Genomic DNA, 112,633 nt, shown 5'->3' on the forward strand with positions numbered 1-112,633 from the left:
TAGTCATTGAAACAAATTACAGTTCTCTAAAATCGGGTTGGAAACGAGAAATTAAATTACCAGGATCACAAAGGGGCTAAACACAAAGATGGCAGTGGTTGGTTTGATATATGCATTTGAGAGGATGTTCATCAGCGCAGTGAAGAATGACACAGCGCCAACCAGATATGTAATCATGGATGACGAGGTAACAATATCCAGATGCAATGTCTGATGGAAGTATGCCACTAAACTGAAGTTTGCGCTGTTAGGGCAGCTGCGCAGAGCCACCAAAACTGCAATAAATAAATAAAGAGTAAATTTCACAAAAACTACATATACTTTAGTCAAATTATCGTAAAACTACAAATTTAATGTCATATATCACATAACTATAGACTTAGCAACAAATTTATCCCAAAATTACAGGTTTAAAACTAAGTATCATAAAACTACATATTTAATAATCAAATTATCACAAAACATCATATTTTGGGGTTTAATTTTTTTAAACTAATGTTATGTTTGAGTTGTAAATGTCCAAGTTTTATGATTAAATTGATATTAAACATGTAGTTTTACGATAATTTTTTTACTAAAACTATAGTTTTGTGTTATTTTACCTTAAATCTATAGTTCTATGATAAAAAAAAATAGTGTTAAATATGTAGTATTGTGTTAAATTTATAGTTTTTGATAATTTGACCAAAGTACTTTTAATTTTGTGAAATTTACTCATAAATAAATAATTAAATAACAGACTTAGGAATTGTCCAGAAAATTCATGCAAGTCCATCAAAAAATAGGATTCCAATCAGAAATTCATGCAAATATATCATTAGGCCTAGCTATCTAATTTCTGAAGACTGTGTGTGCGGGGCCTATCAGGCTTTGCTCAAATTTACTTTTGTCTCTTCTTCAGAATTAATTTGAGGAGTTTAAGGTCTGATTCTGAATCCTGATGGAAATATTCTGTACAGGAGGTGATTTCTAGTTTTCTACTGTACTAGTTTTTTTTACAGCTTAAATTACCACGTATTCATGTGGCATGGGGTCAAAATAATTTAGAGTAGCATCCTACCATGTACATCTGCGGGAAAGAAATAAGTAGAAATGGTTCTCATTGCAGGACGGGATGAGGCTCGAACCCGGACCGGCTAGCTCGCAGCTTGTGTTGCTAGCCAGAAGACCCCGGGTCTTTTCTCTACCTCGAATGTTATCTAACGCTTTGTCAGTTGTGATGTCGTTTTGGTTTATTTCATATATTTTTTGTTGCCTTTATTAGTAGTTGCGTTGCAAGCACCAAATAAGTGAAAGATATCCTTTAATTGCTCTGCTAGCCCTGATGGAGACAAAATGAATATTGGTTCTTGGACATGAGATTTTCGTCAGACTTTTCAGACCAAATCATAGAAAAATAATGCTTAGATGTGTGGATGGAGATAAGTAGATGGTACATAGTGTGGGAAGAGATTTTGCACTGCGTCCTTTATCCTTTGGCCTATTTTCTTTTCTTTATTGCGAGTGAAACACAACACATAGGTGTCCTTATACATCCCTATAAATAGACACACGTACACTTTATTCCTTGTGAGTAGATTGGACCGATATATCTTAAGATAAACGAAAGTCACTACGTGTATTATCAACATATACTTAAAAAATAATTATCTATAAATACGAGCACCCATATCAAATATAAAACTTTAACCTAGATAATAGGTTTCACCATAAGATATCTAACAAGTTAAATTACGTTTCACTTCATCTTCGACCTATCGTCTGTTGGAGTTGGATGACTATATATATAATAGTATCAATTTGCCCCACGTGTATTAGTACTTTATAACTTTATTTCATTTAAACAATCTTGGAAGATCGGAATGTAATCCTACTGCAAGACTCACTCGATGTTGATATGTTGGATGTGTCCTGCATGCCCGTTAAATTATTCGAGTGTTATACAATTAGCATCTCCCCACTGCACGTTCTATATGATTTTCCACTTATTCTTTTTTTTTTTACGCGTGGAGCTGTTCCATATTCGGCTAGCGAGCGTGCCAATCATGACAATATTTTACGTTACACTATTTTTTTGACAAACTGATTTCTGATAATGGGATATAATATCTATGATCTAGAACGTTCCTTCTTATGACTTACTAGAGAACAGCTTTATATTAGGTGGTAGCAAACGTACAAATCATGATAATATTTTCTGATGTTACATTTTTTTTTGACAAACTGATATCTGATAATCAGATATGATATATTGATATCCATGATCTAGATCGATCTTTCTTATGACTTGGCTGTGTTCTTGGCCGGGTGCATCTTCCCAAGTGTACTATATCGTTTTACACACGCATGCTTGATCCTAAACTGTTAAATACGCGTGTTTTTTTAAAAAATACATGAAAGTTGTTTTTAAAAATAATATTAATTTATTTTAAAAAACTAATACTTTATTAATTATGTGCTAATGAGTTGTTCCGTTTTGTGTGTGTGAGGGATTAGTTCCCATCCCTTTGAGCCAAACACAAGCTTATATCCGTAATCTCGTATTTCAGGATAACCTTTTGCTGAACGATACGGTTACATAGAAATTATATGACCTTTAATAGCTCTAAAATTAACTCTTTTGTACAGTAGTCGTTTAAGAAGATGGTAACTGGACGTGCCAATGATCTTTGTTGCTTAAAAAATGGTGGCCACAGGCTTAAGGAATGGTGCAAAAGCTACAAATTTTCACCAAATTCAGCATTAGTTTGAAAAAAAAAAGACGTTATCGCTTATTAATTTGAACGTTCTCAAATGGTGCAAATATTGTGATCGCTTGTTAATTAATTTGTTGAGATCAAGGACCATGTAATTGTTTCGAATGTTGATTAAAACTTTCGAAGGAGATTGGAAGCGGAACCTTCTCTCTCACTTTTGTTGGACAAGGTGCGGTTATTTGTTTAAACCTTAATTCTTGTAAGAAGCACTTCCACCTTTCAAGTCCTCCTCAATGGCTCACCAGGGCGGCGGATCAAACATGGAAGAGGACTTTGGCAAGGGGACCCCCTCTCGCCGCTCCTCTTCATCTTGGCAATCGACCCTCTACAGCGTATCCTCTCCAAGGCAACAGAGCTGGGCGCAATTTCAAAGTTGCGAGGAAGAACAACTCGGTTGCGGACCTCGATGTATGCGGACGATGTTGTCATCTTCATTGATCCCACCCGAGACGATGTCACGGCCTTTGCGGACATCTTACACCGTTTCGGTACAGCTACTGGGCTCGTTACCAACCTCCAGAAATCCCAAGTTGCGGCAATCAGATGTGATAACATAGATCTGACAGACGTGCTACAGGGTGTCCCAGCAATGATGGCAAGTTTCCCCTTAAAATACTTGGGCCTCCCACTAGTTCTTGGAGGATTGCGGAAGATGGACTTGCAACTTGTTTTTGACAAAATCTCAGGAAAGGTCGCAAGTTGGAGGGGGAAAAGCATGGGAGCAGCTGGAAGAACTACGCTAGTCAAGTCTGTGCTCTCAGCGCAGCCAATCTACCTCCTGACTGCCTAGGTGACGAAAGAATCCCTGGAGCAACTTGATAAGCAGAGACGTCATTTTCTCTGGGCTGGCACAGGCGATATCACTGGGGGAAAATGCAAGGTCAATTGGACAAAGACGTGCTTGCCGACTAGCCAGGGAGGCTTGGGGAGTCCTGAACCTAAAAAAATTCACAAGGGCCTTCAGACTGCGATGGCTTTGGCACGAATGGAAAGATCCGAACAAGCCGTGGGTGGGTTTGGACACGCCTTGTGATGAAATCGACAAAGACCTCTTCGCTGCCTCAACAAAGATAACCGTCGGTGATGGGAATATGACATGCTTCTGGGATTCCGCTTGGATTGATGGGCGCAGGCCAAAAGATCTTATGCCATTGGTCTACGCAATCTCCAAAAATAGGAAAAAGTCCCTACGCCAAGGGAAAGAGGACGACGCATGGGTGCATGACCTAATCTTTGACGCAAGCTCAACCATCACAGTCAACCTAGTGGAACAGCTGGTCCGCTTGTGGGAAGCGGTCCGAAATGTGCAGTTAGTCAGTGAAGAGCCGGATCAGATTGTTTGGAAATTCACAGGCAATGGCCATTATACAGCCTCTTCGGCCTATCATGCACAATGCTTGGGGGCGCCAAGTACAAACCTCAACTCTTTGATTTGGAAAGCATGGGCCCTGGGGAAATGCAAATTTCATGCCTGGCTCATCATCCAGAATAGAGTCTGGACGTCCGACCGACTTGCAATAAGAGGTTGGCAGAACAACGGCCATTGCCCCCTCTGTCGTTGCGAAGCTAAGACGGGATTGCATCCTGTCGCCACATGCAGATACACAAAGAGAATATGGCACCACGTTGCCGGATGGGTGGGATATCATCAATTGGAGCCGTCCCAGTGGGAGGAAGCCCGGTCAGTCCGCCAATGGTGGGAAAGCCTAGCAAATACTCCCAACATCCCAAAAAAGGGCCTTCGGTCCCTCATCCTACTAGTAGTCTGAGAAATCTGGAAGGAGAGAAATCGTAGGATTTTCGATCACAAAGAGATGGCGGTAGGCCTTCTCCTAGCAAAAATAAAAGAGGAGGCTAGCCTGTGGGCCTTAGCAGGGGCAAAAAGATTGCGCGAATTCGTCCCACACATTGTATAGTTTATAGCTTAAAGTCTTTTTTGCTTTACCCTTAGGGGTTGTATTTTCTCCTTCTATATTCAATGAAAAGGCGCACTCTTGTGCCGTTTTCCGTTCGAAAAAAATTCTTGTAAGAAGTATGGGATGAACATACGCTTTTCATTTTGCGCAAAATTTTTAGATTTTAGCACAGCCCTCTTTTAACTGATTTTTGTGTCAAAGTCATCGAGAGCGGTAGATTTTGGATGTTCTGTAGTTCTTTATGCTGGAGTTAAATATTCTAACTGTTGTCATTTAGGCTCTCTTAAAAATTGTTAGAATGTTTGATCGATCATGGGCCTGCAGATTTCAGTGGGCATACATATCGTCCCCCCAGCTCAAAACAGTATACAGATGGTCATAATCTTGTTTACTTGCGTGTAACAAATTTGCACCATTTGAATGATCAAATTAATAAGCGACGATGATTCTACTATGGTTCAAACTAATGCTGAATTTGCTGAAAATTTTTAGCTTTTGGGACTGAATATGGTGACTCCACATCCAACATTACGTACGGATCCTACAAAGTTATAACTAAAAAGAAGATCTACTTACGCTCTAAACTTGAAGATTTCTCCTCTTTCATATCCTTAATTCTTAGTTCTTACCCCCTACAGAGAAACGCCTAGGGTCTTTCGGCTAACTCCACAAGGTGATGGGCTAGACGATCTGAGTTCGAAGCATCACCTCTTCTAATTATTTGATATTAGATCCTTCCCTAATATTCGTGTTTTTTTAACATAAAAAAGAAGCACAGAAAAGGTTGCAAGAACACAATATCCAACAAATATGAAAACAAGAGACAGACTAAATGAAAACAACTAATTCATTTTCCATGCATTTACCCAACAAGACACAATATACCTCTAGTTACATTCTCAAGGACGATAAAATTACCTATACAACAAATTTATTTTCCATGCACTACACTATATGAAAACAAGAGTCAGACTAAATGCATCTCCCTAAACAAGAAACAAGAAACACAAATTAATGTGTAGCTATATATTATTACAAGAAACGATTAGAAACAATAGACAAGACTAAATCTACTTAAAGTTAAAACACAAATGTGTAGTGCATGCATGCAGTGGCTTACCATAGAGAAAGACTGTTGCCTTGGTGCCTCCATGCTTCCTTGCATCCACTGCGTTCCCTCTCCAATCTACATACCCTTCATCAAGTGCCATCTATATATGCTTCTCCAAATCAGCCTTAATGCACATATATATACACCGTTGTACCACAAATTAACGAACAAAACAGACTGCTGCTGCTCCTATCTCTCTATATGTTTGGAGAGTGTTTTCGAATCTCAGAAGAGACAAGTAATTAATATCCTGGACATCTCATGATCAGGAGACGATGGCTAATATATATAAGTAGCTAGCTAGCTCTTGGTGTATATACTCACGTGGTCTCCTGTGCATTTCCCACATTTTTCTTCAGGTGACGCGGCGTATGGACTGCGCGCGGGGCTCCGGGACGTGGCCAAAGATCTCGTCACGTTTAGGCTGCGTTGGGGTGAGGGTTTTGGGTAAGCTAATACTATATCAATATACGCGCGAGTATATTTTTCAAACTATTAAACTGGGTGTTTTTATAAAAATATATATATATAAATATCGTAAAAAATTATACAAATCTATCTTTTAAATTTATAATAGTTAGTATTTAATTAATTATACGCTAATAAAACATAATAATCAGCTAACTCTCGATCAAACTCAGCCTAATGATGCATGTGTTTACTACTACGTGGCTTGTCCCGTCGCTAGCTGGTCAGATCTCCGCTCTCCGGTTAGCCTGGAGCTTGCCTGTCGCTACCGCTGCAGATCTCCCCCGAATAATTTGGATTTTCTGAGTGGTCGCCACATCTTCCCCGCGCGTGTCCTGCGAGTTGAAATTACGAGTGTCAGTAAACTGAAACGGCTTGTAAAGCTGTGATGCACATGCCGCTTTGACAAATTTCAATATCTTATGTCCACGTGATCCTCTATTCAATGAAGTTTTCATGTGCTGTAAATTAGTAGACATGAAATATGTTTTTCAAGGATGTTCTGTGTGTAAAGATGATTAAAATAACAGTGCATCACTGATTTTGTTGTGTGCCAGAAGATTCAGAAGATCCTCTGAATGCTGCTCTTGATACTAGTAGTCTCTTGCACTGGGGGCAGCTATATCACGACTAATTCCATGAGGTACCAGGAAAGTAGGAAGAGATATAATTGGGCATTAGTAAAATTTTGTACGGTCATAGACATACAGTTGTATTGGAGTTGTCTCTGAATGATATATTTTGCCACAGAAAACGACCACTTTTACACACATTTGGGTCGGAATGGTACAAAATGTACATTTGAGTCGAAATGATCAACGACCAAGTCCAGCCAATCAACTGAACACAAACAGCATGATACAACTTACATCAGTACATGGTTACCTTTTGCTTTGCATCTGTGAAGTAAATGGTGCTTCAAGAGCAATCAAATCTATCACGGTGAGTCCTGATCAGCTGATGGGGTGACCATGCGTGGATTGTGCCGGTAGGCATACTTCTTCGCCCAGTACAGGTAATTCAAGAAGCCAAGCAGCCCGATAACAGCAACCACCCAGTAAAACAAGTCAAGGTGGCTGTTGTTCAAGCTTGTACCCTCGAGCCACCCTCTATGGTGTCCATGCCTCGTAGCCTTGTTCACCAGCTCCACCAGGAACGTGCCCATCCATGAAGCGAGACCCAGCTCGCACCAGAACAGCGCCGTGCCAATGGACTTCATATCCTTTGGTGCTTCGCTGTTGAAGAACTCAAGCAGCCCGACGAACGATGTAACGTCTGACACGCCAAGCAAGAAGAACTGAGGTGCAAGCCAGAAGAGGGACATCTGCACAGCTGCCTCCTTCCTCTTTCTCTCGACGACTGCTGCAACGGCCGATGCAACTATCATGGAGGCAAAGCCTAAGCCAACACGTTGCAGGTGAGTGATACCGCAGGCATATCCTGTGCGCTTGCGCATGAACGGAACAAGGAAGCGATCATAGACGGCGAGCATTAGCATCTGGAATGTGATGGGGATCACAAAGAGCGTCGCGGGGGAGATATGTATCTTGCCCAGCCTTGTGTTTGTCATGCTACCTTGTTGCACAGTGAAAGTGAGGAGCAGAGGGTTTGAGATATAACCGATCATGGAGCTGATGAAGAGGGGAAGCATTCGAAGAACAATCTTTGTCTCCTCCACTTTCATTGTGCTGCAAACTGACCAGGCTCCATCTTCACCATGGTTGATGGAGGCTTTGTCAAGAAATCTGGCAAAAAAAAAAGTGTGCAGAAGAGTTTATAACATTTACTAAAGAATCATATTCTCTTAAAATCCATGCATGATGTGTGATACCCTTAACTGAAAAAATGTGTGTATCTTGCTGAAGCTTACTTCAGAAAATTTGTAGGACGTGGTACTTCAATAGAATCCAGTCCATTACGGTTTTCTTGTGCTTCCTCAAGTTTCTCGGGAAGTTCATATTTCCTGTTCTTGAATGCAACCACAAGAACCTGGAAAAGGCAATTTTTCAGATAGGCGGCAGATATGGAATGGTGATTTTCTCCTGAGAGATGGAAATCTATTATATCTATAAAGCAATAGAAAAAAGAGCCACCACGTTCGCTCTCGCGGCCTAAAAATTACCACGTTAATCAAAGAAAAAAAGAAAAAAAAACAAACGGACATTATTCTTTTGGAAACATGACATACTAGGAACATACTCACGCACGCATTGTATAGGTTTAGGAAACTGATCACAACTCTTAATCGGATGAAAATTAGAAGCAAAAAAACAAACGGGCAGGATTCTTTTTGGAACTGTGATATAACAATAAATATTCATGTATGGTTATAGTGTAGGAAACGGACAACAGTTAACAAACCAATCATAATTAGATTCTTTCATGGAATTAGCATCCATGGCGGTATTAGTTTATACGGTTCTGAATTGTACACGATTCATCCCGTAGTAATAAATAGATCGATACTCCTAGCAATGAAAACAAAACGCAAAACACAAATATTCAGCCATAAATCTTCCAGCCGCAATCAGCTTTACCAATAAATTAGCAAGACGGAAGTTTTGCCGCCGGAATCCACTTCAATAATAAATTGGCACCCAAGAATGCCATAATCTTATAGCAAAGGATCGTCTAACAAATAAATTTGTGTGCTACAAATTAACATATTAGATTGGTAATAAAAGGAACCTCTATATAAGAGTACAATTTAGAGATAACTAAAATTTGGAATTTAAAAATAAGGAATACTAGAAGATGGGTTTAGAGTCCATAAAAATACAATTAGAAATAACAGAAATTCGAAATAAAAAAATAAGGAATAGTGACAGAAGAGTCTAGAGCCTATATATGAATTTAGAACTAATTGAAAGTCGAAAATAAAAAATAAGAAAAATTAAAAGTAAAGTTTAGAGTCCATATAAAAATATATTTAGAAATAACTGAAATTCATAATTTTTTTAAAAAAAAAAGAAGATTGGAAAAAGAGTCTAGAGTCCATATAGGAATATAATTTAGAGATAATTGAAATTTGAAATTAAAAAAAATATTGGAAGAAGAATCTAGACTCCAAATAGGAATACAATTTATAAATAACATAAAGTCATAATTAAAAATAAGAAATATTGGAAGAACAGTCTATTGTTCATATAGGAGTACAATTTAAAAATAACAGAAATATGAAATTAATAGATAAGAAATATTGAAAGAGAAGTATAAATTATATATATAAATAAAATTTAGAAATAACTAAAGTAAAAAACAATAAATAACTTTCACGCATATACATTACAGTATGAATATTGCGCATTGGTTAGTTTTATCAAGTTAGTACATAAATAATTTAAAATTATGTTGTCATTTCAATCTATTTTAATAATAAAATGTGAATATATATATATGGTATTTTATGGGAAAAATATAACGATGATGATTGCGCGGGCCACCATGCTAGTTTAAGTTTATAACCTGCAGTATCCGAGTTAGAGGGCTTCCTTCTGGTACTTGATTACGGTAGAAAGGGAGGCCAGTGGCAACTATGAGCAACCCAAGAAGAATTAGCAGTGCACACACGCCAAATCCAATGTCCCACCCCTTGTAGTTCTCGAGCCACACTATTAGAATCAATCCTATAAATCCTCCTAAGGAGATTCCAAAGGTGAACCAGTTGAAGAAACTGGATTGTTGGCGGGATTCAGAGGGATCTTCATGGTCAAACTGATCTGCTCCAAGTGATGGCGTGCAAGCACGGATACAGCCTTCACTGAATGCCCAGGTGTACAAGCCTATGTGCAATATGACGGTGTTGAAGCCATGAACCTCTTCGCAGTTGCTTAGCTCTGCTTCAATATTGCAAGGTGGTGGATGGAGTGAGGGGAGGTAGGCTTGCAGAGCGAGCAATCCAAGAGCCTGCACAAGTAGATTGTTACCTTGGAACTTAAACCAGTATGAAGCAGAAACTACTTGTTCGGTGGCTGTGAGCAAAGATAGAAACTTATATCCAGATATTAAGTTTTAAACTAGTGAAAGTATCTATAAGTTAATTGTCTGAAGAAAATCAATGCTAATTTAACCACAAGCAAACAAGAAGATGCCGATGTACTTTTTTACATAGAGGTCCTTTAATATCTTTATCAAGTAGGCTTCGGATCAAGGTTATGCCACAGACCCACAGTAGGTGATGACCAAACCATAGTTAAAAATTCAACAGAATATATTCCTTTCAAAAAAAAAAAAAAGTTCAACAGAATATGATCTGGTGTTTTGGCTTAATTCACACCTAACTAATTCTGAAGGAGATATAAAATTGTTTTCCTTAGCAACTTGTAAGAATCTTGTTTTGTATGTATCCCAAGTTCCCAGCTACTTTGAGCTTGGGAAAACGATTTAGCAACCTAAGCTTTTGAAGTTTCAGGCAACCTGCAGCTTTTTCGATATCGGTGTGATTACAGCTGAGAATAATGTTAGAAGAAAAAACAGAGGCAACATGTGAAATAATTTTCATGGGTTTCTTTCAACATCTGATGTAACTATATGATGCTATTAGTTTACATTCATTAGCTGTGATTAAAATAACTGCGACGAGTACTGTGTTTTTTTTCCCCTTCTCTTGGCAGGCTGTCACTAGTAAAGATAAAAAGAAAGTGAAATCAAGAAATTTCAATGGATGATACCCAGAATATATAGACCGTTGAATAGACCATGAGGCAAATTACCAGAAACTCCAACGGACCAAAGAGTAGTATGGTTCTAGAGCGAGTGATGTACGAGTCTGAGAGGAAAGCTCCTAATAAAGCAAATCCAGATGTGGCACCAATGAAGTTAGTAACTGTGGTTGCAGAGCTTGAAACTCCCATATGCATGGTTCCATGGAGATATGTAACCAAATTCAGCATGTTTGGAATATTTTCCATGTTTGTTACCACTGACAGAACTACAAGAGAGAACAAGCATAAAAAAACACTTCGATTTCAATAGGAAAACCTACTGTTAGTGAGTAATTACACAAATAACGCAAGAAGCCAGGAACAATATATTAATCAATGGACTCAGTAGAGCAACTTACAGAACATAAACCATGCAGCTCTGACTCCTCCATGTACCTTTCTGTCTATCGGGTTTCCCCTCCAGTCCACAAAGCCTCCAACCACCATCAGCTACAGATGAATTAGCGTCTTCTTGCACTTGATTACTACTTCTTCATTGCATACTTCCATTCCATCATAGGAGGTATATATAGACATATGGTATACTTTTTTTTTCCTCGCAAAGTGGCCCCAGCTAAATAAAGAAAGATGACAAGTGAAAGATCATTGGCTATTCTATGCAATAGATTATAGATGTTGCCCCCAACAGAACCAACCACAGACGATTGTTGACTTATAGAGTCACCACTGTGCAGCCCAACTGCCAAGAATGCAGTAAGCAAGATACGATAATTATCCGGCGCACTGTATTTTTCCTTCTCTCAGGACATCGCGCCTGAAAAAGTGCCAGGCAGGAGGCTACAGGTGAAGCATTTCATCGAACATCTGAAGTGCCTTCCTTCGAGGCCGCAGGGCTGCAATGCAACCCAACCCAGCAAACCACTTAACCACCCCCAATGTAACAGATGACTCGCTCAATCACTTCATCGGTGCATGGGAGGACTACGAGGGAATAAGCAGGAGGCCATGCTCTCCTATCGAAGAGGAAGACTGAGCAAAATTTCAATGGACATGCTGCAAGAATGGTAGGCAAAAAAAGGTGAAAATTAGACTGCTACTTCAGTATGAAACAGCAATGGTAAAATAGCTGCTCTTTACGCCTTTACGGTCTTACCCATGGACATGCACAACCGCCGTGGCAGGCAGCCCAGCGCATTGGCTCGCCGCGGGGGGCTTCCCATGGAGGCTGGTTGTTGATCACTATTCACTACTCTTCCCCCCAACCCCTCCTACCCCTGAACGCGAGCGGGCGGCGGATGGTTCGGGCCGTTCGGCTCGTCCTCCTCGTCGGCGTCGGCCTCGGCCTCGGCCTCAGAGCATCACGGTCGTGGCTCGTGAGGAGAGGCGGCGTCGCCCTCGAGGCTCGCCGCACGCCGGCGCTCCGGGACGGTGGGGGGCGGTGATCTCGCCCGATGGGCCTCGGTTGCGCAAGCTGGGCCGGAAAAGGACAGACACGAACGCGTCTCCGCACGGTTGGGCCGGGCCGAAAAACACCGGACTTGCCGGCCCGGAACGGGAGGGCGGAGGCTGGGGAGGCGGTGGCGGACATCTCCGAGGGAGACGGGGATCCGATCCGACCCTTGCTGAGCTGCGCCTGAGATGCCGGCCAACACATCCACTGGATGATCCTCCTCGGCTCCTCGCCGCCGCCGGCGACGACGACGACGAAAAGGTAGCAACAGAGGTGTGGGGGAAGCAGACAAATGTACAACACCTTCGTCCGCATTCAGAGGAAAGATCGGACAGTATCACAGTACTGCTGGTTTGTACGTGTTTCCTGGTAGGTACTCCTATATCGTATCTGAAGTTCTGAATATATGCCTCCAAGCTAGTCGTGTGCTTCGTCTGAATCAGTAGTGGTGATTACTAAAAGTGGAATATCCTAATGCATATGGTAACATAAAAAAAAATATAGCTCTTCGCCAGAATAATTTATGGTGATCATCTTCTATGTAATGTCAGCTCAAGAAGCCTCCTCTGATGATCTATGTTCTGCTTAACAAACCATTTCCTGGCAACAAATCTTGCGCCATACTAGATCCTGTCAGACAGGTAAAAATGGAGAAAAGAAAAGAAAATTCCATTGTACAGACACATTAGTTACAAAATACATCATCTGCATATAACTCTCAAGGTTTGCCAAGTCAGATACACCTGGTGGAGGAATAACGAGCAAGAATATTAAAGCGATAATTTTCATTCCTGTTTCTGTCCATAACAGGTTTTTAACCGTCTCCCCGGCACATCTAGCACCGGAACTATACACTTGTGACGGCAATGCACAACCAGTATAGCTCGTACAGTCCTTCCCATGTATACAAGATTCGACACCAACACAACCTGATTCTTCACCCACCCAATGCTGAAATTATCCCAGTTTCCACCATGAGAAATTGACAATACATGCCAGGTGACAGAACAATGATCTAGTCGCTACCACGTAATAAAATTTGGTCTGCATCCAGATCTTCCTAAAACTTCCCAGCTAGAGAGAGCCGATAGAAACTGAGGGTGGCACGGCCATCTTAAAAAGGGAGCCAGCCACCGACCCTTGCCAGCAAGGGCAAGCAGGATGAGAGCTGGCTCACTACGGTGCAGCGCCCAAAAGGCTCTGGCGATTGCCCTGGTTTCCCCATGCTCTCTCCTTCCACAGGAGCTCAACCTGCTCAAAGCTGAGGCCTTTAGTCTCCGGCACGTAGAGAGCCACGAAGATGAAGGCCAGCACCGCTATTCCGGCGATGATCAGGAAGGTCAGGCCGGTCCCAACCAACCCGACGATCGAGAGGAATGTTTGTGCCACAATCAGGTTAGATACCCAGTTGACAGTGGCTGACATGCCACCACACATTCCACGGTATGCCTCGGGGTAGATCTCGGAGTTCACTGCCCATGGAACTGGCCCCATGCCTGGGGAGAAGAAGGCGATGTATAGAGCGAGTCCCGCCACCGCGAACCATCCCAGTGCACCTTGGCAGGCACCATTGAGTGCATTCGAACAGATATCTGATGATGACTGCAGTATGAAGGCCATTGCTAGGATGGCGAGGGAGACCACCACACCAGCCAAGCTTGTAAGGGCCAGGCGACGCCGGCCACAGCGGTCAATCAGGTAGATTCCAACAATGGTCCCAGCGGCATTCATACCAGCGACTATGAGGGAAAGGAGCAATGCCAACTTGTTGGAGGTAAACCCAGCCATCTGGACAATTGTTGGGCTGTAGTACATGACAGTGTTGATGCCAGTAAATTGCTGGAACGCCTGCACAGATTAACATGTCTTAGGGGAGAAAACTCCATGTAGTTACCAACAGGATGCATAAATCAAATGCTCCTTGAGGAATGCACTTAGCACAGTGAACCGTTTATCTCCCTGGTGACTAAGAGTCTAAGGGACTAAGACATACCTAAAATGAGTGGGCTAGAATGCTAGATGATGAACATACCTGAAGACCAGCTCCAGCAAAAAATGCTAGCCTTAGTTCCTTTGACTTGAAAATGTCCAAATAGCTCCCAGTACCATCAGACTGAAATTCATGCATTGAAGAAGAAGCAAGAAGCTCTACCTCTTCCTCTAGACGGTCAGAGTCATAAATCTTCTCTAGGACAGAAATAGCTTTTGCTTTCTCATCCTGTAAAGAAAAGTTAATGTAACAACAAAATGCAGATAAAAGGAGATAATACATGACTGAATAAAAGCTTAAAATATAACCTTCCAGAAAAGCCAACGGGGAGATTCTGGCAAAAAAAGCATCAGAACAAACTGTAGAATTGCAGGCACAGCAGCAACTCCGAGCATCCAGCGCCATGTTCCAGGAACCTATGACATGTAGCATGCATATCATTGCAAGTTTGCAACTACTCGTACTAATGTATTACCAGCTTACGAATATCTCCACTATAACTCTCAAGAAAGATGGTTGTATATCTTCTTTTATAGGACATCTTATATTGTTTTCTAATAATGCAGGATTTGTTATGCATCAAGATTATGAAACCCCAAGTCAAATTATAAGGAGACGCACAATGATAATTTAATATTGTTGGTCATTGCTTTATAAGGTTCTACTTGACTGAATTATTTGATTCAAATGACACATAATTTTTCATCCTCAGGTAAGTAAAGTGGTACTTCAAGAACAAACAGTGAATAGGCTACTGAAATCACAAAATCATATGATGTGCCAAGGGATAAAATGTGCATTTCAGATAAATACAGGAAGTTCATTTAAGAAAAAAGAAAACAGAATGATGTATATACTGCAGTGAATTTCAGAAACAGAAAGATGGAGCATTAACACTAGAGTGGCTACGCACCAAACAACACCTTGTTGGTGATTCATCCATTGCTGCTGGCAAGGAAGCTGACTCTTGTTCATTGCTAATTAAGTGTTACACAGTTAACTAGCACCAACAGGAATGTTAATACCATAAAAGGTAAATATATGAAAAGGAGAAAAAGGTAGTATAAACATGGCATTGATGCTGAAATCCTTTCTCAAGGGAGTTCATCTTGAATAACATAACATGTGCAGCTTTTCCATGGTTCTTGTGCAAGAGTACCGACCCCAAGCTTGTTATTTTTTCATTAAAGATATGATGCGAGCTCATATATATACTTAGTTGCAGTTAACAGTTAAGTTCCCCATGGCAGTGCAAGACCTGGTTTGTGGAAGCTCAATAAAAAAATTTCAACTGCAATGTTTTCAGCTTGAACTTGTTCCGTTTATAGTTGAATGTTAAAAGAACTTAAACTGAAAACTGCTAATGTGTAGGAATAATGGAATAAAATATGCTAATTAAATGGAGGTTGAATGTCTACCTCAGTAAAGCCAAGATTGATGAGGTAGGAGAAGAATTGACCACCAGTAATCATGAGTACATTAGTTGACACCAAACCTCCCCTAATTTCCGAAGGAGCAGCTTCAGCAATGTAAACTGGCGCTGTGACTGATGCTATACCCACACCCAAGCCAACAAGAAGCCTTCCAAGAATCAGAATGTAAGGACCACCAGCAGCACACATAACAAGTGAGCCAAGTGCAAACAGCATGTCAGCCACAAGAGTAGACTTCCTACGGCCGTATGTATCATTGATCCAGCCGCCGCCAGCTGCTCCAATGATGGCTCCTACCAATGCCATGCTAACGATTGTCTCCTACGGAAGAACCAAAATCAGTTGGTGCAGGCGTGCCATATGGTTAATGACCAGTAATTTGTACTAGATTAGATTGAACCTGTAAGAAATAATTGTCTCTGACTGCTGGAAAGTCATCCCGAATATACAAAAGGGCTCCAGATATGACACCTGATAGAATAAATTTCTTAGCTAAGAGCACAAATTTATCATACTGTCTTCTCTTCTTTTCTTTTTTTTTTTTGGCAAAAGTATACAGTACAGTAATTCTGTGAAGTTACACACACTCGAAGATTTTGCTAGAAATTAATAAGAATGATGCAAGCATTGATTTCATCCCGCTGCTAAAATTAATATCTATCTTTATGCAGTACTGTAGAGATCATAGCACGAACTCAACAAAATAAGTCCACTATTCATAAATCTCATTTCAGACTTCCACTTCAAACTTTGTTTGTTTGTATCAATGATATCTAACCATAGGCTTCCTGAACATACTGTCAAATATCAAATTGGACCAAACACCATCTGAATGTTTCATCATATGAAAATGAAGTAACCCAACAAGTCCAAAGCAACCAAAAACATGTCGCTTATTACTGCGAGGGGAAATTCATCGAGAACAGCTACACTTGATGAAACGTTCAGGCAAAAGTTGGAAGGTAAATGGCACACATGCAACCATATACCTGTGTCGTAGCCAAAGAGGAACCCGCCGATTCCTGCGGCGCCCGTGAGCGCGAGCACGTAGCGGTTGCTGAAGAAATTCATGTGCTTCTTCCCCCCTACGTCGTCCAGGAGCCCGGAGCTCCCGGGCATGGACAAATCGATCGTCATGCCCTCCGCTCCCACCACATCTGACCGAACCCCCCCCCCCCCCCCCCAAACTCCTCCCAAAATCCAAACTTCAGCAAACAAGCACCAAAAAACAACGACCCCAAAATCGCTCCACAAAAAAAATCCAATCTTTGCCCAGATGCAAGTAAAGCCTGCTCTACAAAATCCAACCTTTCGGCCGCCCCCGAGGTCACAGGCTCGGGAACCAACCAAACCGGGGAGAAGAACGGAAGACGCGCGCAGAAATTTCTAGGGACAGAGAGAGATTTCAGGAGCCGCGGTCCCGGACCAAGGTAGAAAGGGAGAGATTCCAGGGGACGGGGCGACGAGAGACCAGCATTCGGGGAAGAGGCAGGGGCAGCGGCAGCGAGCCAGCGAGGCGCGGCTTAAATAGGAAAGCTGCGCTCGCACGGCTGGCGGGCTGGGTGGTGGTTGGGCAAATGATCGGAGGAGAGAGCTGGGGGAGAAGAAGGTGAGCTTGCAGGTTTTGAAGGAGAAATTTTGTTGGGTTCAGATGATCAGATCAGCATCGTCGCATCATCGATTGGCGATGAAGCCGATACGCTTCGAGTTTCCTTTTGATTGGTTGACGAAAGATATAGGGAGACGCCACCGTGGGGATCGGAAATTCGGAATTCGGAGGGGGAAACCGAGCGAGACCGCGAGACGGCGAGAGACGGACCACGGACCTGAACTCAGGTCGTGTTTGGTTGAAATTAGGAATGAAATCGGATCGAAAACGGATGGAATTATCATATTTGTTTTTATTTTTTTTGAATTGAAATCGGAATCGAAAACTCGGATACGGAAATGAAATCGAATATTATCGAATACAGATACGGAGCGAATACGAGACGGAACGAATACGATAGCGAATATTTACCAGTATATAAAAAACCCCTCAAATTGAGTTTCTTGATTAAGGAAAAGATATCGCTTATTATTTTAGTTCAACATCTCCAACATTTATATCGTCAATTTTATAGACGATCCCACAACCCTATGTGAAAATCGATTTTCATGGCTATTGCTCTTAGAGATCCATATGCAAATATGATTATCATTTTCTATTCTCAAGACCTTTTACTAGATGTATAACTTACTTACCATTGTATAAATTGGAGATGTTATTTATTTTACTTCACATCTTCGAAACTTGTAATGTTTGTTTTATACTTTAAATGCTTTCAAATACAACTGTTATAAACTACAAAGTGGTAGATCCCGTTGAGTTCTACAACTTTGATATGGAACACATCTCCATCAGATGTTGTTGTTTGAATTGCAGTTCTGAGATCTTGTAAAAATTAATATGGTATATTATAATGAATATTTAGACTCCTTAAATGACCTCAAATAATAAAATAATCAATAAGAAAGTTGTAGATCTCATCGAGCTCTACAATGTTGATATAAAGTTTGTCTCCATCTGATTCCGTATGAAAAAGTTATGTATATATACGTTTTTTTTTTAAATTTGCTCAATGTCTGCGGATATAAAAAAAATCCGGATAGTTCCGACCGTATTCCGATTCCAACAGATAAAAATCCGGATAGTTCCGACCGTTTTTCGATTCCGACAGATAGTACCCTTACTGTATTCGTTTTCGTTCCGAGAAAAAAATCCGAATTCGTTTCCGAATCCGGGAATTTCCGGATAGTTCCGACCGAAACTATCCGAATCCGAAAAATGGTCCAGACGGACGGAAACTATCCGAACCACTTTCACCTCTAGTTGAAATTAAAAGTTTATGTGTGTAGAAAAGTTTTGATGTGATAAAAAAGTTAGAAGTTTAAAGAATTATTTTGGAACTAAACACGGACTCAAAGCTGATGGTAATCCATACAGCAACACTTCACAGATGACATCGATGAAATTCCTCCACAAAAGAAAGTAGATCTTGTGCTCTCGATTCAAAAGGCAAAAGAAGTTTAATGGAAATAAATTACTGAAAGTTGTAATGTATTTCCGTAATCTTACGAAGTCGCTGATAACGAGAGAAAAAAAGAAAAGGCTATAATTGCAAATGGAGAAATCATTAATCGACGAACAAAGATAGGCTGCAAAATGAGTTGTAGCCGTATCATTTTATCCGGTATTAGTTCATTTTTCGTCACATGAAAAAAAAAAGCGTCTAGACGCAACGGGAGAGATGTGCGTGGGCCAGTGGTGGGCCCACCGCCCGCGCTTCGAAACCGACGAGAGGAAGGCCGTTTCTGCTGAACCGCATCGCCGAAAGCCCCTTGGTCCTTGGAGAGCCAGGAAACGTGGCTCGGGCTCGGACGGTCAGATGCTCGGATGAACACATCTCCGCCATTATCCGATCTGTTTATTCCGTCCGGCCGCGCGCGTTGGCGTCAGAGAGCATCCGCGTCCGTTGGGTGTGGATCAGCGCGGTGAGGTGTCGCCGCCGCCTGGGACCGGGTGGCCCGGGGGGCCATCCAGCCCAACTGCCGCCTCTCACGAGTCACGTCACCGCGGCTGTGATTGCCCTGTGGGAGGTTGACGGAGATGCGCTCGTGGCGGATGGGTGAGCGGCTCGTGGCTGCGGAAACCGGCCGCGTCGTTGTCGTCGCAGGGCCCCCGCGCCACGGCTGCGAAGGAAGGCCTCTCGCTTGTTGCGCTTGTTGCGCCTTTTGCACGTGCCACCGGCGCTGGTGAAGTCGTACGTCATTCTCCTGGGCGGTCAGTTCCACTGCTTTGCCCTAGCTGGGCACGCTGCACGGGTGAACACTGAGGTGGTGTTTGAGTCATGAAGATGAAATAAAATTAAATGTTTTATGTAAAATGAGATGGTAATGACGTGTGATTAATTGAGTTTTAATTATTATAAACTTGAAAAATGAATTGAGATGGTAATAACATATGATTAATTGAGTTTTAATTATTACAAACTTAAAAAATAAATTAATATGATATTTTAGAACAACTTACATATAGAAAGTTTTCGCACAAAACGCACCGTTTAATAGTTTGAAAAACGTGCCACGTTTATCTAAAAGTTTATCCAACTTTTGTTGGAGATTCGAACGGGGCCTGATTAGTGATTTGTTGGGTATGCAGCATCGAGCATCCGGCCAAGCCAAAACACCACGTTCCAGTACACCTCGTCAATTGGCCACCATGCTCGTCAGGCTTAAGCCCGCGTCTTCGGCGCTTTTCATACTGCGGTGGCCGTGCTCGTGACTCCGCGAGCGAGCAGGGTTGGCAGCATCCAGCGCCCTAGCAGCCTTAGCGCACACGTCAAGCTCGAGCACAGCTTGTATCTTCATCACCGTCGTTTCCCACTCCTTGTTCCGGTCACCAACTCACCATTTGCATTCATTTGTGGAGTTAGGATGTGTCCTAACGTGCTCGATATTAGACCCTCGAGATCTATGCACCACGGAACATTCTTTGAGTAAGTATTATTTAGTTAATAGAAGCTCAACAGGTGTTGACATGTTCTGATAATGAAGTGCTGATAGATCATAGAATGATAGTGCAGCATGTTTATTGATTCTTTGAGTTGCAGACATTCATAGAGAGCCATTGAATTTGATCTTAGACCCCCTGTGAATTATAGATTACCTTGGGCACAACCCTGCCATATTCTCTTTTGTTCCAAGGGATAGGAGATTAGGGGTGCAACGATGCACAATAATCAATGGATGCGCGACACGCCGACACCCGCGGCTTCTCTCTAAGCAGACATTGTTGGAGTACCCCAATTTGTTGGTGGTCTCGGTAAATATCGACCTGAAATCGAATGCCACCAACGAACTAAGTCGGAAGTCCAATTCGAATGAATAGTGTTCATTTACATCTGCTTATCGGATAGTTTTCCTTGGGAAAAACATTGGCTCCATGTGGCAAATTCATTCGGAAAAGCAAAAATCCCACGTAGATGCAAAGTTCTTCGTGTTCTTAGCAACAAGGGGCAGTCACCTAACATCGGACAAACACAACCTTGTGTCTAGCCAAGTTGTCCATACCATCCCTTATGTGTCGACTGTCGCATTGCCAGATTTGTGCACACTTGTTCACCCAATATCCATACACCCAACGGGTTCAGGAGAATATTAAACAACTGAATTTCTCAATTGGGCCATAGGTATAGCATATCATCAATAATTGGTGGTCCCAAGCATGGCAAGCCATGGCAAAACAAAGTAGAGCAGTGCTCGACACGACCATCAGCCTAGTCACTTCGATAATTTGCAGATAGCGAAACACCTTCGATGGTGTTAGCAGATCGCTAAGTGGGTTAGCCATCACAAAAAAACTGGTGGACATGGCGTGCTACGGGACTGACGGGGGCAACCCTTAGGTAAAATTGTAGCTTTCCCCTAATAAAGTCACAACAAATTTTGCAGGTGTGTCTTGCTCGGCTCCCATCAGGCTGCATGCTTGCAACTTGTTGGCTTTGTAAGGTTATGTAAAATTCCTCCACGATCTTAATATAATTGGCTTATGTTCTCCTAGATGGTAAATTTTTTGAAAAAAAATATATAAAAATTGCTTAGAATATTTTTTTCCTAAAACAACCTTTTAACTTTAGAGTAGTTAATTTATCCATTTGTAAATTTAAATATTATCACAAAATCATATAATACATTATTCATCCATCCAACAAGGCCCAATTTTGAAGGGATGAATTCAACAAGAACGATTCAATAGGCCAAGGCATAAAGTAACAAATTCAATGTTGGTTTGGTTTGAAGCCCTACCAAAACGTTGATAGTGTCAAAACCTAGGCACTACCAAATTTGACAGAGTAGATTTGCTACCACCTAGGAAAAAATCGGTCTTAATCCAAATTCCACCAAAGTATTGTCGAAGTTATCAAAATATTAATAGAATCCAAATTAGCACCAATCCAAATATTGCCCTCATAGCCATTTTTTTGGGGTTCTGCTTTTTATGAGCCTAATAACTTGCAGCTTATCTGAACATGTCTACATAACCTGCTTACCTGGATTTTCCACCTAGTGTGTTTTCAAGGTTGCTATAAGTTGTCGAAGCCCACGACACAAAGCCTATTAGATTCGAGGCATGCAAAGATATGGAGCTCACAGTGGTGACCATGCCCAAATTTATGCCCCTCTGACATTGCACTCTCCCTAGAGCACTATCCATTGGTCGTGGAGTACTAGCGCATTGCCGTCTACCGGTACCACTGGAGGACAACTAAGGGAGAGAGAGAGAGAGAGAGAGAGACTAGAGGTACCATTAACAAAGATATGCAAAATCATCTTTAAGCTCATGTTTTTCATCACTGGTGAGCTTCAGTGGCTATGGGCTTCACTGCAAAGCATGCCTCCTCACCGAGTCGCAAGCTCGTGACCATCGCTCATCGGGTCGCACCGATAGGAGGACCCACTAGGCAGCAAAAAAAAACATCCTTTTGAAATATTTTAAAATACCCTTGGATCATCTCTTATTGTTGATGACCAGGTATGGCTAGAGAACCAATCATTTCAGAGAGCCATTGAATAACCCATTTTTGCAATTTGCGTTTGTCCTTGGAAGTTGGAAGTAAACGCATGTCTTCACATTTGTTCAATACTCCCTCCGTCCCAAAATGTAAGCATTTTTAGCTATGAATCTGGACAACAGTGTGTCCAGATTCATAGCTAAAAGTTGCTATATTTTAGGACGGAGGTAGTTTCTCTTTTTCACCACTCATTACGATTCTTTTTGTTGTGATCATATAAGATATGTGTTGTTAGCTATTTACCAGTCTTGAAAATTTGCCCATGCTATTTGTGTGGTGAGTTACAAAGTTATTGTGGATACATAAGTACATACTAGTAATTTGTTAAATCTAGTTAAATCACTTGCCAATACTCTGGAACAATCAAGTAGTCTTCGTGCTCGAAACGCTTGGAAAACATAGCCCGAGCACCTGTATCATATCAGTCTCCAAACATATGTTACCTATAAAAAAAACCAATGCAACTAGTCTATTTTAACTCATGTTGTTATTCTCTAGTTCTTCCTTCAAGCAGTCTCCACGTCGAAAGTCTCTGTCACACTATTTGCCCACAACTGTTTTATAAGTCTGACAATTAGTTGAGGCCATCCATGCAGACAAGGCGTCTAACAAGTTTGGTGTGTAGCAAAGAATGAATCTTCGACCTCGTCGGCTATGAGCCTATGGTGTTCTCGATGTATTGAAAGTGTTTAATGCTTACATAAGGATAACTCATTTGCCACAATGCCATTGTAGGTATGACATATAATGGCCAAGGTAAGTAAGTCGACAATAAAAACAATTGCATAAGTGATGTACTAACACATGAAGAAAAATTGACCAGCCGCATGAGAGAAGCCTAATGGCAAAGTAGGATAAACTTGAGGGTTCTTCGATGAGTAATATATAATTTCTTTCCATAAAAGCACATACAACATAAGATATTTTATAGAAGGAATCTTATAACATACCAGTGCATACCTTTGTGAGTTGTTGCGGTAACGTAGAAATCATCCTAAGAACACTTGAAGAGCTAGGTTAAGTTGAGACAATGAAATGGTCGATGTAGATTATTTGTTCTATCAATTAATAATGAATGGATGGTCAACATATGTATGGTTGTGAACTTATGATATTGGAGCCACATGATGCTCCCTAAAAATTAAGGTGGAATGGGTTTTCATGATATGAAACTATTCAACCAAGCGTTATTAGAACAGCAGTCCTGGCGCCTATTAGTTTTTCCTAAGAGTCTTTGCACTCAAATTTTTATATCCTTCTGGTGACATCATTGATACAGTTTTTAATTCAACATCTCCAGTTACTTGGAAGAGCATTAAATATGGCTTTGAGTTATTGAAAAAAATGACTAATATGGAGGATAAGTGATGGTGCCAAGGTGTGGATTTGGTGAGATCAGTGAATCCCAAGGGTGTTGGATTGAGGTGACAGGCAAGAAAGAAGATATCAAGATTAAAGTGGGTATATCAACTCATGGCTGCAGATAAAAGGAATGGGATGAAGCTTTGATTCGGCACATAATTTTCACTCTCGATGCTGATGAAATCCAAAAAATCAAGCTTACCCTAAATGTCTGAAGATTTTGTTGCCTGACACTATGAGAAAAATGGTATCTTTCGGTGCGCAATGCCTACAAAGATTTTTTTGCCTGGCGCTATGAGAAAAATGATATCTAGCTGAAAGAGATCTAAAAGAGATAAGTCCTTCTAACAACGCAAGTGATAGGAGTAGACATTGTTAGTCCATGATATGGACAACAAATGTGCCCCAGTGTTCACTTGGCACTTAATACGAGACAATCTTCCTACTCAAGCTAATAAATTTCAAATACAATGTTGGCGGCTATTAAATGTCGATTCTATACCGCCAACACCTACATAAAGTTCAGATAATAGAACATCCAACATAGTGAAAGGGGCTTAATCTCACATATTCCACAAGTGTTGGTGTGTATTTGTATGCGGGTGATGAAACCTAAAGTTGGAAGGAAAATCATACTAAAGTGAGAAGGGATATGTATTCATACAAGGATGGGTTGTGAACTTCATAGAAATACCAGAGAATCAGCCCAAAACACCGAAGAATAGATAGAGGAGGTCCAGGGGGAAGATGGGCCAAGAGCCTGGCCAGGAGGACCCAGCCCAGGTTCGGGCGAACCCCCTGGTTCGGCCGAACCACCACCTCCACCGTTGGATGTGGGGTTTGGCGTGGACGTCCCAGATGCATCCCTGATGACGGTTGGAGGGCACTTCGGACATTTCCCCTTTGCCAACCGTTATACCTACCTCTATATAAAGACATCACTCCCTCACTTCACTCACACACCTCCAAGCTTGAGCTGAATTATGAGAAGCTCTATTTTACTATATTATATACTAGAATAGGAAGAGAGTAGAGTAGAAGAAGTCGAAAGAATTCCAGAGTTGTCGGTAATCTTCTCCTATTTCTTTTATTCTGTTTATTACTCTGAATTCAATATAATATTCTGCTTGAGTAATTTAGATTTATCTTGTGAGAATTATCTCTTGGTTAGTTCCTAAATAGCATATGGGATTATTGTTAAAATATAGTGATTGCTTTGGTGAGTTATAAACACTAAAGTAGATATTAATTGCTTAGACGTGGTGTTTAGGTAATTGTTATCCAGTAATTGCTGCGTATCCCACAGTATGTTTGAGGTAGGTGTAGAGGTGGTGACAGCCCTCGAAATCATTAAGTCCCTCCTGTTCGGGTATGTAGTAGAGCGACATCTGGGAACCGCGGGTTGCCAGTGCATGAAGTATTGCATTATGATTAAAGTTAAGCTTTCCCTAGACACTATTTCTCACTAGTAAATCCTCTCTATCCTGGCCTATCATCTGCTTGGTGTCCTTGGATGAACCGGAGGAAGATATGACCATACATGTTCCCTTGGATTCGATACCCTTGGAATACTCCGTAGGGGAAGTGCTACAGCGGTATATCCGTGCGCTTACAGATTTTATCTGTGATCGTAAGAAATACCAACAGACAACTAGTGGCATCTAGTAAGTGTACAATATGTGATCTAAATCTAAGAATAGTTTTCATGCAGTGGTTAGATGCACAAAGGCGAAAGCTTTGTGACATGCAATGCGCAGGAAATAATATATCCCATGAGAAAGTTCTTTTAATTTTTCCAGGACAAATTGGCTGCTTATGCTTCTAAGTTATGTTCCAACTAACTCAAGAACTCATATCCTTTTATTGTTTTGTAGAGCTTGGTATTTATGTAATGATGTTGTCCATGGCAAAGGTGAAGAGGTGATGGCTAGGTCTACAACGTTTTTACAAGGTACAAGTCTACCATGACTCCCTTTCGTGCAAACCGTGGGACAAGAACCTGACCAATAAAGCAAAGGAGTTTTGGGTGCAATACAAATCACTACCTCTAACCCAAAGATAAGTAGGACATCGGGCAATGGTTGCAACTCCTGGGAATTACCATAACATGGTTCGGCTAAGATTAATGTTGATGGTGTTTTTTTGTGTAAGTTTAGGCAATGCAGGTATTGGCGTAATTATCTGTGATAGCTCCGATTCATTCTTGTTATATATCATCTTGGAAGTACATGCAACATGGAGTGTGGCGGAAGAATTGGAACTATTGGCATGTCGTGAAGGTTAAGCTCTAGCCACCAAATGGGTTCATAGGTCAATAGTGCTAGAAACAAATTGCTTATTTATAGTTAATGAACCAAAGTCTCATCAAGAGAACCGATCCAGATGGTGCCATATTATCGTTGATGTGCAATGTACAAAGGAGTTGCTATCAAAGGTGAAGATTCCTCGTACCGAAAGAGGATGCAACAAGGTAGCATATGAGTTAGCACAATTGGCTAGCAGAACGAAGCATTGTGCGTTATGGCGGGAGCATGTTCCTACCTACTACAAGGTTTTGTTAACTATCAATGAAGTACTCTCTTTCTCACAAAAAAAGGTATGTGCATGATCCAACAACTCTTGTTTATGGATGATATGGCTCAATGCATGTTAAATTTATAGTAATAACTATATTAAGTATGCTCCAACTATATAGTAATATACATAGGATAGGATAGCATCACCATATCAATAATGTAAGAGTTATTTTCTTTAATACAAGATATGTATTTACTCAAATAATTAATAGTATTTCATTAATTGGAAACACATTTGTGCGTAATTATTGATGTCTACGTGTACATTGGTGCAACTTTACAAGCAACATGGAACATTTTGTTTCATTCCGCACATGCATGATCATTGATGGCCCAAAGGATTGGTGCCCTTAGACAGGTGGTCGTGCTTGCGCACAAGGTGCAAGGTGCCTAGTGTTACTAAAACATTCAATAACATCTTCGATCACCCATATACATTTTGTTTGGTTTATTGGAAAAATTTCCAGCCCCGTAACTACATATGATATTATATTAAGGACTCTTTAAATGTCTCGTATTACAAGTGTATATGATAATAGTCATATCCATCCTATGCATAGTGTACTTAAGATAAATTTATTAGGTTTGTCACTACGAGTATACATTTTGTGATTTCTATCATATTCATTAAACTCAACTCATACCAGATTTTTAATGATCAAGACTCCACTGACATACTGTCTTCTGGTGTGAATGGCTGATACGTGGCCCCCCTAGTCATGTGACCCATATGTCAGCCAAGTTAGCACGCATCGAGTTAGCTGGTTTCGTCGTTGATACTGTGTGCACGATGCTTTTGAATCTGAAGCCTAGGCTAACCAGCTAGCTTACACTCAAAGCTGGTAGGAAACCATCGGTTGTAGGAAAGCAAAAGCAGCTAGTACTAAACAAAACAAGCCAGAAAAGCTTTTTTAACAAAAACACACGAAAACACTATTACAAGGGGACGAAAAAAAAGGTGCAAAGAGACGAGAGGGAAAAAGGAGAGGGAAATAGCTTGCATTCGTGTCTAGCTTCCTTCCTGTGCAGCCCCGAGCAAGCGAATCCGACCTACTAATCCATCGATCCTCTCCCCATTTCCACCCTATTCCTTCCTCTCCCTTTTCTCGCCTCGCCTCGCCTCGCATCCCACCCCCTCCTCTCGCCTCGCCCCCCCGCCCCGAATCCGCTCGGGCGCCTCACCACCCGGGCCCGATTGCTTCCTCCTCGTGGTGGGCGCCGCTCCGATCCGCCCGATCCGCGCTGCTCCTGGGGCTCCGGCGCGCGGCGAGCGGGGGCGGCGTCGGCGGCGGCGGCGGGGGAGGGGCGGCGATGGACTCCGAGGACGACATGCTCGACGCGAACGACTCCGCCGACGACGACTTCTACAGCGGCGGGGAGGCCGGGCTCGGCGGGAGCGACGACGGGGACGCCGACTACGACTTCGCCGACCACGACTCCGACGATTCCGCGGAGCTCCTCTCGCACCGGCAGCAGGTGATCCCGGGTTCGCGCGCGCCCTGTGGGCGATGAGTGCTTTGGAATGGCGTGGGGGTGGTGGGGGCGTAGCTCGTGGTTCGATCTGTCACGGGGTGGGAATGCCCGGAAATTGCAGGATCGTGAATCTAGGCGATCGATGGGAAGGTTTGCTGCCATGCTGCACGTATATGCTTCGTTGGTTGGTGGATTTTGATGTAGTCCGGGAGAATGATATTGCATTGGCTGCCATCCATAATCAATGCGTCGATGCTAGCTAGGACCTCTCTGAAACATTTATACATTTTTGCATTTATTTTTCTTACAGGAAGTGTGGGGATCCGAGATTTTTGGTGGTGTGGGCAATAGTGTTGACGAATAAAATACATGTGGGGCAGTAGGCGTCTTATACTCTGTCATCAACAACTACATCATGTTCCATAGGACAAATGTAAACTAATCACAAGATTAGTGGATTTTGCAATTCACAATGGGAGTTTTATGTTTTTTTTTTCAGAAAAACAATGGGAATTCTATGGGTGTATTGTTTGGGAGGGTGGGGAGCGGGGATATGTAATGTGTAGATTTTCGATTATCCACTGGCAGATGCGCTAAATGAAGGGAGAACAACCAAAGGAAGAAACTTACAATAGCTCATGCTAGGCCTATTCAAGTACGTAGCCATTAATAATGTGGCAGCAAAAAAAATGTTCTGTATGTACCAAAAAACCATAGTTGACTGGAGCTCCTTGTAGTTCTGAAGAATTTGTGATGTCCTAACAAATGAGATGATGAACTGCATGTTCAAACCTTCCTTCATCTGTTTCTCTGAATGTTTTCCTTTCTTTTTCATGTATTGGCACATGGTCATTTGGTGTGGAGGTAGTAAGCTCATGATAGGTAGTAGTTAGTAGTTCAGTCTGTAGTTCTTTGTACCTTTGGATTGACGATATTTGGTCTGGTCATGGTAATTTAATACAAGCATGCCATGACAAATCGAGAAATTCATGGGATAAAGATAGTCTACAGGAAATAGGCTATGGCATAACTGTAAATGAATTGTGGATATATCCATATCCTTACCATACTGAAACAACCGCCATTATTCGCAAAGGGTCGCGATCTCATGAGGATGAGGTAACTCCAAAATCTGATCCTCAATTGGAAATGCAGGTTATAAATTGTCTTCATGAAGTAGGACTCACTAGTAAAATAGCCAATCAGTCATACGGTGTTGGTACTTGGTTTCTATTATGTTTATATAGGAACTGAGCACAATGTTTTCTGTGGCGTACCCTTCAACTAATTAGGTACAAAATGCTATAACTTGCATATTTTTACCCAGATTTAGTTCTAACTGGTTGTAGATGATTGAATTTATTTCTAGATAAGATATTGATTATTGTATGGGTGCTTGATTCCATTTTGAAAGCACTGCGGTTATTAGTTATTACTTGTGGATAATAGGTTTTTTGTTGGTACGCTGTCTAGAAGCCTCCTTAATTAATATCCTTCCTAACTTAGCTTTTGTGGTTCCCGCTTGTTTCTATTCCTTGTTCCATCTGCACAAGTACACCTCTTATTTCTTGCTTTCTTGTCACCTAAGCTAGCCAAATAAACTGATGCCGACTTGCCGAGGTCTCCATCCAACAATGAGTTAGACATACTATCCATTGAGTTATGTCTTAATGTCTTATGTGGACTATCCCACTATATCCTGCTCACTGCCGACCAGTTTATTTGTCAAAGAATTTTTTATGGCCTTCTCTAGTTGATCTTTCTGTTCAGTTATAAGGAATGTTTTGTGTGAAAGTTGCTATTGGTTCCTGAAGTATGTTGTTTTTATGAAAATATACCAAAATGATTATTTGTCCCTAAAGACAGACGACTTTCCAACAGTTTTTAGGTCATCTCATGGAAATCTCTTATTTCCAAAAGCTGGAGGAGGCCTTTGCATCATATAAGCTAACAGAAAAATCGTACTCCCGTTTCGGCATAATGTTGGAGAAGGCCATGTTGTAGAAAATTAGCAATGACCTATTTCCAATCAATGTGCTAGATTTTAATGGGAGTAGTATCCTTTTGCCTTGTTACAAATCAAAATTTGCTGCGGAAGAAATGCTGTTTGATTATTTTTTCTTTCAATATTTGACATTTAATTGTTGACATTATATGAACTGATTGTCCAGCGCTATTCTGTTATGTGTGATTTTAACATTATATGAACTGATTGTCCAGCGCTATTCTGTTATGTGTGATTTTAACATTATATGAACTTTTTATGCCCCAGCAAAATTACAGTATATTAAGTGAAGCCGATATACAACAGCGCCAAGAGGATGATATAAATAGGGTTTCAACTGTTCTTTCAATTTCAAAGTCAGAAGCATGTGTTCTTCTTCGTAATTATAACTGGTAATGGCCATTACCTGCCTTCACATTGCTGCCTCATACTCCTTTTTTTTTTGTCTTTTTTGGTGCTCTATCTGTATCAAGTTTGTTATGTCTTTGATTCTCATACCTGATAATTCATCCATGTCCATGTCATATTTGTTTACTCGTGGACATGCTATTAATAAACAAACTGATTTAAACTTACATGGTTGTGAATTATCAAAATTTATTGTATTGAGGGCTTAATCGTGGTCGTGGGATATTATTTCATGCTGCATTGGCTCATTAATGCAGTACACCATGTAATCTAGCCCAAATGTGCTATTCCCTCCGTCCACAAACATAAGGGATTTTGGAGTACTACTTTCCTAATCTATCCAACTACTGCATTTTTTGCTTTTGGTAGTTGCATTGCTAGGCGTGATCTTTCCCAATCAAATAAACTTCCCTGCATCAAAGTAATTTCACCTCAACCTTGAACTCTGCGAAACAACCTAGAATCCCTTAGATTTGTGGACGAAGGAAGTACTTCATCTGTTATTGCCATATGGAAGCAGAGCACAAGGAATGATGCATCTATTATTTGGTTTTGCCCCCCTGCAGGAGTGTCAGTAAGGTGCATGATGAATGGTTTGCTGATGAAGAACATGTTCGTAAGGTTGTTGGTTTTCCGGAAAAGCTCATCGAAATGCCAAATGACAGAGAAGTATGCCTTTGCCTTACTAGTTAAACAATTAAAAACTTTGGGGGATGTACAAACAATTTGAAGTTCTAGCAGTTGTATGCCTGCGAGCCAGGATTTTTTGAGAAAAAAATGGATAGTATGCTTGTGTCATGCAGTACACATGTATTGGCACTCAGTTTTGCCTGTACTATAGTGCTATACATTGTGACTTGTGAGTTGTGGGAAGAATGTGCATCAAACATTTCATATCTCATTTTTTCTCTTGCCTGTTTGTGATGGTTTTTACCTGTCATTACTTAGAACACATGAATATCATCAGCTGTTCAATACTAATACATTTTGTTCACTTGACAGTTGACATGTGGAATTTGTTTCGAAAATTGTCCTCGTACGTCAATGAGTGCTGCTGCATGTGGCCATCCGTTCTGTAGTGCATGTTGGAGAGGTTTGACAATCTAACCTTGAGATATTTCTCTTTATCAACCCCGGATTCTGTTTTGTGTGGGATCACCACTTACATAGTGCACATTGACAGGTTATATTAGCACTTCTATAAATGATGGTCCAGGATGCTTGATGTTAAGATGTCCTGATCCGTCCTGCACAGCTGCTGTTGGTCAAGATATGATCAATTCACTGGCTGATGACGAGGATAGGGAAAAGTATGGGCGATATCTTCGCAGATCTTACATTGAAGATAATAGGAAGGTAGGTTGATCATAATACAAATGAATAAATGAAAATCTGTATGGCTGCTACTGTGAATTATTATATGTTTTATGTAAACCAGCCATTCTCCTGCCTTTGCATCTTGTTTTTCCTAAAAATGGAGTGAACTCTCTGTATTTTGAATAAACCTTGATGTTCTTACAGTTAATGTGGCAATCATAATATATTTTTGAAATGGTGCTGACAGTTTGTAATTAGTGTGAATGCCTTCATAGGAAATGATCAAGTGCTATATTTGGCCAATTCTCAAGTTTTGGTATTTATGTATCTATTTTTTTAAGCATATGTTCATTAAGTTCATTCCTATTTGGAACAGACAAAATGGTGTCCTGCTCCTGGATGTGAATATGCTGTAGAATTTGTCATGGGCAGTGGTAGCTATGATGTGAACTGCAACTGTTCATACGGCTTTTGTTGGAACGTGAGTACTGGACCTGCCATTTCATTTCATTGTGATCAGCAGGGCATAAACCATTTGAAATAAAATTTGCAGTGCACTGAGGAAGCTCATCGTCCGGTAGACTGTGCCACTGTTTCAAAGTGGATCCTCAAGAACAGTGCGGAGTCTGAAAATATGAACTGGTATTGTCAGAATAACACAGCTTTCTTTTTCATTACTACTGACATTTTTCTTATTGTAAGTTTTGTTCCTTTAATTGCATTTGATCTTTCTTCTGAAAACTTTGTCCTAATCTCATTCCTCCTTTTGGTTCTGAAAACTTTTGCTATTTTATTGTTTGGTGATTTTCTGAAACACCAATATTTTGACTTTATTTTTTTGTCATATTAGTAGTAGTTCTTATGTTTTTACTGCAAGTTATTTCTTGTGTCAACTATGTTGAACTTTCTGTTGGTTATGGTTTCAGGATTCTAGCTAATTCAAAGCCTTGTCCTAAGTGCAAGCGGCCCATTGAAAAAAACCAGGGATGCATGCACATTACATGCACACCTCCATGCAAATTTGAGTTTTGCTGGTATGTAATCATAATCTCTCTGTTTATGCTCTTCATAGCACTTGCAGTCTCATATGGCTTGTATGTACTTGTTCTATATAACGCAGGCTGTGTCTTGGTCCATGGTCGGAGCATGGAGAACGGACTGGTGGATTTTATGCCTGTAACCGTTATGAGGCAGCAAGGCAGGAAGGAGCGGTACAGTTCTAATCTGAGATATTTTCTTAATACTTTATTATTTTTATTTAATATTGTGGTTAATTTGTGCTGCTTCGCACTGGTTACAGTATGATGAATCTGAAAGGAGAAGAGAAATGGCAAAGAACTCGCTTGAGAGATATACACACTATTATGAACGGTGGGCAGCCAATCAGTCGGTAAGTTATTGGGTACAAGAAAAGTTACCTGAACAAAGCATTGTGTTTTACATAAGTAGTAAAAAAGATTTCCAATCAATACTCAAGAAGAACTTTTCTGGTTTCTTAATATCTTCTCGTTATGCAGTCGAGGCAAAAGGCATTAGGAGATCTGCTGAGTTTGCAAAACGACAAGGTATATAAATATGATACTTTATATTTATCTCTCCTTTATCCTCTTTATATCCAATTTCACCCAAAAGTACTGAAGCCATGTTAGGTTCATGTATTAATCATTTATAATACAGCTACTCCAGCCTGTCCAGAACATATGCTAACAGCGACATTCACAAATCATTTTTCAGCTTGAAAAGTTAAGTGATATACAAAGCCAACCAGAGTCACAGCTCAAGTTCATCATAGAGGCTTGGTTACAGGTTAGTTTTCATTGCCAAGTTTAGTTCTCTCATAAGCCTCCTAGATCTCTCATGGGCGAGTTTAATAATTTCAATACGCAGATTGTCGAATGTAGGAGGGTATTGAAGTGGACTTATGCTTATGGTTTTTACCTCCCAGAGCATGAACATGCCAAAAGACAGTTCTTTGAATATCTGCAAGGTTCGTAGTTTTGCTGTAATACTAAATAGCATACGCAAGTATCAGTTACTTATCTGGTTTATTCTTGTTGCTTATTTATCTAGGTGAGGCGGAATCAGGTTTGGAGCGGCTGCATCAATGTGCAGAGAAAGAACTTCAAGTATACCTTGAAGCAGAATCTCCCTCAAAAGATTTCAATGACTTCCGTACAAAGTTGGCTGGATTAACTAGGTACTACAGATCATTCTGTTTTTCATGTTTCCTATCCTTATTACTCGGATGCTTGTGTCCTTTGGAAGGTTTTCTTTGATTGTTTTGACGACATGATCACTCCTAATTGTAAAAAGATGATCATTTAAATTTCGTTTGTTTGTACTATATCTTCATCTGAAGTTCTCTCTTTATTTGACAGTGTGACTCGCAATTATTTCGAGAACCTTGTCCGGGCTTTGGAGACTGGATTAAATGATGTAGGTCCTTCCACTAGCCATGGTACATGCAGCAAGAGCGCAACTTCGAAGAGTCTTGGCAGTAAAAGTAAGAGTAGCAAGAGCAGAGCATCCAGTACCAGCTCCAAAACAGGTGGCTCGAGCCGTGGTGTCGATGAAAGCAACATTTGGACGTGTGACCAGTGCACATATGCTAACCCCAGATCTGCCAGAAACTGCCAGGCTTGTAACAACCAGCATCGATAGCATTACATAGCTATGGTTTTAGATCTCGACTCCATTGGTTGAGAAACCTCTGGTTCAAACCTGGTGGTAAAGAACATATGCAAAGTTGAAGTTTTCAATGAACAGTGGAGCTGGCGTGAGGAGGTATTAGCAGAGAACTGTTGCCTATGCAAATTAGATTTTCTCAACTCATCATGTGCTATGGCTAAAAAACCTCAGGTCATTCCCAATTTTTTTAATCAACTGACGGTATCCTTGAAGCCTCGCTCATCATCATCTAGTTCATCCTGTATATAACTCTATATCGATATCTGTAACTCTTGTGTTGTTCTATGGAAGTAGCGCGTACTAGCAGATGTGCGCCACCAATGAACTGAGTTGTTGTAATGATGTTGTAACCTTGTAATAATGAATTGGCCAATTCTCAAGGAAATTTATTCATCCTGTTCCAGAATGCAAAGAAACTTTTGAATTGGGGGAATGTCGTAAGTTATGCCAATATTAAGATAATCAATAAGATCGGTTTCTGTGGGGGGGGGGGGGGGGGTGCACAATTCTCTGAAGTATGATTTGCTTTGAAAGAAGATGTTCTGCAATTGTTTACTTGAGATACAGAGGCCGGCAAATTTCCTTCTACCTGTGAACTATGATTTTTTTTTTAAAAAAAAAAGATAACGGAAGCTTTATTACCCGTCATGCTGGAATTACGGCATTCTAATTGCCAATACTTCCCCGAATTTATTCGCTCCTGCTTCGAAAGGAAATCAATTATCTGCAATGTTTCTTCTGATCGAGAGAGGAATATCACTGATTTGTTTCCAGTATTTGAGCAAACGATTCCCATCATATTTACATCCTAACATACGAGCATGAAAATGAAAGTCTTGCCATGATTGAGGTTTCCCTCCTTGCCAAGTATACCCGACAAATAATCAGCAACGTTTCCAAGTTTTAATCTTTGGAAACAAATCTTTGAATTGTGACTATATATATGCGCGCTCGCCTTCGACGGCAACACGAGGTAGCTCGCATTCTCTGAACCTCACAGCTTCTCTCCATGGCCACCTCCATCTCGCCAATGGCCTTGGTGATGTCAATGCTGCTGGCCTCCTCGCTCCTGGCTGCGGCGTCGGCCGCGCGCGCCGACCACCACTCGCCGGCCTACGCGCCTTACCCTCACCACCACGCCCCGTGGCCGGCGCGGGCTCAGTCGCCGAGCGCTCCCGACCACGGCGCTCACGGCCACCACGCACCAGCGCCGGCGCCAGTCCACGCGGACCAGCCAGCGCAAGCCCCAGAGTGGCATCACCACGCTCCAGCCCCGGCTCCGGTCCGTGACGACAAGCCAAGCCCCTCGCATCATCATCATCACCATGGCCATCATCACCACCGTCATGCTACTGCTACTGCCCCGGCGCACGCCCCGAGTTCGCATCATGATCGCCATGCTCCGGCGCCGGTGCACTCCAGCTGGCCGTGGCCGGCCCACGCGCCGGCGCCAGCGCCAGCGGTGATCCACGGGACGAACAGCCACCTGGCGCCGGCGCCGGCGCCGTCGTCGCATGTTCAGTATTCCCCTGCTCCTACTCCCGGTGACGGCCGCCATCAGTCGCCGCCGCCGCCGCCGTCCCCGCCTAGCGCTGACGAAGGCGCTCAAGCACCTAGCTACTACGGGCACTACCCTTCGCCTGCGCCGGCTCCGGCGCAGGAGAGTTCGTCCGCCGCCGTTGCCTTCGCCGGTGGAGCCGGTGTCCTCGCCGTGACGGCTGTCGCGCTGCTTCTTTAGAAGCCTAAAGTTAATTAGATGGTTTGCCAGCTTTGTAATAAATTCTCACGCATGGTTGCAAGTTTTTATTGAGATGATTATGTCGAATGCGTTTCATGTTATCATCAAATAGTATTCAGAAGCCATTAGTGTGGATTTTGCGGTAATTATCTTGAATCTTTTTTTTGTTTTCATCAAATAGTAATCAGTAGCCACTAGTGATTATCTTGAATCCATTAACAACGTATAAACACGTAATGGAAATGCTAATATTTTGTCATGTTTTAGGTCGATATAAAATTTAATAATATATTATTATACTGGCGATTATAGGTCTGCGAGAATGACGAGAGGTGAGAACCGACGGTCTGCGGCGTCCGGCTGCCGGCGGCGACGCCGTGGAGGGAAATGGAGATGCCTTCTCTTCCTCGTTGAATGTTGGGCCCACCTTCGAGCCGGACCCGCATGTCAGGCAGGCAGTTTTCACGAAAGGGCCCTCACCTTCCTTGGAATTCTGGATTTACTCGGCAATCCCGTTCCAGGATGTACTCTGTGAGACGTTCGATCCAAGATGTGTGGTACACATTGCATTCGAATATAGGCCTTTTTGGGCCTGAATCTAACATAGGACGTATTGACCTGTGGGCTTTTGTTTGGAAATTGGAACAGTCCACCCGGCGTCAGGCGATACAAAGGGGAAAAAAAACAAGCGCATGTACAAGACCTACAAATAGCACGTTCATAGCCTTGCCAACAAATGCAAATTTAGATTAAGAAAGGATTTTAAAAAAGCTAAACCAGATTTGCTGATATGAAAAATAGAAAAGAGGAGATTTTTGTTGAACGAGAGTAACGAAAATGAAACGAAAGTAGTAAAAAGTTAGTCTAAAATTTGTCATGAGGGGATAGATTTTAAATGAAATGAACTAGAAGCTCATATCGAGCTTTTACCTTTAAACATATTTAAAAACCATCAATTCGGGATTTATCATATGACTGATTCAAACCTCATTCTTATATTTATCATGTGAAATTAGTTTTTCACGTTATGTATTCTCTAGAATTATATTATACACTATCTGTTATGTAAAATAAGAATCAATACTTGGATAGACAACAACAACGAACACGTGCAACAAAAAAGCTACCAGAGGAAATTGTTAGACGTTGAATCGCGCTACCACACTTTGAGCATATTACGTGCAATTCGCAACAACAACCAAAGACGCGCGTCACATGGAGAGGTATATGCCGCTGAATGAACACCTGGGAGGGACCCCCTCAAGATGAACACGCGTCAGTTTGTCCTAGCCTTGATAGGCTAGCCAGGACGTCCTATAACAATGTAAAGACAAAAAAAATGATGCACAATTGTGGGATTTGAGGAGAATAGACGTTGGGATAAATAGCAAACAGGAGGAAGATGTAGAATAAAGGTTTTAGGTGATAAATTGATTTTGACAATTGATTTGTTGTTTTTCTAATCAACCTTCGTCCTCATATTTATAGAAAGGTGGATTTGCTTTCCAGGATCCAATTAGGCTAAAGAAATCAAACTCAAGAAATCTCGGTATAAAATAAGGAAACGCAAGAAATTCCTTACTTGGACTCGGACTCTATGCTGAAGGCCTGACCACATCATATTTGTTTGGTCTGACTGATTACACAGTGACGGTTAAAACTGGCCTTCATGGGAAAGTCTTAGTGTTTTTCAAATTTGGCCGTTCTTGCTGCCCTGTTACAGAAAACAGAGCAATAGCCATATCTCCGGAACAAGCATTAGTATTTTTCAAGGCTTAGTATAATTTGAAAAATACTAAGGCTTGTTCTTGTCAAATTTGTCTGTTCCAAATTTGGTTATCAACATAAATAACAAAAAAGAGTGATACAAACCCTTAATCTTATAAGGCTTGTTCAGGAGATATTCTTGTAACAGGATTGCGACTGCGCTATAGCAACCGAAGGCACAAAAAACTGTTTTGTGCTGGTTTGTAACTGCAAGAGAGCCAAACAAGGCCATAAACGAAATACCAGTACAATGGTCATCAATAAGGAGCTTTTAGCCTTACTAATTGGAACTATTCGTTCATATAGAAGACAAAGATTATAGGAGAGAAACATTGTTGGCCGGTTAACAATGCCTCAAAACGACTCTTGGCACCAGTAAAATAAAAAGCACTTTGCCATATATGATGATAAAGAGAATACTTGTTGATACTAAGGGTGTGTTCGGAACCCAGAGTTCCCAATTCACCCCTCTCTTTTTCCGCGTGCACGTTTTTCAAACTACTAAACGATGTGTTTTTTTGCAAAAAAGTTTTTATACAAAAGTTGCTTAAAAAAACCATATTGATCTATTTTTGAAAAAAAATAATAAATACTTAATTAATCACGCGCTAATGGACTGGTCTGTTTTCTGTGCGGGGAGTTTAGTTCCCAACTCCCCATATCCGAACAGGGCTGTGTTTGAGGAGAAGGAGATAGAGAAGATTGGGAAGATACGCAAAATGAGGTGAGCCATTATCGCATGATTAATTGATTATTAACTATTTTAAACTTGAAAAATGGATTAATATGATTTTTTAAGCAGCTTTCTATAATTTTTTTTTTGCAAAACACACACCGTTTAGTAGTTTGGGAAGCGTGCGCGCGGAAAACGAAACAAACTCACACACAATCACCCAGGAAAGAACACAGATAAATATATTTTTTAAAGATATATACAAGATATGAGAAAATAAATTGTTGCTACGGTTAAATGGTTCAACAACGATCTTTAGCATATATAAAATAAACACTTTTGTTGTATAAGGGTGTAAACGAAAGAAAAATACCAATTTTTTTAATGGTTAGAGTCATGATTGGCTTAGGTACTGTGAGAGTCTCTTGTATAACTCTGTGTGGGGGCTGTATATTTAAACATGCCTTTAACTGTTGAAGATTTTTTTTAGGGAAAAAAGGGAAAAAAATTTTTAGGGGATTTTTTTAGGGAAAAAGGAAAAAAAATATTTTTTAGGGGAAAAAAAAGGTGATGATATGAAGAAGAATCGAACCCGCGACTCCTCTGTTACATAAAACGGAACAAGCCAACCCGTCGATCCCCAACATACGGCTAAGATACGGGAATAAAATTAATTAAACAATGTAGATACTCGCCCTACCTATTTATTTCCTCCAAGCCGAAAAAAGCGAAGTCATCTAGGGTCCCGCGCCGCCGCCAACTCTCCCCCGTTCCTCCCCTTTCCGCGCGAGCGGCGAGCCGGCGGGCGGCGGCTGTCGGAGGTTCGCCTCGCCTCGCCTCCTCTCCCGCGCCGCCGGCGAGAAGGCCCGTAGGTGCGTTGTGTACGGTTTCCTCTCCTTCTCCACCTCGCCCTAGCCTCCTCTCTCTCTCCCTCTCCCTCGCCCTAAGCCCCTACAAAACCCCAGCTCCATTCCCCATTGCTACCGTCACCTCTCCCTCTCCCCTTCCTACTCTGCCTCCTCCGCCAGGTTTTCACGATCCGAAGCGGCTCCGGCTCGCGAACGGCGGCGTCGAGCGGAGCCCAGTCGGGAGGGGAGATGGCGCGGCCGGAGGAGAAGCTGCGGTGCACGAAGGAGCCCTTCATCGAGGATGTCGGCACGCGGAGGATGTAAGGCCCCGTCGGTCCGGCGTGTTTTCATCGTCGTCGTCGTCGTCGCGCTGCGGTTGTGTTTACTGACTTTTGGTTTTGTTTTCTGATTCGATTTGAACCAATCCGGTTCAGAAAGAGCATCCGGTTCAGCATGTTCTCGGGGAACGAGGTGCGCCAATCCGCGGAGGTGCAGGTTTGGAACAGCCGGATCTACAACCATGAGATGAAGCCGGTGCCCAATGGATTGCTCGACACGCGGATGGTAAATGCGTGTTGCCCTTCGAGTTTCTCATTGATTGCAGATGTTTGAGCAAATGTGGTTTCATTTGCTTCATCATAGGAAGGCAGCTGGGCTATGCTTTCCGGATCCTGTTTCATGGTTCATTGTTGTTCTTTTTTATACAACATTTCATATAATTTCAGGGTGCGGCAAACAAGCTTGGGGAGTGCAGTACTTGCCATGGTTCATTTGCTGAATGCCCGGGTCATTTTGGTTACTTGAAGCTCGCCCTTCCAGTTTTTAATGTTGGATTCTTTAACTGTATTTTGGATGTATTGAAGTGCATCTGCAAGGTATCACTGCACGAATAAGATTAGATGTTTTGTCTAAATCCACCAAATGTGATTATTCTTATACTTGTTCCATAATTTATTTAAAGAGCTGCAGCAGGGTTCTTCTTATGGAGAAAGATCGGCTAGAGTTTTTGAAGAAAATGAGAAATCCCAAAGCAGATCCGCTACAGAAAAGTGCTATCATGAAAAAAGTGAGGGACAAATGCAAACTATCCCGTTGCCCCTGGTGTGGATTCATAAATGGCAAGCTACTTTCTGATACTCCTTTTTATCCTCGGCTCCTCGCCACTTAAATTTTCCTTAGGATGGCTTACTAATGGTCACCTGACTGCTGTCAACATTTTACAGAACATTTCTCACTTTTGCGTTTCTTTGGTTGGTAGTACAGGTGTTGCTAAAAAGGGCAGAGCAGGGTTGATTATTCTTCATGATTGTAGCAAAACATTGGATGGAAGCACAGAAGAGCTTCGGGACGCACTATCACATAAGAAAGAGAAACTATCTATTAGTGCTGTTCGCATGCTAGACCCTGCAATTGTTCTATCTCTTTTCAAAAGAATGACCGATGAGGTAGATCCTATTTTTTTGTCTTTCAAGATTACTATTTTATGAGAGTACCACAATTTGTATTGTACAGACTACAGATTTGTTCGATTAGTTTTATGTATGTTTTCTCTCACTTTGATATTATGCACTCTACAGGATTGTGAGTTGCTAAACCTCGGTGATAGGCCTGAGAAACTTATTGTGACAGAGATTGCAGTGCCACCTGTACCTATACGTCCTTCTGTTTTCGTGGCTGGTGGAAGAATGAGGTTTGCTCTTCAGTTTTTTAGTACCTATATGTCAAATGGTGATTCAGCATAACCACATTTTCCTTTTAATGCATTGAATTGTCTTGCTTCCCACAGCAATGAAGATAGCATTACCGTCATATTGAAGAGTATTGCTAATACTAATTCCATCCTTAAGGAGAACCTTCAAACTGGTGGTCAGTTCATGAAGTGCTTTGTAAGACACTCACAGCTCTTCGTTTGTTTATTTTCTCCCATTTTTTTCTCTTAGTGCAGTGCAACTTCTGTATGTTTAGAATTCCTTTCGGATAGTTTGCTAGAAACTCAGAAATCACCTTGTCTCTGTATCTTCATGAAACACACAGCTTGATAGACCCATAATCTAGTTTAGGGTTAATCTCAATTTGTCTGTATGGAACCTACAAGGCAAAATATTTAGGAAACTTGATGATTTACACAAGTAGAAAATATGAAAGCCAGAAATCATATTCTAACAGGATTGATTATTCTGTAGTAAGTCAGATTGTGACTTTCCTTTGATATGCAGAATTCATGTGGGGGCTGGTGTCTTATCAGCATGACAGGTTCAAAGTATTACAGTTTTGAAAATCCGACTTAAGTGTGACAAAATGCTTATTCCTATTTAGCTAACTAAATTACTAAGTCAGTAACTACTGTTTCAAGAGAAAAATGCACTCGTCTCTATGAAGGAAAACAACCATTTAGATCATTCAAAATTGTGTTTTTTATGACTCTTTCACAAGAGTTCCTCTGGTGCTATGCTATCAAAATATTCTGACTGTACGATATGCATTCTAACAATTTGATATTACTTTAAATGATTACATCTACTTCTTTTCAATCTTTGAAGGATTGCTGGCAACACCTTCAACTTCAAGTTGTTGAATATATCAACAGTGACGCACCCTCTCTTCCCGAGTCACAACATCGAGGCCTTGTTCAGCGACTCAAAGGGAAGACAGGCCGATTTCGTGGTAACTTGTCTGGAAAACGTACCGAGTACACTGGAAGGACTGTCATTTCTCCTGATCCAAACTTGAGAATAACAGAGGTACATGGCAATATAGAAGTTTTTTATGTTCACTTCCTTGTTGATGTTTAACGTCATCATTAATTAACACTTCAGGTGGCTATTCCCATCCTGATGGCTCGAGTTTTGACTTATCCTGAAAGAGTTTCATACTATAACATAGAGAAGCTGCGTCAGTGTATACGGAATGGTCCACACAAACATCCAGGGGCAAATTTCATCATACAACCTGATGGAACAAAGCTGTAAGTCATATCAGTAAATGCACTGAAATTAGTTATAAGTTCAGCGTATATACTCAATTATCCTACATTTTTAGGCACTTAAAGTATTGCGATAGAAGAATTGCTGCTCGAGATTTGAAGTATGGCTGTGTAGTCGAAAGGCATTTAGAAGATGGAGACATTGTCCTCTTCAATAGACAACCGAGCTTGCATAGAATGTCAATTATGTCTCACAGGGTATAAATTGCTCTTCATTACACTGCACCCGCTACATGAAAATGTTACCTCATATTGGTCCCTTGCTCTTTGTATTTAATCACAGGCTAGGATTATGCCCTGGAGAACACTAAGGTTTAACGAGTCTGTCTGTAACCCATATAATGCTGATTTTGATGGCGATGAGATGAATTTGCATGTTCCTCAGACTGAGGAAGCCCGCACTGAAGCGCTTATGCTCATGGGGGTAGCATTTGCTAACTCTTTCTTTTTACAGTTGACCATCTTTTTTTTTTTTTGATGTTCTACCACTATTCTGTAGCTAATATTCAAAATCATTAATACTTTTGCAGGTTCAGAACAATTTATGTACCCCAAAGAATGGGGAAATACTGGTTGCATCCACGCAAGACTTTTTGACTTCCTCTTTTCTGGTTACAAGAAAAGATAACTTTTATGACAGGTCGTCATTTTCTCTCTTATGTTCATATCTTGGTGATGCAATGGAAAACATTGATTTGCCAACACCTGCTCTGATTAAGGTAAGGCTTTTTCATAGGAACGCACTTTGCAAGTATCAGATTGAAGACATGCTATTTCTTAATGCTTCAACCAATGTTTGTCATTAATAGGAGATATTATTTGGGCATGGGGGACAGCATGCCATCACTTTTATTTGACTTCGACAGTATTATCAAACTGGATTACTTTGTCATATAAGTTTTAGTAATTTTTGTAGTGAATTTCAGCATTATTATGCATAACAAGAGGCAGTACCTTGTCTCTTTTCCAGCTGCGCCTTTGTGCATCTTAGCTTTCTCATCAAATTCCTGATTTCTCTGTATACTGATTCAGTGATTATGTTCTCCTTGTACAGCCTATTGAGCTTTGGACTGGTAAACAACTCTTCAGTGTGTTAGTACGTCCTAACGCATGTACAAAGGTGTTTCTGAATCTTACTGTTAAAGAGAAAATTTATAAGACTCCTAAGGGTTCAACTCTGGAACCTGAAGCAATGTGTCCCAATGATGGTTTTGTCTACTTCCGAAACAGTGAACTTCTATCTGGGCAAGTTGGGAAGGCCACTTTAGGTGAGAATCCCACCCAGTACTGATTCATAGCTAAAACGACTGCCAACCTGATAATCCTAAGTACTCACTCTGTCCCAAAAATATAGGTACCTCTCTAATCTGAGCTAGAAAGGCAGCTATATTTTGGGATGGAGGAGTATGCTATATTCTCTTTAGGAGAACATTAGTTTATAGGCATGGACTATAAACAATAGTCCTGGCATGGTTTACCCTCTTATGAATCACCACATACAATAAATGTTCCTTTAATCAGGTTTGGAAAATGTATTGTTCACTTGTGCTAGTTAGTTGTCCTTGTTATTTTCATCCTGCTTGTTAAATTTGGAAGCAAACCAAAACAATCTTTAATCTTTTGTTTCCAGGTAATGGGAATAAGGATGGCATGTTCTCCACTCTTGTAAGAGATTATAATTCTCATGCTGCGGCAAGCTGTATGAACCGCTTGGCAAAATTTAGGTGAGCTACAAAATTGCGTAATGGACCCATTCTTTCCTAAATATTAACTAACAAATGCTATGCAATTATTTTTTTGTTCTGTCTTTGTTCCATTAAAGAATGCGAGAGGGTTAATAGAAATCACTAATAAGTCAAACACTCTGCCTTCTTTTTATTTTATTTTACGTGAATCTGCCATCTTTTTTATTTGTACGCAAACCACTTTGCCATTTGACACTAATTAAGTCAGGGAGCTTAGTTGGTGTACACTCGTTCAATTTTATCTCTCTATTATTACCATTTTGCTGAGTTTCTCATTTGTATTGTTGGTGTTAGATTGTTACATAATTTAGTGCACATTTTTTTTTCTGATTTGAATTGCATTCATCTTTTCCTGCAGTGCAAGATTTATAGGGAACCATGGTTTCTCAATTGGTGTGGACGATGTCCAACCGGGAGAACATTTAAACCAAGAGAAGAAAATGAAAATAGATGGAGGGTACAAAGATTGCCATGATCTTATTGCTTCCTATTCCAAAGGTGCACTCCGTTTGCAGCCCGGTTGCAACGCAGCCCAAACATTGGAGCAAAGTATAACTCGTGTACTGAATGAAATCAGAGAAGAAGCTGGAAAAGTATGTTTCATCCAATTTTATTGTCTTTCTGAATTTCCTTAGCCAGTAAGCCTGTCAATATTTTGTTAATTTAATCCATTGTTGTACTTTTGCATATTCTTTACAGATAGAAAAATATTTTTAGCCTTGCATTTCATATTATTTTCCAGTGAGCAAATCTTTGAATTTTCCTGAACCAAATTTTGTTGCATGGATATTCTCATCATGAGTCTGATTTTTAGCGTGATTTTGACTTCTACTGGAGACCCGATGCAATTATTTTGTTGACTCAAAACAAAATTATTCAAATTTGATTTTGCACTTTTTTTATTGAATGCACTTAAACTTATTTATCAGGTCTGTATGAATACACTTCACTGGAGGAACAGCCCATTGATCATGTCTCAGTGTGGATCTAAAGGTTCTCCAATCAACATTAGTCAGATGGTTGCATGTGTTGGCCAACAATCAGTTGGAGGGCGTCGTGCCCCGAATGGCTTCATAGATCGAACTCTTCCCCACTTTCCTATAAATTCAAAGACTCCTGCAGTAAGAACATCAGTACTAGAAATATGACTTGCTTATTTGTGTATCCATTTCTGGTGCTGGATATTTCTAGTTCTGTTCAAATAAGTACTCTTCAAATTTTATGGGGCACTATACATAGAGATAGAGGCTGGAAATTGAAAATATATGTAATGTTTTATTTTAAACACAATATCTCTTATGTTATAGAAAGTTCTGAATTGACATTACTTCCCTTTGATGTATATATATGTGGTATCCTAAATGGCTAATTAATTATTTATTTTTCATTAAAGGATCGTGGGATTCTATTGGAAGTTATCATGTAGAAAAATTGGTCCTTTTCAGAGTGGGGATTTCGTTGACTCGTAGTCCTCCACCTAGCTTTGTTAGAGAAAACATTTTTTTATTCAACTTGTTCTGACTGCAATTTTGTTTGAATTAAAGGTCACGAAATCAGCACATTTTGGTATATTCACATACAAATATGTTTTGTATTCCATTTCCAGGCCAAAGGCTTTGTCGCTAATTCTTTCTATACTGGCTTGACTGCCACCGAATTCTTCTTCCATACGATGGGTGGGCGAGAAGGTCTTGTTGATACAGCGGTATGTCTATGTATAAAACCATCTATTGTTTGCATAAGTTGATATTTGCACTCTATCTGTATTTCAGCACAAAAATTTCTTAAATTTGCTCACATAGACTTACACCGCAGTACATACTACTCAATTGAATTAATAGTAGTACAATGATGATATTATGTGAGAGGAATAGTCTGAATTAGCTCCTTGTGCCTGGCAGGGATAGGATTAGGAAACTTAGCAGCTATTATAGAAGAGCACATCATCAACTAGAAACAAATGATAAGTTCATTCATCACATTCTTATAGAATTAAGCCCACTTCTCCTTTATATTTTGAGCACAGCAATGATTGGGGAAGATGTTTCCTTGTTCGTTGTTTGGGCACTAAATCAACTTGCTTGCATACCAGAGTTGAATCTGGCGTTTCCGTTTGACTCTGCCTTTTAGGCTTTGGTCCTTGCAGTTGAGTGTTTTATCTCAGGCACTGTAGTTCGCTGCATGAAAACCTTCACAGCACTATGCCAGTTCTATGTAGAGGTCTGTTAGGTGAACTATACTGGTATCTTGTGCATTCAGCTGGACCAAGGTGCAACCCATTGGGCATTTCCAGCATACTCATTGTGCCTTCTGGCTTCTCAAAAACATTTGGGAATTGTTGGAAATTTGGAATATAATTTCTGCTTGTTTCCTTGGTTGTGAACTTGTGATCGTAGGTTAAAACAGCTGAAACAGGATATATGTCCCGCAGATTAATGAAGGGATTGGAAGATCTCTCAGTTTTCTATGATCAGACGGTCCGCAATGCTAGTGGTGGTATTGTACAGTTCCTCTATGGAGATGATGGCATGGATCCTGCAAAGATGGAAGGGAAAGATGGAAAGCCCTTAAATTTGGATCAATTGTTTATGAAAGTCATGGTCAGTTTTAACATGTAAAAACAGTTTGTTTACTTGATCAAGTGAGATGCGCCTCGTGTGCTAACCATTTTACTGTTGTAGGCCACTTGTCCTCAAAGGGGACAGAATACATTATCTCCAGGTGAAATCTTACAAATTTTAAATGACAAGCTCTCTGAACATGATGCCTCCTCTGATGATGGTTGTAGCGAAAAGTTCAAGCAACTGTTAACGTATTTTCTTGAGGATCGTATAAAATTGCTGAAGAGCACAAGGAGAGCGCTTCTCCTAGATGAAGATCATGTTGGAGAGAGGCACTCCAGCTTTGAAGAATCCATTGCTGCTAATATTTCTGGTATATCTGTGAAGCAACTACAGGTGTGTCTATTCATATTTTTCACATACCAATTCATCTCTGTTTTGCGAAAAACCTGAAATATCAAGCACAGTCTATTTCTGATCAATTTTTTGGTCTCTTACTAATTGCGTGGTCATGCTAATTTTCTGCAGTAAATGTTAAACTGATTTCAAGTATTATTTTTATTGGTTTGCTTATGCATTTTATCCTTGTGTCGTCATTCTGTAATGGTTTTCCTTTTCTCCATATGGCTCAGGTTTTCTTGGACACATGTTTATCTCGTTACCACTTGAAGAAAATTGAAGCCGGAGCATCAATTGGGGCAATTGGGGCTCAAAGTATTGGAGAGCCTGGAACTCAGATGACATTGAAAACTTTCCATTTTGCAGGAGTAGCTAGCATGAGTATCCTATATACTATATGGTTCGTGAAAGTCTGCTTTTAATTTTAAGAATTACTAGCAGGTCGTTTTGGCCTATTTCCTATAATTTATTTACTTTAGAGGGGCATTGGAATGTAGTATCTAAGATAAAGCGGATGAAATTGTCAATAATATGCGCTAAAAGATATAAGCTTTCATCAATCTGAATTGATTTGCACAATACTACAGCATTTGATATCTTGATGTAGAGTAATGCATACATGCTATTCTTGGACACTGCTGTTCAAATCATCTTTCCTTAACAAGTAAAAAGATGTTACTCTTGGTGTTCCTCGCATCAAGGAAATTATCAATGCTGCTAAAAAGATAAGCACACCTATTATCACTGCTGAGTTACTTTCTGAGAAGGATGTGTTGTCTGCACGCATTGTGAAAGGCTCTATGGAAAAGGCAGTGCTGGGTGAGGTATGTTGCCCCCAAACTTGCTTTCGATGTTGATAATTGTATCCTCTTGTATTTTACATCATTACACGCACTTAAAACTTACAAGAAGTCAGTCTGCTTTACATCTTCATCTATGTTTCTTAAATACATTAAAATCATGACATGCATTTAATACACTTCAAAGATATTAGCCATTTGATATTTGTCTACGCATCAAGCTAGTGGCATCATATTTACCAGGTTATTCAATTTACAGAAATGAAAAGCTCTGCCCACAATTTATAAATTTTATGAAGGAGAGAACTCAAATTTAGGAATTTCACGGTGTTACTTTGCCCTTAACTTTTGGATGTATGGATGGTCTTTGTGTTGAGCAGGTGGCTGAAGCCATAAAGATTGTGTTGAAATCAAGTCAACCAAACTTGGTTGTTAAACTCGATATGCAACGTATAGAAGCCCTGCACATGGGCATCTCTGCTGACTCTGTGCAGCTGTCAATATTGAATCATCCAAAAATAAAGCTAAAATCTGAGGTATCAACAAAGCTCTTTGATACGCCTGACCATCAGTTTTTTCTGTTAATATTATTTATTGTACGTCATCTTTGCAGCATGTTCGTGTTATTGATAAATCCAAGTTGAGAATTTATCCAGCTGGAATAGATAAGTCCAAACTTCTATATGAGTTACATCATCTCAAATCCATGCTTCCAAAAGTGATCGTGAAGGTTAGCATTTATCAAGATGTGCAGTGTTAGATGTGCCATTTTGGCTGTCTCTGACCTTCCTACTAATCAATTCAGGGTATTCCAACTGTTGAAAGAGCTGTGATCAGCGAAACTGGTGAAGAAAATGACAAAAGATACAAGTTGTTGGTTGAGGGGTATGAGTTCATATAATCATATCATTCACAGTTTTAGCAGCATGAACTAAAGTTCCGTTTGTAGATTTGCTGACCCTTGTTAGAATTTTATTGACCTATTTTTGTAGATCACTAGAGTTCCAGGGTCTTGTCTCTTGGAATGGCTTAGTTTCTGACTTACTCCAACTTCTGCATTATTTTTCTAGAATATTAATCAAATAGTTCTGTAATTGCAGAACAAATCTCTTGGCAGTAATGGGTACTCCAGGAGTTGATGCTATGAAAACAAAAAGTAACCACATCATGGAAGTGAACCGAACACTCGGAATTGAAGCTGCGAGGAGATCTATTATTGATGAAATTCAGTATACAATGAAAAGTCATGGGATGAACATTGATTCGAGACATATGATGCTTCTGGCAGATTTGATGACATACAAGGTACAATAATTAACACCTACCTTCATTTTATTATGCTATATTTTTAATCTATGTTGTGTACCCTTCAACAGTAACTTACATACTGCTGGTTCTTATTCTCCGAGCAGGGTGAAATTCTTGGCATTACTAGATATGGTATTGCAAAAATGAAAAGTAGTGTGCTGATGCTGGCTTCGTTTGAGAAAACAGCGGAGCATCTCTTTAATGCATCATACAGTGGTCGTGAGGATCAGATAGAGGGAGTTAGTGAATGCATTATCATGGGTATACCCATGCAACTTGGCACTGGTATTCTCAAAGTCAGACAAAGGTACGAATGATTAGCTTGCACCCTTTGATTGTGCTATAGCATACTATGATGGCAAACTTGTCTTTCCTGAGCCACTGTACTACTTACATCAGACATGGCGAAATTACAGCTTCACCGGCAGTAACATTGTTAGAACTTCTGGATCAACCAGACAAACCTCACGTTTTACTGATAATACCCTTTTTTCCTTGCAGGCTTGACCATTTGCCTGAATTTAAATATCAGCCTGATCCAATATTGGCGTGATACAAGCTAGAAGCCTAGAACCAGCTTAATTTGTCTGAAGCTGGAATTCTGTACAGATATATAGAGGGGTTGGATGTATAAGCATGTATAAGCATCATATAGCAGGGCAGCTACGGCAACTGTAATTTGAGGCAAGTATGCACTGCTGAGGTAGCATTGGGGCAAAACTCCCTTTTTTCTGATAGTCCACCGTATGTTTCAGCTTATTTTGGTTTCAATCCCCCAGGTTTATTCTGTTTCCAGAGCAGGATTAGTTTAAAGTTCAAACATATACTAGCTAGGTGCAGTGTGCCACAGTTTGATTAGAATTGGGCCCGCTCATTGAACTTTTCTAAAGAAGGAAAAAATGGTCCCTGGTCTAATGTCAAAAGCTTGAGCAGAACAAAGTAAATATCACGTCTCTCTTTTGGTTCTTCCGTTTCTCCTGTGTCTTCAGAGCGAGCGTAGCTGTCACTCCATAGACAACCGCTTATTTTTATTTTTTTTTCTGATTTCCTCCTAGCTCTCACCTGTCAACAACACATTTGATCTGCTAATGCTGCTGCTGCCGTCATGCACCAACAAGAGAAGATCGCCTGGAAAGTAAGGAAAGAGATCAAGGAGCTCATCTAGAAGGTATGTTGATCGCTTTTGTTAACTTGTTACTCTCACTCCACGGGTCGGTCGGCGTGTCGTGTGAGATCGGTGCTGCATCCTCACCTACTCTCCCCTCCATTCCTCCCCGATCTGTCAAGATCTCGCACGACTTCGTCGTCGTTTCTTCCTTTGTCTGACCGACGGAATAGCATATGCAGAATGCAACTGCATATGCTCTGCAAATTGCTGCGAATGTACTACGCTCCTGACCGATTCACATCAGGGAGGAGGAAACGAGGGTTGGTACGATGGATGAGAGTCCGGAATATACATTTTCTGATTCTTCTTTCGTCAGACGCCGACATACATGACCCGTCAGTAAAGGACCCTGGTTCCTTTTGTTTGACGTAATGACATGTCGCCGAAATTAAGAGGAGAGGATGAGGAAGAAGCCATCTTGAAAAGTGAGAACCGATACGAAATGTGCGTTTTCCGGAGGGTAATTTGGAACCATACCATTATAATTTTGTAAAGTTTAAGATATGCCATCGGTATCTTAATGACATGTAGAACCCACATAAGTCAGTTGGATGCGTCTTTTTCCGACGTTTTTTCTCTGTCAGTTGTGAAGTTTGGAGCTTTCTAAACGACAATCAGTACAGTACATAGGAGGGTAACTCTAGCGATGAAAAGAGCGAAGATTTTTTTCCCCTCGCCTCTGTCACACACAGTAGCTCACTCGTCCTGCTAGGTGATCCATGTTTTCTGGTTCGATATACTGCAGTATCATTTTGATCAGAGAAATATCTGGACACTCCCCCAAAAAATCTAGCATAGACTCAGAAAAATAAAATATCTGGACACCCAAAAAATCTAAATAGGGATGACCAGATTTGAGTACGGGAAGTCGGGAACTACATGACAGGTTCTTTTTCATATCCATGTTAATGTAACACGTACTCCTATATAGCTGGATTGAATAACTTCAAACAAATGAGCACCCAACCCTCCCATGCAATGTAAGCATCCGTTCTAAAATAAACGAACATAATACTTTATATGATATATTCTAGTGCTATGTCTAGAATAGTAGTATTAGAATATATCATATTTCGCATTATGTTTGCTTATTTTTAGAACGGAGGTTGTAGTTGGTAAAATTGTCACAAACTCCATGCGCCAATGCAATGAAGACAAATATAGTCACTGCTGCTTAACATTTGCTCTTACCTATTGCATGGCAATTGCACAACAATAAGAGCTTGTTCACTTTAGTACCATTTTTAATCTTATCAAGTTTTGTTACTATCAAATTTTAATAACATATTAGTCTAAACATATCTCAAATACCATACCATGTCAAAATTTGGTAATTTTCTAGATTCTTCTTCACATAGCTCCACACAAAAAGAATTAGTAACGCATCAAACCAAACAACACCCATTTACCTCTACCTTACATTGTTTGGTATTGGCCAAATTTTGATTTTGATGGTGTCAAAATTTGGTAGGGATTATTTTTTGCATCAAACTAAACATATCACCAACAGTCTACCTATTTGATTCCCAAAATTGATTTTGAGGAATTTTAGTAAAAAAAAAAACAGCTCCAACAGTTCCCCTACTCTCCTACCCGAGCCGAGTTTTGGAGTTCCTTTCTCCCGATTCCTTGCTCTGTTTATATGCGGACGCGTGTTCTCGCAAAAGTCGCTCCCAATCTCGTACTCCTGCCTCTCTCCTCCCATTCCCACGTGTAGGAGGTAGTGATCTTTTTGCGCGTGGAAGAAAAAAAACGGAATTTCTGTTGGTATTTTAACAAAAGGATCTACTTTTAAGTTTTGGGATTGAATGCAGGATATTTGTTAGAGGGAGAAGTTTTTTGACTTACTATTTTTAGTTTAGAAAACCCAAAAATATTTTTTTGGGGGAGATTAGGTAATCTGTTGATATTACCAATAGATTATCTATAATTTTTTCCTAACAATTTGTTTTTGGGTTTCCTAAACTGAAAATAGGAAGTGAAAAAACTCCTCCCTCCAACAGATAGACTAAATTCAATCCCCAAAACTTAAAAGTGGGCCCTTCGGTTAAACTACCAAGAGAAAATTATGTTTTTTTTCTTTCACGCGCAGAAAGATCGCTATCTCCCACGCACGGGAACGAAGGAGAGAGGCGGGATTGCGTGATTGGGAGCGACTTTCGCGCCCGCATATAAACGGAGCGAGGAACCGGGGGGAGGGAACTCCAAAACTCGGGTAGGAGAGTAGGGATCTGCTGGAGCTGATTTTTGGACTAAAATCCCTCAAAATTAGTCTTGGAAATCATATAGGTAGATTGTTGGTGATGCTTAGTACCCGGTTGGAAGTTGGAATTCCGAAAACTGCCGATGTTTCCGCTAAAAATTGAACCGTTTCCACGAAATTTGTACATCTCGAACAGATCCTATGGCACTACCCATGTCATAAGTCAGAACATATCCAAGATGGACTAAATAAAAAGGCCATAGTCCAACATATTTGATCTCGTATATTTTTTAATAGTAACTGACACGCTTGAACCCGTGGGCACCTAACCTGATAAGCTAGCTAGCCACTCGAAACAGCCAGTGCACAGTAACGCACCATTTTGACTCTAGTGCTCGTGCGTGCGTAAACAAACAATAGTGGCGACTCGTACGTACGGTGCATATCATCCAAAACTTTGATTATTCGATCGTCTAGGTTCATTGATCGATCGTGTGGATAAATAAACTAGTACTTAATTTGACAATATGCATGAATGCGTGCAGACGACAAGATCCGGATACAAAGGCGAGTTCGAGCTATATAGCTCATGGCACAACCTGTCTTTATTCCCTTGGCTCGAGTAAATAAATTACTATTGGTAGTGTAGTCGTGTGCTTTTGATTAATCTCTTTTTTTCTGCAGGAATTCATAAATTTTTATTTTTAGGTTATAGTTGTTGGACTATCAGTGAAGGATTATCCTGGCGAGCTAGTTACTCCTAATCAAATCACCCAACAACTCTAGTGCAGTGCCTTCTCTCTCCATAATCCTTACCTACACCTTTGACATTCTCTCTTGATGATCTTTTCTTCTTAATTACGCAATCAATGGCGTAAGTTCTCACGCAATTTAACTGATTGCGCGCGTGTAGTAGTAGTAGATGCCATCTGGAACAGTACATGCACAAGGTCAACAAAGAAGGAGAAAATAAAGAAAAAGAACTTTGCAAATTAAGTTCATCATCACACGCTTGGCATGGCACCACCAGACGGCTCGCACCGTGTAGCCGGTAACGTACTCGTTGCGTGGACCAAAACATCACACGAACTCGTTGTTTGCCAGCATGTTTCAACGCATTTTTTAGTCACCCACATGAGCTTTTCTATTTCCATCATTCTTTTTTTACATGATTTCCATCATCATCTTGAGACAACGAGACTGTCTTTAATTAATTTAATCATCGGGATCACCCTGTCAATCGTACGTGTCCAGATGGGTGCAGTGAGTCATTAATGCGTTGTTTCATTTCAATCTAAACTGGTTCTTAATCCAGCTACTACTACTAATTGCAAGTGAAATAGGAGTATAAAGGAGTTCATTACATGCATATGAGTAAAGTTAAAGACATGTCACCTGGAGTATTATTTTTACTATGCATGTAACTGTAATACTGTACCGTTCATGAATGTTTCGTGAGGCTCGAGAGGGCGATGCTGACACGAGGGTGACTGCATAATGTTACTTTGCCAGTTGCTCCCGTCCACACATATACGGAGTATATAGCTGTGTCACGTGTGATTATAGATTTATAGCTGCATCTGCAACAGGTATATACCTGCAAATTAAATCAGCCACAGCCCACAAGATTCACGAGCAATGAAAGCTGCTTATCTGTTTCAACAGTATGAAAACCTTGCAATCGTACTCCATATGGATTTGCCACGCGTAACATGTGGACTTTCAGAGCTTCAGGTATCCTAGCAAGCTGACGTAATAGTTCGTGTGTAGCGTTACACTTTTGCAGAGTAGAAAAATTCACTGTGTGAATTGGTGAGCGAGGAGAATTTCATGAAAAATCTCACAATTCGTTATATCTCAAATATATATACCAAATATATATACAGTCGGCGTTCCAAAAAATATATATATATACAGTGAATACTAGGCTGTGTTATTTCTATCTAGTACTCCGTCTTGTACAAAATATTCTGATATTTTATTTTGCAGGAAACAAAATATTTGATATGAGGATAATTAGGTCCTCTTTGTTTAGGCTTATAAGCCAACTTATAAACCAAAAAATCTATGACTAAACAAACAAGCAGCTTTTTTCGTTTGGTTTTTGAAGTCATAAGCCACTCTAACACTATTAAGCCAAAAGCTAGATTGGAGGAGCTTTTTTGGCTTATATGAGGTAGATGTATGACTCCATCACTAAACTTAGGACATTAAATCCATCGACTTATAAATCCTATAAGCCAATAAGCTGACTTAAAAATCTAAGCCAATAAGTCTAAGCCTAAACAAAGAGGGCCTTAATATTCTATCGAACTTTGAAAATTCCCACTGTCCCTATTTTTCTCAAACGACCAGTTTAAAAGCAAAGGGATTGATATACATAGATTTGCCTAAAAGAACTATACTACCATTTTATAAATTTATTCTAATACAGAATCGATCGTCAGCAATTTAGGACTACTTTTTCTGCGAGATTTGAATAATTTCTTTGGCGTGTCAGGTTGTCGTTGGCCTGGCTACAAATTAAGGTCCTCGGATGTGCCGCTGCCCGGCAAAACCAAGCAGTTGACCGTACCGCGAGCCAACGGCGGCCGCCCGGCCGGTTTGCCGGGTTGCCGGACGCAACAGCGGAGACGACTAAAAAAAGAGAAAAGATAAAGATAAACACCAGCGATGTGGTGTCACTATGGTTCAAACGACCACGAATATATAAGTAGATCTTTAACATGATTATAGTAAGGCTCTAATCCCTCCGTCCCATTTTAATTACAACTATAGTTTTTTACGTTTAACTTTAACTGTCTGTCTTATTTATTTTTTTTAAAAAAAATAAAAACATAAGTCACGAGTAAAGTACTATTCATATTTTATTATCTCATAACAATAAAAATACTAATTATAATTTTTTTCAAATAAGATAGACGATCAGTTGGGCACGAAAACTTATGGTTGCACTTAAAATGGGTTGGAGGGAGTGTGCAATTAAGGGGTGAAAAGTTTTAGCGTGTCACATCAGATATACGGACAAACATTTGAAGTATTAAACATAGACTAATAACAAAACAAATTACATATTTCGCCTGTAAACCGCGAGACGAATTTATTAAGCCTAATTAATCCGTTATTAGCAAATGTTTTAGTGCCACATTGTCAAACCATGGAGCAATTAGGCTTAAAAGATTCGTCTCGCAATTTACGCGCAATATGTGTAATTAGTTTTTTTTCATATTTAATACTCTATGCATGTATCCAAACATTCGATGTGACAGGGTAAAAAGTTTTTATGTGGGAACTAAACATGGCCTAAGATGAAAGATTTGCTATGGTTTCCGTCTCTTTAGGCTGTGTTTGGGTCCCGCACGGAAAACATGATGATTTATTAATGTATAATTAATTAAGTACTAGAAAAAATAACTTGAAAATAGATTAATATGATTTCTTAAAACAACTTTCGTAGAGAAAACTTTTTAAAAAATAGACACTGTTTATTAGTTTGTAAAACATGTACACGGAAAACCAGAAAGGTGACTTGTGAAGTGAAAAAAACTTAGCCTTAAAGCACGTGTTAGAGGACACATTCCGAGAAATGTGAGTGTGGTTTGACATGTGTAGTTATGTATATGTGCTTATGCATCTGCCGTGTAACGAAACAAAAACAAAGGGACTACTTCGTTCGTTCCAAAATGTTTTAACTTATATATGACATGCTTCCTCAGTTCCAAAAAAAACGAATCTAGGATATAATGTGGCGTATTCTAGTATTTTAAATTTAGACATGTGTCATATCCGGCACAATGTTAGTTTTTTATGGGACAGAAGAAATATATTAGGGGGCCTGTTTAGAACCCACCCTAAAACTTTACACCATATCACATGGAATGTTTGGACACATACATGGTGTATTAAATATAGGTTAAAAAATAACTAATTGCACAGATTACAACTACTTTTGTGAGACGAATCTTTTAAGCCTAATTGCTCCATGATTTGACAATGTGGTGCTACAGTAAACATTTGCTAATGACGGATTAATTAGGCTTAATAAATTCGTCTCGCGGTTTACTGATGGATATTGTAATTAGTTCTTTTATTAGTGCCCGAACACCCCATGCGGCACCTTATATAGGATTTGTTTGGTTGGGGAAAAATTTTGGGTTTGGTTATCACATCGGATATACAGACACATTTAAAATATTAAACGTAATCTAATAATAAAATAAATTACAGATTTCGCCAAGAAATTACGAGACGAATTTATTAAGCCTAATTAATCCATCATTATCAAATGTTTACTGTAGTACCACAACGTCAAATCATGTCACCATTAGGCTTAAAAGCTTCGTATCACAATTTACACACAATATGTGTATTTTTTTATACATTTAATACTCCATGCATGTGTCCAAACATTCGATATGACAACATGAATTTTTTTTGTTTTGAAACTAAACAAGACCATAATATCCAATGTGACACGCTAAAACTTTACCCCAGATTAAACACATGCTAGGTTAAAATATTTCGTGATGAAGTTTGTGAAAGTGTTTAGTTCACGCTAAAATTGAAAGTTTGGTTGAAATTGGAACGATGTGACGGAGTTGGAAATTTGTGTGTGTAGAAAAGTTTTGATGTGATGGAAAAGTTGGAAGTTTTTTTTAAAAAAGTTTGGAACTAAAATTGGCCAAAGAAAGGAAAAAAAAAAAGGTTCCTGCCTATCCTCGGAAAAGGCGGCCTCGGGATTCACATTTCACACCCCTCTCACAGTCCACATCTCCCGCACGGCGCGGCGCCGCACGGGGTATATTCCACGCTCACCCACGCCCACGGGGGCAATCCGGTAATTACGCCATCCCGCGGGAGACCGATTCTTTACTCGCACTCCCACCGCTGCTGCTGCTGCACACGGACGGGGGGACTCTCTCTGGCTGCCATGGCAGAAGCGGCGAAGCTTCCACGGGTCTCCGCCTATATATCCCCACCCCCAAGCCCGCGCCTTGCCGACCTCTACTCCTCCTAGGCGTGTGGCGGGTTTGACTTTCTGACTTTGGGAGGGAGATTTGTCCAAGAAGAATTCCGTTGGAGGAGGATTCGGAGAGCTCCATTGGTCTGTGGGTCGGTCGGTCCAGCTTGCTGGAGAATAAGAAGGGGGTGTTGTTGCGTTGCGGGCGAGGGAAGGAGGGGAGGAGAGGAGGCGTCTTGCCGTTGGGGTTCTGATCCCTCTTGGGGCTCCCGTCGAGGAGGTAATCTCGGCTTTCTCTGCTTCGGTTCGTGGTAGATTCGGTTTCACGGGGGGAGATTTTTTGCAGAGGGACAGGGTGGGGGAAAATAAAAGGAGGAAGTTTTTCTTGAGATTTTCGTCGGGTGCTTTGGTTTGATTAGCTGTCGTCAGTCGTCGCCTTGTTTAGTTTTACGGGTTGATCTGAAGGAAATCGTCTGGATAGGTTGTGGATTCAGGCGGCTACTGCCTCATGAGTAAGTTCTCATGGCATGTGATGTGTCATGTGTGTCTTCTAGCCGGAAAAGAAATTGTAGAACAGCTTTTTGGCTTTCTTCATGTTGCATCCACTGCTTCATGTGGCATGGGGAGAGGCAGCGTGGAGAATCCAGCTCTTTCATGGGGGTTTAGGGATCAAAGTTGTGATTTAGCTGTGTCGGTAGCCTGAATTTCTGGTGGATTTAGTTCAGATGTTGTATAACTGCAGCGTGTGGATGGGGGCTGGTGAAAAGGAGGTAGCTTTGCTCCGTGCGTTCTTGATTTCACACCTGCAAATCCATGTGTTTAGGCAATCTTTTTCATCTTATTTCTGCCATATTTCCTACTGGGAGGTGATAGAAGGCGACAGATTTGCACAGGCTAGGAGTATTTTTCGGGTGTTCTATGGATGTGTGGGGTTTAGATTCTACTAAGTTCGAAAAACAATAGGAGTGGCTTTCTTAATTGTGTACTTTTTAAAGGCACCTTTATGGATTTGGAAGTAGCAGAGTCTCCATATCCTGTCCACATTCAGGCATATAGTTAACATTATTGATTTTACAATAGCGAATTGTGCTTAGCAATCTTCTGGTTCTTAGTCACAGCTTGTGATGTTGGGTTTTTTACTCATCAGTATGTATGTAGGTTATTAGACTTATGTTCAAATGATATAAGTTTTCTTCAGAAATCAGCCATGTACACAAGGGTTAGGGAATGCCAGTTCCCACCCAGAACCTTGTACTTTATTTTAAAATACAAAATATGAAAATTACAAAAGAGGAAAATTGAGTCTGTTGTAGTGACTCCATTTTTCTCTTTTGTATATTAGTTTAAGATGGTGTTCATATTGAAAATTTGTGATTCTCATGTTTGGTACAGTCCAATCATCTAATTTTTTCTTCCTTCAATACAAAATTAATTTCAACTGTTGTTAATAACTGAAGTTAACAGGTGGCACGATGAAGACGCCATCACTGCTTGTTCAGTGTTTCCCTGGCTTGCTTCCCAGCAAGGCTACGAGTTGTGTGCCAATTGTATCAGAAAGGGATCTACAGCTACCATCACCAGCTGTCGAGATAATCCCATCAAAGGTACATTTATTTTTTCTGATTTGGCTGTCATTTGTATATAAAACTCCAAAAGAAATACTTCAAATGTTTTGCAGCTGTCTGTTGTACTGTCGATTGGTGTTCTTTTTGGGATTGTTTTCGTGGGTAAACAATTTAATAAGTATGTCTTGATCCTTTTTATCTCAGAGTGCTCATCCTTACAAATATGCTGGCGAGAAGGTTGATGTTCAAGGTCTTGACATTTTCAAGGTAAGCAGCACATGCATATTCCTTATTTTGTTAATTTTCAAGTTGGCTAGTTTCTTTCCCTTGCTACCATCAAGTTATCAAATATAAACATCAAACACTAATGTTTTAATGTGTTCTCCTTATGCTTCAGGGGAAGGTCAGTGTAGCGGATATGATAGCCTTCTCCCCTTCTGAAGTAGTCGCATCCAAATATGATGGTAAGGGCATAACGAATAAGCACATCTTATATTTTCTTTCCTCCATACCATGGAGTCTTATTCATCACTTCTTCTCAGGATCTCTGAAATATTGGGAGAGTTCCATTACTCTCGTCAACATTATTAAAAATGAGATCCGTGATGGGCAGTTGAGCTTCAGGGGCAAGCGGGTTCTAGAGGTAACTTCCCATGAGAAAACTGGCATCGTTGGCTAGCTGTTACAGATTCTTCATTTAGTTATTTAGTAGATGCTTTGTGCTTGCATTTGCTTTCATCGAATCAGAATCAACTTGATAATTTGGACTCATGCATAACTCACTTCCTTTTGAAAATTGATGCAGCTTGGTTGTGGATCTGGTCTGGCTGGGATTTTTGCCTGTTTGAAGGTATTTTCATCTTTCCATTGCTTCTGATGATTATCAATTTACTATATCTTTGCTTTCAGTTATCTTTACCCAGAATACTGATTGACTGAATGCTTCGATGCTTCCTCAGGGTGCATCCACAGTTCATTTTCAGGACACAAATGCAGAAACAATAAGATGCAGAGCAATACCCAATGTGCTTGCAAACCTTGAGCAGGCTCGGGACAGGCAGAACAGACCATCAGAGAGCCCTGTTACACCATCACGACAACTGTTAGCCCCGAATGTACATTTCTATGCTGGGGACTGGGAGGAGCTCCCTACTATTCTCTCAGTTGTACACCCACCTGCAGCACCAACAAACCTTAGCTTCTCAGAGGACGACTTTATGGATGGCTGCAGTAGCCATGATGGGAGCAGCATAGTTGGTGTCGACAATTGCCCCAGGCGATCAAGGAAACTTTCTGGTAGCCGTGCATGGGAGAGGGCCAGTGAGACAGACCAAGCTGATGGAGGCTATGATGTAATTTTGATTTCTGAGGTCCCCTATGCGGTGAACTCTTTGAAGAAGCTCTATGCCCTTATCACAAAGGTCAGTTCCTCACTTGTTATCGCTGTTTTGGCTTTTCATGTATCATGCATCTAGATCAAGCTGTGATTTGTGATGGAATAAATGAGTTGAAGCTTCTAAACCTCTTTCTTTGAGTAGGACAATATTGCTAGAGTAATTTTTAATTGATGCACTCAACTATAAAGATCCACAAGTGCTAATACGGCGTCGTTTCTGCTATTCTTGCAGTGCCTGCGACCCCCATACGGAGTACTGTATGTGGTTTCAAAGAAGAACTTGGTTGGTTCCAATGGCGGCGCAAGGCAACTCAGAGCTTTGATGGAGGAGGAGGGTGTCCTTGGTGGCCACTTTTTAACCGAGTTAGCTGACCGGGAAATTTGGAAGTTCTTCTTCAAGTAAACTAGCAAACCAAGGAGCTGGGAAGATGAAATGGGGCCCTGGCCTTGTGACACAATTTTTTGATGTCTACTCTGCAGCGCTGTACATACCGCAAAGCGTAGTTCCATTAATTCTTTGGTAATATAGGATTATGATATGTGTGCCTCAGTTGTTGTGCTTGCTGATGTGTTGGAAATTCCACCCTTTTGTAGATCTCCTATGTGGTGTTGCTAAGTAAAGAAATCAAATTGTAATGAACCTTCTGCATACCGAAATTATACGGTGATGGCATTAGTCAGAGCACGATACCAGAAATATTTACGAACTGTTACTACTTGCTTGGACATATTCCATGAATCATTCGTTAGTTATCTACACTGCAGACTCAATGGCGAATCTTGCAGTCTCATTTTCTACCAGTCCTGGTTTGAGCAGAGCTATCTTTAAAGCGTGACACATAAATTTGAGCTATCTATCTTCATAGGATTTCAAAGGAAAATTGCACTGGCTGTGCAAAAACTTTTCAAAAGCAAAATTTTAAACTCCAGAAATCTTCGGGCCAATCCGCTTCTACTGCCAAGATGACGACAACTAATTATTATCCTCGCAAAAAAGGAGAAGGAAGATGACGCACGGAAAAGCCAAAAATAACATCCGCGGGTGCCCGGGTTCCCTTTCTGACGTGTGCTCATCCGACGCGAGGCTCCCGCAAAGATCTCGCTCGCCGCCGCCTCTGTACTGACTCGACTCGAGCACAATCTAATCTGGGCTTCGAGTTGACGCGCACGCGCTCTCCCCTCGCTCCCCCTCCCACGCCAAAACCTCCCTCCTCCTCCCCCTCGCCGCGGCGCCAACGCAGATCGCCTCCCAATCCCTATCCGATCGAGACCGCCTCCCCTTTCCGGCTAGTTCGCCGCCGCCGCCGACGACGACGATTGCGATTGGCGATGGGGCACAGCGCGAGGAAGAAGAAGAAGAAGAAGGGCGGGGGCGGGCGGAAGGCGGCCAAGGACCACGGGGGGCAGCTCGAGGGCGACCAGGCCGCCCTCGCCGACGAGCTCACGGCACTGTAAGCGTGTCCCCTCCTCCCCCCCACCCCATTTTTGGTCGTAGTACGCTTATCCTCCTCGCGTGGTAATCGGTTGATGGCGCGTGGTTGGTTTCGAGTTTGAGCTTCTGCATGTTTGTGAATCGGTTCATCGCTGATGGAGTGATGGTTGGTGCTTGCTGGTTTGCTGCCTGGCAGTGTGCGATGCGCGTGCTTCGAGTTGATTCGCGGCATTGCCGGTTTAGTTAGTCGGCCTGGAATTTCGAATTGCGAGGTGGCATGTGTGTGATGTCTCCTATGCTGGTACGAGATTCAGGTGGGGGTGTGGTTCATCATATCGTTCGCCTGGATTTCCCCAACTTATACTGAATGCCGCATTTTGAATTTCGAGGTGGTGTTGCATAGACTGTACCGAAGTTCTCGAGTTTTTTCCCCCTGCCTTGGGAGGTACGGAATAGTCCATTAGTTCACATACCTTAGTACAGTATGATGCCCTGACTCATTCATTACTCTGATGCTTGCTCACATGATTTTAGCATTCTTCATTTTGAGGATTGCAGTTTGCTTTCATATCATTTTGCTGATTGTAGGTTGGTTGTGCCGTTTGGATATTTTTCCTGTCCAATTTCTGAGCAGCGTAGCATGTGGGTACCTAACCTGATACCACTAGCTAGTGCAGTTCGCCTTTGCTTATTTTTAGCAGTATGCAGTAGCAAGCATTACTTCCTTTGTTTTGAGTTTTGAATTGGAGTTTCACTGTTCTGAATAACTTATTCATTAACAATTTAGTAGTCAAGTACTGATTGTTTCGCTTTGCAAAATGAAAAATAAAAGCACTACAATTTTGTTTAGTGATGCCCCTTTTCTTCTGTTAGTGATTGCATGGTTTAACCGACATCCTTTTGCATATCAATTAGGGGTTCAATTTTCCTTGAGGACTTCAAAGTGACATCAGAATCACCTCAGACCCGTTTTACTATATGTATCAGGTACTTTCTCGTGTTTCTTGAACATACTCTTAAGTGTATCACCTGCATCATGGCAAATAAAGTTTTTAAAACTTATGAGTATGTAAACAGGCCTTATTCTGATGGCATGGGCTTTGGAGATTCGAATGTTTCAGCGACTCTTGATGTAACGTATGGCTTTAATTTTAAGGAGCTATGACTTATCCTGTTATGCATACAACATATATCTTTGTTGTTTCGCTAGTTGACATCTAGCTTGCATTTACAAATAGGTGTTTTGCTGGTTACCCCCACAAGTGCCCAAAGTTGCGGGTTCTACCTGAAAAGACCTTATCTAGAGAAGATGCTAATCGGTTGCTTTCCCTTCTTGTTGATCAGGTATATTTTCCTTCTTCTGATATTTTCCTTCACTGAAGAAGTCGTTTAGCCCTAAAACTTGAACCTGAGTGAGTGGGGAGGTTATCCTCCCTAACACCAGGCCTTGGTGTTATTACCTATTGCTTCTGATTGAATTTGTTGAAGAGAATGTTTAATTGAAGCCTTTGCTCTTGTGGTCATATTGTATTTGGCATGCCTGTAGACATCATTTTCATCGAACCGTGTTAGACTATTAGTCTTGCATCCTTTTTCTTTTCAGTGCTCGGTTTTGAACTGCAAAGAAAATTTTACCCCTTATGGGCAAGCATTATAAATGATAGAATAGTATAACCTCTTTGTTGTAGATAAATGAAAGTTTTCCGATCACCACACTCCATATTCATTAAAATTCCTCATTACTTTATCCTAATTTGTTTTAGATGATTCTTTATCTATCCCTGTCAAATTCACCCGATCCCTTATTTGCGCATGATGTCTCAATGACATGTGGACCCTGCAGAAGCAAGGGAAAAATAAGGAAATGGGTTAACTTTCAGGGAAAAACAGGGTTTTCAATCATGTTTTGTCTAGAGAATCTCTATAAATTGTTTTGTTTTTTACATTCTACTGTGAATAAATAACTTTCCCAAGCATGTTTTGGTGTGAATGGGTTAAATAACTTTAACAGACTTTTTGGTGTTTGTTACTAGGCAAACATTTATTCCCGAGAAGGGCGTGTTATGATATTCAATTTGGTAGAGGCTGCCCAAGAGTTCTTGTCAGAAATTGCTCCAGCTAATGATTCAACAAGCATGGTAAGTCAGTCTTTTCATGGTTACTCAGGCCCTCTTTGTTTAAGCTTGGACTTTTAAGCCAGCGTTTTGGCTTATATGTTTTATAAGCCGGTGGCTTTAAACCCTTAGGTTTATTGGTGGAGTTATACCTCCACTTCACATAAGCCAAAAAAGCTACTCCAACCTAGCTTTTGGCTTTGGCTTAACAGTGTAAGAGTGGCTTATGGCTTTTAAAAAGGCCAGACGAAAAAGCTACTTATTTGTTCAGGCTTAGACTTTTTGGCTCATAAACTGTCTTATAAGCCTAAACAAAGAGGGGTTGATAACATGAGCGTTTTCTCTCTCTTTTGGTTATGTACAGTGAAACTAGAGGCATGTTCTTTTGCTGATTCAACCTGCACTGATTGATCTAGTACAGTTTCTTAACTTGATAAACTTTTACTTTTGGTTACCCCACATGTTGCTTGTCAGTTGGCACATCATGCTTTTATCGAATATATTGTGAACTATGAAGAACTTTGTTGTAATGATGTGTCTCACTTTCACAGTGTTTACGTCTTGGTCTCCTGCATTTGCTTAGCTGTATTAATTAAGGTACTTGGTTGCTACAGATGTGATATGTAGCTTCTAATATGTCATCTCAGCACCATTTCTACTTTCAATGGCTGGGCCTTGGATTTTGTGTCCTTTCTTTCCAGTTGTGATTCTTAATATTCACGTTCAGAAGAACACACTTCCTAATGTGTGCAATCGCATACTATGTACAGATGTAGCATTTCATGAGATGTCGAGTATGCATCAGATCATTTATCCTTTTCTTTTGTCAGTCAGATCATTTATCCTTTTCTTTTGTCAGTCCACAAATTTTATGTTGTATTTCTCCCAAGCTATATATAGTACTGCTGAATATAGCTGATGTTATTTGTTATCATATCTTGTAGGCTCCTTGGTTGGGTTCAGGCAAAGTACAGCAAACAACTGATGTAGACGTGAAAGTTAAGCTTGACAATGGTTCTTACCATGGAGTTGCTTACATGCATAACTCATTTGACCTGTATAGTCAATTATATGATGGAGGTAGTTGGAGCATGCAAGGTCCAGATCCAGCAACTGATAGTGCTGGGAAAATTGTTGGTTCTCAAGTCAAATCTAATCTTAAAAGCAAGAGGAAGACAATTATTGAAAAATCCCGTGTTTCTTCTGATGAGGTTAATGTTGCAAAGGGTTTATTACCGGATAATGCTGGTCAGAAAAATATAATGAAGCATGATGTTATTCGGGAGACAGTTCCCAGTTTGCATGTCGTTGCAGAGGAAACTGAAAATGACAGCAAAACTGTTTCTACGAGCAACAGAGAAAATACATCAGGTACTCCAGAGAGGAGTTTTAGCAGTGTGCATCAACTTGAGGTAATGAACACACTTGTATATTTTCTCAGTGTTATACTAATTTTTGATGCAGCATGGCATTGCCTAAATATACAAAATGTGTTAATCTAATGTTGTCCAATGGATAGTGTAATTCAAGGGATACTGTTATGTAAAGTCAAAATGTATAATATCGCGTTAACCTAAGGTTGTTCACGGGCTAGTCATCACTAGTGTAATGGAGGGATTGTGTTATGTAAACTGAAAATCTCTAGTATTATGAACTCATCTGATAGTCTTATAGCAAGTGTTTATTATCTGAGCCTTTATCAACTTCTGAGGGCTTGTTTGATATTATACTATGTTCGCTAGTTTTGTTAGGTGGCTTATATGATGTTTTTTTTTCCAACGTGAACTTTTGGTTAAAATCCTGATGTTCATTTGTTCCTACTTTTCTTTTGAAGTGGGTCATGTGATCATTGTTTGGTACTTCTGTAGTTTGTTCCTGCTTTTGTTTTCAAACTGTTCTCCTGCTTACCTTTGAGTTTGAGTAGTTGCATCTACATAAGACTTAAGTAAAATAGATAGATAACTCATAGCATGCCTTATCTGGCTGCATATTTGTGAATATGGGTAGGACTCTGATCTTTCAGACGAAGATTGGAATGATGAAGATTCTGGTTCAGGCTCTGGATTTTCAAATACCCCATCTTTTGACATGTTTGATGATGCTTCACGGAATAAGAAAAAAGATTTAATTCTGGTACTCTCTTCACCTTACAATGTTTAACTTAAAAAGATTTATCCTTCACTATTATATCTTATTTGCTTTCTGTACTAGGTACACTTGCTTCGTCTAGCTTGTGCATCTAAGGACTCTCTTTCAGCTTCTTTGCCAGCAATATCATCGGAGTTATGCAACATAGGGGTGTGTTCAATTGTCCATGTATTGTTATTGACATGTCTTTTGTAATTTTCTTTATCATCGTTCGTAATTGAATTATCTTCATTTCTCCTGTTAACAAGATCCTTTCTGAATGGGCTAAAGATTTAATTTCGAAATCTCCTGCTGTCTTTGGGGAAACTTTTGGACACTTTTTTGGGCCACAAATGGTAAGCCATGCCTGACTATTGTTTGCTAACTCATGATTTCCTTCTGCCGAAACAGGTGGGTTGTTCATCTCTAATTTTACTTGGTTTTCTTATGCCATTGATTAGACCTCTTCAGAGTGCTCTCTATTTTGGAGAGCTGACAATTCATCATCCAGGCCAAATTCTCGTTATTTGAATGATTTTGAGGAGCTTCGTTCACTTGGTGAGTATATTACTCCCATCTGATAGTGTTTTGTTGTACTATGCCAGGACTTATCAAGATACTGACCTGAATATTTTATCGCCTTCGAACAACCTTAAGAAGCTATTTGGTGGTGGTTTGATTTGTACCTTTTTTTTTCTGTGTTGCATTAACCATTTACATAGTGCATATTTCTTTAGGAAATGTAGCATTGTCCCTACTTTTGATTACTATAATCCAAAGCTGCTTTTGAATTGTAAATTTTGATTTTTAAGAATAACTATATGTATAATTTGTCTTAGCAATCATAAAAGGTGACACAAGTAAATCTGCATTTATTATACAGCCTCTAATTAATGGACTTTCTTTTTCCGTAGTTACTATAACTAGCTTAATACATGTGAGTTGCAATGGATATTATCACTACCAGCATCTCAAACATCTTTTAGTATCCATTATGAGTATGTGGAATTCTGCTGCTGCTTGCTATAGAGTGGATTATTGTATATCAAAGGTCTTCAACTTTAACATTGAATCTGGATGCAATTTGGCTATCTTCATATATTTTTCATGAAGTAACATGAGGCCTCAAAAATCCTCATGACAAAAGGGCTTCTAAGACATTATCTGTGACAGGCCAGGGTGGTTTTGGTCGTGTTGCACTGTGCAAGAACAAGTTAGATGGACGTCAATATGCTGTAAAAAAGATACGTCTGAAGGATAGAAGTCCTCAAGTGAATGAAAAGATTCTAAGGTTTGTATACTTCTGATCTTGTTCTCTTAGTTGAAATGTGCTGAGTGCTGTGGCACTGTGCAGTTCATGTTTATTTTTCTTTTTTGTGTATATTTTTGACGATCACCTTTGTTCATTTGTTGTATTAAACACTTTAAGTGTAAAGAAGAAGGGTAGATAGACTTTCAATTTTTAAAAGCCAAACACTATTTGTTTGCTAATTGGCTCAGCATCTGATTATATTTCTAAATATTGTTGCCTTGAACCAATAAATTCTCCAATACGTTGTCAATGATTGAAAAAAAAGTCTTCTGCAATGTGAGGCCAATGTCCAGACCATCAATATTGTTCATGTAGCTGTAGATGCAATGTTACTCATGGTACTTCCCGCAAAAAAAAAGAAAGAATGTTACTCATGTTGCTTTAGTTATCACTATCATATGCCAATAACTAAGTAGTTAGTATGTTTGACATTTAAAACTAAAGCCTGAACTGTGACTTCCTCTAGTTTATGTGAGCCTCTATAATCAGTCTTAGGTTTATTACTCCATCTGGCCTCTTGTCAAGAAAAAACATGTCGCCCTAGAATGCATGCAATTAAGCCTTATAAAGTTTAACCAAAAGTGTTTTCTAGAATATGTAGCTTGGATATATGAAAATGGTATGGACGAGCTTGTATGAAAAATACTTTTCAAATTTTACGCTTTGTATCTTCTACGAATATACTGTATTAAAGTTAGTGGTCAAAGTGCTTGACTTTTGAAAAGTCAAAATATGGCTTCTTTTTTCACTGGAGGAAGATATACCTGTATTTTCCTCTTCTTTTTGGTATTTTACTCCAGCATTCTGTTATGCTTTTTTTATGTGTCTCATTAATAATTTGACAAGGTCCTCAGAGAGGTAGCCACGCTTTCACGACTGCAACATCAGCATGTTGTTCGTTACTACCAGGTGAATATTTCTGCATATATGTTTTCCTTTTAGAAAGTTGTTAGATGATCACGTTAATGAAATCAGATAATTACATCTCACCTGTCATTGATATGCCAGGCATGGGTTGAAACTGAGTATGGTCAACATCATGTTTTGAATGCTGCTGGGTCATGTACTGCTGAGAGCTCTATGTACAGTTACGACAACATCAGCTTATCAGATGCAGGTGGTGGAAATAAGCAGGAATCCACGTACTTGTACATCCAAATGGAATACTGTCCTAGGTACTTACGTGTTATCACTATGCTATGAAGTAAACAGTGCTAAGATTGCCTTGCCCTTATGGATTTTGTATTTTATTTGTTAATAAATCTGATCACTGCACTTCTTTTTGTTATAAATGATTTAGGATGACTACTCCTGTACCCTAATCAACGTCTTACTTTTTTCCCGTAATACTATTAAGAACTCCATTTGATACCTTGAGTTGCTGTCACAGCAGATTCTGTGATTATGCATGTGCTAATCAATGTTTGTTTTTTTTAAAGGGATATGAGTGTGTTTCTTTTCAGCAGTTCTGTTACAGAATATACAATGCTGAACTAGCTCATGAGCAGCCCAGGTTGGCTTTTTTTCACAGGCTTGACTACTTGAACCAGTTTCACCTGTTTGCTGAGCAGACCAGCTGCCATTACAGTAGTTTTATATTATATATTTTTCTATAAAAGGGAAATATATAATTGTACAGCTTTTGAACAATTCATCTAAGCTAGTCATGAGAATTTTGACTGTTGAACTTTGGATATCTTCATTCTGTCTGTATTTTTTTTATCATTTTTAAGCATAATATTGATTGCAATATTGATGATGGTTGATCTTATTGGATGTTGCCCAGAACCTTGCGACAGGATTTTGAGACATATACTTCATCTTTTAGAGTTGATGATGCATGGCGCCTATTTCGACAAATAGTGGAAGGACTAGCGCATGTTCACAGCCAAGGTATCATACACCGGGACTTGACACCTAACAACATATTTTTTGATGTTCGCAATGATATCAAAATTGGAGATTTTGGTCTTGGTAAGTGGGCTTCATGCTGATATGCAGATCCTTTTTCTTTCTTTGGTGTTTTCTTTATCGTTAAATCTTAAATAACATCATACAATTTTGTGGATGTCATTATTGTTAAATCTTAAATAACATCACAAAGTAACTCCATGCAATAATTCTCTTCAAAAAAAAAAACTCCATGCAATATGGAATGGAGTAATTACCATCTCCTGTGTCTATGTGAAGCAACTTAATTCCAAGTGACCGAGGAAATTGTAACTGACAAACACTTTATCATTGTTTTCAGCCAAATTTCTAAAGCTGGAGCAGTTAGATCATGACCAATATCTTCCTAGTGAAGGAATGGGTGTTTCAATGGATGGAACAGGTCAAGTTGGCACATATTTTTATACAGCGCCTGAGGTAGAACAGAAATGGCCACATATAAACGAGAAGGTCAGAATGATATTTTAACTCTTCATAGTACTAAAATGAACAAAAGAACTTTCATATTCTCTCTCTTAATAAGATTGCAAGTTAATATTGAGTATCAACAAATTCTATCTGGAGCTTATCTATGTTGGTTTTCAGGTTGACATGTACAGCTTAGGAGTTATATTCTTTGAGCTTTGGTATCCATTTTCAACAGCAATGGAAAGGCATCTTGTTCTTTCTGATCTCAAACAAAAAGGCGATTCTCCATTGTCATGGGCAACACAGTTCCCTGGCCAGTCAAACCTATTGAGGCGCCTACTGTCTCCAAGTCCATCTGACCGTCCATCTGCTGTTGAACTTCTGCAAAATGATCTACCTCCTCGGATGGAAGATGAGTGGTTAACTGGTAAGTTTATTAGTTTTCTGGAATATTACTTCATTTCTAGTTGAAAGAGCTATGATCTAATAAATATCGCATCTACTTCAACTGAATAGATCTGAAGTGTCACTTCAATCTGTTTGTCTAATTTGCACCACTGCTTTTGTGCATTTTTATGCAGATGTACTTAGAATGATACAGACGCCAGAAGACACATATGTTTATGACCGAGTTATATCTACAATATTTGATGAGGAAAGGCTGATTGCCAAAACTCAATGCCAGCTTGAAGGCAGTAAAAAATCCACTTGTAAAAGTGATAACAGTGAACTTCTAGACTCTATCATTGAGGTTAGCAAGGAGGTTTTTAAGAGACATTGTGCTAAAAGATTCCAGATATCCCCCTTGCATACACTGGAAGGGAAATTCACTGAAAACAGGTGTGTTTGGTTCCTACACCTTTCAGCTGATTAGTGTTTGGTCTAGAATGAAAGAATAAACTAATGACTGTTCAACAATGCTCTGTAATGGAATTTTATGTTGCTATCTACAAATTTCTAGGGGAAAGACAGTGAAGATCTTAACTCAAGGAGGAGAGATGCTAGAACTTTGCTATGAGTTGCGGACACCGTTTGTCATGTCAGTTGTTGCTAACCAGGTCCGCCACATGTTTTTATCCTTGCTTCTTCTCCTCTTTTTATGAGTATAATAGCTCCATTCTGCTTGTGTAAATGTTCTTCCTTCGATGTTCTGTTTCACAATTGTGTTATGTTATACTCTATTTTTCCCTTAATCAATTTATTGCATTTTTATGTTAGAATTTCAATGGTTACTCTCATTGAGAAGAGGATGGCACTCGAGATGGGGCAATTTTCTGGTTTTCTTCATTCACAAAACACAAAAGCCATACCTATCCGAGGGAGGTTGGATGCATATATATAGCCATAGCTGGCTGCTAGCCTATTGTTGCACCCTCCTAGTCTAAAATTTGAAATTTGAATGAGATGCTGTCCTAGAGGGCATCCAAACTAAATAAAGCATAAAGGAGGCATAAAGGAGATGCTAACTGCTGCTGTCCTACTAACCGCAGCTGTCCTAGCAACTGAAAAATATGCTAAAGGGTAGATGCTGTCCTGAAAAAGGTGAAACTACCCAAAAGCAAAAAGAAGAATCACGACCAAGGACCACAAAGACTTATCCAACATTCTCCCCCTAAGTCTTGTGCGTCGTCTTGTGGGGAAGTTGGGCCATCCCGATCCTGGAGCAGAGCTCGAGAAACTTGATCCTCCCAAGAGGCTTGGTGAGCAAGTACGCAAGCTGGTCCTTGGTGTTGATGTAGCTCGCCTTGATGCTCCCTTCCTCCAAGTAGCTTCGGATGAAGTGGTACCTCACCCGGATGTGCTTGCTCCGTTCGTGAAAAACGGGGTTCTTTGCCAGGGCCAAAGTGGACTTGCTATCCACCCTGAGCTCCACCGTTCCAGTGTCTCTGCCGAGGAGATCACTAAGCAGTCGAGCAAGCCAGAGCGCCTGGGTCGAAGCGGCGGAGGCCGCCATGTACTCGGCCTCGCAGCTGGACAGGGCCACCACCTGCTGCTTGACCGACTGCCAGCTAACGAGGCACTTGCCGAGGAAGAAGAGAATCCCGCTCGTGCTCTTGCTGGTGTCGATGTCGCCGGCGTGGTCGCTGTCGCTGTACCCGACGAAGTGTGCCTTGCCAGGACACCTCGGGTAGTAGAGACCGTGGTCGAGAGTCCCCGCAACGTAGCGGATGATCCTCTTCACAGCCTGCTGGTGCTCCGTCGTCGGTCGCTGCATGAACCGACTGACGTAGCCGACGGAGAAGGCCAAGTCCGGCCGTGTGTGGGTGAGGTAGCGAAGGCTCCCCACAAGACGCCGGTACTGTGTAGCATCCACCTCCTCCGCCGTGCTGTCGCGGCTCAGCTTCAGTCTCTCCTCCATCGGAGTAAGAGCTGGGTTGCAATCGGTGAGCCCAGCCAGCTCAACGACGCGCTTGGCGTAGGCGGTCTGTCGAAGCGTGATCCCGGAGTCGTCCTGGTGCACTTCGATCCCCAGGTAGAAGGAGAGAGGCCCCAGATCACTCATCTGGAAGGTGGCCTTCATCTCCTTGAACGCCGCGACCTCCGCATCCTTGGTGCCGGTGATCACCAAGTCGTCGACGTAGACACCCACCAGCAAGGCATTTCCTCCATTGCCCCGCCGGTAGATGGCCGCCTCGTGCGGGCTTTGCTCGAAGCCCATCCCCTTGAGCGTGGAATCCAACTTGGCATTCCACGCCCTCGGTGCCTGCCGCAAGCCGTAGAGGGCCTTGTGCAGGCGTAGCACCTTGCCCTCCTTGCCGGGGATCACAAATCTCGGCGGCTGGTGCACGTAGACCTCCTCCTTCAAGTCGCTGTTCAGAAACGCCGACTTGACGTCCATGTGATCGACGCCCCAGCCTTCCTGAGCAGCCAGCGCAAGGAGTCGCACGGACTCCATCCGTGCCACGGGAGCGAAGGCATCATCGTAGTCGATCCCCTCCTGCTGCACGAAACCGCGTGCCACCAAGCGAGCCTTGTGCTTGACGATGGCTCCGGCTTCATCCCTCTTCAGCTTGAACACCCACTTAAGGGTGATCGCGCGGTGACCACGAGGGAGGTCAGCAAGCTCCCAGGTGCGGTTCTCCTGAACCGCGTCCATCTCCGACTGCATCGCGGCACGCCATGCCGCGTGTTTCTCGGCCTCTGCAAAAGACCGAGGCTCACCGTCATCGCACGCAAGGTGCAACTGCGCCTTAGGTCGCGAGGCACCAGTCCCGGCACCGGCTGGTCGCCGAGAAGATCCTCCATCGTACGGTACCGTAGCTGCTCGCCGTCGTGGTACGCGTCGATGCGCTCCCCGTCGTGGGAGAGCGGAGTAGCGAACTCCACCGGGCTGCGCTCAACACGAGCTGGCGTCGGAGTAGACGTGCTTGGAGGAGTGGCTGTTGGTGCTGGAGCATGTGGAGTCACTGGCTGGGGTGGTGTCGACGAAGAGCTCGTCGTAGTCGAAGTCGTGGCCCGAGGGTGTGTTGGTGTCGGAGTCGGTGGAGATTCGGGGGCTAGGGTAGACACGCTCGGTGAAGAAGAGCTGCCTACTCCCCCAGCTCCCTCGAAGTGGACGTACTCGACGGTGAAGTCGTCGTACGTCGGAGTCGAACCATCGTCCACCGCCTTGTCCCATACCCACCCTCGCCCTTCGTCGAACACAACATCGCGCACAATGCGCACACGCTGTGTCTCCAGGTGGAGGATGCGGTAGGCCTTCGAGCCCTCCGCTTAGCCGATGAACACCCCTGGGGTGCTCCTGTCGTCGAGCTTGCCGATGTGGCCAAGCTCCTTGGCGAACGCGAGGCAGCCGAAGACCCGCAGATGGGAGACCGCCGGCTTGCGCCCATGCCAAGCCTCGTACGGTGTCCTGCCATCGAGGGCCTTGGTAGGCGAGCGGTTGAGGATGTAGGCGGCCGTCACCACCGCCTCCCCCCAGAAGATGGCCGGCATCCCCCTCTGCTTGAGGAGGGCCCGAGCCATCCCCACAACCGTCTGGTTGCGCCGCTTGACGACGCCGTTCTGCTGCGGGCTGTACGGCGTGGTATAGTGGCACTAAATGCCCTCATCAGCGCAGTACGACGCGAATTCAGCCGCTGTGAATTCGCCGCCGTTGTCTGTGCGCAGCACGCGCAGCTTGCGACCGCACTCTGCCTCTGCAGCAGCCTGCGCATGCCTGATGGCGTCCGCAGCCTCTCCCTTGCTGCCGAGGACCATCACCCACATGTAGCAGGAGAGGTCGTCGACGAGTAGCAGGAAGTAACGTCGTCCTCCTGGTGTGGCCGGTGTCACTGGGCCACACAAGTCCCCGTGCACGAGCTCGAGCCGCTCCTTGGCTCGGAAGCTCGTCTGCTAGGGAAAGGGGAGCCGCCGCTGCTTCGTCACCACGCAAACGTCGCAGAGCTGCTCCACGTGGTCAAGGCACGGCATGCCTCGCACCATCTCCTTGGCACTGAGCTGCTTCAGGGCCTCGAAGTGGAGGTGCCCGAAGCGCTCGTGCCACTGCCACGCCTCGTCGTCCCGACGAGCGGCGAGGCAAACTGGTTGTGCTACCTGCGCGCTGAGGATGTAGAGTCGATTAGTGCCTCTGGTTACCTTGGCAAGAAGGCGACGACGGCGATCCCAAATCCTCATGAATCCGTCCTCGACCAACACGCGTGAGCCGTTCTCATCCAGCTGTCCCACGCTGATGATAGAATTCCTCAACGCGGGGATGTAGTAGACTCCGGTGAGCAGCCTATGCTCACCGGACTTGGCGGTGAAGGTGACGGAGCCAACACCCTTGATCTCCACGCCGGAGGCGTCCCCGAACTTGACGGAGCCTCGGACGCTGGAGTCGAACTCGGTGAAGAACTCCCGTCGGCCGGTCATGTGATGGGTGGCGCCGGTGTCGAGGTACCACCCATCAGCCTTGTCGTTGCTGGAGCCGTTGCAGAGGGAGACGAGTACCTTCGGCTCATCAAGGTGGAGGAAAGCCGCTGCGGCCGGTGCCGCTGGAGGTAGCTCGATGCTTGCGTGAGCTAGGAGCAGAGCCGGCTCTTCCTCCTCCACCCGTGCGACGTGGGCCTGGTCGCGTCGTGGCTGTCGACAGTCTTTGGCCCAATGGCCAAGCTTGCCACAGTTGCGGCAGGCGTCGTCTCGTGCCGGCTTGTGGTTGCCGGTGGCAACGCCCTGGGCGCCTCTGCGGGCGCCACCCTCGGCACGTCTTCGCGCCCACCGTAGCTGGACACCTCCCCGTGCCTTGCGCGGCTTACGGCCGCCTGTCGGGGAAGATGACTCCCCCTTCCTCCCGTCACCCTGAGAGGCCTCCCACTGCTCCCGAGTGAGATGGAGCTTCCCGCCGATGGTGATGGGCCCCGAGAGAGGCTGTGGCTCATCACCATCGACGACCTTGAAGCGATCTAACGCCTCCTCGATCGACATCGTGGAGAGGTCTAGCAGAGATTCGATCGAGCGAGCGATCTGCCTGTACTTCTCAGGGACGCAGCGGAAGAGCTTCTCGACAGCTCTCTCCTCGTCGTAGGTGTCGTCGCCGTACTGCACCATTTTCTGTAAGAGAGTGTTGAGACGGAGAGCAAAGTCATCAACATCCTCACCTGGCTTGAAGGCCAGGTTCTCCCACTCCTTGCGGAGTGCCTGCAATGTGGACTTGCGGGCGCGGTCGCTGCCGATGCGTGCCGCAGCGATGGCGTCTCAGGCCTCCTTGGCAGTCCGCTTCTGGGAAAGCGAGAACTGCATCTCGGGCGGGACTGCAGCGATGAGGGCATCTAGTGCCCGCCGATCCTCGTCGTAGTCGACGTCGCCGTACCGGACTGCCTCCCACATGTGCCGCACCTGGAGCCTCACCCTCATCACCGCGGCCCACTCGATGTAGTTGGTTTTGGTGAGGGTAGGCCACCCACCGCCGGGACCAAAGTCCCTGACCACCGTCTGGACGCCGTGGTGACCATGGCGCCGGTCAGGGGAGAGAGAGCCGCGCTGCCTGCGAGGGCCACGTGCGGGCTCCGGGCTTCCGCCGGCACGCCCGCGCCCGTCTGGGTTCCCGTCGGCGGGCGCGTGGTCCCTTGGGCCGCCGCCACCGCCGTGGAGGTGGGCTGCTGCCCACCGCTCTGCCCGCTCCCGTGCCCTTCCTCTTGCCAGCTCCTCAAGCTCCCTGTCGGCGGTGATGTCGCCGGCGATGGAGCCGTTGATGCTGCTGCGCAAGGTCTCAACCTCTACCTCCGTCACACGTGCCGCATCTTCCGACGCCTCCGCCTCCGCCCTGGCTGCTGCCAACTCCGCTGCCGCCAGTCTGGCCGCCCTTGCTGCTGCTGCAGCGGTCTGAGCCGTTGCTCGCCTACGCTCTTCTGCTGCGGCGAGCTCAGCGTCCTGCTGACGCCGAGTGCTCGAGGCGACAGAACGCCGAGACCGAGCGTCGGACATGGCGCACCTCCGGGGGGCTGCTGCGTGGAGAGGGGGAAGGGAAAGGGGAAGGAGGAGCAACCGGTGCTGCTGCTGCTGCTGGCTGAGAGCTCAACCGAGCTTGGGAAGGGGTGGAACAAGAGATGTTTAGCCTACAGGAAAGTGTGGCTCTGATACCAGATGTTAGAATTTCAATGGTTACTCTCATTGAGAAGAGGATGGCACTCGAGATGGGGCAATTTTCTGGTTTTCTTCATTCATAAAACACAAAAGCCATACCTACCCGAGGGAGGTTGGATGCATATATATAGCCATAGCTGGCTGCTAGCCTATTGCTGCACCCTCCTAGTCTAAAATTTGAAATTTGAATGAGATGTTGTCCTAGAGGGCATCCAAACTGAATAAAGCATAAAGGAGGCATAAAGGAGATGCTAACTGCTGCTGTCCTACTAACCGCAGCTGTCCTAGCAACTGAAAAATATGCTAAAGGGTAGATGCTATCCTGAAAAAGGTGAAACTACCCAAAAGCAAAAAGAAGAATCACGACCAAGGACCACAAAGACTTATCCAACATTTTATTAAACATAGTTATTTAGTTGGAGATATTCCCAATTGTCACTAAAATTTTCTGTATCTACTTGACACGGTACCTGTGCTTGCATCAGATGTCGAATCAACAAATCACAACTTGTAAACTTCAAAGATAGAAATAAAATAACTGAACCCTAGGTCTCAATTATTGCAAAGATAACTCACATATGATTAAACAGCCACATACATATACACATAACTGGGAAGTGCAATCATTTACAAAAGGCACTATAGTAAACACATATATGTATTTATAGATTCCTCCACATAAGATTTGAGATGGCAAAACCTACCAAGCTAGCACTAACCAGTTCACCACCATTATGAAGTAGATAACATTTTCAGTGTGGTGCTTCCGTGCTTATTTGCATTCAGGTGTTGACTGTTGTATGTGCTAGATAAAAGCTAATGAAGATTCAATGTTCAATTTGGGTACATTACCATTTTTAATTATTGGTTCCAAATGATAATGCAGTCATGTGCAAGTTTTACATATGCTACATATGCCTTTTAAGTTGTTCGGTACTCCACTGTATCCCAGGGATATTCACTGAATTTGCCAATTTGCCATTTCATGAGCTTTTTTTTGGGCGTTCTCTGAAAACATCTGTGTCTTTCCCGCTTCTGCCTTTATTTGCGTGCTTGAAAAAGGATGGCGCTAAGAACAATTCTGATGAGCAACTACTTTACACAACTCATTTACAGATATTATCCTTTAAGCGTTATGAAGTATCATGGGTTCATCGAAGAGCAGTTGGCCATTCAATTCCTTATCGCTTTCTTCAGGTAACTGTTTTATTTGCATTGAATATTCATCAACTGTCAAACAAAATGTGAGTTTGCATTATTCGTTTTCTATTGTTTATCTTCTTACGGCGCCATTTCAGTAGTTTTTCTGTAAATATCATGATGCATCCTTTTAGGGTGATTTCGACATTATTGGAGGTGCTTCACCAATACCAGAGGCTGAAATTGTAAAGGTTATATATCTTGTGATCTCATTTACCTTGTTTTCCCTAACTGCATATGAGGTCCATATTTCATAATTAGTTTATACTCCCTCCATCCCATAATATAAGGGATTTTGGGCATGTCTAGATTCGTAGTACTAGGATGTGTCACATCCCACCAAAATTCCTTATATTATGGGACGGAGGGAGTATCTAAGTTTTGCAACATCAATTGGGATGGATGCAAAGACTACTGAAGATGCTTTCAGCATTAAACATGCACTTTTGTGTTATTGCAAACAATTAATTTCTTGCAACAACAGGTCACTTTGGATGTTGGGGCACACTTTTATGATCCGAAGGCAATAATTATCCGTCTGAATCATAGCAAACTTGCTGAAGCAGTTTGTTCCTGGGCAGGAGTTCCTCAAGAACGGCGACAAAATGTTGCTGAGGTACAGTACTTTGTCTCACCTGTTCCTCACATTTGTGGAATCATCTCAGCTGATACCTTTTTTTTCTGTGTGTGTATCAGTTTTTCTCTTCAACTCTTGTTCAGTATTGGCCAAATAAGGCTGATCGCAAGTCACAATGGAGTTTGATTCGTGGGCAACTATTACAGGTACAAGCACCACAATACACAATCAAACCATGGTGGTACTTTAATAGTTGTTGTTTTATTGATTAATAAAGCATACTGAATACTACTACAGTGAAACTCCTGTATGAATAGTTTTTTTTGGTAAAAACAATATAATGCATCAACGTATTACTAATATTGAACAAGTTGGAAAAAATAATTCTGTTAACAATTTGCAAGATGCAAAGTTTTATCCTATTTAATTAGGTTCGTTATTATACCTTTTCCCTTGTAAATGCTTGATTTACTGAGATGCATTCACAAGATTCCCATGTGAATATTGAAAATGCTTCCATTACTAACAGTTTCCATCTTTCCATGTAATGGGTTAGTGTATAAAAATATTTATTGAATGCTCAGGATCTTCGTCTTTCGGAAGAGGTGGTTGAGAAGCTACATAAAGCTGATCAGAGATTTTGTGGTTCTGCAGATCAAGTACTTGCTAGATTAAGAGGGACCCTGTTCTATGGTAGTGATTAAGCCCCTCTACATTGTCTGCTGTAGTCTGCAAATATGTACTAAAATGTCAATCATTCTATGTTTCTTGTTGCAGATAAATCTGCTTGCAAGGCTCTCGATGAGATCTCAGCATTTCTCAAATGTTTGAGAATATGGTCAATCGAAGAACATATTACTATTGATGTACTCATGCCTCCTTCAGAATGTTACTACACAGATCTGTTTTTTCAGGTTAATAACTACAACCGGATGTGGAGCAATTCTTTTTCAACTATAATCATGGAGACCATTTTTTTCAATCCACCTTTATCGTTCGAGTGATGGCTAGTTCATTTCCGCCTTGAACCTAGTGTTGCAGTTCTTTTTATTTGGTTGCATCAAAAGGGCAAACTTGATAAAATGGAACAACAACAATCTTCTACTCCCTCCGGTCATAAATATTTGACATTTAGGACAAGATTCGGTCAAACTTTTAAAATTCCAGCCAATAATTTTATATTAGAATAATTTTATGATATAATGATAGTACTTTTTGAGGCAAATCTACCATATACAATTTCTTCCGTTTTCAAACTAAGCATTTTAGAAATTATTGGTGGTCGTAATTTTAAAAGCCTGACTGAATCTCATCCTAAATGTCAAACATTTATGACTGGAGGGATTATGTGTGTATTCAGTGAAATGATTTGATAGATCTCATGTTAATATATTCCTTTTTAGCGCTAATGGCATATTTTCTTTTCTGAAATTCCACTTATATATTTTTACTATGGCCCATCAATTTACTGGGTCTCAACACAGATCTATGTGAAAGAAGGAAACCCTGGATCAAGTTCCCATGAAAAGTTACTTGCCATTGGGGGGCGATATGATTGGTTGATAGAGCAAGCTTGGGATAGGACATATGTAAGTTGTATTTGATGCTTCCTGTATACTTATACGTGTCCATGTAGATTTGGTTCTAATAATACTAAGTGAATGCTTACGATGACCACTTGGCTAAGTACACTCTGACCATGGCCGAGGGTTCACATCCAGCTGTTCTATAGTGTAGTCTTTTCACCAGCAATTTAGTGGTGCTTCTACATGTTTCAAATTGTTCTTTTTCACTGAAGTCCTGATAAAGAGATGGATAATTTACTTCCAATAAGAAGTCCTGATAAAGAGATGGATAATTTACTTCCAATAAGATTATAGGCCTTTTCAGGAGAAGTAGAGAGATTGGATCCTACAGAAGAGGAGTGAAAAGGAGTGGCCATCTCCATATGAGGAGAAGTTAGGATTTTTGTGTGTGCACGCCTTTTTATCATGCCATCCCCTGGATCTCATTCTTTGTTTTCTGAGGAAAACCTTGAGGCAGAACATGGAAAGACCACTTAGATAGCTATGCTGTCATCAAATATTTAGACATTCTTAAGTCTACTTGTTTCTTAAATGAGTCAGGTAGTCATATACTACTATATGACAATATTTTCTACTGTGATTGCCTACGTGATCTAACTACTTGTATTTGATAACCCTCACAGAAATCCAAACCCCCGGGTGCTGTTGGTGTCAGCATTGCACTTGAGAAATTTCTTCCTAATAGTCCTTCGTCTGACATTGGGTTCCCAAGGTTACCTCCAAGTGAACAAATAAATTGCTTCCCTATGCTTTACGCCATCTCCAATTGTTCGATGGGATTTTTTTTTTACTTGCTAACATATGTGGCTTTTAGGATTGAACCGAGCATCAGTGTTCTTGTTTGTTCAAAGGGAGGTGGCGGTCTTTTGAATGAGCGTATGGAACTTGTTGCAGAACTTTGGGAAGCTAATATAAAGGTAGGTGCTGCAGAAGTCTTTACCTGCAAGGGTTTGTGACACAAGTCTGTTTTTATCAGTACTGAGAGTTTACTATTATCAGGCCCAATTTGTCCCTCAGGAAGATCCAAGTCTTCAGGAACAATATGAATATGCCAGTGATCATGACATCAAATGCCTTGTGTTCATCACTGAAGCAGGTGTCTCACAAACAGAACTTGTGAAGGTAAATACATTAACGTTGTGTTACAGGTGCATTTGTGCTTTACACTGTCAAGAAGTTATAATTCTCACCAACAGATTAAAAAATCGGGGAAATGTCTTGTGCATACCTTACTGCCATGCATTTACTTATTTGAGCAATGCTCTGCTATTGAGTAGTGAGTACAAACCTTTTTAAAGCATTTGAACTTTGGTTTACCATTGTGCTGCTTGTATCTTAGCTGTACTTTCAAGTAAGTAATGATTTTCATGTTTTTGGAATGTAGGACTAATTTGAACTGTATTTTCATATGAACAGCAGTGAGTTATATTGTGTCGATACTGATTAAATTACTGGTTGTTTAACATAAATTTATGTAATTCATGTTTCCTATTTCAAAAGAGTTGTCAGGAAGTACCATGTGTGATAATGAATTCATCCGACATAAACACAAACTTAACGTCTTTGGTATTCATTGGTCCATTTTATTTGAGGAAAACTAAATAAGTTCTTTACTGTTTTAGAATTTTGCTCAACCTTTTATGCAGAAACTTTTTTATAATTTTATGTGTTTTCCTTCTATTAAGGTTCGACATCTGGATGCAAAAAGGGAGAAGGAAGTTAAAAGAGAGGAACTTGTAAAGTTCTTATCTGATGCAATATGTTTACAATTCAAAAATCCTACAATCTGGAGCTGATTGGCAGCCTGCTCTTTATTCACTTCAGGTTTGCTTTGGCAAAGAATCAAAACTTGCCAAATCTTTAACTCCCTTCCTTGAGAATCTCTTTGGATTCTGGAATTACATTCTCTTTATAAAACTAAGTTAGATTTGAGGTAGCTATAGATATAAACTTCCAGGTGAAAACTCACTCTCTAGTCTGTACAAGCATGAAGCATGTGGAATCGTTCCAGCATTTTTCATGATTGTTTTTGTGATACGGAAAAGTGATGTGATTTTTATCTTTGTGCAGTCTTGGTTGCCCTTCTGTGAACCAAGATTACGCACCGTGGCTTCGGTTCAAGGTTCAAGGCAGTGAGGCGATTGGTGGCTTGATGTAATCTGGGCTGTCCTCTTGTGGAGGTGCTCCTGTAGTCCTGTGCAGCTCTCGGTGGTGGTGGCGGCGGCGGCGGTGGTAACCTGCACAGCTTTTTCCCCCTGTTGGTAGCGAAACCGCTACGCAACAAATTCACCCAGTTTTGCTATATTCAATTTTGCTTCTCAATTTTATCAACAAAGCCTGCTATGTATACTACATAGTTCAGTATGTTCTCTAGCATGTATAGGACAAAAGTTGAGTTTTGTAGATAGGTGATGCCAATTTTGCAACTAGGCAATCAATCTGGCGGAAAACAAGGGATTTGTAATTTTGCTTCCTCGTAAGTTTGTCAGATGAGCGAGCCAGGGTGCCCAATGTTTCCGTTTTATAAGAGTATTCCTGTCACATGTCCAAGGACTCATATTTCATCGTCTTTCACTGCCTTTTATGATTGCAGCATTACCTAATTGTCTAGACCGAAGTGAAAGATTTCAACGTTGTCAATTGTCATGTTGCAGTAAACTAGCAAAGGCCAGCACGGTGGTCACTTCAGTTTGAACTTTTTTTTGTCAAACCTCTTGACAACACATTGATTTAAGCTGGCATTGTCTCTTCTTTACTCCTGTCCTGCATTGTGCACATGAACTGGCATTCAAGAGGGAATCAATTGCCCTCTTCTCTAATCCAAGATGTCCCAGAGATTCTTAGCACGGGGATTAATCTACCCAATCCATGCACGTACACCACAGCTCAGTTCCAGTTGAGTCTCTGAGTGCCACGGTTTTCAATTCAAGTCGTCCCAATAATGCCATGCCACATTTCCACAAATGAGCTGCAATCCGGTGGAGCTCAAGCTGCACTGCATCTCTGTCCTGAAATTTCAAGCCTGTCGGCACGTGCGGCCCCCACGTGCAGCTACCTGTGCATTCGCGCACACCTGTCGTGCCGACGGCCGTCGATGCCGGACCGGACGGCTGGATTGCCAGCGACGATCGACGACCGAGATCCGGATCCAACGGTCCCATGAAAGTTTTTAGCTGCCGATGCTCCACGCGGTTTCAGTTGACCTATTGTTTTCTTTGCTTTTTTCTTTCGCTGTACTATATCCTCCTAGTAGTAGCTTGGATTTAAAGAGTGCAAACCAACTACCTGCAAAAACGCGTCGCGTGCGACATGATGGTGAGGGGCCACCTTTTCCATCAGTATCTTTATGATTCTCAGGCTGTATTTAGATGGTGGAAAAATTAAGAAGTTAGGAGAAAGTTGGTAGTTTATATGTGTAGTAAAGTTTTTGATGTGATGTGATGTGATGGAAAATTGGGAATTTGGGGAACTTAACACGGCCTCACTTACATCAACGTAAAGGGCCCGTTTCGTGAAAAGAAAATTTTTAGGTGTTACATCGGACGTTTGACTGGATGTTGGAAGGAGTTTTCAGACACGAATGAAAAAACTAATTTCATAACTCGTATGGAAACCGCGAGACGAATATTTTGAGCCTAATTAATCCGTCATTACCACATGTGGGTTACTGTAGCATTTTATGACTAATAATGGACTAATTAGACTTAAAAGATTCGTCAAGCGATTTCCCCTCTAACTATGTAATTAGTTTTTAAATTTATCTATATTTAATTCTCTGTACATGTGTCAAAAGATTGGATGTGATGTTTTTGGAAAAAAGTTTTTGGGAAATGGGAACTAAACAAGGCCAAAATATATACTCCTGCTACATCTCACTAAATTAAATTTGGACTTAAATTTTTCATGTACTTAGGACATGTTTAGTTCCCAAACGAAATTTTTCAAGCTGTCACATCGGATATTTGAACACATACATAGAGTATTAAATGTAGAAAAAAATAATTACACATTTCGCCAGGAAATTACGAGACAAATCTTTTAAGCCTAGTTGCGCCATGATTTAACAATGTGGTGCTACAGTAAACATTTGCTAATGATGGATTAATTAGGCTTCATAAATTCGTCTCGCAGTTTTCTGGCGGAATCTGTAATTTTTTTTTTGTTATTAAACTACGTTTAATAGTCTGTATATCCGATGTCACATGCATGGACAAAAATTTTTGCCAACTTAAAAAACCCCTTATGTTTGTAGCCAAAAAAATCATAACCATATAAAATTAAATTCAAATATCAAACCAATGATATTTATTTTCATTGCATAAAATTTATTTTATAATAAAATAATTATTGGTTAAATATTTAAAAAGTTGAATACTCTCTCCTTCCCTAAATGTTTGACGCCGTTGACTTTTTTAAACATGTTTGACCGTTCGTCTTATTCAAAAACTTTTGTGAAATATGTAAAACTATATCTATACATAAAGTATATTTAACAATAAATCAAATGATAGAAAAAGAATTAATAATTACTTAAAATTTTTTAATAAGACGAACGGTCAAATATTTTTTAAAAAGTCAACAGCGTTAAATATTTTAGGATGGAGTTAAATATTTTAGGATGGAGGAAGTATTAAAATGTGTGCGCGTCTTATTCAATAGGAAGGAGGAAGTATTCCGTTCGGTCTCGAATAACCGACACTGTTAACTATAACCATTTCATTTTATACACAAGTTACTTTTGAATGATTATATCATAATCGACGAAAATTGTATGCTTATATTATCGACAGTGGCAGATCGGGTTGGTTGGCTACTAATGACTTCGTGCCTGTTTAGATGTCACCCTAAAATTTTTGCACCATATCACATCGAATGTTTAAACACCTACTTGAAGTATTAAATATAAGTTAAAAAAATAAGAATTGCACAGATTGCGACTACTTTGCGAGACAAATCTTTTAAGCATAATTGATTCATGATTTGACAATATGATGCTACAGTAAACATGTGTTAATGACAGATTAATTAGGCTTAATAAATTCGTCTCGCGGTTTACCGACGGATATTGTAATTAGTTTTTTTATTAGTGTTCGAACACCCCATGCGACACCCTATATAATACTCGATGTGACACGTTAAAACTTTACACCCCTGAATCTAAACACCTCCTTCATGCTTGCCAAGAGTTACAAATATGGAAATAAGTACACCATACACCCCAATTTGGTCATAATTTGGTCATAGATTTTGTTATCTGTTAAGTAATATGTTTCTTTTCATTACATGCATATAGGTTTCTTAGAAACAATATTGAGTTGATAAAAACTAAGTTGCTTTAGTCATTTGATATTTTTACTGTAGCCCCACCTCAATTTATATTCGAGATTCGCCACTTATTATCGACGCTACACACTTCAAAATATAAACATATTTTTACAAAACTGTTTAACAAATAAGCGGTTAAAGTTTATAATAAACTTATTAGTAGAGTACTCATAAAAGATCTTATTTCTACCTATGCAATTACGAGGTTGAGACGGATGTAGTATTTAAGAACGGAATGAATACGACGGCAAGAGCTCAGAAATTATGTTTGCTTTTCATTTTGGAGCTGTTTTCTTGTTTCTTCTTTTGTTCTTTACGAGGCTTTGTAAGCCGATGCACATCTTCTGCAGCATAGGGTCTACTACTACATTAGCAGTACCGTAGACAATCCTCACTATTTACATGTAAAGTTTTTTACATACTCCTTAATACAAGTACGTTTTGCAGGGTTTAAAATTTTTTTGAGCACCAGACGTGACAAGATGTCCATTTTTAAATAAATCGAGTGTAAATTAACTATTCTTTCTAATTGGACTATTTGTGAGTGCATTCCCCACTCTTTTTCTTTCTTTCTATTTCATGGCTTATACGTGACGGCATGTTTTTAGTATGAGTCTGAATAGATATATAGACAACCTGACCAAATTACACTATGGAAATAGTCAAGTAAGCATAACTTCTTTCTCTTAATTAATTGTTTCCTGTAGGTGAAGTCAATGAATTTCAACGTGCCACCAAGTCCCCTAATTTCTCCTTTGAACCCTCCCTCTCTTTTAATTTGTACATGATTTTTTTTTGGATCATCTACCGTCCTGGCTTTCCACTACCCAGCAATCCAGCATCCTTTCAAACAAATGCATTTTCATTTTGTTCAATTTGATATATCTATCCCTAATGCTATTACACAAACCTACTTTATTCAAAAGTCAATTCGACATGTTAGATCGAAATAAAAAAGAAAAGGTCTCCCTTGACATGAAGTACAAGTCCGTCCATTCTCTCCTTCCGTTAAAAAGCAAGAAAAGTAGTAGTACTCCGTATAAGAGTAGGTACAATAGCAGCCTATAAGTCAGATACAAACATATTTTAATGAGATAAATGAGAAGAGAGAAGGACAGCAGGCTATAAATTTGTAGCCAGCTGTAGCACGGACTCCAAGACACCGTGTTTGCATGACAGGTAGGACTAAGTATTAATACTGTAGTATATAACTATTGTATAAATGAGCTATTAGATTGGCTGTAGATGAATTGGAGCTGGTCGTTGGCTATACTATTTAACTTGCTCTAATAGAGTGAGAAAGGTCGTATAGCTAGCTATAAATACGGCCATGGTTGATGGTCACTGGCGGAAGCTAGCTGAAGATAAAGGTTGCGGCCATCTGCTCGCCACCACACCACACCACAGCGAAGCAAAGCGATCGACCTCATGAGTTGCCAGGTCCCCACGGTGCCCGCCTCGCCGGTCGTTAAGTTCCCACTCCTCCCGCGCGGCCTCCTCTCCTACCTCCCCGCCAACCTCTCCTCCATCCTCCCAGTCGCGCGCGGCGCCGCCTCCACCTGCGAGGCTTCTTCGACGACGACGACAACCATGCCGCCTGAGCCGCCAGCGTCTCCTCCTCCTCCCAAGAAGATGTCACCGCCGGGAGCGGGAGCGGGAGCGGGGAGCAAGAAGAAGCAGCAGCAGCAGGCCGACGCCGCGGAGCTGGCGCGCGTGTTCGAGCTGTTCGACAGGAACGGCGACGGGCGGATCACGCGGGAGGAGCTGGAGGACTCGCTGGGGAAGCTCGGGATCCCCGTGCCGGCCGACGAGCTGGCGGCCGTGATCGCGCGCATCGACGCCAACGGCGACGGGTGCGTGGACGTCGAGGAGTTCGGGGAGCTCTACCGCTCCATCATGGCCGGCGGGGACGACAGCAAGGACGGCCGCGCCAAGGAGGAAGAGGAGGAGGAGGACGGCGACATGAGGGAGGCGTTCCGGGTGTTCGACGCCAACGGCGACGGGTACATCACGGTGGACGAGCTCGGCGCCGTGCTGGCGTCGCTGGGGCTGAAGCAGGGCCGCACGGCGGAGGAGTGCCGTCGCATGATCGGCCAGGTCGACCGCGACGGCGACGGCCGCGTCGACTTCCACGAGTTCCTCCAGATGATGCGCGGCGGCGGGTTCGCCGCCCTCGGCTGATCCGTCCATCTCTTCACTTCTGCTTCATACTGGTAGATCAGGTGTAGATACTGGCTTTCTTCAAGGAAATCACGTAACCCCACGTATGCTCCAAAAATTTCTTGGTTTGTTCGTTAAGATTGATGGGATTGCTAATTAACTAAGTGTACAAGAATTTCTTGGTAAGAAATTCTGTTTTTCCCTGAATTTTCAGGGTTTTTCTCGTGTAAAACTGTAAAGGTGAACATTTTGGCACCTGCTCTGCCTCTCCATGCATGGCCGCATGGGTACCCCTGCTTGCTAGTCCACGAAAGGTCCGGATTCTGCACTTCTGGCTCTGTTCATCTCAAAATCATTTTCTACTGTTCTCTGTCGATTCTAGTGCATCCTTATTTGTGTACCTTTTGTCAAATTTTTGGTGTCGATTTGCATGTTTGGAGTGCTTAGAATCGGGACCAATGAACAGTAGTTTGTTCCTAAACGACAAAGGAGTACTGGTATAGTAATCGTCCCTTCAAAACATAAACTGCAGCTGAGAGATGAATCTAAAGCGTTGGCTCACCCAATCTTTCTCCTCATCATAAGTTTAGGATCTGGTTGAAGAGCTTCTGCTGGCAGCTGTAAAATTTCCGGGTTTCTTAAACACTCCATATTTCCAAGAAAACAAACTAGAAGGAAGAAGTTGAGAAAACCAACTTTTACATGTTATATTCTCGCCAATTGATCACTCAATAGATGCTTGTCAGAATTTTCCAACTTTCAAGCAGGATTTGATATCAATGGTTACAAGTCTCATTGGTTGCCCTAATAAACCAAAGCCAAAGTTAAAATTTAAATTTTTAAACCTAAATTTTGAAGTCGCTATAAAATAAGAATATATATAGAGAGAGTTTTACCTATAAATTATTTTTTATTCTCTAATAAGCCATTAGACAATATGAGACAACCGATAAGACCAATTTCTATTTTTAGATGTAAACTGACCCATTTTGATTTTATCGAAACCCAAGCAAAAACCGATAAAACATATAACTTAACATCAACTTAAACAAAATCAACTAAAATCGATTGGCTTTTACAAATCGGAATCTGACGGTTTAAAAAACATACGGTTTTCGCAAAAACCGATCATAATTACGAACCTGCCTTGAGGCAGAACTCGTTTGGATTAACAACAGAACTGTTTTCGATGCGTCTTTGGAGCGTCAGAGGCTTGGGCCGACAATCGAGCGCGCGCGTACTGTATGTAACAACTAAGAGCAGGTAAAATAGTAGGCTATAAGTCAGCTGAAAATATATTTTAAGAAGATAAATAACAAGAGAGAAAAGCATACAGATTTATAGCCAGCTGTAGTATGGACTTCAAGATGCAGTGTGTGTATGATAAGTGGGACCAGATATTAATAGTGTAGTATGTAACTATTGTATGAATGAGCTACTATAAATAAATTAGAGTTAGTAGTTGGCTATAACTTGCTCTAACAACAGCACACCGACTGGAGAGGCAGCCGTCCGGCTACCACACGACGCCAGACGCCAGTACGACACCCCCCTCTCGTACGTGGCCTCAGCTCGCGGTGGACGGCCACGTACTGGCCATACGACCATACGGGCACGGGGCACCGCCGCACCGCCCGTGCGTGTGCGTGCGCGGCTGGCCGACACACCCGTATATTTCTCTCTCGACCCGCAGGAGGCACGGAGCCGGACGGGGAGGGGACCGCGCGATGCCCGCGGCCGCGGCGCCGGCCATGCGCATGTGGTCGATCGATCGCGCGTTTAATTTACGGGGCTTATTACGCGCGGTCCACGCGCCACGGGGGTACACGTCGGGACGTCCCCGGCCGTAGGGGAGCGCCGCGCGCCAAGCGATCGAGCCGCGCATCCGTAGCCCGTGCGCGAGGACGAGACTACGAGAGTGGCTTTTACAACCGTTGGATGGTGCGCCACATTACTGATCGATGGCGTACTACGTATTGGCATATCGCGGCCGATGGTTAATTACCTTGTGTTGTCAGCGGTGACTTTGAACTAGAAACGGGCCAGCTGAGCTGACTTTAATAATCTTTCCACACCACTCCGGCGGCCACTACCTAGCTCGGTTTACTTTCTGATTGGGTCGTCTCTAATGTTGGACTTTTTTTGTGTGTGACTGTGAGACTGCGGGGTAAAATGGGAGAAGACCGTTATGGCTGATTCTAAGAGCAGATATAATAGCAAATTATAAGCCAGCTGTAAACATATTTCGAGAAGATAAGAAAAGAGAGAGAAGAGCAGCAGGCTACAGATTTGTAGCTAGCTGTAGCACGGACTACAAGATACATGTGTATATGATAGGTGGGACCATAATTGTGTTTATATGTATATATGTAATTGGTGTATGAATTAGCTATTAAATTAACTATAAATGATTTGGAGTCAATAGTTGGCTATAATGACCTAATCCAGCTGAGGCATTTACAAGGTTGTATGACCTTGTCCGGGTGTTAGCTTCTTCGTTTACTACATGTTCAAGGTCAAGACTTATTAATTGGCCGTTTTTCCCTTTTGTCTCGGGTAGGAATTTTTCCTCGTCTAATTGTCAACACGAAACTGCTGCTGCAGATACCCACGCGGCGACGAACGACAGGTTTTTTCCGTTTTTCACTTGGTCGTTACGTGCGACCGAGGGTATCTACTATCTTAGCCATTCCAACGCCGTCTTTCCTCGGTCCTCTCTCTACTTGGCAAATGGCAAACACAGGTGGGGACATCGTATGGTGACAATGAGTCAATGACATATCAAGTTTTTTTTTTTTTTTTTTGAAAAATGACATATCAAGTTGAATCCAGTTGAGATAGTCCACTTGACAACTCACACGGCGAGAGAGTCCATTGCTCGATCAAATCAGGGCCCAACTCCTGCGGCTCAGTTAATCGGCCTACTTAGTCTCGCGCACAGCCGGTTTTTGTACGGCCCAGTGGGTAGAGCAGCCCATGTAAACGCGAGACGACGCGAGACGCCCTGCGACTGCAGTGCAGGCTGCTCCCACGCCGCGGCTCCGCCGCACTTGCTCGGCCGTCCACGCCGGCACGGCGTGCCTGAGGCCACCGCACCACCCCCGAGGAGGGAGGCCGGTGGGTCTCCTCGCCCCCCCCCCGTCGGCTGCGCGCCTTCTCCGACTCTCGCTGCGCCGCGCGGGTGGCGTGGGCCATGGGCAGCCGGGTGCTCTTGCTCCGGAGGATGGAGAAGGGGTGGCGGCCGATGTCCCGGGCGCTTTATCCCTCCCCCGGTTCTACCAGCGTGGCGCCTCCCCATGAGCTGCGCGCGCCTCGGCGGTGCTCACCATCGTAAGAGACGAAAACAAACACCCATCGATCCCCTTCCTCTGTCTCTGATTCACATTCAGCGGTCTCGATGGGAATGTATTAAGTGCGTATCAGGGGTAGGAGGATTTGGATACCTGAGTTTTGCGCTTCCAATCATTGCTGCTGTAGGTCGGCCTGCAGGTATTTGATGAAACTTTAGTGGCTCGCTGAAACTGTCAAGTGTTTGATGAAATGCCGCAACGGGAACATTTGCACAATTCACTGTTCTCATGATTATGCTTTTTACACTTGGGGGGTTTAACGTATTGTGGTTCAGTTTGAGTCTATATGCTCTTTTGTTTTTCAAAGTTCTGATTCTGTTGTAGTTATACTTCCCACAAGGTTTTTCACCGAGATGTTGGGTTCTTCAGTGGGTGGCAAAGTTATAACCTTCAAATATATTGCTGTATCCATACAAGCCGACCAGTCAATAGTCAAAATCATACCATAGCAGAACCTCAGCAGAAACAAGAAGATGTTGCGCTGGTTGATGAATCTGGTAGGCCCAAAGCAAAGAGGAAAAAGTTAAAAGGAAGGAGGGCAGTGACAAGATTTTTGAAATCCCTGAGATGGAAGAAGAAAAGGGAGTTTCAAAGGATGACTGCGGAGGAGAAGATTTTGTACAAACTGAAGCTAGTAAATTCTGTTGCCATTGCCTTTATATGTTTTGTAGCTCATATATTTGATTTGAGTTCTTTTTCATGCAAAAAGAGTTACTTCTACTCAAATTTAACTTGACCTTGAGTATTTTTTTAATACTGCTTTCCATGTCATGCCATGTTGGGAATTACAAGGATACCCAAACTTCATTGTGGACAGAAGTAGTTATTTTTAGAGGGAAGGCATTACGCCCAGCTTTAGAAGAAAGCATAACAAGTACTGTAGTTCTTGCTGGGTTTTCCAGCTTACGGTCACAGACCATAGAAAACAAAACAAGAACATTGTCATACACAGGCAAAACCCACCCAGAAAGCTAGCATATCAGAGAAGCAAAGCCACACACCGCTAATCATCATTCATTATGTTCATGAGTATAGTCTCATGATGAAAATTTTCAATGCCGAAGAGTCTAATTAGATTTTGATTGTCTTTTCTATACTCAATGCATTGCAACAATATCTATGTGCCAGTGTTCACATTACAATGAAAGTATATTTGCTTGTTTTTGTTATGGTTCTGTTGTGGAATCTTCACTCCTCTAACATATTGGTCTTTCATTGTTTCCTTTTGCAATGGCCCTTAAAAGGCTCGAAACAAGGAAGAACGACTTGTTGCAGCTTTGACGAAGATTGAACCGGATGACCCATCAGAACCTACCCATGATCCTGAGGTGCTTACACCTGAAGAGCACTTCTATTTCCTCAAGATGGGTCAAAAAAGTAAAAATTATGTGCCTGTAGGAAGACGTGGAATATATCAGGGAGTGATCCTGAACATGCATTTGCACTGGAAAAAGCACCAAACGCTACAGGTAATTGTGAAGACATTCACACCAGACGAGGTTAAGGAAATTGCCTCAGAGTTAGCCAGACTAAGTGGTGGAATTGTGCTGGATATTCAAGAAGGGAATACGATTATTATGTACAGAGGAAAAAACTATGCACAGCCACCACCTGAAATAATGTCTCCAAAAGTTACACTTCCTAGAAAAAAGGTATGCTTTCTTTCTACTTTTATGGTGCAATAATTAATATATTGAAATCTTTAGCATATGATATGAACTATGAAGCAAGGTTGGAAAAATGGCTAAAAACAAATTAGTAAACAGATGTTCCAAGAACTACTAGCCACAGTAAAATCCTTCTTAATTAGTGGAAGGTGCTTCAGTAAGTTTTCCATATAGTGTTCCTCATTTGGGATCTAGAACTTAGGATTGAAAGACACATGCAACAACTTTATTCAGGTGGAGTGTAGGGCAGATAATCTATGCAAAACGAGTAGAAACAGTTGTCATGTTGTGTCTTCTCATCATTTATAATTTTAAAATTTCCAATCAGGCACTGGATAAATCAAAATACAGAGAACGCCTCCGAGCTCTTAGGCGGTACATTCCCAGGCTTGAGCAGGAGCTTGTAGATCTTCATGCACAGATGAAGTTAGCTAGAGATTATAAAGGACAGAATGCAGCGGAAGATATTACTTGTATTTCAGATAGTGTAAACAGTACATCTGCGAAAGAATATTCTTCTTGCTCAGTTCGCAAGAGAAGTGTATCTGATCTCCTGTCAGAAAGTATAGAAGGGTCTGGAAGGCTAGAGGATGAAAATTATGAGGTTAGTGCTGATTCGGCTTCAGAGTCTATCACATACTCTGAATCCGAGGATCTCTCTGACATTTTTGAGACGGACTCAGAGGAGGAGCAGGTACAGGAAAGCAAGGAGCAACCGTTGTATCTAGATAAGCTGGATAAGTTTCCCTCAGAAAATAATGACAATGAACCAGATGATTTCGAAGAGCATCTACGAAAGATTGCTTCCCTTTCTGATAGGACCGATTCATCTGCTAAAGAACTCAAAGTATCCGAGCTTGATGAGATTGATAAAATCTTCTTGAGAGCTAGTTCATTGCTGAAGAAAAGGTGACAGTTGGGAATTTGTACACAGTGTTCACGACATCTAATGTGCACTGCCAAAAAGCATTTATATGCAGCACAAGCATCTTGAAAGAAGATCTGAGATATATCGGTAACAAAGTGGAAAGTCATGTATTAATTCACAGATGCTGCTGAGAGCGGAGAGGATTTGGTATTTCATAATCTTGCTGGGATTTAGTGAGCTATTTAACCTGAAGTACTGCAACCGGTTTGGGAGGTTCTGGCGTTTGCTCTCATGTTCCCTGAAACACCATTCCGTTTCTCAGTTGTTTAGGGTAGCCATGTTATGATTTATAAGAAAGTGTGGTGGTTTTCAGTAAATGGTATACGGCGAGGTAATCTGCATTGTGGGCCAGTGATGATCCTTTGTTTTTTCACTTCATCAAGTTCAACCGTGCATGTCTGTTTTGTTGATCTAGTCTAGCCTCATGTTTACCAGAGGTTTCAGTTCATAGTCATGGATCGCAGATATGCTCGCTGTAACCTGTTCCTGGATAAAATAATTGCACCGAGCCAAGGAATGTTCAGGTCTGTTGTGTTGATCTTCTAACTCTATTTTGAGCCTCATATTTACCAAAGGTTTCAGTTCATAGTCATAGATCACAGATATGTTCGCTGTAACCTGTTCCCGGAGCCAAGGAATGTAAGGATGAAATTTTCAGGTCTCCTGAACGAATATTGTGTTCTACTATTCATATTCAATTAGGGGTCATGTTCCAATTTTAAGTCGGTACTGCTCAGTGTTTTCATCTATCTTAGGACGCCCAGGTAGTTATTAAGTATTATGAATGATATTCTCCACATCACTGGTAAGCATCTGACAGAAAAATTCTATGAACAGAACATATGCAACAATAATCTACGAACAGAACACACGCTGCAAGCAAACTTTCGTCATGTCATAGTACATCATAGTTCATGCCCAACACCATGCTGATAAGTATTGGGCCCAAATTGTCTTACAATTACATACGCCCACAGTAAGATGTACTTAGCACACTTAGTACAACCGAGATGGCAGTGTTCTTTGCATACATACAAAATTACATCACTTGCATAGCATTACTGTTACATAACAACATCTCATCCAAGATCAGGAACGATGAAGAAGTCCTCGTCGTCATCGGGTATCTCCACCCGTGGCTTCTTGCTTTGGCGTGCACCGCTCGCCTTGTAGAGCCCCATGTTGCTCGCTGGCTGCGGCGAGGCGAAGAGCTCAGGCACCTCCGCCGCCGTGCTGCCTCCCTTGGCCGGCGACTGGACATGGAACAGGTCGATGTCATCGAGCCACTCCAGATCCTTGAACCCAATAGGAGAGCCCTTCTGCAACAGCAAGCACACACACGGTCAAGTAAGGCAATTCTTGATTTCTAAGCTAATCTTGTTATCAAGAATGGTTTTGTTAGTTAGGTCCTTGCCTTGTCGCTGGACTCGTAGTCGGAGAGCTGCAGGAGATCCTCGACGGCCCAGCCCGACGGCGGCAAGAACGGTGACGACGGCACCTCCTGCGCCGCCGCGGACACGGCCGGCTTGGGAGCAGCAGCAGCAGCGATGCCGCTTGCCGGCGGCTTGGAGTTCCCCTTGGGCGCTGGCGGCGGGAGGTGGTCGGCGTTGGCGCTACAGACGGAGCTGAACCCGACGCGGATGCCGGTGGTGAGGTAGCGCTGGTGGTTGCCGGAGAGCGTCCCCGGGACGTGGATGGGCTCGTCGCAGTCCCGGCAGAAGAGCGCCCTGTCCTCCACGCAGAAGATGAACGCCGCCTTCTCCTGCAGCAACAACGACGACAACACGTACGACCAGTGCCTCAGCGACACGTCTCCACTCTCCCAGCCACATGCTGCTGCAGCTTCTCTACTCTGCTATTGCTACTACACGCGCGCGTAGGAGTACGTTACCTGGCAGACGTCGCAGCGCGGGAGGGCGGCGGGGAGCGCGGCGTCGAGCGGGAGGCGCTGGTGCTTGCTGGCGAGCTTGTTGGCGGCGTGGATCTCGACGTCGCAGCGCGCGCACAGCGCCGCCTCGTCCGCGCAGCACACCACCGTGGCCGCCGCGGCCTCGCACGCGTCGCACTGGATCCTCATGCCGATGTACTCCCCTCAAAACCGCACACAAAGCTCAATTTACCCTCGAGACGACTAAACTAACTAGTAGATAGATAGAGCTCAGCGGCGGATGAGTGAAACGGGACGAGCGGCGGCGTGACTGGCGCGTATAAAAGGCGCAACGTGCGTCACGCCCGACCGGACACCGGATGGCTAGGCTGCACGGGCGCACGGTTGGGGGGGTGTGGGGCCGCGCGGCGGTTTGTGTGATGGAGACGAGACGGAGGCCTTCCGGTTTTTCTTGGCGGCTACAGCGATCGGGCCGTGGTAGCACCGGGGGAGTATCTGTATCTCCTACGGATTCTCTGGCGATGGCAGCGCGAGGCGAGCGGAAATTGATTTGGTCTTTCGAGCGAGCGAGTGGTGGACGGGAGCTCGGCGGGGCCCGCGGGAGATGGGAAAATCTCCGGGGTATTGGACGACGAGGAAACTCTGGCCACTTGCAACCTGCAAGTAGCGTGAGAACGAGAACGCGCACTGCATGTGATACGAGGCGATTTTTCGCTTCACTTTGGATGGGGTTGTACGTACTGGCTGTGCAATCGCCCGTGCGGAGGAAAGTCGTGTGCGTAGTGCGTACAGTTGCAAGACTATAAACAGTAACACAGCCGCTTTTGTAAAGAGGGTGCGTTGAAAACTCACTCTGCAGTGAAAACGGTTTGGATAGTTTGCAATCGATCTCGATGATGGGAAATAGACAATGTTAGATTGGAATCTGAAACAGGTTCAAAAGATTTTCTTTGAAAATGAAAAGTAGCGAAAATGAAAACGGCCTCAAATAGTGTGAGATGGGAGTTGTCCCAATGTCTACCTTAGAGTCCGCCCATTTCCTAAGCTTGTACCGCCAGTATCTCAACCCTCTTGCTGTCTAGCCCATATGAAGAATTTGATATGTTCTTTGGGATAAAATTACTATTAGCATCTTTACGATACGTGGTAAACCAGTTTAAGGGTCCGTTTGGCACAGCTAGCTCTAACTTTAAACTTCTAGAGCTTGAGTCGTGCCAAACGATACGTATTCTCTATTTTCTGGAGTGGAATTAGCAAAGTTGCTACCCAAAATTGTACTACGGGGGTGGAGTTGGGCTTTGGCAAAGGGGCCTCGTAGACGATATCTTCAGGGAAAACAGCGATGATAGGCACCGACGTTGCTGTCCGTCGAGGTCTCGGAGGATCAAGATAGGGCTTTCACCCGACAGCCCCACTAGAGAGAGAGGGATGGCTCGACAGTGCCCCCAATAGGGAAAACGAAGCCCAAAATGTCGTCGTTGTTTGCACAACAAGGCCGAGCTAGGTTTTACACCTGCTACTCACCCCCTGTCGATCCACAGCTAACGCTCCATGCTCTACCACCGGACAACCTCCGTCAACACATGGATACCATTGTACTAGCCCTCCCCCAGCGACCAGCCTCCGCGTGCCTTCACGTGAAACGTGGCACGCATGATGTCCCTAGCCTTCCTGCCGCCACAGCATCGACCTCCCACACCATCAACAGGGGTAACCTCCCTGCCGTTCTCCCACATTCCCGCCGCCGCCGCTCGCTCATCACGTCGGCCTCCCACATTCTCGTCGTCGTCGGGCGTGTCTCCTCTCGCGTTGCGCGGGCCTACCCCCGTTGGCCAAATGCCTTTGTGCGGCGCCAGCCCTCAGCTGGGAGTAGCCACTCCATCAGCAGAGAAGATGCTCTGCTCCCAGTTGGCGCCCTTCTTCCTCCCATCCCCGCCGCCGCATCCACCTTCCTCCCGCCTCCGGCATCACATGGGCGTGCCCGCTGCCGCGCCCTTCCTACCTCACCCTGTTACCTACACGCACCCCGTTACTTGATCACCGCCACCAACTCGGGAGCCGGCCTCTCGCACCGATGAGGCCGGATTCGGACGAGAAGGGGCTGGATCTAGCAAGGGATGCCAGATCTGGTGGCGTCGCGCCGTCGTTGCCCCGGTCAACACCATCTCGCTATCGACGTGGCCACTCTACTCTCCCCCGCCCGCAGTCAGCTCCAGCCCAGTGCCACTCTACTATGGCCGTCGCTGCCCTGGACCCAGTCGAGATCATGGGCTCCGACCCCCGTGGCCTTAGGAAAAAAAAAGGAAGACCCTGCCACCGCTGTCCTTGTGATTCCCGGCAGCCTGCTCGGACAGCGGCGAGGCGGAGGAGGGAAGGAGGTAGGGGTGGTGGCAGCGGCGGTGTATAAGTAGTCAAAATTGTTGGAAATATGGTCATATATCGGCATATTTTAATCCAAAATATTAAGACAATAAACATGACATGAACAATGTGTGGTGATCTAGTGATAAAACTAAACATAACTAGGAGCATGCTTAAGATAAAATAAGCATCAACATCATTGAGACAACGCAATAACATTGCGACTGACAGATGTAACAAAATCAAAGGTAGCAGAAGGATATTATACCCTGTAAAAGTCCCTCCGCTGGATTGTAAGGCAGAATTGCCTCCGTTGGTGTTGTCGATCGGTGCGTCTCTTGCTCCTGGTGCTCCTCCGTTGACGCCGCCACCAGTAGACATCGCGATGCAGATCGAACAGAACGACAATGAGGAAGAAAGAGGAGCAGTCATACGGTAGCACTCCCCAAAAACCTGATCACTTGCCTACCTGGTGCAGATCTCAGGCGAAGGTGTGGTTTCGGAGGCCCTGCTCATCCCAATCACTCGTGCGCGAAGGTGTGGTTTCGGAGGCCCTGCTCGTCCCAATCACTCGTGCGCTCAAGTGATCAGAACCGGGGAGAACAGAAACAACACAGGCACACAATGGAAGAGAGATCTGATCGGAGGTCTCTACCAGCGATGGGAAGAATGCGTGAGAGATCTTGCCCGTTACGAATTCTTAACCGTTGCAAAAGGATCTCGAGTGGGAAGAATGCGTGAGAGATCTTGCCCGTTACGAATTCTTAACCGTTGTAAAAGGATCTCGAGTGGGAAGAATGTGTGAGAGATCTAATCGGAGGTCTCTACCAGCGATGGGAAGAATGCGTGAGAGATCTTGCCCGTTACGAATTCTTAACCGTTGCAAAAGGATCTCGAGAGAGAGACACAGAGCGCGCGCGTGTGGCTTTCCGATCCCCACCTCAACCTGTCAACAAGAGCCTCCAATAACTCCCTATTTAAGTTGAGATACTCCACTTTTAATTCCCAGAGTGGTATTATTATATTTAACATTTTTTATGGCCCTTGAGATTTTAATAGAAAAATTGGGTCTAGCCTATTTATTCTAACAAAAAAAAAATTTTGTCGTATGTGTTAATTTTGGTTTAGTTTAAAATTCTAGCTCCACGTCGAATTGCACGGAATATTATCTGGTTAGCAGGTACGAGCACTAATAGATAGCACGACTATTGATCACCTCTCACCTCCACAGAACTTGCGTCAGAAAAGACTACTGATCATTAATGGCGCTGCCTAATTTGCATCTCGTCATATGCCTGTACGAAAGCACCATAGTCCACATACAGTACGGGATTAGCGCGCATGTATCTTGTCGTGGAGCGCACTTCTCCGGTGGCGCGCGCGGTGCGCGGGTGATGGAGTACTGGAAGTATCGAACACCGATATTTCACGACGAACTCGCACTGTCGCCCTGAGCTCGCATGCACACGCGTCTCCTTTGCAGCAAAGATCGCACGCCAGCCACACTTCGGCACCGCGATATTTTACGACGCCAAGGAGAGCCAGCCAGAGAGGAGGCCGACCTGAGACGTCGCTGCCACATGTAGATGTACTACGCTTGTGCAGAGGGGTAGTAGCATACTAGCATCACAACAGAACGTGGACAGGCAAGGCGAATGGATGCTGGCAATGCTGCCCCCTCCAGAATGGCAGGTGTACAGCGAAGGAGGGAGGCCAGGTTCATCGCCTCGTGAGTCATAACCCTCCGTTCTCGTGTGTACTGTTGACTCACACTGGGGTTGAATTATCTTAGGTCCTGTCTTGGTCCCGCGCAAAAAAAAATTTTATACCCTGCCACATCGAATGCTAGAACATTTGTATGAAATATTAAATTAGGCTAAAAAATAATTAATTGCACAAATTATGACTAATTTGCGAGACGAATTTTTAAGCCTAATTGCTCCATGATTTGACAATGTAGTGCTATAATAAATATTTACTAATGACAAATTAATTAGGTTTAATAAATTTATCTCGCGGTTTTACTAATGGATTCTATAATAGTTTTTTATTAGTGACAAATACCTACGTGACACCTTATATAATATCTGATGTGACAAGTTAAAACTTTATGCCCGTCAATCTAAACACCAACACGGGGGTTGGTTTTGTGGGACCGGACCGATATTACGGGGGGAACTTTCTCTGTGGTGGGCAAGTTGGCATGGCCACCAGCCTACCATTCTTGCCGCATTGATGAACAGAAGCTGACGGTTCAGACGCTGTACGTCTCGCATGACTCGCAAACGTCCAGTGCCCCAGTCGGAACAGGCTGTAACGTAATTTGGATTTTGGACCCAACAAGTCGAGAGCCATGGAAAAATGAGAGTACTGTTTCTACTTTCAAACATTTTTTATGGAAGGAAGAATGACAGCTCTGCAACCATTATTCGATTAAGTGGAGTTGAAAAACACAATGATAACACACCAAATTCTGTCGAGATTGTTCTCAAATAATTCACCTTGCCCCACCTTAGAACTTCAAGTTTTGAGCCTCTCAGCTCAAAATCTATATAGATTCATGATGGACGGCCATCAGGAACCATGATAGAGCCGAAAAATATAACGAAAAAACAATCATAAATGCATAATCAGTGCGTTTCTGCCAGGAGCTTCCATGACTCAAAATTGTGAACAGTCGCTGTTACCCGGGGCCCAGCTGATCAAAATTGTGGCCTCCGTTGCTTGCTTCACGCCCCTACAACAACAGTACAGAGGCCATAAACATAACGCATGGCCCGCCTCCATTAAATTGGGCACAACACAGTGCACCCGTACCAAAATTGCCCCAAACACAAACGTGCTAAGAGCCAGTTGAACACGAAAATGCTGTTCGGCGATCGATCACTCTGGGGATGGGGCAGCGATCCATCCCCTCCCCCCTCCACTGGTTTTCTTTTTTGACACCGCATTATTTTTCTATTTTAGTAAATTTATACACCTAAAGTTTATACACCTCAAGTTTACACATTTAAAATTTAGAGACCAAAAGTTTATATATCCGATTCAAATTTAAATTTGAATTCAAATATTTTCTATATATAGTATTTTTATACAAAAGTTTATACATCTAAAGTTTATAGATCCAAAGTTTATAAGTCAAAGTTTACATACCCGATTCAAATTTGAATTTGAATTATTATCTGATTCAAATTTGAATTTGAATTCAAATATTTTCTATATATAGTATTTCTATACACCTAAAGTTTATAGATCCAAAGTTTATAAGTCAAAAGTTTACATACCCGATTCAAATTTGAATTTGAATTCAAATTTTTTATAAATAGTATTTCTATACATAAATTTTTCTAACTTTTGTTTTAAAAAAAATTGTATGGTGTACTGTAGTAGAAAAAGAAAAAGGGGAGGAGGAAGGGGGAGAAAAGGGAGGAGTATAGGGGGAGGGGGACAAACCGATCGCTGGACGATCGCCCGCCCATTAGCCTCCCCCCAGTTGAACAGCCTAATTGAACAGCTCACCTACTGGATATATACTGCTGCTCCCATTAAAAAAGTTGAGAACTGCTAGTAGCCCAAGGCAAAGCCCAAACTGCCCACACCTTCTCATGGTAAGCCCAACCAAGATGGGCTCGCCTATTGTGGGCTTAGATTTGGCCCACCTATAAAGCTCATGCCGTTTTTTGCTTCATCTGTGCTACTGCTTAGCTCCAGGATGCAGGAGTTTTTCTTGCTTCTAGCAGAAACTGAGCACTTCTTACAAAAACTACAGCAGGGCTGATGTACTCAATCACATTGAACTTGGTTGCTAGCAGCAACATGCTGCTACTATCATGTTACTGAAGAGACACATAGTTACATATCACATATGGGCACATCAGGTAGTCTAGTACTATCACCTCGCTATGTATGATGATTACACACATATGTCCGGCGCTAACACAGACTCATCAGTAGCACACTCTCACGGTCTCACACCGACCTGCAGGCAGGGTTGCAGCTACTACTATATTACAGGCAAGAGATCCGACGAGAGTGAAACACGGTTTGCTTATTAGTTTTTGCTTTGTTAGGAGATTTGATGAATCGGGTCAGACACTTGGAAGTTGGAACTCTACACCGCCCCCAGACAAAAGTGCTCCCCTCCTCCTCTAGGCCTCTTAGACCCCCGAGCCTCCAGGCCGGTTCCTCCGTTCACCTGCGCCTGGTCGTGTTCGCCGGCGCCCACAGGTCGGCGCCGTTGCTCTGCGTCAGCTGCAGCGTCTGGTCCACTGGAACCAGGCAGAGGCCACGGTTCCTCAGGCTGTAGTGGTCGGGATCCTGGATCACAGCAATTGACATGCTTGTTACATACAAAGATTACTACAAAGTTTTCCTTTTTCTAGCCAAAATTTAACATTTCGAATTTTCGTTAAACTTTCAGAGTATATATGATGACTTAGGTAGAAGGATGTAGGTAGCTGTAGCTGACCTCAGGCGCAGCGCCAGGCACCGGAGGAGCACGCATGTAAGGGGAGCTAAGAACCTGCAAAATGTTTCAGTTGAGTCACAGAAAACGAAAGGTAAGCAGGCTTAAAGATCACAGAAATGAGTGTGCGGTGATCGAGAACAAGTACCTCGAGCTGCTGGTGAAGAAACTTGATGTACCCTGAGGCCTCCTGAAGAACAGAAGCAGTGTCCGTCTGCACAAAGCGAGAGAGTTTGCATAACCAGATGAGCTCAGGCTTCTAAGTTTTATAACATGAGTTTGATTCACAAAGATGAGAGAAGACAGGAAGCAAGTGCAGAAATGTATAGTAAATACCTTCCCAAATGGTGACACTAGCTGCTGCAGTGCAGCCACTCTCTCACCAATCTTATCCTTCTTCTCCTGATCAATTGCAATTTGCAAACAAAGAAACCTCAGTCAGAACAACACACAAGAAAAATGAAAGAACAGGAAAGACGTGTGAAAATTAGACTTGAGCAACATACCTTCGGGGAGACGGGAGCGTCTCTCGGGCTTGTGTTCCTCGGCTTCTTGGATGTCATGCTCCCAAACTCCTCCGAGCTGCTGGTGACTGCTGCTTTCCCGGTGAAGTAGCTTTCATTGTGGTTCCTTTTGCTGTGATTGGCGACCTCGGTCATCATCATCTTCCTCTTCTGCTGCTCTCAGTCTTTCTTGCCCTTTTTTTCCTGCTGAAAATCAGGAGGAAAGTATAGGTAAGGTGACCTTCACCTTGCTTCTACTTTGTTTGCTACTATGAATCCTCCAGTCTCTGGTAAAAAGGCAAACTTTTTACAAGTGCAGTGGTTGGTTCAGAGTCGGTTTCATGGAAATCACTGTCAGGCTATCACTATGTTCAGAGGCTGGTCTTAGACAAGCAAAACTTAGTTTATGAGCTAAGGACTCAACTGCCTCACAGGTAACAATAATAGAAGGATATGTGACAAGACAAAGTCAAAGGTATCATGTGTCTCAGAACCCTTTTTTCTTCCTGCAGAAACTATGTTCTAGAAAATTATCCCAAATAGGGAAAGAATTAAAATTCCTCTTGATTAGGTCCCTAGTATTCTCTGTCTGGTGGCCTAGTATTCCCTGGCTGCCGTTCTTTACTCTCAAGGAGATGTGCTATCCTCCATCAATTTAAATACTGTTCAACTGTTCAGTTGCTAATTGACAAGTTTGTTCGTTTGCAATGCTGCCAGTTGGGACTTATCCGAAGGTTCCTGGCAAGGCAGACCAATTGATTAGAAGCGACCGGAATATGATAGGGAGCATAGGGCAAATGTATGTGTATATATATATATATATATATATATATATATATATATATATATATATATATATATATATATATATATATATATATATATATATATATATATATATATATATATATATATATATATATATATATATATATATATATATATATATATATATATATATTTATATTGGTTCCTTAAATATCCAAGGTTACGTGACTTGTATTCCCCAGTTGAGCTAAAATTATTAAATAAACTATTGGGTCAAAGTAATAATATAATGGAACCCTTTATCTATCACCGATTCAACATTAGAAACGTGTCGCTACTGGCTTCCATACACTTGTAGGACATCTCAGGAGCAAATGGTTTCAGACACTTTGTGTCCTGTGGGGCTCTGAACATTGTGCATATCAAGCACAGGGTGTGATAAAGAAAAAGGAACCAGGTAAAATCACTCAACAAGACAACAAGCCACCTTATTAGAAAAGCTAGCCCTATGAAAATATACTGGCTATTCCATGTGCTCTAAAAAGAAGCTAATAGGTTACTGTGGTTTCTAACCATGTCATGTACTCGGTTTATTTCACCTAGTATATATAACTAGCATGATCTATATCTATTGTCTATAGTTCCCAGGACGTTATAACTTATAAGCGCCCCACCGTTTACCGTCGCCGGGAAATCTTTTGTGACTTGTGAGACATATTTACACCCGCAGGATGCTACTACTTGCAAGGAACAGGGTGAGCCGCTAGTTAGCACTTCCAAAGCCATTCCGTTCCAGAAAAAACCAATTTTTAACTATGAATTCGAACATATACTCCCTCCAGTTCTATATTTTTTGTCGTTTTGAACGTAATGACATTTACCAAGGAGTAATTAATAGGACGTCTATTTATGGTTCTACCGATATTAAATACATTTGAACTCAACATTTTTTCTCACGTTGAAAACCACAATTACACTAACTACAGGGGTAAACTCCTCTGAAGCGTTCACTAATCTCTCACACATACAAAAAATTTGATCCAACCTATAAAACACTTCAACGATAGGAAATACGGAACCGAAGGAAGCATCAAACAAGTTCATGTTTTCCTGTATGAAGAATAAAAGGAAGGCTAACATGTGTAAAGTAGCAAAGCTTATTGTACAGGAGTTATACAAACGTGACCCGTAATCTATCACACTACAGTGCAGCATGATGTGTATGTGTGTGTGTCTCGTGGCTTGTGATGATGAACAACCACATAGGAGTACTCCTTGTCATCACATCTCAGCAGTTGGGGGGTCCCATCCTTTGGTGGAGAAGACAACAAGGTGCCAGCTATCGTTCAGGCTAGCTAGCAAGCGACATTAGTGTGCCTGCTTCCTTCCATTTGTGCACCACTCCGGGGATTCAGACAACAGGTTCATTGACTACGTTGTACTAGAGGAAGAGGTCGTCCAGCTGCACCGCTTACTGGTAGCTAATAGTCATGACAGATTAGCTAATAGCTATAGCTATCACTCCTTTTTGGAAGTATTAACGGAAACCTAATTGTCCTTTTAAGTGATACAAGCCAGCTTAATTACTTGTTTTGTTACTCTAGGTGTTCCATCTGCCTGCATCTGAATCCAGTTTGTTTCTTTCTAATATTTTTTTTCTCACTTTGAGCCTGCATGAACCATGTACTGCAGTACTAGGGGGGTGTTTGGGAGAGATGGGCTAAACTTTAGCCCCTATAACTTATGTTTTCGAGAAAGGGGTTAAAGTTTAGCCCTACTTTAGTCCCTCCAACCAAACACCACTTAGGATATACATGCACCAGCTTATATTTCTTTAAATTTTTCCTATCTGAAGAAATGGGAGAGGTGTGGAACAAAAGCTCTGGAAAAAAAGGACAAAACGCTCGTCTGTTTTGGTGATGCATGCATGCTGGTGGTGGTGGTGGTGGTGGCGGGGGGCGTGTGATTGAGGAATTTGTCAACTAGCAGCGGCATGCACGCGTCGGCCGGGCGGGTGGTTTTCCAAGCACCGGCAGCCGAGCGATCTCATTCTCATCAGCAACACACACATGCATTTACTCCTTCTCCAGCTCTTCACCTAAACCGCTTCAGACTGAAACCCTGACGGATAGCTGCCACCTGACCCGTAGTATCGATCTTTTATCAGGCTGCAATTTAAGCGTAGTTAAGTTTTAACCATGGCGACGCTAGCATCAGTACCCTCGTCGCGACGCAATCAGCAGCGGCAGCAGCAGCACAGCCACAACGACCACTTGGTAGCTAATTAATCATTTCTGGAGAGCTTAATTAAGCACGTCAGGTCATGTCTAATTAATCTGGTCTCCGACGTTAGCTAGACGATCGATCAAACACAACCAGGAGCCAGCTATACAGAAAGGACGACGTGCGCCAACCGAGGCTCTCGCTCGCTGACACGTACGTACGGACGAACACCATGCATACTCCATACTCCACCTCCTCCTCCATGGCTTATGCTATGGCCCTCCCTCCCTCCCTCTCTCTCTCTCTCTCTCTCTCTCTCAAGAAGAAAAGAACAAGCAGTCTATGTAGTGCAAAAGAAATTAAGGTCACTGCTCACTACAGTTAGCCGGTGCAGCTAACAACAGGTCAACAGCCTAACATGCATCCGGCTTACTGATAGTGACACAGTATGAACACACAGGTGATAGATGGCACGGATTACATGAGCTTAAAGACATTTGCTGCAGGCACAGCGAGAGGAAGATCGATCAATACCGAAGCTAGGGAGAAGAGTGAAGTGATCTTACCAAGCTGTGAAAAACGACGATCACTCTGAGCAAAAGAGATGCAAGCGTCGATACGATTGAGCTGGAAGAAGATGTAGCAGCTTCGTGTATCTCCGAGGCAGGAGCTCCTCCGATGGCAGAAATCAAGGATGTGTCCTCCTCCTGCGCTGCGGAGTATCGTTGTGTATCTATCCCCCTTGTCACCTGTCTCCTGGAAGAAAGAGAGAGAGGAGGCTTATGGAGGGTTTAGTCTTTAAGGATGGATTCAGAGGGGCCGGAGAGACATTTGGGGATCAGGGAGGTGTGGTAGGGCATTTATATACACAGAGAGAGGCTGCTGGCCAGGGGGGCGTTTGCAGCCTCGCAGATAGATTTTCCCCTTTTTCTAAGGCAAGGAAAAGAGTACTCTATGCAGAGAGGTGTAGACGTACAGTATACTACTCTACCTGAATTTGTATTTGTACGCGTATGGTGATCGAGGAAACGAGAAGTGGTTTTGGTTTTCTTGTCAAATGGCTAGCCGCACCGCCCCAAGGCTACACGGACCGGACAAACCGAAGGTGATGTGGCATGATACCGTGACGTGGGTCACAGCCACGCATGCACCTACCCGCCGCTCGCCGGACGTGCACTGTACGCGCAGCTCATCGCGCTACGGCCACGGCATGCGTGCATGCAAGCAAGCAACGGACGCGCCCACGCAGCAGCAAGCCCCATGTACACGTACGCGAGTGCGCCTAGCGGTTTTTGTTTCAGCTCTCCTTTTCCTCTCGCCCTTTTTTTTGTTTTCTGGCCGCATCGGTTTCCATGACAGCTCATATCCAGAGCGGAGGGGGGGAGAGAGAGGAAGCGCGAGACAGGGACGCGCGCCGCGGGGGCCGGGGGCCACACCACACAGCCCGCCCCCTGGAGGTGTGTGACGCCCATATGCATCCGGCTTCAATTCACCTTTCACCCACAGAGATATCGAACGCGACGCGCGTCCGTTCGCGCGCCCGCGACCGCGCGCGGAGCCAAAGCCAAGCCGCGAACCGGCTCGATCGGTGCCTGGCGCCTTGTGGCCCTTGTGTCTCCGCCGCCCGCTCGCGCGCGCGTCGTGACGATCTCACGCGCCCCCGCGACGCCGCGCATGCGCATCTCGTGGCGTTCGTGCGGGTGGGGTGGGGGATCGGTTTTGGATGCGTGCGCCTCGGCTTCGGCACGGGGACGAGCTAGCCGCCCGCGCGGCCGGGGGGGAAAAACACGGGGATGCATGCGCATGCAGTACAGCGAGGTATCGACAAGGGGGATAGCTCGTATAGGTAAGGTAGTGGCTAGGCAATGCAGGTGTTGCGTGTCACTTTTGTCAAAGTAGCGGCACGGCACGTATATACGCGGGGTTGCTGCTGGTTTGGAGTGTGGGCGTACTGGTCTGGTTCGATCGGGCTTGTGGAGGAAAGGCGTGCACATATCTATCCCTTCTCTTTTGGCGCGATCGAACATTTTTTTTCTTCTTTTTCCTTGTATGGCACACACGTAGCCCGTTGGTCGACACGTGATAAAAGAAGAGAGGAAAAAGGTGTCAAAAGGCCCGTGGAGGTAAAACTGCAATGCGATGGAAAAGAATGTATGGACGTCGTGAGAAGAGGAGAATCCCGGCGAGACGCGAGAGTACGTCTGTTTGAACTTTGGACTGCCCTTTTTGTTGCTTTAGTTTGATTGATGGAGTATGCATCTTTAGAAGTTGAAAATGCCGAATTTAAAACACAGGCCAGGAGAAAATCGAATGTGATTGACACTTTGGTATAGTCGCTTAGATTCGGGAGGTTTGTAAAAAAAAGATAATTTTTAGATAAACGTCTAGAGATCTCCCGGCTAGCATCATAAGGTGGTATACTAGACGATGTCGAAGCCTCACTGCTTCTAAGAGCACCTGCAATGGTAAAGTAATGTGTTCTCTATAAAATATGTACATCTCAACAATAGACTAGATTAATAGTAAACCACCTCAATAGTATGTCTATATGGGTATCTATAGCTCTCTAATCCATTGCCTCGTTTTTCTCTATAGACTATCTCTAGGTTAGTAGATAGCTTTGGTCTCTCTCTTCATTTAATCTCTTCCAAGTAAGAAAATTTGCTGACAATGATCTCTTGCAGAGAGCCTATAGATAATTATTACGGGTGCCCTAATTATTTGATATTAGATCATTCCTTAATATTTATGTCTTTTTTCCATAAAAGATTAAAGTGCATAGCTGGTTTCTCATCATAGCTTATTCGTTTGTACAGACACTCCGTAGTCACAATTATATAATTAGCACCTTAAATTGTTCACTTGGGTGCATTTACTCCTAAAATACAGAACTAGTCTCCTAATTTAGTTTGGTGTCCATCACTGGTACGTCCAAACGGTCGTTGACCCTCTTCCACATGCCAATGTGGAGCCACTATGGATTCAATACACCATTTTCAAACATGTTTTATATACGATTTCAACCATTCGTGAATATAGCATATATACTTGTCACCACAACGCATACACATACAACGGTTAAATACTCCTTCTGTACTTAAATATTGACACCCTTAACCATTTTAAACATGTTTAATCGTTCGTCTTATTAAAAAAATAAATAATTATTAATTTTTTTCCTATAATTTGATTCATTGTTAAATATACTTATATATATATATATATATAGTTTTACATATTTCATAAAAGTTTTTGAATAAGATAAACGGTTAAACATGTTTAAAAGAATCAAATGTATCAAATATTTAGGAACTTAGGGAGTAATTCAGTAAACAAGACCCTATGTACCAAAAGGCCAAGTCACATTTGGCGATCTCGAGCACACATCCATCGCGGCGGCAAAGTTAAAGGACTTGATTTATCAGATGTCGAATCGAAGCAACTGGGACACGGTAAATCTATTATATTATTAAAGAAATAGAAAAATAAGCCTCCACGTTCGCTCTCATAGCCAAGAAATTCTCACATTAATCGGAGAAAAAGAAAAAGCAGAGTCCATACAGAAATACAATTTAGAAATAGTTGAAATTTCGGAATTAAAAATAAGGAATATTAGAAGAGGAGACTAGAGTCCATATAGAAATACAATTAGGAAATAACTGAAATTCGGAATTAAAAATAAGGAATATTAGAAGTAGAGTATAGAGTCCATATAAAAATACAATTAGGAAATAATAGAAATGTGGAATTAAAAATAAGGAATATTAAAAGTAGAGTATAGAGTCCATATAGAAATATAATTAAGAAAAAAAATAGAAATTCGGAATTAAAAAATAAGGAATATTAGAAGTAGAGTATAGAGTCTATATAGGAATTTAAAACTAACTAAAATTTGGAATAAACATAATAAAATTAAAAGTAGAGTTTAGAGTCATTATAAAAATACAATTTACAAATAATTAAAATTCAAAATTAAGAAAAACATGGGAAGAAAAGTTTAAAGTCAATATAGGAATACAATTTAGAAGTAATTGAAATTCGAAATTAAAAATTAAAGAATATTGAAATATGAGTTTAGAGTCCACATAGAAATACAATTAGTAATAATAAAAATTCAGAAATAAAAATAAATAATATTGGAAGAAGAGCATAGAGTCTATATAGAAATACAATTTATAGAAAATTCGGAATTAAAAAAAATAAATATTAAAAGATGGATCTAGAGTCTATATAGGAATATATATAATTTACAAATGACTAAAATTTGATATTAAAAATAATTAATAACTAACACGTATATAAAATACAATATAAATATTACACATTAGTAGTTTTGTAAAGTTATTGTAAAATTTGAAATTATGTTATCATTTTAATATATTTGAATAATATAATGAGAAAACATATATGCTATTATATGAGAGAAAATATAATGTGCTAGCCGCGCAATCTGCGCGGGCCACCATGCTAGTTGAAGATTAAAGGAGGAGGCAAGTAATCAAGACACAACAAGGGTTAGGGACTTAGGGCAAGTTTTATGGAGAGGTGATTACCAAATCTAATTTCATACATAGTGTATAAAAGTAAGAGGTAACATGTATAAGAGCAAGTTTAATAGTATAGCCCATTACTAGTTCCAATTCATCTATAGCCAATCTAATAGACAATTCATACAACAATTGCTTACTATACTATTAATATATGGTCCCACTTGTTATACACACACCGCGTCTTGGAGTCCGTGTTGCAGCTGGCTACAGATCTGTAGCCCGCTGCTCTTCTCTCTCATCTTTTATCTCATTAAAATATGTTTATAGCTAGCTAATAGTCTGCTATTGTACCTGCACTAATAGATTGCCTCTACCACACAATACTCAATATCTCTAACACTCTCACATATTTTTTGAAGTTTGTGTAGGGGCTACCTCTTGCATGAGAGGTGACTATTTCTCTCTCATCTTTCTTCTCTCCTTCACCTCATTATTTAGTTCTATGTGACATCTTAGGGCTTGTGCTTGGATGCCTATAGGGATTTGATGGCGACGGCTTGTGGGCGTTAAGGAAACTAGGGATTTTCACAAGGGAGGGAGGGAGGGAGGGGGGAGGGTCCGGATCCATTATGGCTCAGAGCTCAGAACACGGTACCCGTGTATCAGTTGCGGTATCATGCCAGGTCATGGCATCATGCTCACTGCCTGAAGCCCTGAACTCTTCTCAATCATCATTGGCCCTGTTTGGATCAAAGGGATATTTTTTAGCCCTCCCTCAAATAGCCCAAAAAGATCCAAAATTGTGAGCTATTTGAGGGCTATTTGAAAATAATCCATCCAAAAAAACTATCCCACCCAAGAGGTGCTAATTGGGGCTATTTCGGGTGGGGCCCACTGAAAAAGAAGTCTTTTCTATCTCTCTCTCCATGGGAAGTAACTTAAAGGCCAAATAATCTCAAAATAACCCTTGGATCCAAACAACTTAGGGCAATTTTATTGGAGGACTATTTCCTTGTGCTAAAAAAAATAGCTCTTAAAATAACTTTTAGCTAGTTCTCCAAACAGGACGAATGACACTATGATCTATTTGGTTCATACATATGGCGCAGAATGTGTTTACGCCTAGACGGCCAAGGGCAGCCCTTACGAACACGAAAAAAAAAATCGTCAACTTTAATAAATGGGTCAACCTTCTTTTCTTTCAATTATTCAAACATCTAGAACTGGTCGGTTAACTGGGCTGCAGGACGCTTGTCTTGACAAGGCCAACGGGATTGCATCTTCAATTCTCCGCTCAATCGCCGTGACTTTTTCCTTTCTATCAGGTTCTCCTGTCATGATCGATAATCCTGCAGAGAGTTGAAAATTTCGATCAAACAATGTATCAACTACTATGACATAACGCACGTCACAACAAGTTTCACTGTTTCAGCATATGGAGAATTTCACGTCGTCGCTAGCTCACTTGGGCCGGCGGATGCAGCTCGGTCGCCTCACATGATCGAGCAGTGCACCCACTGTGACGTCGCACTGGCAGCCCGTCGTGCGGTCGTGCCAAATCCCAGTATCGCCGTCATCTACAGAGACTAAATAGCTGCAGTTTAATTTATTGCATTCCTAGTAGACAACTTTGCTGCTGCGCGCGGAGAAGCGCAGCGCAGGATTGTCCTACGGCTACAGCCTACAGGGATCCACGAGCCCCGCCCGCGCGGGCGACGTCGCCGTCCGCGCCACCACCGCGACGGCGACGCGAACAGTTATCGTTTTCCCCGATCCTTTTCGCCGCGCGCGGCGCGCCGTGGGCCTACGGCAAATACGCCATCCATGCATGAGTCCACACGAAGCGACGGTTTCGCCCCTGGGCCGGGGCCGGGACGGGGTCCACGCGCTTCCACCGCCTTGCACGGGTCACCCAACGAAAGAGAGATTTTTATCTCTTTGTCTACCTCGTCGCCGAGCGCGCGCGCTTCGCTTTCCTCCTACTGGCCTACTGGGCAACCTGCTCGCCCTTTCTCTGGGCTGGTAATTTCTTTTCTCCCACTTGGGGTTTTCATTCGTAGTACTCCGTATCTGATTAAATCATCTGCGCCGCAGTACGCTACTTTTGTTACTTGTGCCTGCGTGTGTATGTATGAATTATAAGGCAGCATGACCGGCAATTTGTTTACTCGGTGCATCATCGCGTTAGAGCTGTCCTGCATGGGCGAAACGGTCATCTTACTTAGCATATCTGAAATTCGGCATATGTCAACGGTTTTCCAGAACAGCGATAAACTAATGTAGTAATTATATTTTAATGTATGACGCCGTTGACTTTTCGTCCAACGTTTGACCATTCGTCTTATTCAAAAATTTTATGTAATTATCATTTATTTTATTGTGACTTGATTCATCATCAAATGTTCTTTAATGATAACAATCCGGCCCAGGTGGGGTTGGCCGAGGTCCAATAACTTCAGGTTGCTCGGACCCCAACAGTTCATAGGCACACCCACTCGGAGAAAGGTCCAATCTACCTAAAAGACTAGTCTAATAGGGGAAGGGTGACTCTCCCTTTTAAGGTGGCTTCCTCCTCCCAAGCTAAGCAAGGTCAGAGGCTCGCACGGTCGTCGTCCAACTTTTGCGTTTTTGCCAGCGGGTAATAGTGGAGGATGTCCTCATCATTTAAGCATGACATAAATATTTTCATATTTTTCAAAAAAAAATTAAATAAAACGAATAGTGAAACGTTGATTAAAAAGTCAACAGCATTATACATTAAAATACGGAGGGAGTACAGTACGGAGGGAGTACGTACTAGGAGTAATAGTAGCACAACAGCTGAACCACTGATCAAGCCATCGAGCTTCAACGGGTATATACAAATGTCGCTATTGGCTGTTGCTCAGCT

General features: G+C 42.2%; 11 protein-coding genes across 23 annotated transcripts; 7 read left to right on the forward strand and 4 right to left on the reverse strand.

Annotated features, from left to right (window-relative positions):
• Positions 1 to 6,278: 6,278 nt before the first annotated feature.
• LOC4336249 (protein NRT1/ PTR FAMILY 4.5) lies at positions 6,279 to 12,365 on the reverse strand. Of its 3 annotated transcripts, XR_010740695.1 has the most exons (7): positions 12,069 to 12,365; positions 11,314 to 11,968; positions 10,964 to 11,181; positions 9,717 to 10,157; positions 8,122 to 8,240; positions 7,137 to 7,996; positions 6,279 to 6,586 (listed from the first exon to the last, which is right to left on the reverse strand). XR_010740695.1 is itself a non-coding variant. In XM_015780578.3 (6 exons), exons 2-6 carry the CDS (start codon positions 11,399 to 11,401, stop codon positions 7,189 to 7,191), a joined length of 1,674 nt encoding a protein of 557 aa, XP_015636064.1. In that variant the 5' UTR covers positions 11,402 to 11,968; positions 12,069 to 12,365; the 3' UTR covers positions 6,962 to 7,188. The 3 variants fall into 3 exon arrangements, 2 of the variants coding, with proteins under 2 accessions (XP_015636064.1, XP_066165538.1); XM_015780578.3 differs by lacking the exon at positions 6,279 to 6,586 and having other exon boundaries at positions 6,962 to 7,996; XM_066309441.1 differs by lacking the exons at positions 6,279 to 6,586; positions 10,964 to 11,181; positions 12,069 to 12,365 and having other exon boundaries at positions 6,962 to 7,996; positions 11,314 to 11,959.
• Positions 12,366 to 13,054: 689 nt separating this feature from the next.
• On the reverse strand, positions 13,055 to 17,493 carry LOC4336250 (inositol transporter 1). Its single transcript, XM_015780581.3, has 6 exons — positions 16,778 to 17,493; positions 16,189 to 16,259; positions 15,774 to 16,109; positions 14,664 to 14,771; positions 14,398 to 14,583; positions 13,055 to 14,213 (listed from the first exon to the last, which is right to left on the reverse strand). The coding sequence occupies exons 1-6, from the start codon at positions 16,923 to 16,925 to the stop codon at positions 13,542 to 13,544; spliced, it is 1,521 nt and encodes a 506-aa protein (XP_015636067.1). The 5' UTR covers positions 16,926 to 17,493; the 3' UTR covers positions 13,055 to 13,541.
• A 9,870-nt stretch (positions 17,494 to 27,363) lies between these two features.
• LOC4336253 (probable E3 ubiquitin-protein ligase ARI8) lies at positions 27,364 to 34,647 on the forward strand. The gene is made up of 15 exons (XM_015781074.3): positions 27,364 to 27,816; positions 30,086 to 30,210; positions 30,793 to 30,895; positions 31,229 to 31,319; positions 31,410 to 31,582; positions 31,920 to 32,024; positions 32,097 to 32,185; positions 32,470 to 32,577; positions 32,664 to 32,754; positions 32,844 to 32,933; positions 33,061 to 33,108; positions 33,278 to 33,349; positions 33,431 to 33,530; positions 33,614 to 33,740; positions 33,922 to 34,647. The coding sequence occupies exons 1-15, from the start codon at positions 27,652 to 27,654 to the stop codon at positions 34,202 to 34,204; spliced, it is 1,770 nt and encodes a 589-aa protein (XP_015636560.1). The 5' UTR covers positions 27,364 to 27,651; the 3' UTR covers positions 34,205 to 34,647.
• A 614-nt stretch (positions 34,648 to 35,261) lies between these two features.
• Positions 35,262 to 35,969, forward strand: LOC107280649 (uncharacterized). Its single transcript, XM_015779377.1, has one exon. It carries the CDS (start codon positions 35,262 to 35,264, stop codon positions 35,967 to 35,969), a length of 708 nt encoding a protein of 235 aa, XP_015634863.1.
• A 3,175-nt stretch (positions 35,970 to 39,144) lies between these two features.
• Positions 39,145 to 50,799, forward strand: LOC4336254 (DNA-directed RNA polymerase III subunit 1). 6 transcript variants are annotated; one of them, XR_010740696.1, is made up of 29 exons: positions 39,145 to 39,577; positions 39,692 to 39,821; positions 39,983 to 40,132; positions 40,219 to 40,375; positions 40,521 to 40,702; positions 40,835 to 40,947; positions 41,044 to 41,143; positions 41,798 to 41,998; positions 42,074 to 42,222; positions 42,297 to 42,438; positions 42,524 to 42,664; positions 42,771 to 42,959; positions 43,295 to 43,508; positions 43,871 to 43,964; positions 44,344 to 44,578; positions 44,915 to 45,106; positions 45,592 to 45,690; positions 46,382 to 46,585; positions 46,667 to 46,942; positions 47,179 to 47,326; positions 47,618 to 47,769; positions 48,126 to 48,281; positions 48,359 to 48,475; positions 48,551 to 48,630; positions 48,846 to 49,050; positions 49,158 to 49,360; positions 49,555 to 49,737; positions 49,833 to 49,992; positions 50,109 to 50,799. XR_010740696.1 is itself a non-coding variant. In XM_015780945.3 (27 exons), exons 1-27 carry the CDS (start codon positions 39,507 to 39,509, stop codon positions 49,604 to 49,606), a joined length of 4,152 nt encoding a protein of 1,383 aa, XP_015636431.1. In that variant the 5' UTR covers positions 39,145 to 39,506; the 3' UTR covers positions 49,607 to 50,019. The 6 variants fall into 6 exon arrangements, 1 of the variants encoding a protein (XP_015636431.1); XR_010740697.1 differs by lacking the exon at positions 49,833 to 49,992 and having other exon boundaries at positions 50,109 to 50,221; positions 50,401 to 50,799; XR_001545550.3 differs by having other exon boundaries at positions 39,145 to 39,281; positions 39,438 to 39,577; positions 49,555 to 49,992.
• A 6,792-nt stretch (positions 50,800 to 57,591) lies between these two features.
• LOC4336255 (uncharacterized) lies at positions 57,592 to 61,058 on the forward strand. 2 transcript variants are annotated; one of them, XM_015781641.3, is made up of 8 exons: positions 57,592 to 57,664; positions 58,842 to 58,988; positions 59,154 to 59,216; positions 59,347 to 59,413; positions 59,492 to 59,592; positions 59,755 to 59,799; positions 59,909 to 60,370; positions 60,578 to 61,058. In XM_015781641.3, exons 2-8 carry the CDS (start codon positions 58,857 to 58,859, stop codon positions 60,746 to 60,748), a joined length of 1,041 nt encoding a protein of 346 aa, XP_015637127.1. In that variant the 5' UTR covers positions 57,592 to 57,664; positions 58,842 to 58,856; the 3' UTR covers positions 60,749 to 61,058. The 2 variants fall into 2 exon arrangements, with proteins under 2 accessions (XP_015637127.1, XP_015637126.1); XM_015781640.3 differs by having other exon boundaries at positions 58,849 to 58,988.
• A 348-nt stretch (positions 61,059 to 61,406) lies between these two features.
• On the forward strand, positions 61,407 to 82,210 carry LOC4336257 (eIF-2-alpha kinase GCN2). 2 transcript variants are annotated; one of them, XM_015780845.3, is made up of 30 exons: positions 61,407 to 61,796; positions 62,693 to 62,764; positions 62,855 to 62,914; positions 63,016 to 63,121; positions 63,811 to 63,915; positions 64,836 to 65,303; positions 65,899 to 66,024; positions 66,103 to 66,189; positions 66,288 to 66,374; positions 66,480 to 66,576; positions 67,192 to 67,309; positions 68,185 to 68,239; positions 68,339 to 68,505; positions 69,117 to 69,304; positions 69,582 to 69,730; positions 69,866 to 70,115; positions 70,270 to 70,528; positions 70,650 to 70,746; positions 77,369 to 77,449; positions 77,587 to 77,643; positions 77,937 to 78,068; positions 78,149 to 78,235; positions 78,614 to 78,722; positions 78,807 to 78,943; positions 79,514 to 79,618; positions 80,239 to 80,327; positions 80,430 to 80,532; positions 80,615 to 80,737; positions 81,301 to 81,439; positions 81,686 to 82,210. In XM_015780845.3, exons 1-29 carry the CDS (start codon positions 61,675 to 61,677, stop codon positions 81,409 to 81,411), a joined length of 3,747 nt encoding a protein of 1,248 aa, XP_015636331.1. In that variant the 5' UTR covers positions 61,407 to 61,674; the 3' UTR covers positions 81,412 to 81,439; positions 81,686 to 82,210. The 2 variants fall into 2 exon arrangements, with proteins under 2 accessions (XP_015636331.1, XP_066165489.1); XM_066309392.1 differs by having other exon boundaries at positions 69,117 to 69,223.
• Positions 82,211 to 86,292: 4,082 nt separating this feature from the next.
• LOC4336258 (probable calcium-binding protein CML22) lies at positions 86,293 to 87,486 on the forward strand. The gene has a single exon (NM_001419601.1). It carries the CDS (start codon positions 86,369 to 86,371, stop codon positions 87,119 to 87,121), a length of 753 nt encoding a protein of 250 aa, NP_001406530.1. The 5' UTR covers positions 86,293 to 86,368; the 3' UTR covers positions 87,122 to 87,486.
• A 2,620-nt stretch (positions 87,487 to 90,106) lies between these two features.
• On the forward strand, positions 90,107 to 93,774 carry LOC4336259 (uncharacterized CRM domain-containing protein At3g25440, chloroplastic). Of its 2 annotated transcripts, none has more exons than XM_015780956.3 (4): positions 90,107 to 90,430; positions 90,775 to 91,084; positions 91,695 to 92,102; positions 92,446 to 93,774. In XM_015780956.3, the coding sequence occupies exons 1-4, from the start codon at positions 90,294 to 90,296 to the stop codon at positions 93,028 to 93,030; spliced, it is 1,440 nt and encodes a 479-aa protein (XP_015636442.1). In that variant the 5' UTR covers positions 90,107 to 90,293; the 3' UTR covers positions 93,031 to 93,774. The 2 variants fall into 2 exon arrangements, with proteins under 2 accessions (XP_015636442.1, XP_015636443.1); XM_015780957.2 differs by having other exon boundaries at positions 90,791 to 91,084.
• Positions 93,775 to 93,919: 145 nt separating this feature from the next.
• On the reverse strand, positions 93,920 to 95,227 carry LOC4336260 (B-box zinc finger protein 24). The gene is made up of 3 exons (XM_015780958.3): positions 94,937 to 95,227; positions 94,460 to 94,807; positions 93,920 to 94,364 (listed from the first exon to the last, which is right to left on the reverse strand). The coding sequence occupies exons 1-3, from the start codon at positions 95,120 to 95,122 to the stop codon at positions 94,125 to 94,127; spliced, it is 774 nt and encodes a 257-aa protein (XP_015636444.1). The 5' UTR covers positions 95,123 to 95,227; the 3' UTR covers positions 93,920 to 94,124.
• Positions 95,228 to 101,086: 5,859 nt separating this feature from the next.
• LOC4336261 (transcription factor bHLH153) lies at positions 101,087 to 106,086 on the reverse strand. 3 transcript variants are annotated; one of them, XM_015781285.3, is made up of 6 exons: positions 105,820 to 106,086; positions 102,266 to 102,466; positions 102,096 to 102,161; positions 101,908 to 101,973; positions 101,763 to 101,816; positions 101,087 to 101,611 (listed from the first exon to the last, which is right to left on the reverse strand). In XM_015781285.3, the coding sequence occupies exons 2-6, from the start codon at positions 102,422 to 102,424 to the stop codon at positions 101,486 to 101,488; spliced, it is 471 nt and encodes a 156-aa protein (XP_015636771.1). In that variant the 5' UTR covers positions 102,425 to 102,466; positions 105,820 to 106,086; the 3' UTR covers positions 101,087 to 101,485. The 3 variants fall into 3 exon arrangements, with proteins under 3 accessions (XP_015636771.1, XP_015636772.1, XP_066165539.1); XM_015781286.3 differs by having other exon boundaries at positions 102,266 to 102,469; XM_066309442.1 differs by having other exon boundaries at positions 102,266 to 103,000.
• Positions 106,087 to 112,633: the final 6,547 nt, after the last annotated feature.

The sequence above is a fragment of the Oryza sativa genome, chromosome 4, assembly GCF_034140825.1.
Source record: "Oryza sativa Japonica Group chromosome 4, ASM3414082v1".
Taxonomy (NCBI): domain Eukaryota; kingdom Viridiplantae; phylum Streptophyta; class Magnoliopsida; order Poales; family Poaceae; genus Oryza; species Oryza sativa.

What these genes read in the sequence shown, in the direction of transcription:
- LOC4336249 (XM_015780578.3), bottom strand. Translation starts at nt 11,401, where the DNA reads ATGGTGGTTGGAGGCTTTGTGGACTGGAGGGGAAACCCGATAGACAGA. An exon ending in AGCTGCATGGTTTATGTTCT is followed by an intron (nt 11,182 to 11,313) that starts GTAAGTTGCTCT and finishes TCTCTCTTGTAG; the next exon opens with TTCTGTCAGTGGTAACAAAC. An exon ending in TTGGTCCGTTGGAGTTTCTG is followed by an intron (nt 10,158 to 10,963) that starts GTAATTTGCCTC and finishes CTACTTGTGCAG; the next exon opens with GCTCTTGGATTGCTCGCTCT.
- LOC4336250 (XM_015780581.3), bottom strand. Translation starts at nt 16,925, where the DNA reads ATGACGATCGATTTGTCCATGCCCGGGAGCTCCGGGCTCCTGGACGAC. An exon ending in CCTCTTTGGCTACGACACAG is followed by an intron (nt 16,260 to 16,777) that starts GTATATGGTTGC and finishes TTATTCTATCAG; the next exon opens with GTGTCATATCTGGAGCCCTT. An exon ending in CCCGTTGGCTTTTCTGGAAG is followed by an intron (nt 14,584 to 14,663) that starts GTTATATTTTAA and finishes TTTTCTTTACAG; the next exon opens with GATGAGAAAGCAAAAGCTAT.
- LOC4336253 (XM_015781074.3), top strand. Translation starts at nt 27,652, where the DNA reads ATGGACTCCGAGGACGACATGCTCGACGCGAACGACTCCGCCGACGAC. An exon ending in ACATTGAAGATAATAGGAAG is followed by an intron (nt 31,583 to 31,919) that starts GTAGGTTGATCA and finishes TATTTGGAACAG; the next exon opens with ACAAAATGGTGTCCTGCTCC. An exon ending in TGCAAATTTGAGTTTTGCTG is followed by an intron (nt 32,578 to 32,663) that starts GTATGTAATCAT and finishes TATATAACGCAG; the next exon opens with GCTGTGTCTTGGTCCATGGT.
- LOC107280649 (XM_015779377.1), top strand. Translation starts at nt 35,262, where the DNA reads ATGGCCTTGGTGATGTCAATGCTGCTGGCCTCCTCGCTCCTGGCTGCG.
- LOC4336254 (XM_015780945.3), top strand. Translation starts at nt 39,507, where the DNA reads ATGGCGCGGCCGGAGGAGAAGCTGCGGTGCACGAAGGAGCCCTTCATC. An exon ending in GTGGCTGGTGGAAGAATGAG is followed by an intron (nt 40,948 to 41,043) that starts GTTTGCTCTTCA and finishes TGCTTCCCACAG; the next exon opens with CAATGAAGATAGCATTACCG. An exon ending in AATTGTTTATGAAAGTCATG is followed by an intron (nt 46,586 to 46,666) that starts GTCAGTTTTAAC and finishes TTACTGTTGTAG; the next exon opens with GCCACTTGTCCTCAAAGGGG.
- LOC4336255 (XM_015781641.3), top strand. Translation starts at nt 58,857, where the DNA reads ATGAAGACGCCATCACTGCTTGTTCAGTGTTTCCCTGGCTTGCTTCCC. An exon ending in AGTCGCATCCAAATATGATG is followed by an intron (nt 59,414 to 59,491) that starts GTAAGGGCATAA and finishes ACTTCTTCTCAG; the next exon opens with GATCTCTGAAATATTGGGAG. An exon ending in GGATTTTTGCCTGTTTGAAG is followed by an intron (nt 59,800 to 59,908) that starts GTATTTTCATCT and finishes ATGCTTCCTCAG; the next exon opens with GGTGCATCCACAGTTCATTT.
- LOC4336257 (XM_015780845.3), top strand. Translation starts at nt 61,675, where the DNA reads ATGGGGCACAGCGCGAGGAAGAAGAAGAAGAAGAAGGGCGGGGGCGGG. An exon ending in GTGAATGAAAAGATTCTAAG is followed by an intron (nt 67,310 to 68,184) that starts GTTTGTATACTT and finishes CAAGGTCCTCAG; the next exon opens with AGAGGTAGCCACGCTTTCAC. An exon ending in GGCCACATATAAACGAGAAG is followed by an intron (nt 69,731 to 69,865) that starts GTCAGAATGATA and finishes GTTGGTTTTCAG; the next exon opens with GTTGACATGTACAGCTTAGG.
- LOC4336258 (NM_001419601.1), top strand. Translation starts at nt 86,369, where the DNA reads ATGAGTTGCCAGGTCCCCACGGTGCCCGCCTCGCCGGTCGTTAAGTTC.
- LOC4336259 (XM_015780956.3), top strand. Translation starts at nt 90,294, where the DNA reads ATGGGCAGCCGGGTGCTCTTGCTCCGGAGGATGGAGAAGGGGTGGCGG. An exon ending in CCTCGGCGGTGCTCACCATC is followed by an intron (nt 90,431 to 90,774) that starts GTAAGAGACGAA and finishes ATTCTGTTGTAG; the next exon opens with TTATACTTCCCACAAGGTTT. An exon ending in TTACACTTCCTAGAAAAAAG is followed by an intron (nt 92,103 to 92,445) that starts GTATGCTTTCTT and finishes ATTTCCAATCAG; the next exon opens with GCACTGGATAAATCAAAATA.
- LOC4336260 (XM_015780958.3), bottom strand. Translation starts at nt 95,122, where the DNA reads ATGAGGATCCAGTGCGACGCGTGCGAGGCCGCGGCGGCCACGGTGGTG. An exon ending in CGCGCTGCGACGTCTGCCAG is followed by an intron (nt 94,808 to 94,936) that starts GTAACGTACTCC and finishes TTGTTGCTGCAG; the next exon opens with GAGAAGGCGGCGTTCATCTT. An exon ending in ACTACGAGTCCAGCGACAAG is followed by an intron (nt 94,365 to 94,459) that starts GCAAGGACCTAA and finishes TTGCTGTTGCAG; the next exon opens with AAGGGCTCTCCTATTGGGTT.
- LOC4336261 (XM_015781285.3), bottom strand. Translation starts at nt 102,424, where the DNA reads ATGATGATGACCGAGGTCGCCAATCACAGCAAAAGGAACCACAATGAA. An exon ending in TAGTGTCACCATTTGGGAAG is followed by an intron (nt 101,974 to 102,095) that starts GTATTTACTATA and finishes CGCTTTGTGCAG; the next exon opens with ACGGACACTGCTTCTGTTCT. An exon ending in TGCCTGGCGCTGCGCCTGAG is followed by an intron (nt 101,612 to 101,762) that starts GTCAGCTACAGC and finishes GCTGTGATCCAG; the next exon opens with GATCCCGACCACTACAGCCT.